The 144,179-nt window shown below is 35.1% G+C and overlaps 9 protein-coding genes and 4 pseudogenes across 12 annotated transcripts in view; 5 read left to right on the top strand and 8 right to left on the bottom strand.

Annotated features, from left to right (window-relative positions):
• LOC120128928 overlaps window positions 1-423 on the bottom strand; it is a 6,505-nt gene extending 6,082 nt beyond the window's left edge. The window contains 1 exon segment of the mRNA XM_039146535.1: window positions 350-423. The gene's annotated coding sequence lies outside the window, so the exon portion shown is untranslated.
• A 32,275-nt stretch (window positions 424-32,698) lies between these two features.
• LOC120128823 lies at window positions 32,699-35,506 on the bottom strand. The gene is made up of 5 exons (XM_039146446.1): window positions 35,100-35,506; window positions 34,800-34,908; window positions 33,505-33,664; window positions 32,863-33,027; window positions 32,699-32,787 (listed from the first exon to the last, which is right to left on the bottom strand). The coding sequence occupies exons 1-4, from the start codon at window positions 35,207-35,209 to the stop codon at window positions 32,927-32,929; spliced, it is 480 nt and encodes a 159-aa protein (XP_039002377.1). The 5' UTR covers window positions 35,210-35,506; the 3' UTR covers window positions 32,699-32,787; window positions 32,863-32,926.
• Window positions 35,507-36,579: 1,073 nt separating this feature from the next.
• LOC120128926 (TBC1 domain family member 10B-like) lies at window positions 36,580-44,513 on the bottom strand. Its single transcript, XM_039146533.1, is given in 20 exon segments — window positions 36,580-36,920; window positions 37,511-37,616; window positions 38,304-38,434; window positions 38,762-38,863; window positions 38,960-39,040; window positions 39,473-39,542; window positions 39,780-39,841; window positions 40,080-40,199; window positions 40,201-40,499; window positions 40,619-40,702; window positions 40,842-40,934; window positions 41,046-41,097; window positions 41,235-41,301; window positions 41,565-41,623; window positions 41,703-41,754; window positions 41,933-41,997; window positions 42,110-42,289; window positions 42,367-42,975; window positions 43,258-43,327; window positions 43,981-44,513. Coding segments are annotated over 20 exon segments (2,481 nt in total). The 5' UTR covers window positions 44,073-44,513; the 3' UTR covers window positions 36,580-36,833.
• An 11,121-nt stretch (window positions 44,514-55,634) lies between these two features.
• Window positions 55,635-58,411, top strand: LOC120128924 (CDP-diacylglycerol--glycerol-3-phosphate 3-phosphatidyltransferase 1, chloroplastic-like). Its single transcript, XM_039146531.1, has 7 exons — window positions 55,635-56,012; window positions 56,689-56,786; window positions 56,909-56,959; window positions 57,087-57,200; window positions 57,286-57,342; window positions 57,456-57,541; window positions 57,650-58,411. The coding sequence occupies exons 1-7, from the start codon at window positions 55,874-55,876 to the stop codon at window positions 57,768-57,770; spliced, it is 666 nt and encodes a 221-aa protein (XP_039002462.1). The 5' UTR covers window positions 55,635-55,873; the 3' UTR covers window positions 57,771-58,411.
• Window positions 58,412-59,965: 1,554 nt separating this feature from the next.
• On the top strand, window positions 59,966-62,863 carry LOC120128921 (annotated as a pseudogene).
• Window positions 62,864-63,074: 211 nt separating this feature from the next.
• LOC120128925 (chalcone--flavonone isomerase-like) lies at window positions 63,075-64,852 on the bottom strand. Its single transcript, XM_039146532.1, has 4 exons — window positions 64,712-64,852; window positions 64,475-64,633; window positions 63,939-64,162; window positions 63,075-63,397 (listed from the first exon to the last, which is right to left on the bottom strand). The coding sequence occupies exons 1-4, from the start codon at window positions 64,815-64,817 to the stop codon at window positions 63,224-63,226; spliced, it is 663 nt and encodes a 220-aa protein (XP_039002463.1). The 5' UTR covers window positions 64,818-64,852; the 3' UTR covers window positions 63,075-63,223.
• A 1,552-nt stretch (window positions 64,853-66,404) lies between these two features.
• Window positions 66,405-68,992, top strand: LOC120128927 (annotated as a pseudogene).
• A 769-nt stretch (window positions 68,993-69,761) lies between these two features.
• LOC120128651 lies at window positions 69,762-84,018 on the bottom strand (annotated as a pseudogene).
• Window positions 84,019-84,298: 280 nt separating this feature from the next.
• LOC120128650 lies at window positions 84,299-87,262 on the top strand (annotated as a pseudogene).
• A 165-nt stretch (window positions 87,263-87,427) lies between these two features.
• Window positions 87,428-89,854, bottom strand: LOC120129050 (V-type proton ATPase subunit G1-like). 2 transcript variants are annotated; one of them, XM_039146658.1, is made up of 4 exons: window positions 89,739-89,854; window positions 88,632-88,748; window positions 88,070-88,170; window positions 87,428-87,865 (listed from the first exon to the last, which is right to left on the bottom strand). In XM_039146658.1, exons 2-4 carry the CDS (start codon window positions 88,717-88,719, stop codon window positions 87,722-87,724), a joined length of 333 nt encoding a protein of 110 aa, XP_039002589.1. In that variant the 5' UTR covers window positions 88,720-88,748; window positions 89,739-89,854; the 3' UTR covers window positions 87,428-87,721. The 2 variants fall into 2 exon arrangements, with proteins under 2 accessions (XP_039002589.1, XP_039002590.1); XM_039146659.1 differs by having other exon boundaries at window positions 88,632-88,731; window positions 89,736-89,798.
• Window positions 89,855-99,154: 9,300 nt separating this feature from the next.
• Window positions 99,155-113,757, bottom strand: LOC120128649 (mRNA-decapping enzyme subunit 2-like). The gene is made up of 7 exons (XM_039146296.1): window positions 113,602-113,757; window positions 112,336-112,490; window positions 111,100-111,118; window positions 105,859-105,967; window positions 100,217-100,312; window positions 99,334-99,399; window positions 99,155-99,244 (listed from the first exon to the last, which is right to left on the bottom strand). The coding sequence occupies exons 1-7, from the start codon at window positions 113,679-113,681 to the stop codon at window positions 99,155-99,157; spliced, it is 615 nt and encodes a 204-aa protein (XP_039002227.1). The 5' UTR covers window positions 113,682-113,757.
• Window positions 113,758-114,411: 654 nt separating this feature from the next.
• On the top strand, window positions 114,412-121,973 carry LOC120128598 (endoplasmic reticulum metallopeptidase 1-like). 2 transcript variants are annotated; one of them, XM_039146265.1, is made up of 14 exons: window positions 114,412-114,531; window positions 115,069-115,424; window positions 115,917-116,155; window positions 116,742-116,898; window positions 117,743-117,820; window positions 117,969-118,043; window positions 118,196-118,315; window positions 118,851-119,015; window positions 119,163-119,685; window positions 119,955-120,111; window positions 120,348-120,457; window positions 120,846-120,958; window positions 121,047-121,398; window positions 121,475-121,973. In XM_039146265.1, exons 2-14 carry the CDS (start codon window positions 115,086-115,088, stop codon window positions 121,789-121,791), a joined length of 2,745 nt encoding a protein of 914 aa, XP_039002196.1. In that variant the 5' UTR covers window positions 114,412-114,531; window positions 115,069-115,085; the 3' UTR covers window positions 121,792-121,973. The 2 variants fall into 2 exon arrangements, with proteins under 2 accessions (XP_039002196.1, XP_039002197.1); XM_039146266.1 differs by lacking the exons at window positions 114,412-114,531; window positions 115,917-116,155 and having other exon boundaries at window positions 115,249-115,424.
• A 110-nt stretch (window positions 121,974-122,083) lies between these two features.
• On the bottom strand, window positions 122,084-126,793 carry LOC120129032 (E3 ubiquitin-protein ligase WAV3-like). Of its 2 annotated transcripts, none has more exons than XM_039146635.1 (3): window positions 126,483-126,793; window positions 122,836-124,436; window positions 122,084-122,741 (listed from the first exon to the last, which is right to left on the bottom strand). In XM_039146635.1, exons 1-3 carry the CDS (start codon window positions 126,714-126,716, stop codon window positions 122,408-122,410), a joined length of 2,169 nt encoding a protein of 722 aa, XP_039002566.1. In that variant the 5' UTR covers window positions 126,717-126,793; the 3' UTR covers window positions 122,084-122,407. The 2 variants fall into 2 exon arrangements, with proteins under 2 accessions (XP_039002566.1, XP_039002565.1); XM_039146634.1 differs by having other exon boundaries at window positions 122,084-122,781; window positions 122,879-124,436; window positions 126,483-126,788.
• Window positions 126,794-144,179: the final 17,386 nt, after the last annotated feature.

Below are 144,179 nucleotides of genomic sequence, written 5' to 3'. Positions count from 1 at the left end.
TTATACCATATATAAAATTTCAGAGATGAAACAAAATAGAGGGAGAAATTAAGCTACAGACTGAGCTACAGTTCACTAACAACAACTAAAAACTCTGTAGCATTACTAACTGAACTACCCTTCTCTTTAGCTTTATCCATAAAATAACTAATCTGGATATTTCTCAAAATCAAGAAAAAAATGCTCAAATAATGAAAATTTCCCAAAAAAAAACGAAATGAAAAAAATAAAATAGTAATCGATAAACCCCAACAACAAAAGATAAAAAATGAAGGAAAAATATGCTCCAAAAGATGAAATTCATCAAAATTACAAAGAAAAGATAAAAAGGCGAAAAATTTATGTTTACCTTCGATAGATCTCGCGATGGGGGGCTCAACAAAAGGAGGCTTTGAGGGTTAGGGGTTTAGAAAGAGAAAATCGGCAAACAGATAAAAAAAAAAAATAGTATATATTTTCAGAGTTCTCTAAAGAGATCCAAGGACAGTATACATGTCACCACAACTGTTATCGTTGCACGTGGCATGTTTCCATTGGCTTTTCTGGGGACTTGGTGACATTACATTTTTTCCTTCGAATAAAAAGGCATTTTTATGGGCTCTTAACAAAAAAAAAATATCGAAAGAATGAGAAGATTACGATAAACTTAATATTTGTCCTACCAAAATGTTAATGTATTTATTTAAAAAGTTTTTTTTACAATTATTATAGTTATCAAAAAAGTTTGTGAAGTTTATCAAAGATGATTTTTTTAAACTTCAATTTTTATTATAAATACTTTAAATTATCTAATATTTTTTACCATCTTATCAAAAAAATTATAATTATAAAAAACATTATAAGTTTTTCAATAAATGATATAAAGGTGTTCGCATTAATTATAACTTCAGAAGAATTGATGAATTTTATTAAAAATAAAATCTATGATACGTTTCAATTTTTCTCATAACTACAAAATTATTGTATAAATTATTTAATATATTCGTTAATATTGTAAAAAGTATAATAATATGATAAAAAAATAATACGAACGCCATATAATATACAATGAGAAGCGATATAAATGATATCTTGAAAAAGTACGTAAATTTTTATACAAAATGGTAAATTGTCAATGGAAGTAGCAAAAGAAGACAATTTTTCACCATAAAGTATTGAACAAGAAATTTGAAAATCACAAACGGATGCCGACTCTAGACCGAGGCCTTCGTCTCTTTTATAGCTTGGGAATAGGAATCAATACGACTTTGATTATTAGGACAATGAGATTATTGATTCTTGATAACATTAACAAATATTTTTTATTGTAATTTACCATCTCTTTTATGCCACAATCCAACACATAAACTATGATTTCATTTATGGTGTCTAAACTATTTTTTGACTAACCTAAGTACTTAACGTTGTCACTTTAGGTGTCTCGGCCGTAATGACTGTTAAAAAAATCTATCAAGTGACACATGTCACAATCTAATAATTTAGGAAATTTATTTTTTTTAAAAGAAAAATATTTTATTTTCGAAAAAATCTCAATTTTTTTCTCTAAAATATATATATATAAAAGCCTAAACTCCCTAAATCTCTTATTCTAATCCTCTTTACTTCAACCGCCGACGACCAACCACCTATACATTGCCAACCACCTACGGACCGGTCATAACCCTTGCTATTATCTTAAAACCCAAAATTTCCAAATCCCTAAACTTCGATACTTAATCCCTAAAATTCAAAATATTTAATCTTTTAAATTCTTTTGGTCGATCGTGGTAATTGATCATTTATCCGGTTGTGGCAACCAACCCTTGGCGGTCGATCGTTTAGTAAGACATTTGAGCTTTGGTCATTTGGCCATGAAAACTAAAATCACGAGAATTGCAGAGGAGGAGAGGGAGAGGGGAGGGGTGCACACGAATTGGTTTTTTTTAAAAAAAATTAATAATATTTTTATTTTTAAGATTTTTTTTAAAATTTTAATATTGTGACACATGTCAGTAATGAGGTTTTATAACGTTGCTATGGTCGAGACACCTAAAGTGATAATATTTATAACGTTAAGCACCTGGATGAGTTAAAAAATAATTTAAGTACCTATTTGTGAAAAGTGGTATAGTTTGAACACTTATTCTGGTATTAATCCTTCATTTGTCAATCATGTTTAATTTTAAACATAATTGTTATTGTAATTATCGAATATAAAAAATCGCATACACAATAATATTTTGGTATTTGAATTTGACTTTAATGTGTCATTTGATACTTATTTTTTTAGTGCAATTAAATACTTGAACTTATTTTTCTAGATTTAAATTAATATTTAAATTTAATTCTGTTGAAAACATTTTGATATTTCGATATAACAAATTAAGTTAAATGGATTTTAAGATTGTGCAATAAAGGTTTTCTAAGTATGTTCGATATAATTATTCGAATATCAAAATATTACTCTAAATCTTTCAAAAATCATTTTTAATCCTTACTCAAGTGTAAAATTAAGTTTTAATCTTAAAACAATTTCAAAATAATTTTACAAAGTATTTCGAACCATTTCAAAGCCAAAAATTTCAGATTGCTCAGAGGGAACCGATTCCCCCCAAGGGGGTACCGATTTCCCCTTAATGGTTTGGCTCTGAGAATTCCAGTATGCTCGGAGGGAACCGATTCCCCCCTGTGTAACGGTCGAAATATTTGAATTTTACACTTAGGGAACCGATTCCCCCCACGCTCCAAGTTGTTTTATTAATTGTTTTCACACTAAAACGATTATATTATCTTCTCTAATCATCCCCAACGTTCAAAAGTGATTCAAGGTGTATTTAAGCAAGATTAGAAGCCATTGATAAAAAACAAGAAATATCAAGAAACTAGAATCAAGAGAGAATCAAAGAGAAAGCATCAAACCTCAAGTTTGAGCATTTCAAGTCTATTTTTCATTCAATATTCGTCTTGCTTTCAAGAACACTTATTGTGCTCAATTGTATTCATTTTTTAGTGTTCTTTTCTTTGTTCTAGAATTGTGCCAACAATCTACCTTGTGAGGATTTCCTTGTAAGTTTGCAAATTTGTATTGTTCTCTTTGGGAGAGAGTGTTCTCAATAATTTGGGGTATAATTCTTGAGGGTTTGTAAGGTTATTCTTTGTCCTCAAAAGAAAGACAAATTAGTGAATTTGTGGAAAATCCTTAGTGTGGATAGCTAAGGTAGTGGACGTAGACTTTGGTTGAGAAAGTTGAACCACTCTAAATCGTTGTGCAATTTCTTTCAATTTTCTGCAAAAGCTTCCACCAAAATTTTTATTGCCAATTCACCCCCCTCTTGGCCAATTCCGTCAATCGATTAACTCAATAATTGGCACCAGAGCCTAACTCATTTGAAGGTTTAATCGCCTCTTGAGTCGATTCGGGAAGAGTTATGTCGATAATCAAAGTCATCAATGGCCTCTACTTCAAACTTCAACTCTGGTCTCGATTCGATGCCCGTCAACAAGCCTCCTTTCTTCAATGGGGCTAATTATGCCTATTGGAAAAATAGGATGATGTAATTCATTCAAGCAAGTGACATGGGAGCATGGAATGTCGTAGAAGAAGGATACTTCAAGCCTCTCACTCATCCAAGATTATGGAGTGAAGGAGAGACAAAAATGTTCCAGCTCAACTCCAAAGCCATCCATATCATATTTTGTGCTCTTGGACCAGATGAATACGGAAGAGTTTCATCTTGTACAACCGCCAAAGAAATATGGGAGAAACTTCAAGTCACTCATGAAGGTACCGACGAGGTAAAGAAATCTAAAATTAGTATTCTAACGCATAGCTATGAAAATTTCAGGATGAAACCAAATGAAGATATCAAAGCTATGACGGATAGATTCTCAACGATTGTCAATGGTCTCAAATCATATGGAGAGATCATTTCAAATGAAAAGCTTATGAGGAAGTTAGTCTACTCCCTCCCAAAATCGTGGCAATCAAAGAAGACGGCAATCATCGAGTCTAAGGATCTAACACCCTTAACTCTTGAAGAGCTAATCGGTTCACTCCTCACTCATGAAATGATGCTTGAAGATGAGGTGGACCTTGATAAGATTGAAGAGACACCAAATGAGAAGGAGAAGAAGAAAAACATCGGAGTTGCTCTCAAATCCACAAAAAAATGAGAGTGATTCGGATGAAGATGACGAGGAAATGGCATTGTTTGCCAAACGGTTCAGAAAAATGATGAGACCTTACCGAGGAAGAAAATTCAAATGAAATGAGGGCCTCAAAAATGAACCAAAAGAGAAGGACCTGATCATTTGCTATGAATGCAAAAAGCCCGGGCATGCCAAATATGATTGCCCACAATTGAAGAGAGAAAGGGTCAATCAAAGAATAAGCACAAGGCTCATGTGGCTACATGGAGCGATGAAGAAGGTTCCGATGAAAAGGAATAAGAAGTAGCAAACTTGTGCTTAATGGCATTCGGGGAAGATTCTAAGGTAACCTCTAACTCATCTGATTTTGATGATTTATCCTATGATGAGCTATTAGAGGAATATAATGGGTTGGCTTCGGATTATGAGAAATTGTTTTTAAAATATAAAAATGATGTTTCAAAATTAAAAAATGAAAATAAACTCATATCCAAAACCAACAACGATCTTGAAAGTAAAATCAAAGATTTGCAAATCAAACTAGAAGAGTTTAAAAAGAAAAATTTAGATTTGCAAAAATTTACTTTCAAAAGTCAATGATGATCATCAAAAGAAAATTGATGATCTTAAAGCTTCTTTTGATAAAGTTGGAACAAAACGTTTTGAAAGTGGAGAAAATTCAAAATCCAACTTTGTTAGAAAAAGTTTTAAAAACTACAATCATAGAGGTCCCCAAAGAACCTCTAATGGAAAAATCGTTAGAAGTATATGGGTTCCTAAGGAGCTCATTACTACTAAAGATAAGGATATCCTACACAAATGGATACCTAAGGGGACTAGGATTTTGGAAACTAATGAATATGGACCCAAAAGAATTTGGGTACCAAAAATTAGAAATTAATCTATGTTTGTAGGAAAAGGAGCATTGCTACAAGGCACGAGAAATAAATCCAAATTCATGGTACCTTGATAGTGGATGCTCAAGACACATGATCGGAGACAAAAATCGGTTCATTGAGCTTAATGCAAAAAATAGAGGAGAAGTGACTTTTGGTGATGATTCAAAAGGTCATATTGAAGGTATTGGTACTATTGGTAATACCTCTTCCATACAAATTAAGAATGTTTTATATGTGAATGGATTAAAGCATAATCTATTAAGTATTAGTCAATTTTGTGATAAGGGATTCAATGTCATGTTTGATATTAATGGTTGTAAAGTCATTGACATTGCATCTAATCGGATTATGCTTGTTGGTCATAGAATAGGAAACATATACATGGTGTATTTAGATTCTATTGATATGACTAATTTGTGCCTAGTTGCTAAGGATGAACATGATAGTTGGTTATGGCATAGGAGACTAGGACATGCTAGTATGAGTGTTTTGCAACGGCTAATTCAAGGTGATTTAGTTCGAGGGTTGCCTAAACTTAAATTTGATAATGATAAAATCTGTGATGCTTGTGCTAAAGGAAAACAAAAGCGAGTTTCTTTTAAATCCATTAATGACGTATCAACTAGTAGAGTATTACAATTGATCCATATAGATCTTTTTGGGCCAACTAGGACTACTAGCTTGGGTGGAAAACAATATGCATTTGTCTTGGTAGATGACTACTCTAGATATACTTGGGTTCTATTCTTAAGTACTAAAGATGAAGCATTAGAAAAATTCATCGCGTTTTCAAAAGTAATCCAAAACGATAAAGGTTACTCTATAACTAGTGTTAGGAGTGATCATGGCACTGAATTTGAAAATCTTGGATTTACTGAGTTTTGTAATTCTAATGGTATTAGTCACAATTTTTCAGCACCTAGAACCCCTCAACAAAATTGAGTTGTTGAGAGGAAAAATAGAACTTTAGAAGAAATGGCTAGAACCATGCTTTGTGAAAATAATTTGCCAAAATATTTTTGGGCGGAAGCCACAAATACCGCTTGTTATGTTATAAATCGAGTAATGATTAGGCCAATTTTAAAGAAAACTCCATATGAAATTTTCAAAAATAAAAAGCCTAACATTAGCTATTTTCATCCTTTTGGATGTAAATGTTTTGTTTTAAACAACGGTAAATAGAACCTTGGCAAATTTGATGCTAAAAGTGATGAAGGAATTTTTCTGGGTTATTCCTTAAATTCTAAAGCTTATCGAGTATTTAATAAAAGAACTTTAGTTGTAGAAGAGTCTATACATGTTGTTTTCGATGATAATCTCCTTCTGAGGAAGGATTCTTATGTGAATGATGATGTAGGTGTTATAAATACAAATGACGTTAGACATGACTTTGGAGAACCATCATCAAAGGAAGAAACGAAAAATGAGGAAACTCATGATCCTCTTGAGAACCCAACCATTGAAAAAAGGAAAGTGTCTTATCCAAGAGAGTACAACAATGTCAAGGATGGTGAAATTATAGGTGATCCATCCAAAGGGGTAATAACTCGATCTTCTCTTAGAAATATTTGTAATTATGTTACATTTATTTCATGCATAGAGCCTAAGAATATTAAAGAAGCATTAAAAGATGAACATTGGATTATGGTTATGCAAGAAGAATTAAATCAATTTGAGAGAAGTAAAGTATGGACATTAGTTGAAAGGCCTAGTAATAAATTTACTGTAGGTACTAGATGGGTATTTAGGAATAAGCTTGATGAAAGTGGTAATATAGTGAGAAACAAGGCTAGACTTGTTGCTCAAGGGTATACTCAAGAAGAGGGCATATACTATGATGAAACATACACTCCCGTAGCTAGGATAGAAGCAATTAGAATGTTACTAGCATTTGTATGTTTTCATGAATTTAAATTATATCAAATGGATGTTAAAAGTGCATTCTTAAATGGTTTTATAAAATAAGAAGTGTATGTGGACAACCTCCAGGTTTTGAAGATTCAAAATTTCCGGATCATGTTCTTAAATTGACAAAAACACTTTATGGTTTAAAATAAGCTCCAAGAGCTTGGTATGAAAGATTGTCAAATTTTTTAATTGAAAAAGGTTTTTCAAAATGGAAGGTTGACACTACATTGTTTTTAAAGCATAAAGGTAAAGATTTATTAGTAGTTCAAATTTATATTGATGATATAATATTTGGTTCTACTAATGATGTTCTTTGCCAAGAATTTTCCAAGCTAATGCAAAGTGAATTCGAAATGAGCATGATGGGGGAGCTCTCATTTTTCTTGGGACTCTAAATCAAGCAAAGAAAAGATGGCATCTTCATCAATCAAGCTAAGTACGTCAAATATATGCTCAAGAAGTTTGGACTGGAAAATGGCAAACCTCATGACACTCCAATGAGCTCTTCAACAAAGCTTGACTTAGATGAAGGAGGTAAATGTGTAGATGTTAAATTATATAGGTCAATGATTGGATCTCTACTTTATCTAACTTCAAGTATACCGGACATTATGTTTAGTGTTTGCTTATGTGCTAGATTTCAATCATGCCCTAAGGAATCACATTTACTAGCTGTTAAGAGAATCTTTATATACCTTAAGGACACTCCTAGTTTAGGACTTTGGTATCATAGAGACTCAAGTTTATCTTGCATGCTTTTTCTGACGCGGATTATGGAGGATGCAAATTAGATAGGAAAAGCACCTCCGGTACTTGCCAATTCCTTGGAAATATGTTGATTTCTTAGTTTTCAAAGAAACAAAATTATTTTGCATTATCTACCACTGAAGCCGAATACATTTCAGCTGGTAGTTGTTGTGCACAAGTTTTATGGATGAAACAACAACTTTTTGATTATGGAATTGAAGTTGGTACCATTCCTATCAAGTGTGACAATAGTAGTGCTATTTGTCTCACTAAAAATCCCATCCAACACTCTAGAACTAAGCACATTGAAATAAGACATCACTTCATTAGAGACCATGTCACTAAGGAAGATGTAGTTCTAGAATTTGTTGATATTTTGCACCAATTAGCGAATATCTTTACAAAACCTTTAGACAAGGAAAGATTTTGGACACTTAGGAGAGAATTAAGTTTAATCATCATATCTTCACTTAGTGTTTAAAATAATTTTAGCACTTTTAAGACTAAATGAAAAATGCTAATTTTTAATTGCATTCATTGCTATTAGTTAGGGGGAGTTTATTATTCTTGATGAAAAATTAATTTTATGTTCAAATATCGTTTAAAGAATAACTTGATTATTTGAACATGATTAATTTTCAATATATGAGTTGCCAATACCACTAGAGAAAATTAATTTAGCATTTTATGTGTTTAAAATTGGATTTTAGCATTTTGGTGCAGAGGGAATCGATACCCCCATAAGAGAACCGATTCCCCCCACAGGGGAATCGATACCCCCCTGGGGTTCTGGATTTTAACACGGGCAGAACCCTTAAATCCTCAAAACCTTCTCTTTTTATTCCTTCCGTCGTTTCTCATTCTAACCTCTCAAATCTCCATTTTTGCCTCAAATCATCGATTTTAATCGGAATTCACTTCAAATATCATCTTCTAAACTTGCTAGCATCATTAAAATCGTGCAAACAACATCAAAATCCACTCAATCTCATCTTTCAAGGTAAAATTTTCTAAACTCTCTATTTCATCAATTTATGAACATAGAACTAGTTTTAATTAGTTCTAGGTTGAACTTTAGATCGGCCATTGATTGTTTAGTGATTAAAAACTAGATATTACAACTAATTTCATCAAAACCACAAGAATTTTTCAAAATATTTAAAATTTTTGAAATAAAAAAAAATTGTTTTTTAAATTATTGTGTTTTGATTGAATTATGTTGTTGTTATGAAAACTATACATATATTGTTTTTCAAAATCTTATTTTTCAAATAGTTTTCAAAAACTTTGCCCATTAGAATTGAATTAGAGAACCTTGAAATATTGAGGACTCAATTGAGTTTTGGGATTAATTGAATTGCTTACATGTGTTTTCTAAATTGCAGGTTATCCATCCTATTCCGATTTCCTAAACCATGTCCAATCCTAAACGTGCTAGGTCATCATCTAGTCGCTCACACCGTCAACCAAATCCACCTCCAAATCCTCATCCTATTCCTAAAAATATAATTCCTAATCCTAATCCTATTGATCCTAATTTGACTATCCAAATCTCGTGCTTCAATCATCCTGGTCCTAGAAATCATCGTTTTTGGTATTATCAATATTTCGACTCTTACAAAATTAGAGAAGAACGTATCCCTTCTCGTCAAGCTATGTTAGATATTAATTTTAAATATCTTCCTCTTTTACAGGAGTGGAAATTTGATAAACTTTTTGATCTTGAACCCATTGTCTACCATCAACTTGTTCGTATTTTCTATTCTAATGTCGTTTGTGTTAAAAACGAACTGAAACCGAAACCATAGGAATTCGTTCCTACCTCCTAGGACAATTCTTATATATTGACTCGACTTACATAGCCAATGCATTCGGATTAGATAATGATGGTATTTCAAATGAGAAACAAATCTTAGGATCTCGTTATAAAAGAAGGGATAGTGCAAGTGTCTTAGACCTTCATGAACGTTTTCTTCATCTAATGATTTCTTGGTGGTTTCGACCATCCGGAGGTCGTTATTCTACTCTTAGAGCCTTGGATCTTTGGTGGTTACATTGTTTTGAAAACGGTATTAAAATAAACCTACATCAGATCATTTTTGCTGAAATTGTTGAAACCGTAAACTTTGTACCTAACAAGAAACTCTGTTCATCTCTAGTTTAAGGTTGCATTTTGAGTAACCTATTTTCTAAAGCTGGGCTTAGAGTTGGTCTAGATGCCTCATTTCCTCTAAAGAAACAAATTAATCTTCTTTCCTTAACGAGAGCGGGATGGATAAGGGATAAGAAAACCGGTGAATGGATTCGATCGTCTGAACATACTCCGGGAGCTAGTTCTTCACGAGCTCAACCAGAAGCTGACGAGGATCCCGAGCTTCAACAATTAATGCGAGACATCGATGAAGCCGAAGATGAGCCTGAGCAACCCGAGGAGCAAGCACAACAAACGCATCAAATGCCTCCATATTTTCAATCCTTTATGGAGACATTCGATTTCCGATATGTCTTCGCGCTTTACTTCTATAGAGTCTCATTTATCCACAATGGGAGCTCAACAATTAGAAATTATTCGGGAGATGCGTGCAAACAACGAAGCAACCAACGCGCGTATTAATGAACTCACTCACGAAATGGCCGCTATACGAGCTCGTTTTCCTCCTCCCGATCCGGATGTTTGATTCTATGCTTAGTTTTAAAACTTTAAACTAAAAGATTATTGTTTGAACATTTTGAATATTTTGGAATGTTTGATTTTGAGGATTGTTAGACTTTGGATTTGTTTGGACGTTTGAGCTTATATATTTGGCTTAGTTAAATTTATTGCATCATTTACATCATTTTAGCAATATGATCAATTTTGCCATGTCACATTAATTATGAATATTGATTATGAAACTAATGGCTAACATTTCTCTTGATTGTGATCTTAGCAGCTTAAACTATATTCAATTGGCTAAATGATTTCAAAACCTTGTTTAAATTCTTTACAAATGTATTTTTGATTTAACAAAAAGGGGGAGAAGTGTTAAATGTTTTAAAAGAGGAGTAAGTGTTAAAGTAAGGGGGAATAATTTTCAAAAAACGTCGGTTTTTTTATTTCAAAATCTTAAAATTACTAAAATGTTTTGTTATATCAAAAAGGGGGAGATTGTTGAAAACATTTTGATATTTCGATATAACAAATTAAGTTAAATGAATTTTAAGATTGTGCAATAAAGGTTTTCTAAGTATATTCGATATAATTATTCAAATATCAAAACATTACTCTAAATCTTTCAAAAATCATTTTTAATCCTTACTCAAGTGTAAAATTAAGTTTTAATCTTAAAACAATTTCAAAATAATTTTACAAAGTATTTCGAACCATTTCAAAGCCAAAAATTACAAATTGCTCAAAGGGAACCGATTCCCCCCCAAGGGGGTACCGATTCCCCCTTAATGGTTTGGCTCCGAGAATTCCAGTATGCTCGGAGGGAACCGATTCCCCTCCAGGGGGTACCGATTCCCCCTGTGTAACGGTCGAAATATTTGAATTTTACACTTAGGGAACTGATTCCCCATAGGGGGTACCGATTCCCTCACGCTCCAAGCTGTTTTATTAATTGTTTTTCATACTAAAACGGTTATATTATCTTCTCTAATCATCCCCAACGTTCAGAAGTGATTCAATGTGTATTTAAGCAAGCTTAGAAGCCATTGATCAAAAACAAGAAATATCAAGCAACTAGAATCAAGAGAGAATCAAAGAGAAAGCATCAAACCTCAAGTTTGAGCATTTCAAGTCTATTTTTCATTCAATATTCATCTTGCTTTCAAGAACACTTATTGTGCTCAATTGTATTCATTTTTTAGTGTTCTTTTCTTTGTTCTAGAATTGTGCAAACAATCTACCTTGTGAGGATTTCCTTGTAAGTTTGCAAATTTGTATTGTTCTCTTTGGGAGAGAGTGTTCTCAAGAATTTGGGGTATAATTCTTGAGGGTTTGTAAGGTTACTCTTTGTCCTCAAAAGAAAGACAAATTAGTGAATTTGTGGAAAATCCTTAGTGTGGATAGCTAAGGTAGTGGACATAGACTTTGGTTGAAAAAGTCGAACCACTCTAAATCGCTGTGCAATTTCTTTCAATTTTCTGCAAAAGCTTCCACCAAATTTTTTATTGCCAATTCACCCCCCTCTTGGCCAATTCCGTCAATCGATTAACTCAACAAATTCTATAGTTTCAATTAAGTACATCAAGCATTAATTTAGACTAAAAAATAAAGTCCATATATTAATTTAAATCAGCAAGATATTTGAAGTGCTTAATTTGATTAAAAAAATATACATGTATCACCTTAAAACTAAGTTTAAAAATCTAATTGAACCAAAAATTTGAAGTACCAAAAATTTGAAGTACCAAAATATATTGAAGTCAAATTCAAGAACGAAAATGTATAGTTATCCTAATTTTATATTTGTTTTCCTTTTAAATATCATTGAGTTCATCTATTATGAAGTGAAATATTGAATAGCAAAATTAATATTTGATATATTAATGTTATATAATTATAAGCATTATTAATAAATAAAATGAGACACGACATCATAAGTTTTAAAATTAAATTTATTATTAAGAGTGTTATTTTTATTGATCGATAATATGCAAATTATAGATTATTAATAAATCAAATATTATTATTTTTATTAAAAAAACTATGAATAAATAAAAATTATTATTATTATTATTATTATTATTATTATTATTATCATCTAAAAAAGTAATTTTCTTCTTCTCCTTTGGTTATCCAAAACATGACCGTTGTCTTGAAAACTCTTAACAAAGAAACCCTCTAAAACCTTACATTTCTGCCCAAAAGCTCAAAAATGGAGTCCCTTCAAAGTCCACACAACTCAAGGCTTCTTCAATTGCACTCTTTCCTTTGTATAAAATCCCCAAAACCAACTTTCAGTAACAATCCATATTCCCAATCTCTTTCAAAAACCCGACAATGGCTTCACCATCATCATCTTCTTCTGCATCTCAATCAATTTTCCCAGAAGAACTCAAGTTGTTCCACACCATAGACAGAACCATCTTCTCCAGGCTTGTTCTGAACCTTCAACGCGAACCGTTAGAGTCCATGCACGTCATGGCTCTACTCCTTTGGGTCGAACGGTATGTTGCCTGTGGAGAGAACTTGGTTTTCACCATCCAGACATGGCCCGATACATTCGTCGATGCATTGGCTATCGAAAGTTCCAATGCTTGAATTATATAAACAATGATGAATTCCCTTTCGGTCATTTCGAAAACGATTACTGCGTCATCCCTTTGATTCGAACGTTGACGAACGAGGACATCTCGCTTCATTTCTTTCACGAGAATCGTGTGGAGATTGTTCGTGGGGTCGTTAACCCGGTTCATGATGTATGTTATAGGGTCTTTGATGATATGAAACAAACACTGAAGGGTCCAATGATAATGCCGATTGTCGTAACTGGTTTTCGTCCAGGCACGAATTTTTTTTTACTCGGCAGGAAAAGTGATGTGAATAAATGGTTTTTAAAAAAATTTGGGAGTCGCCATCGGCCTTTTGGGTCAGGTAGGTCGAATACCTAAAAATCATCTTTTAAAAGAGTTTTTAAAAAAACATCGATTAAAAGATAAACTGATATGCGTTTTAACCAAAATTTCATTCTTTTTAATAATAAAAAGGGGTTCGTGGTCGGTTACGTTTAGGGAAGGATTAGTACCCCTACAACGCCCAAAATTGGTACTTTTTAATTATAAATTGTCTCTATTATTAAAAATTCAAAATATATTTAATTTATAATCCTATTTAATTCAAATATTTTTAAGAAAATATATTAAACATAAATAAGATATTTACGTATTTAGAAATATCAGAAAAGGACTTCTAGGTGCCTTAAGACAGCTCTTTTCTTCGATATTAATAAATATTATAATAATTTAAATAAAATTTAAATTATAATTTTTTATAATATTTAATTTTAAAATACCAGAATAGGACATCCAGTTGTATTAAGACTGCCCTTTTCTTTGATATTGAAAAATAAATAAATATTAAAATATGATAAAAAAAATAATTTATGTAAAATCAAATTAAGATTTAATATAAATTATTATTGATTATATATATTTATATAATAATAATAAATATAATATTTAAATATAAACAAGTGAAATTAAAACATAAATAAATAATAATAAAAATAAAATTAGAACTATATATTTAAAAAAAGTAAAACTTTATAATAAATGAAAATATTTAAAATTAGTGACTAAATTATAATCTAATAAAATTAAATACCTAATTCATAATTAATTATTTAAAATTACAGGGATTGAACATTTTATTTTACTCATTTATTAATTTGGTGACTAAAATAAAATTATATAAAATTCATATATCAAATTAAAATAAATTAAAAAATGTACTCGGGATTAAAAAATTAATTATTAAAACTAATGGACTAAATACGTATTTTATCTAAAATATTTATAATTACGGTTAATGGCTAAAATATAAATAAATAAAATGTAGAGACCAAATTAAAAGGATCATAAATTTGATTCAGTGACTAATATGTAAAACATATAAAATAGAGGGACTACGGACAGGGTTTAACATTTAAAAATTACACAAATAGCCCTCCCCAAAACGACGTCGTTCGGGAAGGGCTATTTAAGCCCGAAACGGCTGGCCCTACGGGCCAACTCTTTCATTTCTCAATTTCTCTCCTCTCTCTAAACAAATAGAGTTTAAATTCTCTCTCGTCTCTCTCTAGCTTCCCTCATCAGAGGGAAGCCGACTACCGGGCGGCAGCCGTCTGCCACCGTAATTCTCACCGCCGGCCACCGCATCCGGTGGCCAGAAAATTTTATTTTTATACCACAACGTAGATCGGACCGTCCTAATGACGGTTCCGGTGTTCCTTTCTCTTAAATAGCTCCCGATCGGAGCAAATCTAGGAAAATACCTTCGGTTTTCGAAGGTTTTTGGTGACGTTTGGAGGCCGGTGGTGACTCCGATCAAGGCGTTGTCTTCCCCGGTGAGTTTCTCTATGTCTTCTCCTTGCTTATTTTGGTATTTGTGGTTGCTGGTTTGTTCATTTTTTCTCTTGTTATTTTTTTTCCTTTTTTTCTTCTCTCTCTGTTGGTTGCTGTGGTTTTCTTCTCTCTGTTTTTTTTCTTTTCAGGTTGTCAATGGCTTTAAAGCCATCCCCGGTGTGGCTATCGGACCGGGTAAAAGAGTGGAGTCTGGTGAGTCACCGGACTTCTAGTGGTGACTCACCGTTGGGGCGACATGTGTGCGGCTGGAGTGGCGCTTCTGGAAGCTTCCGACGAGACGTGGCAGCGGTGGAGATGGTGGGAGTAGCTGCGGTGGCCGCGTGGCCCTAGGGTATCATCACCCTAGGGTTTGTACTGGATGAGTGTAGGCCGTTGGATCTCTCAGATCCAACGGCTGTGATGATGAGGTGGCTAGGGTTAGAGATCAAACCCTAATCTGGTTTTAGGGTTTAGTTGGGCCATCTGGATTTATAATTGGGGTGAATAATCTGGGCCTGGTGTAATAATAATAATATTAATAAAAAATAATATTAATAATAATATTTATAATAATAATAATAATATAAATAATATTAAAAAAATAAAGAAAAAAATGAGTATCTTCAGCTGCTCCTCTTTGCTTATTCTTGTGTTAACAAGAATAGAGCAAAGACGAAAAGATAATAATTTTTTTTTTCATTTGACTTCACTTGATTAATATGGAGATGTTGAATAAATTCTTCTCTTTCTTCAGATGAGTTCTTCTCATTATGAACTTTCCGCTGGGGATGATGTTGACCTATTTCCTTATGTGATAGAGTTTTTCAAAAGGTTGAATAAGCTATTCTCATTATGAACTTCTTCTTTCTTCTTCAGATGAGTTCTTCTCATTATGAACTTTCTCTGGAAAGGTTGATGCTAATCTATATCCTTCTGTGATAGAATTATGCAAAAGGTTGAACAAGCTCTTCTCATTGTGAACTTCTTCTTCTTCATATGAGTTCTTCTCATTGTGAACTCTACCTGGCAATGTTGATCCATCAAATGATGAATTCAAACAAAAGGTTGAACAAATTCTTCTCATTATGAACTTCTTCTTCCTTCTTTAGATGAGTTCTTCTCATTATGAACTTTCTCTGGAAAAGATGATCCATCAAGTGATGGATTTGAGTAAAAGGTTGAACAAATTCCTCTCATTATGAATTTCTTCTTCTTCAGATGACGAGTTCTTCTCATTATGAACTCTACCTGGCAATGTTGATCCATCAAATGATGAATTCAAACAAAAGGTTGAACAAATTCTTCTCATTATGAACTTCTTCTTCCTTCTTCAGATGAGTTCTTCTCATTATGAACTTTCTCTGGAAAAGTTGATCCATCAAGTGATGGATTTGAGTAAAAGGTTGAACAAATTCTTCTCATTATGAATTTCTTATTCTTCAGATGACGAGTTCTTCTCATTATGAACTCTACCTGGCAATGTTGATCCATCAAATGATGAATTCAAACAAAAGGTTGAACAAATTCTTCTCATTATGAACTTCTTCTTCCTTCTTCAGATGAGTTCTTCTCATTATGAACTTTCTCTGGAAAAGCTGATCCATCAAGTGATGGATTTTAGTAAAAGGTTGAACAAATTCTTCTCATTATGAACTTCTTCTTCTTCAGATGAGTTCTTCTCATTATGAACTCTAACTGAAAATGTTGATCCATTAAATGATGGATTTAAATCTTTGCTAAAATCTTTGAAATTCCTGCCAAAATTTAACATGTATAAAATGAATGAAAATGCACCTATTTTTGCAAATGCCTAAATATGATGCATGAACGTTAAGTTTATTTTTATTTGATTTCAAATTGATGAACTTAGTATTTCTTCAGTTGTGTAGAAATCCAATAAATCTTTCTTCTTCAAATCGGAGAATCTATCATCTTTGAAGAGTGTAGATGTAGATATGCCTGAATTTTTGCATAATGTCACAAAACCACTTGAGAATAAAACTCAATAGTATAGGCTCTTGAAAAGGCTTGTATTCATGCAACATGTTGATTCTGATAACAACTCATCTGATTATGAAGCGATATTTCAGGATGATTTCACAGATATTGATAGTTCTTTTGATACCGAGAAAATCCTGAATTCTGATTCTGATGAGGAGAGTAAACTGTTATACTTGATGAAAATGGGATACTCAAATGTTATGTCTTCAATAGCCATAGAGATATAATTCTGATTCATCAATTGCAGAGTTGACAGATTTTATATGTGCTGCTCAAATTGCTAAGGCTGCTGATACACTTCTTCCGGTAAAAGATAGGAAGCCATTACAAGAAAAAGGCAAAACTCGAGCTATGATTTTTGGGAAAGGAATAAGCATAAGAAGCTTGAAAAGAAGCTTCTTAATGAAGACGATCATGCAGTTCATCTTTTAATTCCAATGATTTGTTCTGTGGTTCTTACCGAACCAGATCAGATATCTCAAAGAACACTTCCAGAAGAGGCTATTGGGTCTCCTTATTTCTACTATGAGCAAATTCATCTTTCAAATCCAATGATTGATTCTGGGGTTCATACCAAATCATATCAGATAACTCAAAAAACACTTCCAGAAGATGCTATTGGGTCTTCTTATTTCTACTATGAGAACGTAGCACTTGCTCCAGTTAATGTTTGGACAGGAATATCACAGTATTCATTCGATGTAGAGCCAGAATTTGTAGATTCGAAGTATTTTCATGCTGCTACACTGAAAAGGGGCTATATTCATAATCTACCAATTTGAGAACATATTTCTTCTTGTTCCACTTCCAAATAACTCTATGACGGTGATAATTTGCTTACTTTGTATTCTACGCCTTTAAAAGTATTAGCATAAAGTGATATTCAGAAATATTTAACTTATTTCAAAATTATGTTAATCCATTTACAAAAATAAAAGAATAAATTGAATTTTCAAAAATAAATTGAATTTCAAATAAATTGAATTTAGAGAAAATAAACTTAGAATTTATTAATAGATAGAATTGTATTCAAAGTTATGGCAAGCATAGGAATGATAAAAATTCAAATGACTCAACAAATTATTAGCATAAGTATTTCTAAATTAATCAAATTGACATAATTTAGAGTACTGATATAAGCTTTTGTCTGGAAGATCTCAAACGTTGTCAGAATGCTTGTAGATGTGAAGTTCCTCCCAAACTATCAAAATCTTAAGAGGGTTCAATTTCCAGATGCCTAATATCAACATGCATTCGAGCCGCCCTTTCAGGTTTTTAACTCAAATCCTTCCTTTGGTTACAAGATGCCCTTTGCGGGTTTTCATCTTGACCCCCTCTTTTTTTTCTTTCTTTTTTCTTCTTTTCTTCTTCAAGCATAATATTTCTTGACAGAATCCGAGTTTATTGGATTTCTCAGAATTTTTCCATCCATTTCTGCCAAGATCAACGCTCATCCGGAAAATGCCTTTTTTTACAACTTATGGCCCTTCCCAATTAGGCATCCATTTCCCACGGAAATCTTTATGTATATGCAAGATCTTTTTTAGTAATAGATCACCCTCTTGGAATTTTCTTGGATGTACTTTCTTGTCATGAGACTTCATCATCCGTTTCTGATACATCTGTCCATGGCAAATAGCTTTCAATCTTTTCTCCTCAATAAGGTTCAATTGATCAAATCTAGCTTGGATCCATTCGGATTCATCCAATTTTGTTTCTCTTAAAATTCGAAGTGATGGAATCTCAACTTCAATTGGTAAGACTGCTTCCATCCCATAGACTAAAGAAAAAGGCGTTGCCCTAGTAGATGTTCGAACAGTAGTTCGGTATGCATATAAAGCAAAAGGTAACTTCTCGTGCCAATCTTTGTAAGTTTCAGTGGTCTTTGTAATGATTCTCTTGATGTTCTTATTTGCTGCTTCAACTGCCCCATTCATCTTTAGACGATATGTCACTGAGTTTGCATGTTTGATCTTAAACTGTGCACAAAGTTCGGTCATCATTTTGTTGTTCAGGTTCAGAGCATTATCTGTAATGATCCTTTCTGGTAGGCCATACCGGCAAATTATCTCTTTCTTTATGAATTTGCAGACTATGGACCTCTTAATATTGGCATATGAAGCAGCTTCAACCCATTTGGTAAAATAATCAATTGCCACAAGGATGAAGCAATGTCCATTTGATGCTTTTGGTGTGATTTCCCCAATGACATCTATTCCCCACATAGAAAATGGCCAAGGTGCTGTCATTATATATAAAAGAGATGGGGGTACATGAATCTTGTCTGCATATATATGGCATTTATGACATTTCCTTGCATAATCAATGCAATATGTGTGCATGGTAGCCCAATAGTATCCATATCTCATTATTTTTCTAGCCATGGAAAGACCATTTGCATGTGTTCCACATATTCCACTGTGTACTTCTTCAATGATGCTTCTGGCTTCGCTGGTATTTAAACATCTCAATAGCATTTGATCATTGCTTCTTCTATACATAATCTCGCCATCAAGAAAATATCCAGCAGCCATTCTTCTCAAGGTTATTTTATCAATTTCAGATGCATTTTGTGGATAACTTTGATGTTTGATATATTGCAGGATATCATAATACCATGGTTTACCATCTACCTCTTCTTCCACACTATAACAATGTGCAGGAATTTCATATACTTGCATTTTGATTGGCATCATATCAACTTTCTTAGTTGCCTGAAACATAGCAGCTAATGTAGCCAAAGCATCTGCCATTTGATTTTCTTCTCGAGGAATATAATTGAAGGTGACTCTCTCAAATTCTTTCACTAATTCGAGGGTAAAATTTCGGTATTCCAACAATTTGGGATCTTTTGTTTCTCATTCTCCTCGTAATTGATACACCACTAACGATGAATCTCCATATATCTTGAGACATTTGATTTTTCTTTCTATAGCTGCTTTCAATCCCATGACACAAGCTTCATATTCCGCCATGTTATTGGTGCAAAAGAACTCCAGTCTACTTGTAAAGGGATAATAAATATTTTCTAGAGAAATTAACACTGCCCTGATTCCTCGTCCCAAGGCGTTGGATGCTCCGTCAAAGTAAAGCTTCCAAGATACAGATGCATCATTTGTTTCGACTTCTTCATTCATGGATATGCACAACAAATCTTCATCTGGAAAATTGAAACTCAAAGGCTGATAATCATTCGATACACGACTGGCCAGAAAAACAGCTATGACACTTCCTTTTATCGCTTTTTGGTTGACATATACAATATCAAATTCGGATAATAACATCTGCCATCTAGCCATTCTGCCTGTCAAAGCTGGTGATTCCATTAAGAATTTCAAAGGATCAAGTTTGGATATCAACCAAGTAGTATGATATAACATGTATTGTCTGAGTCTTCGAGTAGCCCACACCAGGGCACAACATAATTTTTGCATTGGTGGATATCGAATTTCACAATCAGTAAATTTTTTTGCTCAGATAATAAATAGCTTTTTCTTTTTTTCCAGATTCATCATGTTGTCCCAGTACACATCCCATCGAATTTTCAAAGACTATCAAGTAGAGAATTAACGGTCTATCAGGCATTGGTGATACTAAAATGGGGGCATTGGATAAATATTTCTTAATAATATCCAAAGTTTCTTGACATTCATCATTCCAGACTTCATGATTGTTCTTTCGAAGTAATTTGAACACTGGATCACATTTGTCAGTTAATTGAGAAATGAACCGAGATATATATAATTTAATCTTCCCAAAAAGCCTCGAACTTCTTTTTTTGTATTGGGTGGTGGAAGATCTTGAATTGCTTTTACTTTATCTGGATCAATCTCGATTCCTTTTTTGCTGACCATAAATCCCAAAAGTTTCCCGGAAGTTACCCCAAAAGTGCATTTAGCGGGGTTGAGCTTTAATTGATACTTCCTCAATCTCTGGAAAAGCTTTCTCAAATTTTGAATATGTTCTTCTTCGGTTCGGGATTTGGCAATCATGTCATCTACATATACTTCAATCTCTTTGTGCATCATGTCATGAAACAAAGTTACCATGGCTCTTTGATACGTTGCCCCTGTATTTTTCAATCCAAATGGCATTACTTTATAGCAGAATGTGCCCCACATGGTTACAAATGTTGTTTTTTCCATGTCTTCAGGATTCATTTTTATCTGATTATATCCTGAAAAGCCATCCATGAATGAAAACCATGCATGTCCTGCAGTATTGTCCACCAAGGTGTCTATGTGGGGTAATGGAAAGCTATCTTTCGGACTAGCTTTGTTAAGATCTCTGTAATCCACACACATTCAAACTTTTCCATTTTTATTTGGTACTAGAACAATGTTGGCTACCCATTCTGGGTATTTGGCTGCCTGTAGGAAACCTACATTAATCTATTTCATTACTTCCTCTTTGATCTGTAACAACATTTCTGGCCTCATTCGCCTGAGCTTTTGTTGGACCGGTTTATATTCTGGATTGATTGGAAGCTTGTGCATCACTATATCTGTACTCAAACCAGGCATATCTTGATAAGACCAGGCGAAGATATCTTTGAACTCTTGAAGGAGATTTATCAATTCTTGTTTTATCTGGATTGTCAGAGTAGTACCAATTTGTACCTCCTTTATTTCTTCATCTGTTCCCAGATTTACAGTCTCAATCTCTTCTTTGTGAGGTAGAATTTGCTTATCTTCTTTTTCTATCAATCTTAATAATTCAGTAGGAACATCGCATTCCAGTTCATCCTCACACCCATTGATTTCTTCCAGACATATGGGCTGCTCTAAATTTATCTCTCAATTAAATTTAGGAATAAACATGCTATTAACATTGTGACACCTGCAAATTTAAGTCGGACATATTTCCGAAAGAATATAGTAAATTTATGAAATAAATAAATGTAAAACAAATGTAAAAATGATTGTCATCTGAAAATTTTAAAGAAAATTTCTTATATTTAATATTAGGTGAACTTAACATAATTTCCTTTACAAGATAACAAAAAGTTTTCATACTTTTGGGCTAAACATAAAGATTAGTTCTGAATATTACTCTGTGTTAATATTAAAAACTACAGGAAGGTCTTCAGTGGTCCAATTGTTGAGTGTTTCTCCAGGAAAACATGGGCGAATCCTATCCAAGTATTTGCCAGTCTTGTTGTCATTCATGATCATGTTGATAAATAATCCATTCATAGCTTCTTCAACTATGCTTTGATCTTTCGTCAACTTTTCTTCTTTAAATGCCTCAACAAGCTGTTGTTATACATTAATTGTTCCCCCTGATCTGAATGTGGTCTTCAACTGTGGGAAAGATATGTGTTCCCAAAGGATTTCTTCTCCTTTCAACCTTGTCTTTCTGTCTTCACACCTTCTTTTCATCTCTTTATTCTTTTGCTGAAAATTGGGCTTAAATCCAATCCCAAAACGATCTTTCTTCATTTTCATACTTACAGGAACTGAACTCCCATGAAGATTCTTTCCTAAACCTTTCCCAGTTTTAACTCCGATGGCTAAAGTCTGTCGTACCGTCATCTTGGTGCAATCAGACAATCTGGGATATGGAATTTTGCTTCCTTCTGCAATAAAGGTTGTATTGACAAATTCAAGAGCTCGGAAAGAGCATTCAAGAGCATCATCATTGGTTTCAATATATGGAACATCACTTGTTATAGACGCAATGATTTCTTCTTCAGCTCCTACGCATATTAGTTGTCCATCAACAACGAATTTCAATTTCCGATGTAATGAAGAAGGAACGGCTCCTGCAGAATGAATCCATGGCCTCCCTAATAAACAATTATATGTAGGGTGGATGTCCATCACCACAAAGTCAATATTGTACACGACTGGTCTGATTAACAATGGTATTTCCATTTTCCCAAGTACCTCTTTTTGAGTGCCATCAAAAGCTCGCACTACATTCTGATAACTTTTCATGTGTGATTTATCCACAGGCATTCTTTGAAGTGTGACTAGGGGCATCAAGTTAAGAGCGGATCCATTGTCAATCAATACTCCTGGCAAAACATGACCATGACAATGTGTGGTGATATTCAAAGCTTTTACTGACCCCATTCCGCCTTCAGGTATTTCATCATCCGTGAACGTTATGTAATTGTCAGCGGCTATATATCCCACAATTCTATCAAGTTTATTGAGGGATATATCTTCAGGGATAAAAGTTTGATTAAGCATTCTCATCAAAGCATTTATGTGTGCTTCTGAATGCATCAATAGATCAAGAATAGAAATTCGCGCTTGTTGTTTATGTAGTTGTTCAACCACACTATACTCACTATGTTTCAGGAATTTCAAAAATTCTTGCACTTGTTTTTCTGTTACAGGCTCATTGAATGCTGGAGGGGATTCATCATCAAATACCTTTTGGGGTATTACCATGGCTTTTCCTTTTGCTTTCACTTGTTCTGAGGCATTGGATGTTTCGGGAGAGTAACATCTCCCACTTCTTGTAAAGAATCCGACTTCACTCACTGCTTCAGACGTCGAATCCAGACTCTGTGTTTTCTCTTCTGTTTTTTCTAGAGAAACAGATCCTCCTATCATTGAAACATTGGTAGTATAATTCCAAGGTACCCTGCGGGTATCCTTGTATGGAAATGGTAAAGGAGTTGTGATAACTACTTTCGGCTTTGTTGGTGCAGGAATCACTGTAGATGATTTCACATTAATAATCACATGATCAATTGTTCTTTGATTAGGTTTAAAATCATCTGATGAGCAAACATCATCTTCTCTTTTCCCTGGTTCTTCTTCAAAGAATTCCATCTCTCTGTTATTCATCAATTTTTGCACCAAATCCCTAAACTCAGGGCATAGTTGAATTTCATGCCCCTTCTCTTGATGATATTCACAATAATTCTTGCCTTCATTATGCTTTGGCCTGAATTCTTGTGGAATTATACCGGATAAGGAGAGTTGTTGAAATATCCAAACAAAAGGAGATTTAATTTCAGAAATGTCAGTTTTTGCTTTCTTTCTGTTCTCTTCCTGAATTGCATTCACGTTTTTATCTCCATGATTTGGAAATGGATGATTTGATGTAGATTGTGAATTAAATTCCAACTTTCCAGTATTGATCAAATTTTGAACCACCCTTTTGAATGCCAAACAGTTTTCAATAGAATGACCCGTAATTCCTTCATGGTAAACACAGTGTGCCTTTACATCATACCATGGAGGGAATGGTGGTTACATAGGAACCAAATGATAGGGCCGTATGACATCTGCTTTAAACATCGAATCATAGATCTCAGCATAGGGTACTGGTAAAGGTGTAAAAGACAACCTTTCATTTTCCTTTCGAGATCCTCTGGACTCTGCTCGATTAGTGTTTGTTTCTTCTTTCTTAACCCTTGGTTGGGTTATTGTAACACTTTTCGATGAATCCTTGTTGTAAGAGTTTGCATTGTTGACTTTATTCTCTTTTTTCCGGTACATAGGTCTTTTGGAACTAGACCCCTCATTTGATTCAATTTTGCCACTTTTCAAGACATTTTCAATGAGTTCTCCAGAAATGACCAAATCTGCAAAATTTCTGGTTGCATTCCCCATTAGATGATTTAAATAAGGAGCTTTCAATGTACATACAAATATTACTGTGGCCTCTTTTTTCTGACAGAGGTGGTTGAACTTGGGCTGTTGTGTCACGCCATCTCTGAGCATACTGTCTGAACGTTTCGTTATTATTTTTCTCCAAATTTTGGAGAGTCCATCTATCAGGGACCATGTCTGTTATGTGGCAGTACTGCTCTAGGAATGCTTTAGCTAGATCTTTCCAAGATCTAATGTTGGCTTTGGTCAATTGAGTATACCATTTTAAGGTTGGTCCTGTCAAACTATCTTGAAAGCAGTGAATTAACAATTTCTCGTCTTTCATATATTCTACCATTCTGCGACAAAACATAGTAATGTGGGATGAAGGGCATGTGGTACCGTTATATCTATCAAATTCGGGAACTTTGAACTTGATGGGGAGGATTAAGTCTGGAACCAAACTCAACTCACTAGCGTCAAACCCATAGAATGATTCAGTTATTTCCACGGATTTCATTCGTTCTTCTAAGCTCTTGATATGTCTGGTCAATTCTTCATTTACTTTTTCTTTCTCATTCAACTCATTCAAATATGGGATTAGATGCTCAGTATTAAAATCCCCTATTTTCATATCTGACATAAGTGGATTTTTGCTTGAAGATGCAGGATCCACTTGTCGATTTTCATGTGGTTTGGCTTCTTGAAATGCTGATGTGCGGGCATTGATTTGTATAGGTGTAGAACCAGAGTGATAAATTGGTTCTGGTGGGAAACCTAGAGGATACATAGGTTCTTGGTCGAAAGATACAGGATTTTCATGCATTTTTCCAATGATAGCTTGCCTTTTAAACATGTCTTCTATTTTCTGCATCATGTTGTCTTGTGAGTTTGCAATACTGGCTTCAATTTTCTCTAGCTTCATTCTCATCTCTGCTTGTTCTTTATTATGTTGTTCCTCAATACGTTGTATTTTATCCTCCATAACTCTCTTAGTTGCTTTTCTAGTACCGTAGTGATGTTGTATTTCTCTTTTGGCCAGAATAACTGCGATTGAAAAATCTTTTGATATTATTTTTTCAAATTTTAATTAATGAATATTATCTTAATAATAAAAATTATACATAAAGAAAATAATGCAATGAATAATGAATGTATGCAGAATGCATGTATGCAAAAGGTATTGATCCCAAAAAGTTAACTGTCATAGAACAACTTTCATCGGCATACAAAAGTTTCTTTATAATAGTTCATAACTACAGATAAGGCGTAGCTTTCCTATTAAGCTCTATAATTTCTTTCATTAGCCATGACACATTCTTTCCGAATTTAGAAACTGGATCTACATGATGCTCGATTATTTTTGCTTCAACAGCTAGTTCCCCAACATATCTAGCAACTTCACTCATTTGTACCATGGCCTCGAATACCATATTACTTCTTTCTTCACTTCATTCTACATAGAAATCAGTTGATTTTTGCCATTGTTCATTAGTTCCTTCGAGAGTTTGCTCTAACTCAGTGATTCGGACTTGATAATTGTGCAAAAATTTTTCAAGATCTCTAATGCGTCTTCGCAGTGAAGCACTTTCCTCATTACTTTCTTTGAGATCACTAGGTCCTAGACGAACCTTTTCTTGAAATAATGACTCTTCAAGTTGCAAGATGTAAGCATTAAACTCTGAGTTTTTGTTTTTAGACTGATCCAGATCTTCTTCAAGTTTTGTTCGTGCTTCTTGCGTCCTTTGATTAAGCTTCTGGATTTTAACATTCTTGTTTCTGCATCTTTGCATCCAATTGCTAGCCACTTCTTGCTCTACCTCAAGTTTCGTGTTGAAATTCTTTCTTTCCAGCTCCCATTTTCCTTTTTCAACATTGAACTCTTCAATCCTTTGGCCCCTGACTTCAAGTTCGGCGATTAGATGGTTCATTTCAGATTCAAATCCCTTGAATATGATATTTTTCTCACCTTCAAATTTATCAAAGATGTCATTCTTCATTTCTTCTAAATCTTTGGCTCGATCCCTTTCTCTTTGCATTTCATTCATGATCTCGCGGTGTTCAGCTTTGTGTTTTATAATTCGCTCTCTTCTGTCAACCTCAAAATCTTCCATTTTCTGATTTCCTTTCTCAAGGCTTTTGAGTAGACGGCTATTCTTTCCTTTCAGATTTTCAACTCGACTTTTCTCGATGTTCAATTCTCTGGTCATCTGTACTGTTGATCGGCTCGGCCCTGATGCTTTCTGGGATTTATATAACTCCTGGTAATTTTTCTTTAATGCTCTGAATTCACCATCAACTTTTACTTTGTTTTCTCTCAATATTGCACATTGTGATGAATGAAAGTCAATGTCAACATCCAACATAGCTTTATCTCGTCTCATTTGCTCTAATTCTCTTGACCAATCTTTTCTTTCTACTTCAAACTCAGCTCTCAGGATTTCAATCTCTGATGGAACCACCTTAATGCGATCTTCCATAGAGATATCCTCAGTTTGGTCTGGTAGAGGAATATTTTCATTTTTCCTGACAGATCTCCATTCCTTATAATCAGGAGTTAGCATTTCTTTTGCTGCTTTAGCTCGGATACAAAAAGTTGTTTTCCAAGCTGTAAAGGCTTCCATGATGTTTCTTTTATAATTTTTGCTGTGGAATGCGAACTCAGATGAATGTAATCCAGCAGTGACAGGTACAAATTGACGACCTTCATACTGTCTTATGACCAGAAGTGGTGCATATCCAATTCCTCCCCACAATCCGAGCAGCATTATCCAGTTGGAATCACAACATTTGTAAAAGAATTCCCTTTGGATTTGCCACGGGGCTCGCCAAACAATGTCATTGCTTTGCAGATTTCAAAAGGCATTAATCCACATATCTTTCTTAATTTCTTTCGGCCATTCTTGCTCCAGAAATTCTTTTAATGGTGAGTAATCCGTATTAAAGCGTCGGTATGAAACCTTTTCTGTCCTCTAGAAATGGCTACGGATCCAAACATATAACAATTGGGTACACCCTGAGAATCGTCCACCTCCTAGCTTTCTACAAGCATTTAACGATCTGAAAGTCTCTGCTAGAATTGCAGAAGCATGATTAATCTTTTTTGGTAGCTGCTCAAACAAATCTACTACTGCAGCTTCAATATATCCCAATACTTTTGGGAAGATGACCATACCATACATACCCAGAGCAAAGAGATCGAATCGTACTTTAGTGTCTGGATGACTCTGAATAAGTTCTTTAATGTTGGTCCAAGCAATGCCTTCGCTTTCGCCCTTTTGTTTTGTACGGGATGCCACCCATTCTTCTCGTACTCCAGCAATCTTTGCTAATTTAACTCGAAAAGGTTGAGTTTTAATTGACTTTGAATAAATTCGATTCTCCAAAGCCCCTTCTATATGTAGCAAAGTTGTGTACTCTTCAATAGTAAGGACCAAGTCCTCTTTATTGAGAGTGAAGCAATTGTACCCGGGATTCCAGAATTGAATTAGGGCTCGAAGTAAGTCATCATTAACTTCAACATAGAGCAAATATGGGATGTCTCCGTAAGTCTGATAAAACTGCAACTTTTTGTTTGAGTCCCAACTTTCCCAAATGCTTCGCAAATCTTGCATATCATTTCTTTTTAGCGAAACTGGAGCATAACTGGCCAAGTCAGATACATAGTCATCCTGCAGACTGTCTCTTCCTTGTCTTTGTAAGTCCTCAGCCCACTGTCTTACTTCTAAGTTTAGAACTATTTGATTTGAACATTTTTTATCCATGGATGAAGGTTTTCCAATGAGACAATTAACACGAGGATCAATGCCTTTTATCCTGTATGATGCTATGCAAACAGAAAAAATAAAGAACACACAAAAATAAATGAATTAGTTTTCATAAATAAAAAAATTTAATAATAATGTCTACCTAAATATCCTTATTTAAACATGCTTTCTTCATATTTTAAATAATTTAAATTCACATGAAATTTAATCAGTAAGAAAATAAATAAGTTAGAATTCATTTCTCCTGTGTGTACACCTATTTTGGACAAAATTTCGGCATGGCTTCAGATCGGAAGAGTTTCTAGGGTTTATTATATGCAAGGTTTCAGATCTAAGAATAAAGGTACCCGAATTGTCCTTGTTAGTGCCCCCTTGGGCTATTAACCCTCAATCCTAGTCCATCACAGACTAAAGTGGATCGAGTTTAATTCGAGGGAATACACTTCTCTATGCCTGACACGGAGAATAAATTCTCACGAAGACATAGAGCATATGAACCCCGAAAGTTACTTGCTAGGTCTGACACGGAGAATAAATTCTCACGAAGACGTCGCTTTCACTCCCACTTAAAAGGGACTAACTCAATTATAGAGCTTTATGTTATGCAATGCAAGTGTTGTGTGTGAGGAGAAATGTTCAAACCTCTGACAGAAAAATAAATAATGAAATAAAATACTTACAAGTAAAATGAAATAAAAATATAAAGTGTATAAAAAATTTGAAAAGAAAGAATTATAAATTAAATATATGAATTTTTAATTTATAATTAATAGAGACAATTTATAATTGATTTTAAAAGTTTGACGGTCCCCAGCGGAGTCGCCAAGCTGTCGTAACTGGTTTTCGTCCGGAGACGAATTTTTTTTTACTCGGCAAGAAAAGTGATGTGAATAAATGGATTTTAAAATAATTTGGGAGTCGCCATCGGCCTTTTGGGTCAGGTAGGTCGAATACCTAAAAATCATCTTTTAAAAGAGTTTTTAAAAAAACATCAATTAAAAGATAAACTGATCTGCGTTTTAACCAAAAATTCATTCTTTTTAATAATAAAAAGGGATTCGTGGTCGGTTACGTTTAGGGAAGGATTAACACCCCTACAACGCCCAAAATTGGTACTTTTTAATTATAAATTGTCTCTATTATTAAAAATTCAAAATATATTTAATTTATAATCCTATTTAATTCAAATATTTTTAAGAAAATATATTAAACATAAATAAGATATTTACGTATTTAGAAATATCAGAAAAGGACTTCTAGGTGCCTTAAGAATGCTCTTTTCTTCGATATTAATAAATATTATAATAATTTAAATAAAATTTAAATTATAATTTTTTTATAATATTTAATTTTAAAATACCAGAATAGGACATCCAGTTGTATTAAGACTGCCCTTTTCTTTGATATTGAAAAATAAATAAATATTAAAATATGATAAAAAAATAATTTATGTAAAATCAAATTAAGATTTAATATAAATTATTATTGATTATATATATTTATATAATAATAATAAATATAATATTTAAATATAAACAAGTGAAATTAAAACATAAATAAATAATAATAAAAATAAAATTAGAACTATATATTTAAAAAAAGTAAAACTTTATAATGAATGAAAATATTTAAAATTAGTGACTAAATTATAATCTAATAAAACTAAATACCTAATTCGTAATTAATTATTTAAAATTACAGGGATTGAACATGTTATTTTACTCATTTATTAATTTGGTGACTAAAATAAAATTATATAAAATTCATATATCAAATTAAAATAAATTAAAAAATGTACTCGGGATTAAAAAATTAATTATTAAAACTAATGGACTAAATAAGTATTTTATCTAAAATATTTATAATTACGGTTAATGGCTAAAATATAAATAAATAAAATGTAGAGACCAAATTAAAAGGATCATAAATTTGATTTAATGACTAATATGTAAAACATATAAAATAGAGGGACTACGGACAGGGTTTAACATTTAAAAATTACACAAATAGCCCTCCCCAAAACGACGTCGTTCGGGAAGGGCTATTTAAGCTCGAAACGGCTGGCCCTTCGGGCCAGCTCTTTCATTTCTCAATTTCTCTCCTCTCTCTCGTCTCTCTCTAGCTTCCCTCATCATAGGGAAGCCGGCTACCGGGCGGCAGCCGTCTGCCGTCGTAATTCTCACCGCCGGCCACCGCATCCGGTGGCCGGAAAATTTTATTTTTATTCCACAACGTAGATCGGACCGTCCTAATGAAGGTTCCGGTGTTCCTTTCTCTTAAATATCTCCCGATCGGAGAAAATCTAGGAAAATACCTTCGGTTTTCGAAGGTTTTTGGTGACGTTTGGAGGCCGGTGGTGACTCCGATCAAGGCGTTGTCTTCCCCGGTAAGTTTCTCTCTGTCTTCTCCTTGCTTATTTTGGTATTTGTGGTTGCTGGTTTGTTCGTTTTTTCTCTTGTTGTTTTTTTTTCTTTTTTTCTTCTCTCTCTGTTGGTTGCTGTGGTTTTCTTCTCTCTGTTTTTTTTTCTTTTCAGGTTGTCAATGGCTTTATAGCCATCCCCGGTGTGGCTATCGGATCGGGTAAAAGAGTGGAGTCTGGTGAGTCACCGGACTTCCAGTGGTGACTCACCGTTGGGGCGACATGTGTGCGGCTGGAGTAGCGCTTCTGGAAGTTTCCGACGAGACGTGGCAGCGATGGAGATGGTGGGAGTAGCTGCGGCGGCCGCGTGGCCCTAGGGTATCATCACCCTAGGGTTTGGGTTGGATGAGTGTGGGCCGTTGGATCTCTCAGATCCAACGGCTGTGATGATGAGGCGGCTAGGGTTAGAGATCAAACCCTAATCTAGTTTTAGAGTTTAGTTGGGCCATCTGGATTTGTAATTGGGCCGGATAATCTAGGCCTGGTGTAATAATAATAATATTAATAAAAATAATATTAATAATAATATTAATAATAATAATAATAATATAAATAATATTAAAAAAATGAAGAAAAAAATGAGTATCTTCACCGATAATACCAAGTATAAGGCCAAACTTGCATGGATTTGATCCTGAAGATGTTAGCAGCATTAGGGCTCAAAAGAAGTGTATGAAGAATGGATCTATGGAACCGTATACATAACGTCTGCATTAACAGTGATGATAAAGAAGTTGAAGCAGATGATAGAACTATTTTCTTAACATTCTCGAAAGGATACTCGGTTTCAGAGGACAAAGTGAAAAACTTCTTCACCAGGAGGTTTGGGGAGATATTCCAGGGAATAGAGATGGGAGCAGCCTCTATATGCAAAGCTGGTGTTGGTAACAGGTTCCACACTCCACATCATTCTCAATGGTAACCCCAAAGCCAAGTTCTCTATCAATGGAAAGCACGTTTGGGCTCGAAAGTTTGTTCGCAAGTCCCCCCCACCAAGCCTCACCATCGAACACATGTTTCAACCATTTAATTATTTTTTGTTTGATAATAATAATTTATGTCCTTATTTATTTGTTAGACCAATTATTTTGATATTTCTATTTCTTACTTTCATAGAAGCGTATTTTATTATTACAAGTATTTATCGTATTAAAAAATTATTTTAATGTATGTTATAAAACTCTTCCACAACACAATCCCGTTACTCGTTTATTTTAATAAGATTGTAATATTTAAAAACATGTTACAATAATGTCATGGATTATAATCTCATCATTATCATTATCATCAGTTAATATAGAATCAGTTGGACCACTGATTCTTAATCCAACCAACTAGATTCCACTTTTTGCCTACAATATTATCAATTATAAACCTAGATTTGTATGAACCCGTATCATTTACAACAAACTAAATGGTCCTGTGACAGCAAACAAAATGGTCCCGTGGTCAGTAAAAATCAACTTCTTTGCTTTTGACTAATGACACTTTTATGAACTGCAACGAGTGACTAATGACTCTTTTATGAACTACAAAGTATACCAATTTGACAAAAATACAAACCTCTAACCAAGGGTCATAGCGACCGCTTAATGAGGTCATGAAGAGAGAACAATCTCGGCACTTATCAACACAATGATGAGCCATTCCAGGAAATCTGATTTCCTATTTTGAAGAATTTCTTGAAGAAACCTAATGTTGTGCTGCAAAAGCAGTAAGAAAGGCTTTAGGTTATGTACAATATCCAGGAAAAAACGAATATCATTGACTTCGCTTTGCACATCTGTGCTTCATATTGAATTCTCCTGTAAAAAGAACATTTCTAAGAGAGCAAATGCCATACCTCAACGAACTTCAGCTTGAAACAAGACTTGCAAATCTTTGAGTTAATTCAAATTCATCTCGTAGAAATTCCCAAATTATTGCGTATTTGGCATCCTTCCAAGCGATATCTGATCTGTTAAAAACCCAGAAAAAAAACGCATGAGCTAAATTGCAAACACCCCAAAATAGGCATTCCTATTCGTATTCTTATGCCATAATGAGATAAATTCAAAAAACAGATGATGTCAAATTAATTTGGAAGCAGTAGCCACAAAGAAAGTTCTATGCTCATGATTACATACTGGGGATCGGTACCTTCTCCGTAATGGTAAAAAATTACCTCTCGAAATGTCCGAGCTTAAGAATTACATCAGCAAGATTAGAGTTGGCCTTTCCCACTATCTGAAAAAGTTTTTTGCTATCCATGGTAAATGTTCCTGTTTTTTCCATCCCACGATTTATGTCGGTAAATTCCGCAACCATCCATCAACCTAAGGAAAAAGTTGACACGTCAAGATCAAGCTAAATGTTTAGAAAGTCTACATTGGAAATCAAATACTACACACCTGGCGCACATAGTAATCAAGAGCAATACTTTGACCAAGAACACTTCCAATGGTACGGATTCCATCAATATTCAAGAACTGCAATATTCAAGAACTGCAGCATGATGTAATCCAATCCACCTTGCATCCATGTGTTCAGAGTAGGCATCTCTCTTACCTCATACTCTGCAATGTCATAACACATCAAAGAGAAAAAACAATTAAACAAAAACTCCTTTATTGCAGTACCTTCTGCATTTATTTGTTCCTTATGAAAGCAATGGATCTAATCTCTAATAACAATTAACTGGGCATAGTGTGAAGAATGATCTAACCCAAATATGTTCAGAAAAAAAAAACTGAATGATAAACACAACATCAAATGAATGAGTTATTAAGAAGAAATCCAATGAAAATGAAAGCAATATACAAGGTTGATACCCAAACTATCTCAATTCCCATCAAAACCCATTTAACATGCTTGTAACTCGTGTGCATGTGTTGAAACATGTATACGAGAAACCAAAATGTATCTGGTGAATGCAAGCATGGGACATGCATAGCCAGGAGAGAAAGAAACTGGCAAGAAATCCAGTTTACAGAATATATATATATATATATGTATACACATTATTTTTAAAAACAAGAATTTTATGAACTCACCATCCTTTCGCATTTCAGGAAGCAATCCTGATGCATGTTTTTCAACAATTTTAAGATACTGATCCACATCACATTCACGAACATTGAACATCACGATGGAACCATACTGGAATACCACCATAAAACAGCAGTCACTTCCACTTATGAAAACACCAGGACCCTGAAACAAGGAAGTTGTCAATTCAACCACATACTTTACTAGATTACTCATACATGACAATCTAATATATATATATGAAAAGAGTCTAGAGAGTAGAGATTACTAAAATGCATGATTAGACTGATTGAGCCATTGCTTTCTAGAAAAAAAAATAGTCAAGAGTATGGAAATGCCTCATACAATGATGATCAAATCTCACATCTATTCGGAATTTTCATGCCTATTAAAATCTATCCAGAAACATTTTGACATAGAACTGTTTATAGGATGCAAACCAGATATTGTATCTGTTCCTCCAGCTGAAATTCGGTAAATTAATCTGTAAATGAAACTCAGAAGGCTTGGAGATATACGTCACTTAACTCAATTCCCAAGGGAGAGAGAAAGGGGGAATAGAACAAATTAGCGGCACACAGATGAATTGACACTGACAAATCTCAATTAAATCTGGTTTACAGCAAGAGCAAACATCATTTTTAACCGTTTAAACTAATGCATGCATTAATAATTAAGATGTTCCTTATTCTTCAACTTTTCCAATATTTCATAGCTAAGACAAATGATATTAATAAGTTCTAGGTTTATAACACTAACTAAACACTTTTCAATTTTACTCGCAATATCCCCAAATAAGTTATCCCTATAAGAAAATGGAAAAAGCTTTTCACCAACTTCCAGCATAGCGAAACCAACAGCGTCCTAACCCAACCTGAATACCTAATACATAAACAGTTAAAACCCTCTAAATAAAATGACACTCGCAACAATACATAGCAAAACCAAACTCCTCTCTTCATTGTTTTAAAGAAACCACCGGAACAACCAACTCTCAAGTTCAAGTGTTAAAATTCAATAAGCATAAACATAATCCCATTCCGAGGTTCATTGTCGGTTCATAGGCAGTTTCCACTTACCACCAATTTAAACTCCCTATCTTTTCCTAATTATCTTCTTTTTCCCACTGATAATAACAGTTATGTGAATGAAATAAATGAATAATACATAAGAAATAAAGTGACACCAGTGATTAGAAGTCATTTAAGAAGAAACTATCGTCATAAAACATAGTTGTAGTTGATTAGAGTAAGTGTTCTTAGCTCTCAACAGCAAAATAAATTTGTCAAAATCGACTTTCAGGAGAGCTAGCAAGATCACCAAACTTAAGAACTACATAATTAGTCATTCGTGATGTCGGCGGTATAAAATTCTGCTTGTTCTGCTCCACCAGTCCTGTCAAATCCACACTACACCCGAAAAGGAAAAAGTTCATTTAATTAAAGCGTATAATATGCTTTAAGCATCAGAATGCAGAAGTTCTAATATTTTCCCCAATAGACAACGCCAAAAATCAAAGCTTTTGCGAACAAGGTGGTTCTAATGATGTTCCACTGGCCACTAAAAACCAATAGTTAATCGTAAAAAAAATTACAATAACCTGGTGGAGAAAAAATAGGCTCGAACTGGAATTGAGCGTTTAGTGACTTCTTCCACCGCTCCATCGCCGACTTCCGAGGAAGAAACCGCCTCGTTCCAATCAACCGCCATTTCCGGCTGCGGGGTCGGGAACGAGGAAATGCATCTGGAGGCGATACTTCGGCTGGCGTTGCCGAAGCCGCCGCCGTTGAAGGTCCATAGGATGATGGTGGAGGGTGATGACGTGGCGGTTAAGCGTAGGGTTTTAGAGGGGGTGAAGAAGAAAGAGGAAGATCGGGGTCTAGGGAGAGGGGAAGAGAGAGATAGTAAGAGTATGGCAGCGTTTGGGTGCTGGTTGTACGGACGGGGAAAGAAGGGAGTTGGCGAATTGAGCGCCACATTTCTTTTTCCTTTAGACGAACAGGCCGTTCCAATTCTGGTTTTGCCATTTTATCATGCCAGCATCACTTTATAAACCTCTTAATAATTTGTTTTATTTTTAAAATTTGAAGTTAATTTATTTGATTGTTTTTCATATGACCCTCTTAATAATTGAATTGGATTTCAATTTTTACATGAATTAGATAAAAATGAACACCAAATATTAAGTTTTTTAGTAGACTTTTCTAATTATTCTAATGAGTTAAGTTTTATTATTATTTAATTATATGATTCTATTTTATTGAATGAATAAATTAGATTTTAAAAAAAATTGTGCATGAATATATATCCTTATAATCTTACACTATAAATCAAATATAAATTAGTCAAAAGGAAATTACAACCAACGCCTTAATCTATGTCCTATTAGAAAACGTTGGACAGAAATGTCCAACACGCTTAAAAAAATTGTAATTCCCCATTTTTAATTAAACAGCAAATAAGGTATTAATATAAATTAATTTATTAATATAACTTTGAAAATGGAAGCCCAAAACAAATCTCGGCTTAATGATATTGATCATTAAAGCACAAACCATTCTTTACAGCAGACCATATGCACATGCAAGATGGACAAACATTAATATATACATAAACATATATTTGATTAGTCTAGACTGCTTACAGGTGGTAGTATATGTTTTGAAGACTCTTAATTATTTAATAATAAAAGTTTAAATATTTGATAATAAAAGTTTAAATACTCTGCAATCTCTGGCACTTAAACTTAGGATGTCTAAGTATAATAATACTAATTCTTTTAACCACAAAGGTAACATGGTTTGTGCACAAACATTGATATATTTAAAACAAAAGAACTGTGAAATTTTGATTTTATTTAACAGGGGCAACCCTTGTTTACAAAAATAAAGAAGATTTATACATATGAAAGAATTAAATCTTTGGTTCAAATTGATTATATCCCCGAATCTTATAAAAAAAATGAATATCATCTTAAAACTGAGTTGGTTTAGAGATGTGGATTGGGTTGGTCCTTCCGCTCCAAGAATGAGAAGGGGGAAATGAACATGACTTGCATCTCAGAATCGAATCCCTTGCAGCTTATGATTTGAGTCAAGGGAAAAATGGGTTTATATATTTTCAGATTTACAATCATCTCCGGTCCCAGGTTATTTACAAGAGACAAATGACGGTGTAGAAGAAAAATTATATACAAGAGATCAATGAATGTAAGAATTGAAGTGAAGGCAGCAAATGAAGGATACATATGCAGTTAGTTATTTACATGACAAACTGGCAATCGTTTCACTCCTTACCTTGAACTTCGGTGTCATGTGCATTGGGATCAGTGCAGTTATTTTCTGTAGCCTGTGTCTTTCTTCTGGGCTTCGATATTCTGATCCTCACTAGAGGACTTCCCATCAGAGTTACTGATCTTTCCCTGTTTTGTTCAATCAGTAGTATAAACAATCTCAGCAATCATACCGACTTCAACTTCAAAAGTAAATCATTATGAACTTAGTAAAGTAAAGCATACTTAATACCAACCAAATTTTGTCAGAAAATACTAACAGTGTCAATGATTAGACTAAACGTTTTAAATAAAAAAAAATAAAGAGAACTTAATTTCTAACTTTTGAAGTACACATACTAAATCTCAAACTCTACCAAAGTACAGGGACTGACAACAGATTTTGAAGAACAAACTACAGTTAAAATGTAAAGGACAAAAATATTTCTCTAGATTGATTGTTTCTCAGTTGCTACGTTAGATTCTTTATTTTTGTTTGTCTCCAACATCTGCGTCCAATATAATTTCAGATATGAATATGGAGATATGATCATACAGATAAACAATTTTTTTATATAAAAAAACTGAACATACTTGTATCAAGCTCATACTCTCATCTGAATTTCCAGTAACATAGCTTAGTTGTGCCAATTGTTAAGCCACCACAGCAGTTTAATAAAGCAGAATAATCATCTGATCATCCACAACTTCTAAGAACATAAAAGTGTGTGAAAAGTAACCTTGATCATGTCACGCAAGTTGGCTACAAATGGTCGAGCAAGTAGATTGATCTTGCTGGCGGATATCTCTAGCTTCTTGCGCAGTGGTGAATCTGGCCGAGATGATCTACCAGCCAATACTTGTTAGCGGGAGATCACTTCAAAAGCATGATGAGCTCAAAAAGAAAACAGAGGCTCATAATATATTTTAGTGTAAATAATGGGCTGAAAATTAAAGCTTTTTTCTTTTCTTTCTTTCTGTTCTTTGTTAAGTTGTTGGAAAGAGGGTGGGTAATGAAAAAGGGAAACAAAAACTACTAACGCAATGGAAAGACCAAAGCTTTTGAAAGTTGTTACCAAAAAATTAGGAAAGAGAGATACCCCTACCCGCAACATATACGCACATCAAGCCAATAGAATGTAAATTTCAGACTCTGGTTTTTAATTCAATTGGTTGAATCAGATGATTCAATCGATCATTTTTGGGAATTTTTAAAACATAGATTATTAAAAATTAATTAGAATTTTCAAAAATTAAGGAAAATAAAATAAAACCCCAAACAGTTAGGAAATTTTATATTTACAAAAAGCAAAAGATGAACATGAACCAAAATATAATGGAAAAGCCTGATTTTTGTGTTTTAAAAAAATTTAAAAAAAAAATCACTTGTACCGGTTTTGCTAGTTTTTAACCGGTTTCAGGCGGTTCCCTAATTTTTTTAGTTCAACTATAGAGAGCCGGCCAATCCGGTCTGGATTTTTTATCCGCAACAAAATGTTTTTTAATATTTGAACTTGAGTGTCAACCACACACCGTGGAGAAAGAGAAGGTTGATTTTTACTTTTCCTAGACTGGAACTGTAAGGTAGCCTCTAACATTGATTCTGCCAGTACCACTCTTTTCTCCATTTCATCAAGTTTAGTAATGGCCTCTTCATATTTTTCCTGCATTAACGTAAACGTTGACTCCAAAAGCAGAGATTGGACGAAGAAAAATGCATATTATATTTGCTAACTTTTCTCCATAAAAATGTTATAACTCAAAACAATGTTAGTTTCCTCAGCAATGTAAGTTTTGATGGGAAGTTTATTGTGGAGAAAAAAAAGATAACTTTTGTACTTAGTAAAAGATGATTTGTTTATAGTTTGAAACCATTGACATAAAGCAAAATGAAATACTATTGCTAATATTCAGGATTGAAGAGAAAAATTTAGAAAATATTTACCGACAAAATTACATTAAAAAACAGGAATTTTTATCGCACTGTGCACCTGAAGCACTTCAACAGAATATCTTTGTCCAGCTGCATCTTGTTCAGCGAACATGCGAGCATCTTCTGTTTCCTTTTGATCTTGCTCCACACGCATTAAAACCTATGAAATTAGTAACAGATTTCATTATCATTGAGACTGTATATCAAGAGAAGAAGATGATCTTCATACTCTTGAACACGAGGAAAATAAATCAACCTGAAGCATTCCATTTTCTTGTTCAAGCTTCTGAGAGAGTGCCTCACGAAGCTCGTCAACTTCTTGCTCTAGTTGCTCCACCTAAAGATGAAAAGCAGATATTCAGTACACAATTTATTCATCTGAAGAAAACAACTAGCAACTTTCAAGTCAGAAAAATACTCTCATCAAAACATATAGGTATGATTCTGGCATGAGTCATGAAAACCAGAAACACAGATTTCTTAGACGGTTGAGGCAATAGCATTAATCAAATTGTATATTAAAGTAGCTAGAGATAGAATGCACGTTGAGAATCTAACATGAAATTTCATGAAGATGCCCAAGGAGCCAGGTAAAAGCAATAAAAGCAAGCAAAATATGTTGCATGATGGGAATGTGTGAATGACATTGTTTACTAATTATATCAAGAACAAATTAGTAGTTGACTGTAAATTTTAGCAAATTGAACAATAATTAAAGAATTATATTAATGTTAACTGAACTGTCAATATTAAAGATATTCCTGTTTACCCTAGCACTTAATTGGCGTCGGTTGTCCTGCTTAACCATCTCCATCAATGCCGTCTCCAGCGCCTCAGACCTGACACAAGTGAGGAAATCAGAGTCATATTTTCCATGGGATTTTTAGGCATAAGATAGAAGATTATTTCAAATTAAATCACACATAAATTCAAGCATAAAATGCTATTAAATATTTGGATATATCCAATTTATAAAACATTAGGGCACAGCAAAGATATCAATCGTTATAAAAGAGGTAAGAGCAAGTGAGTAACAGATCTTCAAACTACGAACATAAGTACATTAAATTATTAACCTGAAGACAGCTGAACTTTTCTCTTCCAGCAACCTGCACAACCGAGCCTTTAATCCTACAGCCTGCGTGTGATTGTTTATAATAAATTAAGACCGAAACATCATAAAACAGCACAACAGAATCTCCTGCATGAACATAAGGCAGCAAAATACATTTTTGAGTATGATGTAGCTTACTGCCTCCTCAACTTGCCCAATGAAGATAAATCAGTAGTAATCAGACAAATACCATACCCTATAAACATTTTGTTTGGTCCGTAATGAAATATCATATCGATTAAGAGGAGAAACTATACACTACCTGCTGTTGAAGATCTGGAACAGGATTCGGCTTAGCATCTCCTGCCGAACTACTAAGAACTTCATCCACATTAATTGAATCAGAATCTGTACGAGAGAAATTCTCATTAGTTTTTTAATCAACCAGTTGTGTTATTTGTTTCTGTAAGCAGCAAGTTAGGATCATGCTTAAAACCATATAACTTAGATGCCAGGCCCTGAGATTTCTTCCAAATTTGAAGCCCCCTTATTCTTTCATCAACTGCAGCTTTTACATATGACCGATGCTTCTCTCTTAACTCACATAATGCTTGTTCATTTACATTTTGGTAACCCATACAAGCTGTCAATACGAGTTGACTACTGTCAAATGTTGAGCTAACCAATGATTGTAGCAAAGTAACTGCATCTCCCGCATCCTTAGTTGTAAGTAGTGCAGGGCCTGTAAAATAATTAGGTTACATTTTGTAGATTAAAACAGTAATTCAGTCACAATTTTAAGGCTTCAATTACCCAAAAGAAATCATAAAATTCCAAATTCTATTGTCTTTTACCCCATACCATAAAACTCTATAAGAGCAAGTGCTGTCCTAAAAAGCATAACACGATTTCCTTCAAACAAGAACACATCCCAGATTCGAAGCACTGTAATGAGGACAAATCCATCAGGAATCTTGTAAATAAGCATTGGTTATTCCAATTATTAATAAGTAGTAAAACATCAGTAAAATGACAACAAAGGCACCCATTAAATATTGCTAAAGGACATGGCATGGAACCTGACCACTTTCCCATGGAAGCATGTTCATAAAAATGGAAAGGAACCACGGTGCAGTAACCCAAGCCACTTGAACTCCCAGGTGATCTAGATGATTGACTGCAATAAGCATAAATTGTAATCATAAACTGCCTGCCCAGAAAACATAATGTAAAGAGAACATCTGAAAAAATTGAAACACAACAAAGAACAAATATTGAAAAGACACACCAAATTTTGGAAATCTCTCAAGCACCAACTCCTCAAAAACAAGTTGGTCAACCTAACAAAAGGTCACAATGTTACTAAGATAGATCTAGCATAATTATTTCATCATCGACTTTAAGAATCTTATTTAGGAGAAGCAGATAGTATAAACCAATCAACAAAGAGAAAAAGGAGCAATGCAAAAATATTTACCTGAGACTCAATCATTTCCTCTGAGAAATAGCCATCAAAATACTCATCAATAATTCCCATCAAAGTCCTGAAGTATATACCACAACTTGAAGAATATAAAACCAACTGTGCACTTAATTTTAAAAATTAAATGATATGCTTGCAATTAAAAGTAGAGAACCTGCACCAAATAAACAAGACAAGAAAACATGCAAATAATAGGGATAACAAAAACTATAATGCTCCAGCAACAAAATATGATCTGCTCTGTAACCTTAAGAAAAATGAATTTCACAAAACAATATATACTGGATTTGCAAGGAATTTTCACATCCGAGTCTCTCTACCTACCAGAATGCATTTTCTTCAGGCATCAAAAGGAGTAACAAGGCAGCAAAGAAATTCATGGCCTGCATGAGAAAACACTTAAACCAAAAAACCAAAACACTGCAACCACGATCATAGCTAACATATTTCTGAACCTAGTACCTGGCAGTATCCCACCGAGGGGTTATGTCGAGCATAGGCTGTAAGTAACCGTCTCAAAGCATTTCTACCATCACCATCCAGAGCGGGATGACCAGGGAATGATGGCCTGCAGAGAAACACTTAAACCAAAAAACCAAAACACTGCAACCACGATCATAGCTAACATATTTCTGAACCTAGTACCTGGCAGTATCCCACCGAGGGGTTATGTCGCATAGGCTGTAAGTAACCGTCTCAAAGCATTTCTACCATCACCATCCAGAGCGGGATGACCAGGGAATGTTCGCGGCAAATCCTGTTTTTAGAACCACCAATTCCGAATCTCAAACTAATAACACCAAAAAAAGGTAGCACCTACTGCCAGAAAACTAATATGTAATTCAAATTCAAACTGCACAGGGAACAACCTTCTCAATCTGCTCCTTCCATTTCTCATGCCCACATATGGACTTGGTGGTTAAACCCTTACTATCTGACTGGAAGCTCTCTTGATTGGTGTTATTGGCAGCGCTAGTTTCATTAGCAAGCAGATCCTGGTAGTAGTTCTCTACTCGGCGTGTCCTTACACCAACAAAGGCTTGCCAAATCTGTAATGACCAAGATCATATGAGAGAGAGATAAAGAGAAAGAGAGAGAGAGAGAGAGAGGATTATCAAATTCATACCTCTCCCCTAAGAGTCATCGGTACTCCACCACGAACGAGAACTTCCAACTCTTCTTTCCAGGGATGCAAAGATTTTGTAGAAGCTGCACTTGGAGCAGCGCCTCTTATGGGGTCTATGCTGTCAATTGAAGGGGCATCCTGATGATGGTCAGCATCATAAAATTCATCCTCAGAATCCTCCTCTGATGCTCCTCTTGTAACTCTAGCATCTTCTACAGGAGATAATGGTTTTGCTTGACCGGTTTCTTGCTCTTCTTTTGATAAACTACCTTTCTTATTTACACGATCACTCATCATATCTTCAATGGCCCAAAGGGATGGTCTAATTTCAGTCCATATTTTGGTCCGGTGATCTCTTTTCTCAGGTGTATACAGCACCTTCTCTTTTTCTGTATCATCATCCTCGGATAGACTATCAGAACCAGACTTATTTTTGTGTAAATTGTCTCTGTCTCCCTTTTGTGATTCACTGTTCCCATCCTCTGGAACGTCAATGTGTGAGACCTGCTTTCCTTCCTCCAAGGAATTGTCGTTGATAGGCAGTCCAGCAGACTCTGCTTGACGTTCCAAGAAATCATTCCACCTACATGATCTTTCCTCCTCTTCTTCCTAAAGTCATAAAGCCCTTTATTAATCCTAGTTGAAATTACTTTGATCCAAATTCAATTACCAAAAAACTAGTCAAAAAGACTAAATCAAAGTTCTGACTTCAGAGTTTGTAATACTTTAGGACCCATAAGGCCATAACGATGTGGAAGAGAGAGAGGTTGGAAAAGATTCAATATTAACCAAGATACATGAGTTGGAAACAAATGGAAATAAAATCAGCAGAAAGAACGCAATGAGCTTAAAACAAAAAGCAATAAACGCAGTAACAGTCAAGAAAAATACCTTGTAGATATTAGCATATTCTAGGTATCTTTGTACAAGCTGAGGTCTCACAGAAAATCCATATAAATCCCTATCAACAATAAAAGCTTTAATAACCCCCCAAAAGTTCAACAAGCATTCAACTTAACAGAAGATTACTATTCTTCCATAAAATAAAAATAATGATAAAAATCAGCAGATTATTCCACACAGAGAAAAAACTTAAAAGAAAGATTGTTATTTCCACAACATTCTAAGGAAAACGTTACTTAAACTTGCATTAAGCCTCCAAAGCATTGCTTGCCGAGTTGCCCTATTAACCAAAACTTATCAAATTCAAAACGATACAACTCACTGCAAAACAAAACCTATAGCAAAAAATAAGCAAAAGCATCAAACTAAAAGCTAAATGTAAGTTAATCAATAAATAACTCCAATTTACCCGCAATCGACTTCTAGACATTGCCTACTTACGGCACGAAATAGTCTACTTTCCATTATCACTAGTTTCCAATCAATTTACAGAAAATAAAACCAGGTTTCATGAAGGCTTTTCTCAATGAAAGATCACAAACTCTAAAAACGTTTACCCGAATAAAAAACAATAAATTAAATCGCTAGCAACAAGATAGAAAATTCGTCATTTACCAAACCAAATTGTGATGGAATTCAATAAGATCGTCAAAACTAAAAAAAAAGAAGCATGAAAAAGGAAAATTCAATCACAATCGAGCTTGAATTTACCTGAAATCGGCACCCGAAGATTGCCGAGTTGCAGTAGAAAACACCATGTGCTCATATTTTCCCTCGATTTTTGCAAAATAATTAAATCGCATTTTGCATTATCAAATCCAAATCAATAATCACGGGTTAAAAAGGGGAATAAAAAAGGTCAAAATATTTTCACTAAAAACAAGGGAGGGGAAAAAGGGAATCCGATCGTAACTGTCATAGGTCGAGAAAGAATTCGACGGGACACGTGGCGACAGAAGCGTACCTATTGTGTTCGGCTTTAATGGTGGTGGTTGTTGCAGGGGTAGTGGCGGGGGATGTCATTTGTTGCAGTGATGATGTGGATGGATATGATTGGTCTGTGAGATCTCCAGGATGACAACGTCGGGTAAGAGGATCCTTCGGAGAGTTTTGTGCTGCGTTTGCCTGAATTTCTGCAACGGAAGGGAAGAATCGAAGATAAAATGAAGGAGAGAAAGGGAAACAAGAGAAGGAGGGAGAACGCAGGGAAAGACGGGCATGCGCATGCAAAAAAGGGAAGAGTTTGCGTCACGTCATTACCACGTGAATGATTTCTTAAACACCGTGATAAATGATCGGTTGGATTTTGATTTTCTATTTAAATCATTGCATCGAATTATTTACTTATTTTATTTTTTTAGAAAGTATTGTTTATACTAATCAATAGATATTTAAAAAAAATAAGAAAATGTAAAATTGAATTCATACCAATTTCAGCTGATTTTTTTTTGGAAATTTATAGAAATAAATAGATTGATTCTCAATATAGCCGTTTAATTTTATGGATTTAATTTGATTTTTACAACAACGAATTTCAGTCAAATATAAAATAATAATTAATCAGTTTTTCGAAAAAAAAAATTAGATAATAAGTCTTAAAAATTCTTTGAATCAGATAAGCATAACGATAAGAACAAAAAGAAAAGTTGGAGCTTCAAATTAGTCAAACATGAAAGATTATTTAAAAATTATCAACTGAAAATTACTGTTATTATTTTAGAAATTGTTTGCGTTTACATTTCATTTTAGAATTTGTTTAACATCCGACTTGTTCATATAAAAATATATTCAGTGACAAATTGTATACAGCGTATAAATTTAGTTTTTCTATATAAAAATAGAAGCAATTCGTTTTATTAAGGAACAAAAAATATTAAAAAATATACGACTAGATTTAAAAACTAAACACATAATTAAGATATCATCTTATAATTATTTTTCATAATCATTTTTTATAAATAATTTAATTTAAAAATAATTATGACTTTAATTTGGAAATTTTAGATTTTAATTTAATTTGAAATTTGTAATCGCCATCGACTTTTGAGTTAGGTAGGTCGAATACCCAAAAACATTGTTCTAAAACAGTTTTAAGAAAAATCATTTTTAAGAAAAAAAATTGGTCTGCGTTTACTAAAGATTCATTTAAAAAAATGTTCGAGAGTCGATTACGCATGAGAAATGGTAAGCATCCCACAACGCCCAAAATTGACACCTCTCGATTATATGATGTCTAAAATAGTGAAATTTTACATCGAGCCTTAAATTTAAAATTACGATCTTTTTATTTCAATAAACAAAATTTTGAAAATAGTGAATTTATTTGTAAAATATTTGATTCTAAAAAATTTAATTCACTCGATTTTATTTAAAAATGATGCCCTTTTAATTCAAGAATTAACGAAAATCGTTATCCAATCATTTTGGACACAATCCCATTAATTCTTGATATAAAGATACATTGTCTTTGATTAAAAAAATGCGAAAAAATAAATGAAAGAGTAACGAATGTACCCATTGATTAAAATAAAATCAAGTTGAATGTTTACTTTATATAACATTTTATTTTAAATTTCATGTTTACTTTAAATTAAAGGCAGGAAAATAAAATCATTTTATTTTAAATTTCATGTTTACTTTTTATTTGAATGTTGTATCGAATCGAGCTGTTTCTATCAAGTTGTGTTATTCACACTCATTTTACGATAGATGTTTTTAAAAATACTCAAGTAAATAAAAAAATAAAAAATATTAGCAAATAATAAAAAATAAGCCTTTTATAATTATTTAAAATATTAATTTTAATAAAAATAAAATGTACCCATGTATACATATTTATTTATTTATAAAGCAAGCATAATAATAAGAAGAAGAAGTATACTTAGTAGTAATTATGTATATAATATTATATTATGCATATAATGCAAAAAAGGTAGATAATACATATAGTATAACAACATACACAGATGACATAATAACACAACTATTAAGAGGCAAAATGACAACCGATGATTGAATAGCAAGGAAGCTATAAATGACATACTCAAACCAAAAAACATAAAATAAATGAACATAACTATTTTAATGGACTAAATTGAATTAAAAAAAAGGGACTAACAAGCAATAAAACCATAAAGCTTTAAACATTAAACCCCAAGGTAGTGACCAAAATGAACAAAAAATTGAAGACCCCAAGCATAACATCCTATTATCATACAAAGGCAAACACAATGGATTAAAATGCAATAATCCATGGAAAGAGGCCAACTCAAGATTCATTCAAAATTAAAATGGCTTCATGTACAATATGACCAATGCATTATTAATACATGTGTACATAAAGCATAATTTTTTTGAAAAAGCTTATTTTGTTTATAACTCCAAACATAAACAAAGAGAAAGAAGGCTACAGTGCTTCGTCGGGAAAAAGAAAACCACCGCCTACCACTGTTCTCCGGTGGCCATTCGACGCCAAAATTCAAGGGAATATTCGTCTCGGCGCTAGGAACTCGGATATGGCCTTGGTTTCACAGAAAAACACTGCAATCTTCACAAATCGGCTGAAAACCGTCTGATCTTTTCACTCTCGATCTTCTCATCCGACAGTTGGATCGGTCCGATTTCAAAGTACGTTGGTCTCAAACCCGAGAGATGCTTTTCAACGATAAAATAGAAATAAAATCATAATTTTAATGAATAAAATGATAAAATAGAACAAAAAATCAATTTACTAAAACCTACGCCAGTTCCACATCAACATTAAAGTATTATATCATTTAATCATTAAGAAATTAACGTCATAATATTAAATTAAAAATTAAACCATAATAAATATTATAGTTACGTTAATTTAAAGTTTAATAACAAAGTTAATATTAAATTTATATTTTAATGATTTATGATATAATTTATTTTATATTTTGATTATTTTTTATGGAGGGTTTTAATTTCGGGAGAAATGGAACGGTGTGTTGAAAATTATAGATTGGATAAATAATAGAAGATTAAAAGTGAGTGGATAGAAAATAATTAATATTTTTGGGAAAGAGAAAGTAATTAAATTTTAGGATAAAATATATAAATGGAGTACTACTTTATTAAGTCTATCGACTATTAAAAATTATAAAATAGTCCCTTAACTAAGTGAGTTGTTTCCCTTAACTAAGTGAGTTGTTTAGCTGAGTTCCTCTGGTCGGGTATGAATCAAATTAAAATAATGAGTAATTAAATTTGGGAACATTTTAATTTAAAGATTTAAAGAGAGGGGAGTGGGCATTAGAGAATAGTAATAGAAAAAAATTAATGGGCCCAATAATAAGCCCAAGTGAGTTAATTTCGAGAAACATAGGATGAGGGGACTTGTTGGGTAATTAGGCCATTATTTAATGAGCGGCTAGAAACTTTTCCCATTATGTGGGAAAGTGCCGTGTGGTTATAAAGGGAGGGAGACTTGAAGCTCCATTGAGTTTTCCAAAATCTTGTTTTTCCTAGCATCCCAATATTTTTATTGTTGGAAATTGGAGCGACGTAGGATTGAGTTGATGGTTTCATTTTAATATTTTGGAGTCGTGAGGTAAAGATTTATCTTGGATTGTAAAGGTTAGAGGGGATGTTAGGGTTGAATAAGGTATGAAGAAGTCACATGATTTATATTTTATAATTTAATCGTTTTTGTTCTTTGGTTTAATGCTTGTCCATTCCAGGAAAAGAAATTGGGAACCATCAAAATCTAAAAGCAAAAGGAAAGGTTAGAGGTTGAAGAATGAGCCTTTCATCCATAACTTTTGTGTAAAGGTAATGAACTCTTGTTTTTTATGTTTCATGGGTTATAATTAGATAAAACGTGCAAAACACAAACCTTTCATAAGATAAGCATGAATGGAAGGGGTTATAAGACCCTAATAACATTTTAAGCTTTTGAAAAATTGAAAATCTAGGTTCAAGTACCGATACTGTTAGAACAATATCAGTACCCTAGAGATTTCTAAAGAATTTGGGCGAAAATATCAAGACAATACCGATATTGTGAGTTCTAGTATCGATATTGTTGGGTGAGTATCGATACTCTATGAAAATGTTTGAAAATTAAAGATTCTAGTAAGTCATTTTGGTATCGGTATTCGCCTTAGTACTGATATCCTTCCAATGTAGTATCGATACTCTCATGGGAGTACATATACTATTGAGCTGAAAATGAATTGCAAGACTATGTTGATAGAAAAAAAAAGGAGAAAAAGAAAAGAGAAGAAAAGTAAAAATAGTTTGATGATATATATATATATATATACACACATATATCAATTTGTGTGAATAATCATAATCATTTCGGGTGTCTCGTACGAGATTCCTGAAGGATTAGAGCGACTTGCACGGGAGCGCCTAATCATATGTATTTTGGGTGACTTGCACGGGAGTCCTAGAAAGTTAGAGTGTCTTGCACTGGAGCACCTAATCATGATCATTATGGGTGTCTCAGATGAGAACCCCAAAGGATTAGAGCGACACACATGAGAGCGCTTAATCGTATCTATTTCGGATGTCCCACACGGGAGTCCCGAAGGACTAGAGTGTCTCGCACGTAAACATCTAATCATAATTCTCGATAGAAATATTTGTATTATTCGAGAAATTGATTACGATGTTAATAATGTAACCCCCTCAGACCGATGCGGGTAACCTGATATGATTTGGAGTGTCATATTAGGGCCACTGGAGCGACTCAATGTAAAAATAGCAGAAAATTTAAAACTTTTGTTTAAACTTGTAACTTATAAAATGATTTATTAGTATGCAAAAGTAAAACAGATTTTCAGACTCGTATATAAAACAAAATACAATTACATGCCCCCTAATCAAATGTACCGTACTCTGCAAGCAACACCGAAAGAACTCCCTTACTGAAGTTGATAACTGCACTGGTACAATTCTTTTAACCTGTAATGGTGAGTAATAGAGTGAGCTTCGGAAAGCTCAATAATACATAACTACCAGATGATGCTGAAGAACATGCAGATACAAATAAACATATATTTCCTTATCGGTTCATACATCTATAGATCTTTACGTTGAGCGGAAACTAAACTGATATTTCAAGTAGTAACAGACAGTGAGCTTTCAGTTCAGAGAAATATTTCGGGTGACTGAGTTCAGGAGATCATAATAGATTATCTAGTGTGTTCCCACAAAACCAGTGAAAAGATACAGATCTTTTTAAAATATATTTTTAAAATTCAAAAACCATATTAATTCCCCCAACCGAACACGACCAAAATGTGTAGGTTCCCCAGAACCATACAACCCTGTCACGTCTAGTAAGGCCCTGAGCACAAAGCCAAAGAGCCTGCAAGTATTCTTCCTCCAACAATACCCCCAAATGAAACATATTCCGTCCATAAACGGATATATCAAAAATCAAAACATAATTCAGGTCAAGTATCATATCAGAATCCGGGTCAAGTATCAGATCAGAATCCAGGTCAAGTATCAAATCAGAATCCATGTCAGGTATCGTAACAGAATTCAAATCGGAAATCAGATAAAATATTCATGTGATTAGGGAACACACCAGAGTTTACAGATGTTATTAAGAGGTATTGGATAATCTTAGCAGGCAGATAAACACAGATCTTCAGTATACTGATAGAATGTCAGAATTTAGAATCACTATTGGAAGAGTTCAATAACTGATGTAATCATCAATTATTTAGAAAGATACTTGAGCTGATAAGGAAGAAATGAAGGTTGAGGACATTTACAGTCTGTGTCGATCTATCGGATTATCGAAATAACTCAAGCTGACAACTCCCATAACTAATGCATGTTGAACGGTTCAATATTTGTCCTTTTAGGTACCCACTCTTTAATAACTACAATTAATGTCCATAATTCATCTTTTGAGTCATCGCTGAATGGGTTTTCCAAGGGTCTTTATTTCATTTCCACGCTTCAACGATATAATAAAATGCTGACGTACTTGATTTGTAGTTCATGACCCATAAGAACACTACATCATGTAAGTTTATTAACGTTTCCAGACTCATCCAATCACTTATTTAATCCTTAGCCATTGAGGTTACTTATTTCATCTAACAGTCAAATATATTCCCGTTACTTCATGATTTTTCAGAGTAATTCGGACGTTTTCTGAATTTTGGATACATATTGTACTTTCATTCAGTTCGGTCCTCGTGGTTGATTTGTCAAACAAATATTCAATTCTTAGTACTGAATGTGATATAGAGTTGAGCTGAGCTGAATACTTTCAAAATTATCATCGAGCCAAACTTGAGAAGACGAACACACATTCAAGTAATATCTATGTCGTTCAGGTACTGACATATCATTAAGATTGATCAACTCACTTAAGTTGTGTTCCATAACTTTTAAAGGTAGTCCAACACCTATGCTTATTTGGACTCCTTAATTAATCCAAGACATTTACTTAGTATAGTCCATAAGGGTATTTTGGTCATTTTGGTGTTCAGTTTTATAACATTCATTACAGAGCTCGAGGATATCTATTTATTCATGAGCTTGGTGATATTCTTTGGTCATTTCCATTACAGGGGTATTTTGGTCATTCTACAGATCTGGTGTATTACAATCATTTCCTTCCATATGATCTTATTATTTAATTCAAACGTATCATATTTTCCAGACCTTTCGAACAATTCTGAAAAAAGAGCACCCTCATTAATTTATTCTTAACTCGGAGATTTTCAGGTCAATTGTCTTCTCAGAAGTTACCAACAGATTATCAGGAATTTTCTGTACAAAAGACATGATCTTAACATTTAAATCCGTAATTTATCGAGTTAAGTATGAATCCTCAAAGTATTTTCTCATTCAGGGTCAACTCAGACTATTTTTATCTCTCAAGGGCATTTTCGTAATTTCTTAACCAAATAACTTCGATATTACTCTTAACGAGAATAATATAATTTAGAGATCCTATGGTTAATTGCTTTCCTGAACATTCTTTGATCTTGAAATGATTTCCTTAACAGACTTCTAGCATAATGCACAAACCCTCTTGGGGTTAAAAACCAGTTATCCAAAATTTCTAAGCAAAACTAGCATTTCTTATGCACATCTGAAATTTTATCGGATCAATATGTCTTTTCAGAGTTATTAACTAACTTCCAGGGACAATTCTTGTCATCATACAACATAATAGTATTTTCGTAATTTTACCCTACCAGAGTATTCTCATAATTTTTCATCCAAGTACCTTTAACATTTAACCTTTGATGACATAAATTATATGTTACAAATTCATGCTAATTCCTTTATCACTAATCACAAAACTCATAATTTAATTCTAACAATCCATCAATTTCTTATATTAATTATCCGAACCATATTCAGTTACTGAATTTTTACCGCATTCATATCGAGTGTATGAATTAATTAAAAACCCAAATGAGACCAAACATGTTTATTAATGCATTTACCAATATCAATATGTTCCATAAAGCATGAAAATGTAGTAACATATTACCTCGATTTTCGTACAATACTGATCGACCATTAAATTCCATTCGAACACCCTCGATCCTTAATTCAACTTCCAATAATTTCTCAAATACATAACAATATAAATTTCATAAAAACCGGGGCTTAATTCCGAGAAACGGATCGAATCGGATGATAAATCAGTGAAAACAGCTTATCGGGTTCGAATTTGGCGAAATGGACTCCAAAAACGGATTCAGAACGTCAAAAAACATCAGAATAGGTATACTCGAAAAAAGTCAACGGCCGATCAACGCCGGTCAAAGTTATGGTCAAAGGTGGTCAACACCGGTCAACGGTCAACGGTGGTCAGTCGGGTCGGGTTGGGTCTGGTCAGACCGATCAAACCGATTTATTTATTTTTTTTCTGTCCACACGCGCACCCAACCTTCCCCACGCGCCCCTGCGCGTGGGGTGTCAAAAAATTCCTGGAAAAATTTCTAAAAATTATTTTAAGGCATTTTGAGACACTTACCAAGCTCGCTTCATAATTTTGAATGGTGGAGAGTTCGATTCCGAAACATAAAAAACTTTGACTTCCTCACCTCTCCACGCGTCGGCGACGATGGAGACATGGAGGACACCAGTGGACTCAGAATGATGCAAGAAACACGATGGCGTAAGAGGTGTCGAAAACGGGTGGCTGAATCAACGTTAATCGACGAAAAAACAACTAAAATAGAGTTAAAACCGACGATACTTCCGACTGAAATTAACGACGAATGATGACGGTTTACGATGAAAGATTTGAGGGGTTTTGTTCATCGGTCGACAACGAACACGATGATGGTTTCGATTCATCGAACGGAGGCCAGACGGTGAGTAGATAGGAGCTCAAAGGAGGGTCAAAAGGAGAGGAAAACTGGGAAAATTCTATGCAAAAACATGGGAAATGAGTTTATATTTTCAACATACAAAAAAAATGGTTAAATTATGAGTTTAGCCATTGAATTTATTATACTTCTTAAAATAGTCTGTCAACTTTGAAAATTTACAATTTAATCCTCAATTTCTTCCAAAATACCAATTAAATTCAATCCTTTAAAATTACTAAAATTTAGCCCCTAAATTAAAGTGTTACAAATAATGTGATAAGAATTTTGTTCAGAGCTTTAGTTCATTACTGGGCATAATAGCTCGTTATTTTTATTTTAATGATTTTCTTCTCAGCATCTCAGTTGTAGATATTAACCTAAGAATGTCATCGCAGTGGAACCCTGACGCTTGTTGTCATAGTACATTTCTAGATTCTTTTATTGGACTCGAAGTATCCATGTATGTGGTATGTACGTGTCTAAGTTTATCTTTTGAATTGTATATGGGGTTTGGAATTTGGGATTTACTCTATTGCTTTTGTATAACATTTAATATATGGAGTGTCTAAGTAATTATGTTTTTGTGGTTAGTCGAGTCTAGACCATGCGAAAGTCTGTACTAAATACCGTATAGTGACACTTTGACTCGTAGTGGGTCGTGTGTTACATCCTCGACTAATAATATGTTTCAAACTCGTTCACGTTAAAAAATGACGTAAATCTGAGTTATATGTTAATATGCCGACTGAAATATGACAAAAATATAATTATATAATCTCAAATGACTATCATATCACAGTCAACATGTTAATGTTAAACTCAGATAACCGTCGATTTTTTAATGAAAATGGACAAGTTTGGAACATATAAATAATCGGCCCCCTATTTTGTGACTTTTAATGGTAGAGGGATTCAACAAAACAACACCTAATAATTGAAAGATTATATTGTAATTTTTAATAATTTGAGGTATTAACAAAATAACATTTTATAGTCGTGAGATTATTTGTGTACCTTTAATTTTAATATTAATGAAAAAAATGCATTCTCCAAATATGATATATTTAGCATAAAGTGTCAAAAAAAAAATGTTGGTGTCGTAAGCAAATCATGCAATTTACTTTCAATACTAATTTTATTTTGAAAATTAATATCTTCTCATTCTTCTATTTATATATACATCAAATTTATTCTTATGTTTATGCCGTCCGACATATAAACTCTTCAATTAAGGTAAGATATTTCATAGAGCTGTAACTAGCAAGATAGATTAATTCAATTAATATTTAAATTGAATAGATCTGATTCGAATTTAAATTCAACTTTAATTCTTAACAAATTGAAGCGAACTACTTAATATTCGAGTCTAAAAATTTACAAGTAATTTAAAAATAATATATCAATATTTTAATTTTTTATATTAAATTATTAATAATATTAAGATTTATATGTTTTTAAAAAATATAATATAAGACTTTAATATAATTAAGGTTTGTGTTAAATTCAAGTTTCACTTTTCAAGTTTGAGCGGAGAATAAATTTTTAAATTGAATTAAATTTAATTTTAAATTTTTATAATCAAATCAAATTCAATAACATTCAAACGCGAGTCGACTGATTTACCATCATAGAAGTCCATGACTATAGGTTTTCTTATTACTTATATTCATGAAAAGATGCAGCAAGCTGAACTGTAATCAACTATCAAGTCTTTTTCAAAATAAAATAAAAAATCTAGAAACAGTTTAGTATAATTTTTAAAAAGTGAATTTTAAATATGCTGTAAAAATGAATTTTTAAAAGTATTTTTTTAATAAAAGTGGAGTTTAAAATTTAATTGTTTTATATTATTGTTAAAAAGTGAGTTTAAAAAGATAAAATATTCATTATAGACATTATATTGTAAATTAAAAATATAACATTTAAATTATGCTTACGCTTATATATGAATCATATCAATTTAAACTATAACAAATTCAAAAAAAATTATTATTATATATGAATTATATCAATTTAAACTATAATAAAAATATAAAAATACAAATAAAAAATATAACTATAATAAAAATATATTATTATATAAATCATTATCAATATTCTAATATATAAATAATTTTTTTTTTATTTTTAAATAATTAAAATAAATTATTAAAAACAATAAATTATTTTTTAAGGATGTTAGTATTAAATTATTAAAGTAAAATTTAAATACATAAATGAGTTTAGTTTATGCATTAGCAAGGGTAAAATTTAGTTTACTTCGAAACGTAATGTTGAAAATGAAAAATATAGAAATCCTAACTTCTACGGTTGGTTTGAAATTATCGTTTTTTACCTAATTTTTTAATAAATTTTTTACCCATTTAACATTGATTTTGCAGTTAAAACGATCTTTTTAACTGAAAATACTTTTAAAAACATTATTAACCGGACCCCAAATCAAGTTATCATCGAGTCCCACTAAGCCACCCCTCACTTAGATTCAACCCTAATCAATATTTCATTAGACGGCCCAATAAACACAAAACTGCATTGCCAATCAGACCAACCCAATAAACACAAAAATTCATTTGTTCGCACGCGCCAAGTTCAAACCCACACAAAATAAGTAGTGGGGGAGCTCCTTCACCACCCAATCGAATAATGGAGCTTAAATAATCTTTTAATTATTAAATTTATCAAAACTATAAATAAATGATAATACTGAATTATAATTAATTAATTAAATAATTTAACTGATGCATTTTGAATCCAAAATTCCAAATTAAATTATCTAGTTCCAAATCAGTTAATTTTTTATTAGAAAGAGGTAATTAGAAAATAAAATGTTTAAATATTTTTAATTAATTGACAATGAATATACAAACACCCTATAAATATAGATGTTAGAAATTAATTTTTTTTAAAAATAATATTTATTTAATTATTAAAATCAATGAATTTAATTTAGAATTAATCTAAAAAAATCAAAATTTTAATTAATTTTATAATTTGGTCCAGAACCTCAAACTTCGTGAATCATGTAAATTTGGTATTCCAAACTCCAAACCATAACCACCACACGGGCTCCATCATCTCTCCATGTATCCCGGCGCATTGTAGCTCCCTTTTAAACCCTAGGTTCGATTTAGCCTTCCCTACATTCCCCATAAAAACCTACTTCCTTTTACTAGATCTGCGTTGCTTTTCCACAAGCGTTTATCTCCCTCTTCTAAACAAACGATAAAGGAATATTTAACGGGTCGGATTCCGGGCCTTCCGACATTCTCGTGGATATGGAATCGAAGCCTTTGATGCAGGAGCAACTAACACTCCAGCCTAGATTAGCTTATTCTAATAATTGTTCTAAAATTTTAACTTTGCCCACTATTTTAACACTCGGCCGCGTCGCCGCAGTGCCGGTGCTGATTTTCAGTTCAGTTTCTTTTTCTCGAATTTCATAAAAAGCATTGTTTTAGCTGATTTTTTGTGAGTTGCGATTTTATATTTTTTTCTTAATCACTCGCTCGTTGAATTTAATTTGAAATTTCTAGTATTGATGATGATGATTTGAAAATGGCATTTCAAGTTTTGAGGCAATGCAATCATGATTTGTTGTTTCCTCCATTGTCTAGACCTTCAATTTTTTTTATCTGTTTAGTTTGGTTAAAAAACTTAGTCTCCAAGTTTTGTTTGTTTGTTTTCCTATGGGTTAATTGTATGTTTAGATCATATGTTTAAGACATAATATGCTTAGCCAGTATGTGTATGTTTATGTCAGCTGGTTTGTTTGCTCATTAATTATGTGTATGTCTGGTATTTTGTCTGTAATTTTGATGTCCCTTGGAGTCGACCTCTGATAATACTGATGAGTTTTGGCAATTATAGCTTTATTTTGTGTTTGATGATTCTGCTCATGTGAATTATGACAATCAATGACGATAGGTTGCAATGTAGTATGGCTTAGATGGTGTAAAGAAATGTATGGATTATTATTAGTTGTATGATCAGTGTACTTCCGAATTCTTTGTGGCAATTGTTAATTGCACGCCAATGCGAAAACTCCGTGTGCACTGAGACTAACAAAAAATGGTTTTCATTTTTCTTTTAGCCTTTTCTGTTGATAGTTGGTGGGGAAGGACTGCTACTACTAGTTTATTTTTGGCTGCTGCTATAACTGATTGGCTTGATGGGTACATTGCTCGAAAAGTATGCCTTCTGCCACTCTCCTTTTCAAAACTCTATGGAATCCTTTCTTTTTCCTCTCATTTTATAAGAGTGTAATTATTCTATACAATTTAACTGAGTAAAATCTTTATGATTTCTTTCAGATGAAGTTATGTTCTGCCCTTGGTGCCCTTTTGGATCCCGTCGCTGACAAGGTGAGTAGTTTTTTTATTTTCCGAACATTCAAGTTATTTATTAGATAGAGTTTAATGGCCAAAGTCATTGTAGTGACTTGTCTGAAGCAGTGAGCATTTCATCTGATCCCGTGCCTGTTTAATGTAGCTTATGGTTGCTGCTACACTGGTTTTACTATGTTCAAAACCTTTGAATGTTGCCATGTTTGGGCAAGCGCCATGGTTACTGAATGTACCGTCAATAGCCATTATAGGAAGGGAGGTAATATATACCATAGCTGATGATGTTCTATACATGTATGAATTAGTTATAAATATCTTACAAATTGTTTCTATTTTGCTTGTAGATAACTATGTCTGCTGTTAGGGAATGGGCTGCTTCTCAGAATAGTAAAATTTCAGAGGTATATTTCTCTCTCTTGGATGTCAAACAACTTTCTATTTTACTAATATCTTGAATTAGGAAATGATTGAGTTTTGCCTATAGCTTATTTCTTGAGTTTGACACGTGGATCAGGCTGTTGCTGTAAATAAGCTGGGGAAGTGGAAAACTGCCACACAGATGGCTGCACTAACCATACTTCTGGCTACACGAGATAACAGGTTTATTAAATTTCTTCCTTCATTGTCATGAAAATGATAAATGCCAAACAAGCCTGGTTGCAGTATCCGGCTGTTTACAATTTTCTGCTTTTCTCCCCCTTTATGCAGCTCCAGAGAAAGTGAGATCTTAGTTGCTTCTGGCGTTATTTTTCTTTATCTTTCAGCTGGGATCTCGGTGATGTCACAAGCCGTGTATTTGGAGAAGATGGGAAAAGTATTACTTAAGTAGTTATCTTTACCTGCTGGGTTGTAGCGGCTTGCATTTTTGTTACCGACTGTTTGTGGCTGATTTCTCTAGCTACTTCATGCCCTTTCTGACGAATATTTTTCACACATTGATGCTGCCATCTTTATTTCACTGGATTAACGATAAAGCTCTCGCCTTTTGAAGTTCACAAATATTGGAATTTCCTTTCGGATTGGGCTGTTTGGTGAGGGTAGTATCCATATATTCATGGGATTATGTCTTAAATTTCATGGAGGATGGTCATTGCTTTAGGCAAGTCGACTCCCAACATTAACACATTTTACTCTGTAATTTGCTACTGCAACTTGAAATTGAGGAACTCTCGCTAAGCTATTCAATTGTAAATGTTAATTGCTAGTGAAGTGGCTGCTCACAGTTATACACAAGTGATAAATAGTCAAAGCATGCTACGTATAATGCAATTGCTTGCCCTTTTGTATCTTATCCATTTATGAACTCAGTTTTATGATGATGAATAGATTATGAGATTGATGTTAGAGAATTCTCAAAGTTGTTGAATATTCTTCAATCCTATGTTACTTAGATTTGGGCGTGGAGATCTGAGGCAGGTACGTTTAACATTTTCCCAAGCTTTTGATTTATTTGGAGGGTTTTTGTAGGATCATATTCTGAAGCATTTTGAGAAAAATGAGAGTTAGAGCAACAAAACTTCAGTCAGCATGCAGCAGGCTTATACTTTCACAGGGCAAGAGCAGATTATAGTTTTGGCACCTGATGGAGGTTCTAGAGCAGAAGGTTTCTCCTTCAGATACATTTGGATGTGGTTCTCGTTCTCCCATAGTAAGTTGCGGCTGTGAGTGATTGTTCTTTAGGCATTAACCAATGCTTATGCTTTCAGGATTTAGTTAATTATTAGATATGGGTATACATCTGACACATATAAATTTTGTTTCTCTTGTTTGGGAGATCTTATCTTTATACTCGTTTGAAAGGGTGTTTCAGGGAAAAATGAACTCGAGTTTGAGTAACATAAGACTAATGTGATTTCTGGTGTAACTATTTTAATTTTGTTCGTTAAAAGTTTTGCCATACCTAACAGATAGGGAAGCATATGTATTCACAATGAGAGATTTTCCTGGTTAAAGATGATTCTCCATTGATTACTTAATCATTCATTTTCATCTGTTGTAACATGTCCATTATGCATTTTTTTATATGGGTGATGGGGTATTTAAACCGGACTATCTTCTCAAAAATTATAAAGCATGAGAATACTAGTGTGGTAGTGCCCACGTCTCGATTTCACGATAGGAAAAACAAAAACAGAGAATCTTCGTTTGTTTAAAGATGAGCCAAAAGAAATGAAGGGAAATGGAGGTGGGAATAACTCATCTGCAAACTGCCTCTATGCAGGATCCCGTTATATAGTCTATGAGCATGAAAGAACTATGGAGGTGAGAAACAACTAATCAGGAGCTTTTGAGATTGTACATCGGAGAAAAGCGAAGGCCCTTCAAAGTGAGCCTGGCCGTAGAGGATTGTTTTCCTTGTATTTGACCGTCATTCTCGCCGCTGTGCTGGTTGGTTTCCAGAACGCGCATTCTCATCTGTAGGATGGCGACAAGAGATAATAAAACAGCATTATTTGGATGTTTCATTACAACTTATACATATATATATCTCCTAATAAATAAAATTATACACACATATATTGTTTCAATTTTTTATTTTATTTTCTGGAAATAATTTTATTTTGAAATCCTATATAAATTATGAAAACAAGTTTGATAACTGAAAAAAATATGTTTCGAAAAAAATGAAAATGGTACAATTCATAAATAAAATTTTAGTATACACGATTGATTCTTAAAATATGTATAGTGATGATTTTATAAAATCTTTTTTTTTTAAATTCATTTGAGATTAATGGAAATAAAATTTATAAGGTAATTCGGGGTCCCCCCCTATTATCGTAAATATATCTAATATAAATTTGTTTTTTCTTTTTTAAGAAAAATCTCAAGTTTCAACCAAAGTTCACTGTTTTTAAAAGTAGACACAGGAGGAAGGCGAGAGTCGGCCACCGTCAATAGCTGTCCTCCGCCTGTACTTCAATTATATGCTTTGCTTTTTGTTCATACTTTCAAACTCTATTTTGACTCAAATTATCTACTTTTTGATTACCGAAATATTCATTCTTCTTGACTGATTGTTTTTTAGTATTCGATTCCAGTAACTTTCCTGAACCAAACAAATATGATAATTCCCAACACAAATATAAATATAAACATTTCAAGTATATCGCCTTACTTGTTTCATTTGTATACGTACTTCTTTGCTCATATTTTGAAACTTTTGAACAAACAGGTACAGGTTGTTAAGCTCATTAATGTCACTATGTGACATAATCTGTACCGTCTTTTCTTTGATTACATTTATTCATTGATTTTTGTTTACTGGGTTGTTGCCGATTTCTCAGCTCATCAACTTTCTCGTATACAATTCTCAGGTTAGCTTCTTCTTGGGGTATTTTTCTTCTTATTTTTTCAGTCTCTAGTTTCTGCCATTTTTAACTGTAATTGTGCTTGTCAGTTCCCGATATTGGAGTTTCTCTCATGGAGAATCCTGGGAATTTTAGATTGATTGTTGGGGTTTTATTGATATTTTTTTAGTTCATCTTTCACTAGGATTCAACCCTGTAGATGAGTTTTGCTAGACTGTGGATCCTCCAGAAATAGATCATTAGGTGATCGACAATTCGTCGCTGATAATTCAAACACTTCGTATAATCTTTCAACCCCACAGCATATTTTTGCCAATTCTAGTTCAAATTCCATCTCACTTTACTACGATTCATCACTGTATCAAACTGCTAGAATCTTCAATGGACCTTCCGATTACAGCTTTCCAATCAAAGAACAAGGGCGGCACTTGATTCGCCTTCATTTCTTTCCATTCGTATTTGGAAAGTACAACATGAGCAACGCAACATTCTCTGTTTAAGCACAAAACTTCAGCCTTACTAGAGAACCCAATCGGGGATTGTTTCAGTTGTTAAGGAATACTGCTTGAACATTACTTCTAATAGACTGGTTCTTAGTTTTATCCCTGATTCAGAGTCATTTGCCTTCATCAATGCCTTGGAAGTTTTCTCGATCCCTGAGAATCATTCCCGAAGAAGCCAGAACAATTGGTCGAAAAGACGAAAAGAGAAGCCTGAGAGAGGTCGCGTTGGAGATGGTTGCGAGGGTGGATATGGGGAATTCAATGGTGCTTCCACTAAATGATACCTTGTGGAGACTTTGGGTTTCAGATGATGAATATTTGATAGACAGGAACCTAGGATCATTTGTGTCAAATGTCTCGGCTGTTAATTTTACAGGAGGATTGGTGACCCAGGATATTGCTCCAGCTTCTGTATATGGCACTGCCACTCGTTTTAACCTTGATGACCCGAATCTTAATGCAAACTTGACATGGAGCTTTGATGTTGACCCGGGGTTCGATTATCTTGTCCGGCTTCATTTTTTAGATATCGCAAGTAATTCTTCTACTCAGCAAGCTGTCTTTGTTGAGATTTTCATCAATACACATTCAGCAGGTCAGCTTGATCTTGGTTCTCAGACATCACAAGTTTTAGGAGCCCCAAATTTCATATATGTCTGCACAAGGGCTCATGATAGTCATAAACTTAATGTAAGCGTCGGCTCGTCGAATATAATCAACTTCCCTAGTGTCATTCTCAATGGTTTGGAGATCATGAAAATAAATCATGCTGAGGGAGGTCTTCATGTTCCTGAGGTTGTCTCCTCGAGAACTTCCAAGATAGCACTTATAGTTAGTTTGACTGTTGGATTGTTTTTTTCATCGTTCTGGCTGCAGTTCTCATCCTTTTCTGCCGAAGAAGAAGAAAGCCAGATCCAGGGAATGAAGGACAAAATGATCATGTTGCAGGGAATGGAACTGCCATATTTTTTAGCTCGAAAATAGGCTATCGCTTCCCTTTCATGGCACTTGTAGAGGCCACTGATAATTTCAGTGAAAATTTGGTTATTGGGGTTGGTGGTTTTGGTAAGGTTTATAAAGGAGTATTGATGGGTGAAACTGAGGTTGCAGTCAAGAGGGGAACTCCTCAATCGAGTCAAGGTCTCACAGAATTCCGGAACGAGATCGAAATGCGATGGCAGATTCGGCACCGACATTTGGTATCATTGATTCGGTTACTGTGATGAACACAATGAGATGGTCATAATTTATGAGTACATGGAGAATGGGACACTCAAGAATCGTTTATATGGCTCCAGTTATCCATGCTTGAGTTGGAGACAGGCTTAAGATATGCATTTGATCAGCTAAAGGACTTCACTATCTTCATACCGGTTCAACTAAGTCAATAATTCACCGTGATGCCAAGTCTGCTAACATACTACTTGACAAGAATTTCATGGCTAAAGTTGCTGATTTTGGTTTATCAAAGACTGGCCCAGATATTGATCGAGCGCATGTGAGTACGGCAATGAAAGGAAGCTTTGGATATCTCGATCCGGAGTACTTGACAACACAACAACTGACAGAGAAATCAGATGTTTACTCTTTTGGGGTAGTTTTGCTTGAAGTCCTTTGCGGAAGGCCGGTTATCGATCCTTCCCTCCCGAGAGAAAAGGTGAATTTAGTTGACTGGGCATTGAAGTCTCGCAGCAATGGGAGATTGGAAGACATTGTAGAGCCTAGGCTTGGTGAAATAAAACCAGAGTCTTTAAACAAGTTTTGGGAGATAACTGAGAAATGCTTGGGGAAACATGGAATTTATAGGCCTTCAATGGGAGATATCCTATGGAACACGGATAACTACAAGGCAATGAACAAAAAACCACTCACGATGGTGAGCTTTCTTCTGAAATCAGCCATGGTGAACACTTGGAAACAAGCTTAGAGTTCATCCTAGCCGGTAGTGTAAGTGAACAATGACCACAGTTTTTGCTCAAATGTTAAGTGAGCAAACGAGGTAGATGAACATTGTATGCATGGTTCCATTGAGGGGCTGAATTTCATTTTCACTTCAGTTTTTCAATAAGCTTATCTATGGCTGCAAATTCTTCAGCAACAACTTTTTTTTATGTAAATTTTTTTGTTCTTTGTTGGGATTTACTCATTTGGATTTATCAGCTTTTTCATTGTTCTAAAAATGTCATGAAAAATCTGTCATGAAAAATCAGTCATCCGATTTTTGCATTTTTTGTCTGTTCACGGACTGTGCCTTACTGGTTTTTTTAGATTTCAAGTCGCATAAATACATAAAATTAAGTTATTTCCCACATACGGAAGCATTTCCTCCGACAAAGAAATCCCAGATTCAGTATAATATTTGACTCAGAAACTAGAGTACAACATAAATTTTATTTGCTTCATTGACATAGCCCACACAGGATTTAAAAGAAAGCAAAATCATCTGGTCTGAAAGAGACAATGACACTCTACATAAGATTCTCACGGAACAATTGTGATAATCTGGATGCCAAGCTTCGCTTTACTGCAGGAGAAACTCCATTCTTACCAATGATGGATTCCAACACTGCATTTCCAAGGTCTTTATTCTCTATCACTGCCTTCCCATTTTCTGGCACTAACCTATCTTTCATAAATCCAATCTGTTTTTTAGAACGATGAATTTGCCCCAAGTTAGGATCTTTTTAATCTCTTTATTTTTGCACCTAAATAAACCCTGTACTCATGGATGCACCTAAAATTCCAGGTTAGGGGAGGACAAACTTATAAAATTTAGGGGAGAAAACAAATTATCAACAGAAAATACAAAGAAATATATCTAAATTACATGAGGATCTGAAATTTTCAGGGGTGACCGCCCCCGCTAGCCCCTTTCGGTCCATATCCGCCTATACTTCCTTTGTACTAAGTAGACCCTTGTATACTGATCTTTATTTAAGGGCTTATTTGAGTACAAGGGTAAGGGTTTTATTCAAGTGTACCAAGAAATGAGCCAAAGATTTTCGTTAAAATTCTCCTAAATTCGAATGATATCGTCTATTTTTGAACATGTCATAACAATGTAAGCAAACAAATATTTAACAGGAAGATAGAATACTTGAATTCTAATCATTTGGCAATTCAGGGTAATCAATCACCCAATTATAATGACGAAAAAAAAGCAATGAATGTTTTTGGACTTACAGTTAGGGAACCACGAGGTGATATTGTGAAAAGAATGGAGGAGCCAGGTAGGAAGGTTTCATACTTGAAGGCCGCCATGATTTTTTCAATGGCTTTTGTTTCTGCATCAGCGTAGGTTCCATGAGATCTCAAGATGGCAACGCACTGCTCAGCTACTCTCTCAGAGTATTGTTGACCCGTTATTGGCATGATCGTTGTTACCTGTACGAACTTCTCAAAGTCACCTACATATTCAAATTGCAAACGCATACCCAAGACATTAGGATTGACGACAATATGGTTGGCAATGAGGCAATATAAAATCCGCCAAAAACATATAATTCTTCGTGGACCTGCTTTAGAAAATGAACAATGGCAATATAGTTGATATATCCCTCACATGTTGATTGAGTCTCAGCTCAATGTCACCATCGTAGGTTTCCTTTCCCTCACATTTTTAGGGAAATAATTGTTCAATCTTTTATCACTAGTTTATTAATCAAAACTTTATTTTACATTTCCCAAACGAAACAAACAAACAAAATTATGGATTTTACCTGTAATGATGTCTCTAAAAAACTCAACGGAATCTGCTAAGTCCGCGGCGTTCTTACCCTTCCACATACCAGCAAGGCAATCCACGGCCTTATCTTCCAAGTACACTCCGATCGCGGTGATCTTTATGAATGTCCCATGGATATCCAATCCTCTATCCCCTGGCGAACGTTACCACTGACACATTAACATAAGAAAAGATCCAACGGATTTCGAAACAGAATGCGGGGAACACTAACCTGCGCCGCCGAGGAAAAGAGTGTTCCTGGAACCCGGAGGCTTCACCTTTGGGGGGAAGGCGACGTTCTCCACTTCTAGTTCGGTGATGGACGCTGACGTAGACATTTTGCGTTAGTTTATTAAAGTTTTTTTTTTTTGGTTTATGGTTTGAGGGGTTGTAATTGGGAGAGGAACGGTTAGCTTTATATAGCTAATGGGAATAATACACGGTTAAAAAAAATATTATATTGATTTTGTTATTATTATTTTTAATAAATCAGTAAAAAATTATTGAAAAATTTATTATTTCTATCAATTTTGTTATTAGAATTGTAGATATGATATGTGCACCGGAGTGCTCATGTGCAAGCTCAACTTTCTACAAGGCTAAATATAATTTTCGGTATTTGTTTTTCAAAATCATATAATTTAGTATTTAATTTTTATTAGTGAAATGAAGTATTTAATTATTTTAGTGTAAATTATATTTCAAGTTATTCAATTATTTTAATTATTTTTATCAGTGAAATGAAGTATTTAATTATATTAATAATGCAATGAAATAGATCGGTTGGAAGGATGGTTTTATAAGATATATATTGGAATGGATGTGTCGAGTTAAATTGATTTAGATTTTATTTGAATTTGATTTGATTATTTTATCATTTTATTTATCATCTAGTCCGATTTAAGTATTTTATTATTCCACCTATTACTCCGCTTGATTCAAGTGTAGGGAGACTCCATCTGTTCTGAAATCTAACTCGATTTTTAGATCAAAACTCGCATCCAACCTAATACATACATGTCTCATTTTTATTAGGTAAAATATAAACCTAATTGGAGAAAAATATATAGAGTTTTGTATTATTATAATTTTTCACCTTAAACCTCACACATATATATCTCATTTTTATTTGGATCAAAACTCGCATCCAACCTAATATGAACCTAATAGTTTTTTTTACCTTAAACCTGAATCCAACTAGATCATAATTTTCAAATTAAAATTCGACCTGGCCCAACATAAATCCAAATTTTTATAAAGAATCTAATCTTATAGGATAGAGTCAAATCAAAATTAGTCGGGTCTAAATATGAAACTTATCCTTAGATATATATATATATATATATATATATATAGTATTTGATTTAAATTATTAAATTAAATATCAACAATTATATAAAAATATTTTTCTTGAATAGATAATTATATAAAAATATTAATCTCATAGAAGTATAATAATAACCCTTAACGTATCTAATTATCCAAATCATGCAAAATGTATGTATTACAACAAGCTTTAAAAAAATTCTAAAAAGAAGAGAATAACATGGAGCAAACCTTATCTGTTGGGATGAAATCTAATGGCAGAGAGTTAGAGAGCCAAAGAAAGGAAAAGAAAAGAAAATACCAAACATTTATCACAGCCTAATAAACTGGCAAATGAGGACCACCCCACACATGAATTGTGTGGGTTATAAATTATTTCTCTGTGTATGGTAAGGATGAGGCTATCTTCAAAGTTTTGATATTTTATGCTCGAGCCTCACATCTGTTTAAATTTAATTTTATGTTAATTCAAGTCTTATTATTCATTTATGAGGTTGGTCTAAATTCGTTTTAATTTCTACGGGTGTCTTTTAGGATTCATTGGGAAATTCTATAGATATTTTGGGATTTGGGTAATCTTGAGTTTTTCACTTTTAATTCAGTCTAATAGTTACTTGAGCAAACGTGACTTCTCTTCTCTGTTTTTCACTGTGTTATTATTGCTCACTTTCACTGTCTCGTGTTGTCCTTTTTCTGTTTGTCTCGGAGTTCTATATATTCTTATCAAACCCCATTTTCCAGGATTTCCAAAAGGCTCCATCTTTGAATTTTCCATGTATTTCTGAATCTGGGCTTTGCGTGTTTGTGTAATCTCTTGATTTCTTCATTCATGGCTGAGTCAAGGTTCATCGTTTTAGCCTTTCTGCTCTTAACTTGCTCTACTTGTTTTTCTTCTTCTTCTTCTAATGGGGATCAACACTCGGATAAAATCACTGAGTTACCCGGACAGCCGAGTAATGTCGACTTCAATCAATATTCAGGGTATGTGACTGTCAACGAAGACGCTGGAAGGGCATTATTTTACTGGTTGACTGAGTTACCACTGAACCGTACACCAGAAACAAGACCACTCGTTTTATGGCTCAATGGAGGACCTGGTTGCTCTTCAGTTGCTTATGGTGCAGATGAAGAGATTGGTCCTTTTCTTATTAGACCAGATGGAAAGACACTTTACTTCAATCCTTATGCCTGGAACAAGTGTAAGTCTTCATTTTTGTCTTCTGTTTTTGTTTTTATTTGAATTTCATCTAAGATTTGTTTCATTTCAATTGTTTTTTAGTGGTAAATATACTATTCCTTGAATCTCCAGCTGGTGTTGGTTTCTCATACACAAATACAACATCAGGTTTACACAAATACAACATCAGATTTATACAACTGTGGTGATAAGAGAACTGGTAATTTATTGTGTTTGCTCATCATTTTTATGTCAGTTTTGTTACTTTAGATTGTAAGAGAGTTGGTCTTGATATCTTTAGCTGTTTTTGGGGTCTGGGTATTGTAAATTCGCAGCTGAAGATGCATATGCTTTTCTGGTTAATTGGCTTGAAAGGTTTCCACAGTATAAGCATAGAGATTTCTACATTGCTGGAGAAAGTTATGTAGGTTTCACTTCGATCCCAGTTTGCTGTTCCGTTTGTGATATTTCGCTTGATTCGACGACGATTTATGTTTATTTTCAGGTCATTTATGTTCCTCAATTGGCTCAGCTTGTTTATGAAAGAAACAAAGGGGTTCAGAATCCTGCTCTCAATTTCAAAGGATTTATTGTGAGAATTTGAGTTGTTGGAGTTTCAGTTCTTGCTGGTAACCAACTCTTGTTTTTATGGGAAAATGACTTATCATTGGATCATATAGGTTGGAAATGCAGTTATTGATGACTTCCATGATTTTGTATACACATCCGACTACTGGTAGACTCATGGTTTAATATATGATTTGACCTATCGCAATTTGCAGGTCGCATGTGAGCTGGGATCAGCTTCACATCCCTCATCGGAATGCACTGCAGCTCTCGAAGTTGCAGAAAAGGAGCAAGGAAACATCGATCCGTATAGCATCTACACGCCACCCTACCGCAACTTTGAGACACAACTTCAGGGGTCACTATGTAAGTTTCCATTGATCTTTTCTTTCCCTCTATGAACACAATTCTGGGATTTTTTCACTTGTGTCTGTCATCTAGGACCAGACATAGTTCTGCATATTGTCCAGATGTATTACGAGCTTATCTTCACATTCAATCTTGTTTGTTTTCTAGTTTCTGTCAATAGTATGGCTTTAAATCATGATACATACGTAATTCATGAACCTAACTTGTTATGCACGTCGTCTTTAAAGCATTGAGTTTCAACTCATCAAGTTCTTTTCTTTTCCTCTGCACTAAAAGTTGTTTCTACATGCAGCCGTGGATCTTAAGAGCTTGCGATCCATGCACTGAGCAGTACACGAAAGTGTACTTTAATCGCCCCAAAGTTCAGAAGGCTCTTCATGCAAATTTAACCGGTATTCCTTATCAATGGGAAGATTGCAGGTGGGTGATTAATGGTGATTTCTTTTCGATTCGGTATACGTTATTTATGATAATGTTCATTTTACAGCGACATCGTATATGATAACTGGACGGATTCGCCTCTCTCTATGCTTCCTATATACCAAGAACTAATTGCCGGTGGTATTCGGATATGGGTATTCAGGTAAGTTGCTCTTCTTTTTCCTTGTTTTTTCATTGGATTTTGTTTTACCTGCAGTCCAAGTAAGGTAGGTTAACCTAAGTGCGGTGAGGTTTGGTTGAACTCTTTTTCTGCAGTGGAGACACTGATTCAGTGGTTCCGGTGACTGCAACTCGATACTCCATCGGTGCCCTGAAATGACCAACCATTAACAAGTGGCATCCCTGGTATGACAATGGCAAGATAAGTTCTGATAAACCCAGACACTCTTTCATATATATATATATATATATATATATGTGTGTTGATCTGATCAGAGTTACTTATTTTTGTGAATAAAGGTTGGTGGGCGGAGCCAAGAATACGAAGGGCTGACATTAATGTCGGTAACCGGAGCCGGTCATGAGGTTCCGCTCCATCGTCCTGGTCAAGGTTTCATTCTTTTCCGATCATTCTTGGAAGACAAGCCAATGCCGACATACTCGTATTCATAACTATTGCCCGCAATTGATAAGTGAAATAAATTAGACTTCTTCACAAATCGGGCTAGGAAAACAAAATAAAAAAAAATTAAGTAGTCCGATTAGACCTATTGATCTAAACCTAAATATTGCCGCTTGCCTTTTTCATGTAAGGGTAACAAGATGCTCTAAACTTTTTTAACTTGAAACTTCATGTGCAGGATTTACAAGAATAAAGCATGAAATAAAATGGTGGGATGAAACCATTATGAATTATATAAAACAATTCCGACTATTCAGTCTTTACGTAAATGATGACTCATTGAGCGGAAAATGCAACAAAAATAAATTTGATAAATGAAATTCACAATTCACAGTAAAATATATAACCAAATGGTGAGCCAGAGATTGCATATAAACTCTATAGTTGCAGAGGATGATGGTGGAGTTCCTAAGCAATCAAACATTGTTGGTGCCGTTTATTTGCGGATCTTCTGATTTCTTTACAGCAGCAGCAATTCTCTCCTCCAATGCTCTGACCCCCTTTTCTCTGCAAATATTCATGAAAATTTTCGTTTCAAATATATTGTATGCTAGATTCGTTTGATATTCATTACCATGGGGATTAAGTATCTTTGAACTTTCCAACAAAGTATGGCAGAATTAACATAAATGCGTACCTTCTTCTTGATGCCTCAATTGGGTCAGAATCAAGTAATGGCGAACCCTCCGAGGTATAGCCGTGAACATCTACGGGAGGTTCAGGTTTTCCACAAAGCATTAGGTGGAACTTCCACTTGTGAGCTTAAAGTGGCGTATCGTTTCACAAGCTAAAAACGAAAGCCAGATAACACCTGAGAAATTGAGGGAAGAATGTGGAGAACGCAAAATCTTCATTTGGATCACCCAGATGCTTTGCTTCCGGTTTTTTCTGCAGGTACCTGAGGTAATTCCAGCCCATGTATGTTCCGAATATCAAAGTCGGAAGATATGTATCTAGCTCTGGAGTGAAGAAACCCATGGCAATGGAAAACAACAGCATAAGTGATGGAAGCCACTGCATGGCATAGCATCATAAAGAGTGTGAAGGTCGAATTCAGAGCTAGAAAAAATAAAATCTATCCCGAACCGGATTCAAAGGTGCTTTTATTTTCAGCGGCGACAGCTCTTGGTCGGGTACAATTTGCTTGATCCCGACCAAGAACCCTGCCAGCACTCCATGGAAGCCAGAAAGTGGCATGTAACTGGTACAAAGACCAAAACCGAATCAGCAAATGAAAGGTAGAGACTTGGGAGACATACACAATGTGAAAAGAACAAGCGAAAGAAACATCCGATCGAGAAGAATGGTGGAAAAATAAGGAGCTCGATCGAATGAGGAAAGGACACACGGAGAAGTAATCAAAAGTAAATGGTTCTTAAACACATAAGGGGATCATGGTACCCACAGGTAATTCTACTGCCTTGTTATGTAGTACAAGGCAATAGCAGAAATGAAAACGCCGAAAGAAGTTAGAAAGTTAATTACAAATATGAACTTCAAGAACTCCTTAGAACCCCATATAGGCTCAAGCAAATTTCCCGGGAAAAGAAGACCAACAGTGCTGACAACCACCTGAACAAATCAGTGACAATTATACAGTAATAAAAATTAAGAAAAAGGAAAGGAAAATTAGACAAAATAAAACATGTTCATACCCCAAGAAATGATTGTTCGATGTAACCAGCAGTTATTAGGTTCCAACCAAAAGGAATCGTCCTGAAAAATAAGCTTCAATGCAATGACCATCGGAAATTGTTCAATAAATAAACAAGTTCTCCTACATGGGTATTTTCTAGCGGTCTGCATTTTCGAATGCCAGATATAATTCGATCCAAAATTTCGGATATCCGAAAATTTAAGTCATAAAAGTTGTGATCTAAAAGAATCACGTATTCAAATATCCGTATCCGAAAATAAAACTTAATTTGATAGAAAATTAAATTTAAATTTTACATTTTGTGATTTTATGTAAAATCTTATACACACCCACTATATTCTATATATAAATATGTTCAATATTCACCTACAATAAATAATCAAACATCTTAATTTTAAGTTAAACACTAAAGACATTCAAAATAAACGGATTTATTTTGAACTCGAAAAGCCCCATTTTTATTGAACTTTTATACAATCTAAAATTATAACTAAACAATATGTATATGATCCTATTATCCGTTATTTAGATATTTGATCTAAAATATCAGAAAAAAATAAAAATTGAATGTTTGAATTTTCGAATAAATCAATAGATAAACAAATTAGATCAGTTGAATGGAATATTTTTTTCACGCCCATACTATTCCCACTTTAGCAACCGAAACGAAGTAGTAGGTCCAAATCCAAACTTTGGCATAGCTTCGTAAACCCACTCAACATTCCACTTCCCTATAAACTCAAATTCAACAAAATTACAAATAAATAGATAATTAAAACTTTGGCATGTAAACTTTAAAGTTGTTTGATTAACTTTAAATACTTGGTCTTTGTTCTTTAAATCAAGGAATATTCTTATTCTTTTAAATAATAATTTGACTAATTTATCACATTTAATTTTCTCTTTTAGGGTTTAATAATTGATTAATTCTATAGTTTTTAAGGATGACAATATTTCATTATTCCGATTAAAACATAAGAAATAATTGTCTTAATTCCGATTAAGTGTTTATTTTCTTCTTTAATTGGAAATAGACAAATATTATGTCTCTCTCTAAAATTCTTTAATTAGATTTTAAATATTCTTATTTTTAGTGAATAAAAGGATCATCAATTAAATAAATATTTGAAATTCTTAATATTTAATATAGGGACAAATTTATAATTGAAGGTATTAATTTTGGGCGTTGTGGGTAATAATTCTTCACAAACGTAATTGACTCCCGAACCCAAAATCTTTAAATTGCAGGCTATATCTCGTCTTTTTAAAAAAATTTATTTAAAAATTGAGTATCCCTAATTTTCAACCTACCTGACCGTTGATGACGACTCCGAACGTTTCAAATCTTTTCTACAAATTTGATTTTCTAAATTTTTTCCCATCTTTGTCACTTAGAAAAAGTTGTCACGACGACGACGCTCATCACGATCTCCTCACTGTTCCGAGTATCCCTGCCTTCGTTCGACGCCGTGTTGGCCTCTCTATCGCGATCGAGGTAATTTTTTGAATTTAATTGTTTATCGCCGTCGAATCATTTGGCTCTTAGATTTTGTCCAAGCTTGCTGATAGATATACTCACTCAATTATTTGTAGGAATAGATGAAGCAATAGATGAAAAATACTACTGCAATTAGGGTTTGCTCTGTTTGGATGCAGGGAAAATCTAAAATAATTGTTCATACAGCGCCTGAAGTGGCAGGGGAAAAGGAGACATCAGCTTTCCCACGCTAACGGAATCTCAATCGCTCCTTCCACAAACTTAGAGTTCCACAATTTCGAATCATTCAAATCCAGGTATTTTTTATTGTATTTTTTATTTTGACTATGTTGCATTGTCTATAAAATTGATACTTGCGGAGCTTGCTTTAGTTCTCTTGAAAGAAAATCATGGAAAATATTTTTTCATGTTTGCTTCTTACAATTATTTTTTTCCTTTTTAGAGAATAATACACTTATTCTATTTTTCAAAAGACATCTTCTCTTAATAATCACCGCCTGCCTTTGTCGACTGTTGTTTTTGTAACCCCACTGACCGATAAGGGTAACCAGATCCAATCCGGGATGTCACATTTGGGCCACCGGAGCGACCCACTGTAATTATAGCGAAAAATTTAAAACTTTTTATCAGAACATGTAAACTTATAAAATCAGTTTTCACTATTTAAAAATAAAACAGATTTCCAAACTCGTATATAAATCAAAATACAATTACATGCCCCCTAATCACATGTACCATACTCTGCAACAACGCCGGACGAACTCCCTTACTGAAGTCGATAGATGCACTGGTACAATTCTTTTAACCTGAAAAGGTGAGTAATAGAGTGAGCTTTGGAAAGCTCAATAATACAGAACTACCAGATGATGCTGATGAACGTGCAGATACAGATAAATATATATTTCCTTATTGTTTCCGAACATTTACAGATTTTTATGCTGAGCAGAGATCCTACTGATATTTCAGGTGGTAACGGACAATGAGCTTTCAGTTCAGAGAAATATTTCGGATGACTGAGTTCAGGAGATCAGAATAGGTTATCTAGTGTGTTCCCATAAAACCAGTAAAAAGATACTGATCTTTTAAAACATATATATATATATATATATATATATATATATATACCCCCATCCAACAAGTCCAAATTGTGTAGGTTCCCCAGAACCATACACCCACCATCAAGTCTAGTAGGTCCTGAGCACACAGCCGAGGAACCGGTAAATAAGGCCCTGAACACACAGCCAAGGAGCCTCCAGGTATACTTCCTCCAACATTACCCCCAAGTAAATATGTCCGTCCGTAAACGGATATATCAAAAATCAAAACATAAATCAGGTCAAGTATCATATCAAACTCCAGGTCAAGTATCAGATCAGAATCCAAGTCAAGTATCATATCAGAATCTATGTCAGATATCAGATCAAAATCCATGTCAAGTATCATATCAGAATTCAAATCGAAAATCAGATAAAATATTCATGTGAGTAGGGAACACACCAGAATTTACAGATAGTATTCAAAGATATTGGATAATCTTAACAAGTAGAGGAATACAGATCTTCAGTATACCGATAGAATATCAGAATTCAGAATCACTATTGAAAGAGTTCAATGACTGACAGAATCATCAGTTATTCAGAATGTGACTTGAGTTGATAAGGAAGAAATGAAGGTTTAGGACATTTATATTCTATGTCGATTGATCGGATTATCAGACAACTCTTAGATGAATAGTTCCCAGAACTAATGCATGTCGATTGGTCAATTCATTGTTCTTCCAGGGTATTTACTCTTTAATACCACAATTCTTGTCCATAGACCATTTTCGGAATCATCGTTGAATAAATCTTCCAATGTCTTTATTTCATTTCCACACTTCCACAATATCATGAAATACTGACATACTTGATTAATTTGTTCATAACCCATTGTAATTGTACACTACGTAAACTCATCAGAGTTTCCAGACTTATCCAAATCACTTACTAAATCTTCAGTCATTGAGGTTACCTATTTTATTTAGCAGTCATCTCCATTCCAGTTACTTCAGGATTTTCCAGAGTAATTCAAACGTTCCTGAATTTCAGATACATATTATACTTTCGTTCAATTCAGTTTGGTATTCGTGGTTGATTTGTCGAACAAACATCTAATTCTTTGTACTGAATGTGATCCAGAGTTGAGCTAAGCTGAATACTTCCAAAATTTATCATCGAGTCAAACTTAAGAAGACAAACACACATTCCAGTAATATATATGCCATTCAGGTATTGACATAGCTTTAGGGTTGATCTACTCACTTAAATTATGTTCTGTTACTTTTAAAGGTAGGCCAATACCTATGCTTATTTGGATTCCTTAATTAATCCAACGTATTTACTTGGTATAGGTCATGAGGGTATTTTGGTAATTTTTTGTTCAGTTTTATTCCATTCATTTCAGAGCTCGAGGATATCCAATCATTCCTAAGCTTGAGGATATCCAATCATTCCTAAGCTTGGTGATATTCTTGGGTCATTTCCATTACAGGGGTATTTTTTTTGTCATTGTACAGACTCAGTGTACTTTAATTATTTCCTTCCGTCTGATCTTACTATTAAATTCAATCTTATCATTTATTTCAGTCTTTTCGAACAATTCTGACAACAGAACACCCCCGACAAATTGTTCTTCAGGTATTTATTCATAACTCGTATATTTCCGGGTCAAGTGCCTTCTCAGATTTTACAAATGGAATATCAGGAATTTTCCTGTACTAAGTCAGGATCTTAACAATCAAATCCGTACTTAATCGAGTTAAGTACAAATCCTCAAAGTATTTTCTCATTCAGGGTCAACTCGGACTATTTTACCTTTCAAGGGCATTTTCGTAATTTCTTAACCAGATGATTTCGATATTAGCTCTTAACGAAAATAATATAATTTAGAGATCCTATGATTAATTACTTTCTTGAATACTCTCTAATCTTGAAATGATTCCCTTAATAGACTTCTAGTATCCTTCACAAACTCTCCTAGGATTAAAACTGGTTATCCATAATTTCCAAATAAAACTAACATTTCTTATGCACATCAATATTTTTATCAGATTAATATGTCTGTAAAATCCTCTTATCTAACTTCTATATTCAAATCTTGTCTTTTTATAACATAAGGGTATTTTCATAATTTTACCCTACCGGAGTATTCTCATAATTTCTCATCCAAGTACCTTTAACATTTAACCTTTGATGAAATAAATTATAAGTTGCAGATACATGGCTGATTTCTTTATCACTAATCACAAACTTGTAATTTAATCTAATAATTCCTCAATCTCTTATTTTAGTCATTCGATCCGTAATCAGTTACATAATTTCTACCACATTATATCGAGTGTATAAATTATTCAACTCCACCAAAGTGACCAACATTATCTTGTTCATGCATTTATCAATATAAACATGTTCCATAAAGCATAAAGAAGTAGTAAAGTATTACCTCGATTTCTGTGCAATTCTGATCAACCATAAAAATTCCATTCGAATGCCTTTGATCTTCAATTCAACTTCCAATAATTCCTCAGATACATATCAACATAAATTATATCAGAAACGAAGCTTAATTACGATAAACGGATCAAATCGGGTGATAAATCAGTGAAAGACGGCTTACCGGGTTCGAATTTGGCGAAACGGACTTCGGATTCGGATTCAGGACGTCGAAAGCATAAAATATGACTTTTCAGAAATTTAAAATTCTCGATCAAAATCAAAGTCAACGGGTTTGACCGGCAATTTCGAGGCCTTCGGGTTCGAATTTCGAAAAACGGATAGCGGAATCAGATTTGGAACGTCAAAAAATGTCAGGATAGGTATACTCGGTCGAAGCCAAAGGTCGTTTAATGCCCGGTCAAAGCCGGTCAAAGTTTTAGTCAACAGTGGTCAACGCCGGTCAACGATCAACGGGTTAACAGTCAATAGGTCAACGGGTCGAGTCAACGGGTCGGGTCAACGGGTCGGGTCATGATCGGTCAACTATGCACCAAAACCGGTCATTTGAACCATCCCCACGCGTAGTGGCGGCGCGTGGGGGAGCGTGGGGCCCCTTTCGGCTGCCTAAATATCACGGAAAAAATTCTTAAAAATTATTTTGAGCGATTTCAATATACTTACAAAGCTCAGTTCAAATTTTTGAACGGCGGAGAGCTCGATTTCAACGAATCGGAAACTTTGACCGCTTCACCTCCTCACGTGCCGCCGTCGACGGAGACCAAGGATGACACCAGCAAACTCGGAACGATGCAACGAACACGATGGTACGGGAGGTGTCGTAAACGGATGACCCGATCGTCGTGAATCAATGAAAAACCAACTAAAACTGAGTTATTATCGACGATACTTCCGATTGAAATTCACGACGAACAGCGATGATTCACGACGAAAGGTTTGAGGGGTTTTGTTCCTCGGTTGACAACGAACACGATGGTGGTTTCGGCTTGTCGATCGAAGGTCGGACGGCGAGTAGATCGGAGTTCAAAGAGGGGTTGATGAAGAGGAAAATCTGGAAAAATTTCCAGAAAACATATGGGGGAGAGATTTATAATTCTCTCCAAAATAAAAATGGCTAAATCATGAGTTTAGCCACTGAATTTCCTACACTTCTTAAAACGGTCTGCAACTTTGAAATCTTATAATTTAATCCCCGATTTCTTCCAAAAATACCAATTAAAATTCATTAATTTATATTTTCTTAAATTTAGCCCCTAAATTGGGGTGTTACAATTCTCCCCTCCTTAAAAGAATTTCGTCCTCGAAATTCATTCATGTCACATAATTGCAGAAATGAAACTTCTATCAGTTCTTTTTTTTATATATATATCTTTCATGTAGCTCTTATAGAAATGCGAATCCTCCACTAATCCTTAACCAATTGAGTATACATTCTTATCAGAAATCTCTCTCATTACAAGTAAATAATCAAAACAATTTTATCCTTGTGGAATCAATTCAGCCTTAGTTACGAGAATAGGCTCATAAAGCAGTAATATATCCCAATTTCATTTCCAGATTCGAGTCAGAATTTCTCAGATGAATAACTCTCACATGGCTCGTGAGTTACTTCACACCGTTTAGACAGATGTTACTAGTATTCCTTTTTGTACAAGTATAGCCTTAACAGATAGAAATTTTGGTTTACTCGCTACAGATAGGGACTCATCTCTGGAGTTCCAGCTCAGAGAAATACGATTGCAGTCTAGGGACATGTATTGATCAGACATATTTTGACATTCGACCGGTCGGTCTATCTTGAAAATTTTTGACTCAAACCATAGATCTGATACCACTAAATGTAACCCTCACAGACCGATAAGGGTAACCAGATCCGATCCGGGGTGTCACATTTGGGCCACCGGAGCGACCCACTGTAATTATAGCAAAAAATTTAAAACATTTTATCAGAACATGTAAACTTATAAAATCAGTTTTCACTATTTAAAAATAAAACAGATTTCTAAACTCGTATATAAATCAAAATACAATTACATGCCCCCTAATCACATGTACCATACTCTGCAACAACACCGGACGAACTCCCTTACTGAAGTCGATAGATGCACTGGTACAATTCTTTTAACCTGAAAAGGTGAGTAATAGAGTGAGCTTTGGAAAGCTCAGTAATACAGAACTACCAGATGATGCTGATGAACGTGCAGATACAGATAAATATATATTTCCTTATTGTTTCCCAACATTTACAGATTTTTATGCTGAGCAGAGATCCTACTGATATTTCAGGTGGTAACGGACAATGAGCTTTCAGTTCAGAGAAATATTTCGGATGACTGAGTTCAGGAGATCATAATAGGTTATCTAGTGTGTTCCCATAAAACCAGTAAAAAGATACTGATCTTTTAAAACATATAAAAAAATATATATATACCCCCATCCAACAAGTCCAAATTGTGTAGGTTCCCCAGAACCATACACCCACCATCAAGTCCAGTAGGCCCTGAGCACACAGCCGAAGAACCGGTAAATAAGGCCCTGAGCACACAGCCGAGGAGCCTCCAGGTATACTTCCTCCAACATTACCCCCAAGTAAATATGTCCGTCCGTAAACGGATATATCAAAAATCAAAACATAAATCAAGTCAAGTATCATATCAAACTCCAGGTCAAGTATCAGATCAGAATCCAAGTCAAGTATCAGATCAGAATATATGTCAGATATCATATCAGAATCCATGTCAAGTATCAGATCAGAATTCAAATCGAAAATCAGATAAAATATTCATGTGAGTAGGGAACACACCAGAATTTATATATAGTATTCAAAGATATTGGATAATCTTAACAAGTAGAGGAATACGGATCTTCAGTATACCGATAGAATATCAGAATTCAGAATCACTATTGAAAGAGTTCAATGACTGACAGAATCATCAGTTATTCAGAATGTGACTTGAGCTGATAAGGAAGAAATGAAGGTTTAGGACATTTATATTATATGTCGATTGATCGGATTATCAGACAACTCTTAGATGAATAGTTCCCAGAACTAATGCCTGTTGATTGGTCAATTCATTGTTCTTCCAGTGTATTTACTCTTTAATACCACAATTCTTGTCCATAGACCATTTTCGGAATCATCGTTGAATAAATCTTCCAATGTCTTTATTTCATTTCCACACTTCCACAATATCATGAAATACTGACATACCTGATTAATTTGTTCATAACCCATTGTAATTGTACACTACGTAAACTCATCAGAGTTTCCAGACTTATCCAAATCACTTACTAAATCTTCAGTCATTGAGGTTACCTATTTTATTTAGCAGTCATCTCCATTCCAGTTACTTCAGGATTTTCCAGAGTAATTCAAACGTTCCTGAATTTCAGATACATATTATACTTTCGTTCAATTCAGTTTGGTATTCGTGGTTGATTTGTCGAACAAACATCTAATTCTTTGTACTGAATGTGATCCAGAGTTGAGCTAAGCTGAATACTTCTAAAATTTATCATCGAGTCAAACTTAAGAAGACAAACACACATTCCAGTAATATCTATGCCATTCAGGTATTGACATAGCTTTAGGGTTGATCTACTCACTTAAATTATGTTCCATTACTTTTAAAGATATGCCAATATCTATGCTTATTTGGATTACTTAATTAATCTAACGTATTTACTTGGTATAGGTCATGAGGGTATTTTGGTAATTTTGTATTTAGTTTTATTCCATTCATTTCAGAGCTCGAGGATATCCAATCATTCCTAAGCTTGAGGATATCCAATCATTCCTAAGCTTGGTGATATTCTTGGGTCATTTCCATTACAAGGGTATTTGTTTTGTCATTGTACAGATTCAGTGTACTTTAATTATTTCCTTCCGTCTGATCTTACTATTAAATTCAATCTTATCATTTATTTCAGTTCTTTCGAACAATTCTGACAACAGAACACCCCCGACAAATTGTTCTTCAGGTATTTATTCATAACTCGGATATTTTCGGGTCAAGTGCCTTCTCAGATTTTACAAATGGAATATCAGGAATTTTCCTATACTAAGTCAGGATCTTAACAATCAAATCCGTACTTAATCGAGTTAAGTACAAATCCTTAAAGTATTTTCTCATTCAGGGACAACTCGGACTATTTTACCTTTCAAGGGCATTTTCATAATTTCTTAACCAGATGATTTTGATATTAGCTCTTAACGAAAATAATATAATTTAGAGATCCTATGATTAATTACTTTCTTGAATACTCTCTGATCTTGAAATGATTCTCTTAATAGACTTCTAGTATCCTGCACAAACTCTCATAGGATTAAAACTGGTTATCCATAATTTCCAAATAAAACTAACATTTCTTATGCACATCAATATTTTTATCAGATCAATATGTCTGTAAAATCCTCTTATCTAACTTCTATATTCAAATCTTGTCTTTTTATAACATAAGGGTATTTTCATAATTTTACCCTACCGGTGTATTCTCATAATTTCTCATCCAAGTACCTTTAACATTTAACCTTTGATGAAATAAATTATAAGTTGCAGATACATGGCTGATTTCTTTATCACTAATCACAAACTTGTAATTTAATCTAACAATTCCTCAATCTCTTATTTTAGTCATTCGATCCGTAATCAGTTACAGAATTTCTACCACATCATATCGAGTGTATAAATTATTCAACTCCACCAAAGTGACCAACATTATCTTGTTCATGCATTTATCAATATAAACATGTTCCATAAAGCATAAAGAGGTAGTAAAGTATTACCTCGATTTCCGTACAATACTGATCGACCATAAAAATTCCATTCGAATGCCTTTGATCTTCAATTCAACTTCCAATAATTTCTCAGATACATATCAACATAAATTATATCAGAAACGGAGCTTAATTGCGATAAACGGATCGAATCGGGTGATAAATCAGTGAAAGACAGCTTACCGGGTTCGAATTTGGCAAAACGGACTTCGGATTCGGATTCAGGACGTCGAAATCATAAAATATGACTTTTCGGAAATTTGAAATTTTTGGTCAAAATCAAAGTCAACGGGTTTGACCGGCAATTTCGAGGCCTTCGGGTTCGAATTTCAAAAAACGGACAGCGGAATCGGATTTGGAACGTCGAAAAATGTCAGGATAGGTATACTCGGTCGAAGTCAAAGGTCGTTTAATGCCCGGTCAATGTCGGTCAAAGTTTTGGTCAACAGTGGTCAACGCCTGTTAACGGGTCGGGTCGGGTCGGGTCAACGGGTCGGGTAAACGGGTCGGGTCGGGTCGGGTCATGACCGGTCAACTATGCACTAAAACCGGTCAAACCGGTCATTTGGACCATCCCCACGTGTAGTGGCGGCGCGTGGGCCCCCTTCCGGCTGCCTAAAAATCACGAAAAAATTCTTAAAAATTATTTTGAGCTATTTCAAGATACTTACAAAGCTCGGTTCAAATTTTTGAACGGCAGAGAGCTCGATTTCAACGAATCGGAAACTTTGACCGCTTCACCTCCTCACGCGCCGCCATCGACGGAGACCAAGGATGACACCGGCGAACTCGGAACGATGCAACGAACACGATGGTGCGGGAGGTGTCGTAAACGGATGACCCGATCGTCGTGAATTAATGAAAAACCAACTAAAAACGAATTATTACCGACGATACTTCCGACTGAAATTCACGACGAACAGAGATGATTCACGATGAAAGGTTTGAGTGGTTTTGTTCTTCGGTTGACAACGAACACGATGGTGGTTTCGGCTTGTCGATCGGAGGTCGGAAGGCGAGTAGATCGGAGTTCAAAGAGGGGTTGATGAAGAGAAAAATCTGAAAAAATTTCCAGAAAACATACGGGGAGAGATTTATAATTCTCTCCAAAATAAAAATTACTAAATCATGGGTTTAGCCACTGAATTTCCTACACTTATTAAAATGGTCTGCTAACTTTGAAATCTTATAATTTAATCTCCGATTTCTTTCAAAAAAACCAATTAAATTCACCAATTTATATTTTCTTAAATTTAACCCCTAAATTGGGGTTTTACAGTTTTACATAAAAATTTATATTTCTTTTATTTTCTAATTTATGTTTTGACATTTTTTTCTGTTAAGCATAGAATTTCTTACTCTCAACGAGTTCCTCATCAAGCTTGGTACTTTCATCATTGGAATTCTATCCTTTCAACTATGATTCATCATTTGATAAACTTTTTTTTGTGGAGGAGCAATGAAGACTAAGAGATTATGCATGTAACATAGGTTGAACATGTGAGAGTTGAGAGGAATCTGATTGCAGAAGTTACCAGGTTGTAAACTTGAATGTTTGTAAACTTTGAATTATTTATGTCAACTATTTTTACTTAATTTGAGTCGTAATTAAATTTTAAGGTTGTTGTTATTGGATATTACTACATGATATTAAATTTGGGTAGTAAATAGCAGAAAATAACATTTGCAAAGCAGGTTTCATTTGCGGCATTTTAAGATAAAAAAAGCCACTAATGGACTACACAATGTGGCGTTTTCCATTAAAAACGCCACTAAATTACCTACCTATTGCGACGTTTGTAGGAAAAACGCCGCTAATGTATGAACCTATTGTGGCGTCAGTTTTAACTGGGTTTCTTGCTGTGCTTTTTTATATGCTGGGAAGGTTTTTTACGGCGCTTAAAAACACCACTATAATCCCATTCTACGAACATATATGTATAATATTTGGGTCCACTTTCATGTTATTTGAACTCATCAATTACATCGATAGTTAAACTAAATATTGTTATTTTTTGAGATTTTAGATTCGAGCAGTTATATCTATAGAATTTATATATTATAAATAACTAAAAAAAAATGGATAGATAATTATCCTTATAATCATTAATCACCACATACTTTTAAAAAATAATCAAACGAATAAATATTAATTGATAAGAATGATAAGTTTTTAATTAAATTGTTCAACGGTAAATTATGCTAATTGTCCCATTTTATTTTCGATCTGATTGATTTTAGCCATTAATTTTTTAATTAAGAGCGCTTGGTCACTTATGTTATCGATCTATTTGATTTAAGTCGTTAACCTCCGAAGTTGAGAATTTAAAAAAGTAAAATATCCACTTCACTTCTTCTTTGATTAAAAAAAATCACGTCAATTCTTCTTCTTCTTCCATCTGGTAAAACTGATCTTGGATGGGTTCTAGGTTCTTGTAAAACTGGTAAACGTTGCACAAGTTAAAATTCGATGTGATTGCCTCGGTTACAATTAAAAGCCTTTTAACATCCACTGCTACATTCCATAAAACATTTAGAAACCATTTGGTTGAGCTAACTGATTAAGTTTACATACTTTTCAGCTAGATCCTTGTGCTTGTCAGCATCCAGATTAGCTATCACAACATTATCTTCCATTTTAAATGTTGTTGCTACCTTTTCATCGGTCTGCAAAGACGAGATCAAAGGGTTAGAAACGAGATAATTTCGGTCAAAATAATCATATGCCTACTTCATTCAGCAAAGATATAGATGCTTACTGGAGCAAGGTGTTTGCAGTGGCCACACCTAGCAGAAAACCAACCCAGGACTCAACACGTTAAGTAAAAAAGATGCAAGCAAAAGAATATCGACAGCAAGATTTGATACACCATGAGGTCCTTAAACAGTGAATCTAAGATGGAATAGCTGCACTAGAAAAAGCTCTTAACCTTTTGGTTCTTTGCAAAATAATCATTTAAAAAAAAGAAGAAACAATCACATGCTTACCAATGTGCATAAAACTCAATCAACACATCTTTAGTCTCATCAAGGACAACCTGAGCAAAATTATCAGCATTTTAGCACTACAACATTGGATGGCAAAGTGACTATCTTCAGATTGGTCCTTGTAAAACAACACACAACCTTAGTAAATCTTTCGAGGTGGTGATTGGGCATCAATGGACATTTTCAACTTGTGAAACACAAAACTAATAGCTTAAGACGGATTTTTTCTGAAAAAAACAACCATAGCTAGAACTTGTGCAAAGAAAAGAAGAAGAAGAAAGAATAAGCGTCTGGTAAAAGTTGTTAACGTTGTACAAGTTGAGACTGGTAAAATCAGAATCCATCCAAGACCAATTCTGGTTTCTGATAAAACTTAGGGTAAAACTACAAAGATAGTGAGCTACTAAGCTCTGGGACATGGATTTCCTTTTGATATTTTTTGTTCATATTTCCTTCTCATCATACAATTATAAAGATATAAATGAATCACATAAAACGAAATTCCACCATAACCAAAAGCTTGAAAGCTTTATTCTAATCGTTAGTGCTTCACAAACTCTAACTCTCTTTACTTGTCTTTTAAGTCCTACTGCCTCTTCATGATCATCGCTTCTTTCATTCGTCATCTCTCTTCTTCTGGGCTGTAAATTTGGGTTTCAAACTGTTCTTTGGGGCCTCTGTATCTGTGCATTTCAGTGGAACATGTTAGTATGTTATACACTGATTAGCAAAAAAAGAGATGAAGAATAAAAGAATGAACCTTTGAAAGTAGTGGATACGATAGTATTGTGAGGAGAGAGAAAAGAGTGAGGCTGCTTGAAACAACCACAACTGATGTTGCTTCTATTACTGTGAGTATGGTTTAAAGGGACATGAAAAAGATGAAAATCGAAGAACTGAAAGACAATGGTATCAGCCGATGATGCTGCTCTCTTGGAGCTGCTGGTGGACGTGGATGCTTTAGCAGCTCCACTTTCCCAATATCAATCCCTTTTCATCTCCAACTCCATAAGCAAAATGGGGTTCAATGGAAAGAGAAGATGATAGTAGAGAACAGACAAAGAGAGATGGAGAGCAGAGTTAAAAAAGGGAGAGGGAGAAGGAGGAGAAGAAGAAGAACCTGGATGCATGTGAATTTAATGGGTTAACGAACATTAGAACCAATTGAAGACTTAATTTTTGAATCGATGACTAAAATCAATCACCTAAAATAAAAGAGATTATTCCCATAATTCATCTATTATTTAATTTGATCAATTTTTTAATTAATTAAATTTCTTAACATTTTTTAATTTTAATTCAAATTAACAATTCATACATAATGAATTGAACGAACGTGCATTGTATGCATTATAATGGAGAAGTCCAAATTGAAACTAAAACTTGGTTAAAAAGGTAATTCAAAGCATATTTAGTCCATAAATATGCAAGGAAGTAATGTAGCCACAAATATCTGGGGGCAGAATCTTGCATTTATTTATACACCACTCATTTATATCACTTCCTTTCTTCCATGGATAATACCAAGTGCATGACTTCATCTGCTTCACTGACACCCAAAGCTCCAATAAAAAACGCCCCAATAATCTCCAAGTCTGCAATTCTTCACCAAAGACAAGACACGGGTTGCATCAATCTCAGTATGTATGTGTGACTTCACCCTTTTGATTTTCACTTACCATTTCATTTAGATTTTCCTCTACACATGAACACCAGTTTCCTTGTACATGTTTTTTGAGGGATTGGTCTTGGCAGAAAGAAACATCCTCGTGTTCGCCTATGGCTGCAAAAGAAGAAAACCCCATGGATGAACCACAAAATTCACGTCACGAAAGAAGGAGAAAATGTTATAAAAGTGGAAGACAAGGCTGTCGATGGACATGGAAAAAAAGGAACCATAGCAGGGGAGGTTGCTCTTATTATTGACACCAGTATTGGTTCCGAGATTCTTGCTCTCCCTCAAAAGGCCTCTCCTGCTGTAAATTGCTTTCATTTTTCTCCTTTTCTGAGTAACTTTTTAGATAGAAATTGAATTTATAAGCTTCCTTTTTCACTGCAGAGCCTGGTTCCAAGTTCAATATCCTTGGTAGTCTGCTGGGCATTTTTGGTAATTGAAGCACTTTTGCTCATTGAAGTAAATATTGGTTTAAGGAGGAGGAAGAAGAGGGTGAATTGGAGGTGACTTCCATAAGGACAATGGCACAACAGACACTTGGAGATTGGGGTGGAAATTTGGCCACTATTTCCGATGTTTTCTTGGGTTACACTTCAATGATTGCTTATAGTTCTAAATCTGGGGACATCCTTTTCCATTTGATCAATCTTCCTGAACCAGTTTCTGGCTTCCTGTTCACTGCAATTTTCACCATTCTCATCTCTGTTGGTGGAACTCAAACCACTGATCAAGCTAACCAATGGCTCACTATTTCCATGATAGGTATGATTTAGGACAAATTTTTAAACTGTTGGACTGGGTTACTTGACATCTATGTATAGACATCATGTCTGAGGATATGATCTTCTAAGGACCTTCTAAATACAACTGAACATATTCGTATAGGACACTCATACCCAAGTTTTGAGTAACATTGATAATTTTATCATTGATGATGCTAACAGTTTTATTAATGACAATTGAAGGGGTAGCAGTGGTATTTGGAGGATGGTCAGGCCTGGAGGGAAATGGTGACTGGGGGAAGGTTCCAGCTACCATCCTGTTATGATATTTTCTTTGGTTTATCATGACATTGCACCGGGTCATAAAGAAAAAATCTCAATTGTTTTAAGTTGACGCTCAAGAGTTTCCAAGCATGGGGTTATAACGTTTCTTGGTTTATGATTTCATTACTTCTTGTTGCAGTTCTTTGTGCTTATTTAGGCAGTGACCTTACTCGATTAAGGGCTTCGGTTTTGCTAGGAAGCACCGTTCCGTTGTTGGCATTGTTTGTTTGGGATGCTATTGCACTTGGCCTCCCTACACAACCTGATCAAATTGTTGATCCTGTTGAGCTGCTTACGAGGTATGTCAAACACAGATTCCTATAGAATTGTTGTGGATGATTCATAGTCAGATGAATTTAATGATTTGGGAACATCCATGGCCGGCACCCTCCTCGGCTTCTCGGAGTTCTTTAAGGAGCAGCTTAAGGACCTGTCATGGAATTCTTCTTCGGCACAGGTTGCTCTAATTTATGTTGCTACGATTCTTCATATGTCGGAAGTATCGGTATAAAACACCCTTATTCGATGCATTTCCAGACATGAATACGAGAATATGATACTCAAAATACATGAGCTTGGTACTTAATCCTGTATCAGACATTCACTCTTTTAAATCTATGCAGATAACGCCATTGACAGAGGATGAGATACAGCAGGAACCAGACAAACCCTCAGCACAGACAAATTGGTGAGGGAGAAACAAAACCAGGTTCACAGCAATGGCAATGGTGGTCACTCCAACACTTTTAGTCTCAACAACAGTTCCAGATGCCTTCTCTGCTGTGCTACAGATATTGCTGTAAGTTCAAACTGAAGCCATATATGAATTCAGTAACAGTGTTAGGATGTAGAACTTCAAGCACTAAGTTTTACGAAGCATCGATGTAATCGAAAACCCGAGGTTAGCTTCATTATCGGTGTCTGGGACATCGATGCAGGGGCGTTACTGTATGATGATGCGGTATGGAGTTCTTCTGCCAGCAATGGCTTGGGCCATGGAAACCAGAGAAGGTGAGGGCTCTAATGAGAAGGTATTAACAATGTCTAAGCCTGCAATTCTGGGAGTTGGATTATTTGCCTGTGGTTTAGTTGTGGAGCAAATTCCACATGATTTCTTGGCATTGCAGTTATCTCAATGATTGGGTTAATTTGTATACTGTAAAAATAATAAAATCTAATAGAACTAATTCCTTATTGATCACTTTCCATCATAGCAGTCTCTACTTTAGCATCCACTTGCATTTCCTTTCAATCATATTAACTCGTTTCAAGTTTCATCTAATTGAACAAAGTGGAAGAAATATTGCTACATGGACAAACAAATTTCAATCATTTATATAAAGGTGTCAATGAATCCATTAAACCATAGTGAGCTGAGCTCAAGTTCCAGAAAACACTGAAGAGAAACAATTTCTTAGGGAGCACACAATAAACTTTATTTCAGAACAGGAAGATGATCAACCAAAACATGGCACAACAAAAATAACAAAAAACGATAAATAATGACATTAAATTGTTCCCAAGCATGAGCTCTGAGTTTCGACATAATCATACAGGAACTGATTGAAGGTTGTAGACAACTAAACCGTCATTCTTCATGGAGAATCCCTAGTTCCTCACAGTTGTCACATTTTTCAAAAGCATCCGTACAACATCATGAGATATCCTTGCAGCTTCATTCTTCAAGTGATTGATCTTTGCACCTGTTTCGATCTCGAGCCGTTTCACATTTTCCCCCGAGTCTCCACTGCTCTGTATGAAAATCCACAACATGGATAAGAATCAGAATTTTAATTAAACACACATAAATCCAGAAGATTTACAGAAATTATGTAACTATGAGATAAATTAGGCAAAAGATATATTCAGTAAAAGGATCGGTTGCTCATATATAGATTTTCAGCACATTGCTGTGTCAGTGAAACAGACTAGATGACAAAATTTACGAATTCATACCTCAGCTACCTTCTTCTGAAACTCATACTCTACTCGAGCACGATATTCGGCAATCTCTTTCTCTGCCTCTTCCTTGGCCTGTCTTAGTCTAGCCATTTTTGCTGAAGGAAAAAACAGAAGTGAGTTGACATTGAATCCTCCCCTCCCCCCCCCCCCCCCAAAAAAAAAAAGAAGAAGAAGAAGCAATGACTACTACTATTAGAACAGCAACCATGAAAGTCAAATCAACTTCTCGGCTATGTTAAGTTCACATCTGAGCATTCATCAAATGGAAGTAGCCTAATAAGCAAACAAAAATTATCACGTAGCTCAAAGTCACACATGCATGCAAGAGTTTATATGATTACATAGTTTAATCAGGTCTCTTTATCAAGTGAGGTCAAGCGTGCAAAATGTGTTCTATAAATCCCGAATGTAGCCTGTAGACAAATAAATGGAATCAACATAGAACTGACATCTTATCATTCTTAAACTAAAATTGCATCAATTCAAAACAATTAAGAAAAAATGAATAAATTTCTCAAAGTGGTGAGAGAAATATAGAAGACGAGACTAGTGCTACCATTTCTTGCAGCATTGACAATGTGCTGAGCCTCTTGTTCTGCATCTAGCAGCTGTTGGATACCATTCAGGCTCCTGTTGGCTTCCATATTTGCTGAATTCTGTTACAATTACTCCAGAATGTAAGTTTTTTTTTTTTGTGTTTGGGGGGGGGGGGGAGAAAATAGTACTTTAGTAATTGTATAGCTATAAACTGCAGTCACACCATAAACAGAACAAAATCCATTGGAACAACAGAAGGCCAAGTAATAACTTCGGTTCAATAGTGGTAAATCATGATAAGAGATTAACATGCCTTTGTTAGATCAATAATTAACATGAACACACAGACATTATAATACATGTCCCATACCGCCCTTTCAACGTCCCTAGCTCAAACGTCACAAAATTCAATTGCCATTATTAAATCCATAGCAAATTTAATATTCAAAGAGACTTCTAAGAATCCAAGGACCTTATTTTCACGCCTACCAATCAATTACATGTGTATTTTAAGACAGACATATAATGCACTTTCCTCGCCTAAAAACATAAACCCGTGGACAAGTGATTCCTAAATCCTAAGTGAAGTTCAACATCCAAATCTCATACATCAAATTCTTATGACTAGCATTATTCGATCACCAAGATAATTGACAACAATACCACCAATTGGAAAGTTAACTGTTTAAATCAATATCAGTAATCTCCTTAAAAAAAAATCTCAAAACCCCATTTTCAATTAGCTCAGCATCACTAAAAAGACCAGGACCATCACAAGAATTAAAACTCAGTTTCTAAGCAAAATAGTAACTAACCCATCAAATCTAAGTCCATAAAAAGCAGAGAAAAAACACTACACATAAAAGGAATTCACTAAAATAATATAAATCTAAGTGAATTACAATTATCAGTTGACTAATTAGTCAAATCAAAGTTTTTTTTATTCATAAAAAATGGTGAGCATTTAGATTTATATGATTTTCAAATTATTTAATACAATTGAATTATATAAAAATCAGTGATTTGGAGAATTAAACAATATCAACAGTACGAGAAAAATGATTGAACACATCAGGAAAATGTAAGAAAGAAGTAAGCAGAAAGATTGAAAGAGAAGACGTACCCTAGAGAAGCGGTGTTTGTGATTTGAGATTTAACCAGAAAATTTACGGGCAAATCAATAATGGATACTTATTTAAAAGAGTTCCAAGAGAAAAAAAAAATTGAATTCGTCAAATGACCGTTCTACCCTTATTTGTCTTTATAAGAAATATAAATTAATTTTATGAAAATTATAAAATACAATATTATATTTGTAAAACTCATTTTTGAAGCTTAAAGTGATAATATATGAAAAATATTACATAAATTAAAATTTTCAATTTTTTTTATAAATCTTAAGTCAATACAATATAATATATTTTTAAAGACTTATAGTGAATACAAGATAATATTTATTTAAAGACTTTAAATCGTTCGACAATGAACACTTATATCTTTATATATTCGATGCTCAAACCCGAAACCTTAAGAGATTATATTAAGCCTCTTAACCATTGAAACAGTTTAACTCATGCAAATTTTTCATTTTTATTTTTTCATATTTATATTCTTCTAGATTAATTATGTATAATACATTTTACTTAATTCATACTTTTTAAATTTAAATTAAATTTTTAAATTTGAAACTAATTATTTGTATATTAAAACATCAATAAATAAAAGATTGTACCATTTGTAAATTGTTGGAGAGCAAATACAAGGCCTTTTAGCATGGGATACCAAGCAAGAAGTTTCATTCTACCAAAAGTTGGAAGGACTATTTTGGCATTTTATAATAAAAAGTAGAACACAGATAGGATGCTGTAATTCTTGAAGTAGATGATAATTTAATTGTTTAGATTCAATGAGGCAAAGTTTATTGCTTCCTGTTTGTTTTGTTCAATTCTGCTGTACAAGGCTGGATTTCAGCGCCTGAAACAAATGCCGTTTGCTGCATCAGTTACCTTCCTCGTCGATGCAAGCTGAAGCTGAATGCGGTAATTCAAAACGTTAGGCGATAGTAACGAAACACGGCACGTAGAAACAAGAACAGATGTATATATACAAAGGAAGCAGGGAATGAAAGAGAAGGCATAGATAAACCGGGTATAAAGAGCTAGGAAAGCCGGCCATGGCATCCATCGATGTGAAACATGATTGAGTTGCGAAATTTGAATGCAATTCCAGAAACCATAAGGACATGGAACGGTAAAAATGTAAAATAAAGATCATCACTAGAAGTCGATATGCTTCCGTGGGAGCAAAACTTCACAGTATCTTTCGGGTTTCTTGTTTTTGGTTGCAGGAAAAACCGAGTTAACCGCTACTGGTTTTGAAAAGTTTGGTAACAGAACATATAGAAACAGGTTGCTTTTGCTGATACCTTTGATTCTCGCCGAAGCTCATTAAACAGAAACACAAAGGAAAACGAGAATTGGAAACTTGAATTATATATTTGATCATTGATATTTATACATTCTATCAATTTAATCACTATTTTAATTCGATTAAAAGTAATTTATTGTTGTTATCGTCAATTTCGTCATTGCTGGCTTCCCCTTTTACTAGTTCCAAAAATCGTATATTGCCTTACCCCATATTAATAATACATATATATATTACCAAAGAATTCCTTCCTGAATGTGTACAGAACTGTGAAGCAAATTAAACAACAGCAACAGAAACACGAAAACGCAAACTTTTGAATTCCACCGGTGGCAATGGCTACCGAGTATTTGCCTCCTCCATTGGATGCTACCGCAGAGCCACCAGATCTCTTTGATGGAACAACCAGGTTTCACTCTTTCCTTCTCTCGGTGCTTTTACAGTAGTCTACCTCTGGTTTTTTTAAACAGCTATCTGTTTTTGCTTGTGTTTAATGCTACATAATAAAGTTGACCCTTTTCTTCTTCTTTCTTTTGAAGGTTGTACATGACTTATACATGCCCTTTTGCACAGCGTGTGTGGATCGCCAGGAATTATAAGGTTGTCTAACTCCCTGGTTTTTGGTTTACACTATTCTTTCATGTTTTTTTTTTCCTGATTTGTAGATTAGTCTTCCTTTTCCCCAGTTTTTCAAGTAAATAATAGTTGTGAATTTGGTTGAGTTGCAGGGTTTGCAAGACAAGTAAAACAGACCTGCATGGTACAAGCAGAAAGTTTACTTCGTAAGCAAGGTGAAATCTGTTTGGGGTTGCAAGTTCCTTGGAGAAATTAAATATTAATGTAAATAACAAAACAAATACAAAATTTATATCAAATATTAAAGTAAATTACACCCACTAATCAAAGTTAAAAATGTATAAAACAATGTCGTATTTATGCTTCTAATATATAAAATATATTGTAATATTTCTCTAAGATTTGGGGTTGGTTGAGTGGTTTTTGCACGTCTTTATCCACTTTTTGGCCTTGGTTCCCTGCTTTGAATCTTCCCAACAACATATTATTACCTCCATTTGTCTTCCTTTAATCACCACCTTATTGGAGCTATATAAATTAGATTAAAAAACCTCTCTAACCTTTTAAAGGCACATGCCATTATATAATTAGATATTAAATGTATTTAATTAAATTAAAATAATTACTAAATTGAAAATGTATAAATATTAAAGACAAAATATATAATTATATTAATTTTATCAACTTACTCATTACTCCTCCGTCAAAATAAAATAAACAATAATTTAATTATCACTCATGCGATTTACTTTTTTTTAATAAATTATCGGTTACTTGTTGAATAGGTTATACCCCTCCCTCTCCCTCTCCCTCTCCCTCTCCCTCTCCCTCTCCCTCTCCCTAAATGCTCTAAAAAGAACACTAACAGTCGATCTTTAGAGAGAGTTATTTAATGCAGAATAAATAAATATTGAATATAATTTCGTAACTGATAAAAACTATTAAACTCTTAACTCATTGATATCGTATTTAATACAAAACTAAATACCAAGTAACAAAAAATAATTCAAATTTTGTTAATTATAAAATACATATAATCTAATTTATTGATTTTTTTATCGAATTCTAACATATTTACTGAATTAATCTGATTCTTACATACTTGCTGAATTAAACGGATCACCTAGATCAATTCAGTCGATTAGTCAAGCTCAATTCTTATTTGCATTAGAATCTTCAGTAAACTTGCACAATTCACAAGCTTAGCTATACATTAACATCTTAAAAGTAGGATCTGCAGTAAAACATCATATCCAGCAAACGATGTATTAAATATACAGACTAAGAAGAGGGATTATAAACTTTTACATTCTCAAACTTCTTCATCTGTAAACTCTTTGCTCTCCCACTGTAAACTAAAATGAAAGGAAAAAAAAAACGATGGAAGATCAAATTACCTTTTTCATGGAAATGCATAACCGAATTGCAAGAGTTGAAATGTTGGGGAATCGAGATGGAAGAAATGGAAGCCGTGAGTGATCTCCACCGAGTTCGGAGAAGGAAGGGGACGGAAGGAAGCAGCGGTGAGAAGGGATGAGAGAGCGTCAAGGAAGAAGAAGAGGACGGTAGTGATGGGTACCATTTTTTTTTTCACGCAAAGTTCATGTAACTCCTTGCTTTGAAAACATTTTACATTATCTATTATACAATATATTTGAATTTATTTACGTTAAAATAAAACATAAATATTATCATAAGGTTTTATTATAATATTAAAATAAATATGGGTCGATCTTAATATAATAATTATTTTATTATGTTGAGAAGAATAATATGATTTTATGGATTATGAACAGTTCATCTCTTTTGATTTGAATAGAAAATTATAGACAAACGGACGTCAACATTGAATATTAATTACAAGAAGATGAACAAGAACTCAAAGAAAGATGATTAAAAAAAGAAATTTATTTTTTTCTCGAAATACTTATATATCGACTCTCTATGTACGATGATATTAGATTTATAATTATGATTATTTTTATAACTCATTAGATAAATAACTATAATTATCGATAGATTCAAATTTTATCAACTTTCTTATGACAATGAATATGAAAATTTAAATAATTCAAGAGATATAACGTTTAGTTCGGAAGATATAGCATGCTTATTTTGCATGCTATCATGACTAATTCAAATTCTTTATTCTGGTACATTAATTTATGTTTTTATTTGGCAGATGTAAAGAAGCAGGTCTGGCAATTAATTTAGAGAAAAGAAGGGTGGAAATGATTGAATGGGTTAGCTTGCAGAGATGAGAAAAATGATGGTGGGGGCTTATCCAGTCATCGTGTGGAAGCGACAAACTTAGTGTTGGGATAAGTTAGGAAATAATAATGGAATGGGAATTGAAATGTTTTGTCTATTAGACATGTAAACCAACAACGAATGATTGAATATATATTTATGTTCGTTCGTTTAATTTTAATCAAATAAATAAATGAATGCAAACAACTAAGTGAACGGAATTTTTTATTCGTGTTCGTTCATGTTCCTTTGTTTAAATAATAAATGAACACAAATGAATGAACGTAAACGAACTAACATAAAATTATTTGGGTTTATATTTGATAAGAGCTTTTTTTTCAAATAATTTTAGGATTTCTATTTTCTTTAATTGATTTGAATATTTTTTTATTTGAGTTTAAAAATATTAATTAGTTTAAGGTTAAAATTTATTAAGTCTTAATATTTCGAACAAGTATGGAGAACATAAATAAACGAATATAAACGAACATATTATCGAACGTAAATGAACAAACAAGCATTTTGTCTGTGTTCGTTCATTTAATTAAACGAACATAAAATCTTGTTCATGTTCATTCGTTTAATAAATAAACGAATTTCCCGCTAAACGATTCACTTAACGTTTGGTTCGTTTACGGGCTATCTCTAATCCTTATCAACTTCTATTTGTGTGATGGTAACAAAATTTCATAAAACCAACAAATTCTATATTCATCGACTTCAAAAGGTAAGATAATTGTTTTTGGACAAATGTAGTTCAATAATTGTATCGGTTTGATACATCAATTGCATTGTATTGGGGCATTAGATGATGAATTTGGATGGGCTAACCTTAGCTATTTTGTTCACCATGTTATTGTTGTTAGAGCGTATAATAAACTGAGACCACTGAAAATGCTAAGCCTAACGATGTCGAAAGGCATACATTGGCCCAACTTAACCGTCTATCCTTCTTTCTTTTAGACATAATTAATTTGTTTGTCGCACAGATTGGCTCATCTTAAATATCCCACGTGGCTTGTAATCGTTTATGCCCAATTCAAAAGCAGCAAAAGGGTCTCATGCACTGGCCACAAGAAATTCATTATTCAATCGGATAGCTCTCAAGCTATCAATTTGTTGAATGCGAGGAACTCTTATTACAGCCACCTCCCCTTGGTTCGAGATATCACTGACCTTCAAAGTCAGGAGTGGGAGGTTCAATTCAAATGAATTTCCAGGTCTGAAAATAAAGTGGCGGATCAGCTTACCAAGATTGCCCCAACTGATCATTTTAACTTGATGGAGCTCAGCTCACCCCGACAGAGATCAGAGATCACTGATCTGCTAGCTCAAGACGCAACTTCAACTGGCTATTTGACCAAATTGACACGTCTTTAACGAATATTTACCTTTTTAACATCGTTTAATATATATTTTTCAAAATGACACCCTTTCGGTTGAGCTGGCGAAAGGCGCGTCCCCGAGGACGCGCTTTACCTGTGTTTTCGCTGAGTTGGATGCCACGTGTGGAAGGCGCATCCCCGGGGATGCGCCTTTCGCCAGCTCGACTGCCACGTATTTTGTTTAATAATAAATATTTTATTTTTATTATTATTATAAATTAATAATATATTATGTAAAGTGTTTCGATTATAATGTAAAGAATTATTAAATGTATTTTGTTAATGTGTGTTAAAGGTGGAGTAAATTATCTACATTAATATGATATAACAATATATGAAAACCAGTTTTGACTTTATTGTAGTTATAGGAAAAATGTATGAAATTATAATATTACACATATGGTTATATTATTATTTTTGATTTTGATTATCGATCTATTAATTTTATCGGTTAATTATTTAAATGTTATCAATCTAGTCATCTCTTATCAATATTTAACGAAAATATTGATGCATAAGTTAATAAATTAGTATAATTACATATTTAATCTTCAAGACTTACATATTTTATGAAATTAGTCTTATTGAAAATTTAATTTAATAAATTTAATCCTCCAATCAGAACATGAAATGTGTCATCGTATACATAAATTTTTTAATAACTTTTAATTTGTTTAATTTAATATTTTTCTCTACTTAGAAGGTGGAATTATTATTATATTTTAAAAAAAATTATAACTAATAATATTAATTATTATATTAAATAAATATATTAAAAATATTTATGTATTTAAAAGTTAAAAAAAAATATTTAGGTGTACATACATTGACAAATTATATAAATGCAATAACATTAAATTATTAGAAACAAAAACATTCATTTAAATACAATATTAATTACATTGATAAATATTAACATTAATTATAAAAAATATTACCATATCGCTAAAATGTCTGGAGATATAATCAATATCCAATCGCAACAGCATTTCGTTTTCCATTATAACTGTAGACAAAACAATATAATTAGTAAAAAAAATTAATAATTCTAAATAAATATTAATTATATAAATATTATTTTAATAAAAAAATAATATTTACATAAATATATTAATATAAAATATAATAACTATTTAAAAAATACTAACATAAAAATAAATTTCTTACTACTAATAACAAATTTAAAACTCAAATAGTTGGAAAATTTGAGTTATATAAGAGAGGAGAATATGATTTTGGTGTGAAGAATGAGGGAGGGTTGAGGGGGTTTATATAAGGGAGGAGGGGTAGTTAGGGAAAACGGATGGGGGTATTTAATGGAAGGCGCGTCTCCGGGGGTACGCTTTCCACACGTGACATCCAACTCAACGAAAACACGGGTAAAGCGCGTCCTCGGGTACGCACCTTTCGTCAACTCAACCGAAAATATACAACTTCGAGAAATATATATTAAACGATGCCAAAAAGATAAATATTCGTTAAAGGCGTAATAGCCACTTCAACTTGCCATGCTGTTGTGACAACGTTCTAGCCTTCGGTTCTAGGCTTCTTTTCTATTAAAAAAAGTTCAAACATATTTAAGCTTACATCAATAAGTATGAAAGCATTAAAGACGGACCTGTAGTGAAACAAGTGGAGGAGCTTCAAAATGCAATATACGGTGTTAATAAATATGAGAGGGACGGGAGAGGACCGACCATGAATCAGAAATTGGGGGCCTCCCAACAGTCACCAAACCAATAGAAACGTGTCATTTTCAACTGTATGTGTTAGATTGGGGAGAGGACTACACCCATCACCATGTTGGCATGTTGGGCTTTCAGAGTTGAAATTTTCTTAAACGTGCCCTACTATTTTGATTTTTCATGTGTTCATCACTCTCAAGTCTCAACTCATTTGCTTGAGCTTTTTTTTAAATAAAATAAAAAATTAATTTAATTATATTTATGCTTCATTTTTTTACACAATATTAACTATCAAAAGTTCATTACTCATAAACTAAAGGATACTACACTTTTGATTATGCTTGAAGTTATATTCTCTCATATGTTAAAATAATAATAATAATACCAATTTAACTAAGACTCAATTGGTATTAATATAATTAAACTTAGATTCAATTTATTTATAGCTTTCTTATATTTATATAGATAGAAGTATCTAACTCTAGCCGTCTCTCCTTTTCTTCATCTTAATTTTCTCTCGATATTTTTATGTCGTCTTCTTCTTTATTTTGATTTTTGTTTAGCCGACGGTGGCATTAATTTTAATATTAGTTGTCGACCGCCGGAGATTATTAGTTCTCTTGTTTTTTATACTATGTTCTTTATTTTCTTTTTTCTTGAGTCCTTTTAATTTTGAAAAAGAATATCTTTCCTTGTGACATGTTTTTCTCTGTTCTTGTGGTACGTGTTTTTTATGCTCTTGTGGCACGATACTTATGGATTTTGGTACGTTTTTCGCATATCTTTGCGGTCGTTTTGGTTCTCGCACAAAAATAATCACAACGTTTATTTTCTGATTGGTTTGTTCGGTGGTCACGTATAGTCGGATCCCCTCTTTTGATAAAAGGTTGTCTGTCGATGTAATTAAAATTGTGTAGCGAAAAAGCCTACCAGATTGTTTGGTTCGCTATCCACTTTTTTATCACTTCGTAAAGCGTTTCATTCGATATAAACAAATATTTTTTATGGAGGTTATTAGGTTTTGATGTCATTCTCAATAGAATGTTTTAATTTTCTTCGTATCTTTAGATTTAAAATTTTAGTTTTGTATGCGTATTTTAGTAATTATTGTCTCAAAAAAAATTTCTACGTATTGATGCTTTGTAATTTTGATTCTTTCTAATTTTAATGAAATCTGGTTACCAATCTTAAAAAAAAAATAGACATCTGTTTATTTTAGTCCATATTCCAAGAAAATCATTTTTTTTCAAGAGCTTTCATTGTGGTCCATATTCCAAACAGCAATCAATGCTGCACTGCATGCGTAGCCCTAATAATGGCAAAAACGAAGGCACGAACAAAACCATCACACTAAAGAAAGAAAGAAACAAGCAATACCCATCTTCCTTTAACCCTTACCCTTTTTTGACTTTTTACTTGCCGTCTTCTTCACTGATGTAGTAGTAATGTCCGATTTTTAATCTGTCGGTTCATCACCTCTAACCATACATCTCTCTTCACAACCTTCTATCCGTACAATTCATGCCAACCTCCCCTGACCATACATCCGAAAATTCGTTCGGAGAAATTCAAACCTGATTTGATTTACAAACAAAAAAAAGGTGGGTTGAAAGACAAGAAAAAGTAATGTGAAATAAATATAAAAAATTCAGGAATCACACGGATCAGAACCACAAGAAATGCAATAAATTACAAGAATGAACAGAGTAACATTTAGTAATATCCTAAGAGACTATATATACCTATCAATTGAGGGGATTGGATTTTTAGTTCAGATCAATCTAGATCCAAGTCTAATTGGGTTTTAAAATTTTCAGGTCATCCAAGTTTGCTAGTCGGGTTTTTGGATGAGTCGTTTTGGGCTACTTGATCAAATCATTTGCCCCTCAAGTTGGGTAGATTTTGGGTTGTTGACATTTTACAAATCAGATTTGATTCAGTTCGGATTCAGGTTAATCAGGTTAGGTTTCAGATTCGGGTCAGAATTGAAAGATCTAGTTCATTAGCTTTGACTAACAGAACAAAAAACAAGAACACCATACGTTGCCACAGGCTTTTTTGTACACAATTTGCATGTTTTAACATACCTGAACACCTGATGCAGAATATACATACGATTGGGGCAATGATGCTGTATGCTTTCCAGGTGAAGTTCTAGCAACTAATCCAGCCATTCAGGTCCTGGCTATGTGAACAAAAATGAAGAACTTGTCTGATTTTCAAGCAGAAAAGCCAGCTTCTAATGCTCTTAATATCGCAGCACTATCAAATCTGAAGTTTCTGAAACTCTTCCCGGGACCAGTGTCCATCTAGTTAGCATCAGATGTAAACCTAGTACATTGGCACTCCACAGTCATCGAGTTACTCCCAGTAGAACAATTTTTTGCTTTCCACACACAGATCCCTTGACAAGAATAAAACAGAACTCATCAGAAAACATGGGACAAAACAGGGCCATGGGTACCTATTAATGATATTTCCAGGAAACAAAAATACAGTAATTGAGGTATTAAAGATGGAGTGAAGCACTTGAAAGCAAACCAAATTAAAATGTGCAAGGCACTTCTATTTGTTCATTTTTTTAATTGATTTTTCATTACCCCGGATACTTGGCTACCTTTTATGAAATTTGTTCAATTTCAAAACTTGCACATTTTAGAGCCAATTCAAATGATTCAGTTTTACACAAATAGGTAATGATATGGATTCCCTTAACCATCTTTTTAGGTACCATTAACTCTATTGTTCCTCCAAATGACAAGAGAAACATGCAGTGATGAAATTACAGGTAGCAATTTACATATACAATGGCTCCATGTCCACTGATGAAGTTTAATGAAAGGTATAATAAGGGATTAGCAAGCTACCCTAGCTGTTGCTTTTGAGAGTTTAATGAACAGGTATGGAAAGCTAGTTATACGGTATACACTAATATAGAATTTACATTTCTTCCTCGTCCATGGTAATCACAAGTAGAAAAAAAAAAGATCATTCTGATTATACTTCAACTCTGTAGCGATTTGTATTAGCTAGTAGAGTCTTACTACCATCTCAAGAACAAAACAATACTGAATAGATTCATCTTGTTTGAATGAACAACAAAAAAAGATTCATCTTGTTTGCAAAAGGTTAAACCACTTGCAGAAAGGACTGTATTTCCAATCTGATTAAATAGGGATCAGTTTCCAGATGTTCAAACATAGTAGAGCTAATTACCATTAAATCATTGTACATATTCTCATTTAAGAAGGCAAAGAGCATCTATGAAAAAATAAGCTTGCTTCTCGAATAGCACATGCATGGTCTTCCTCGTCTTTGTTCTTTTTCCCATGTGGGATGCTCCAACTCTTCCCTTTCCATACCTTCACTAGGATGCGCTATTAATTGCAAACACAAAGCAAAGACACTGAATTCACTTCAACATATATGATAATCCTGAATTACAAGAAATAGCTTTGATTGAATTTTCCATAAGTGCATGTAGATGAAACAACACAAAATCTATGATAGATGTAACAAGAGATGTTGCGGAAGACGGTTATCGGATAGAGCAAAATCGCAACTGATAATTTGAGAAAATAAAAATGAAGATAAAGAAGACACAAAATTTACGTGGAAACCCCCTAAATAATATAGGGTAAAAACCACGGGCAACGGTAGAAGAATTTCACTATAAGAAAATAGGAATTACAACCTCTCTCGATCTACCAAGGAGAAAACAATGATAATTTTCTCTTGATAAAAAGGAGAAAACAACTCTCAAGAAACTCTCTAAATTCTCTCTAGTATTGGAAGAAAGCTAGAATGCTTTGGGATGGTTTTAAAGCTAAATGAGATAGGGTATTTATAGTTGAAGCTTAAGGACTAATTTGTAAATACCCTAAATTACAATGACTAAAATTTGTATTTTTCCCTTTCATTTTTTCAAAAAATTCCAGCTTGAATTCGGTGCAATAAATGCACCACTTTCACCGAAAGTTTCCCAATAATTTCCACTGAAATTAGCCTACAAATGTTGACTTTTCAACAATCTCCCACTTGAAGATTTGATTGAAACAATCATATCTTCACACCATTCTTTCTACCTTGTACCTTCATGTTGCTTACGTCTCTGACAGGCCACAAGAGGATCGACACCAGGTAAATTTATCAGCATTGATTGCCTTCGTCATGAAATCTGCTATGTTGTCTTTGGTATGGATCTTCTGCATATCTACCGTTCCTTCTTCCACCTTTTCACGAATGAAATGGTATTGAACTCGTATGTGCTTTGTCCTTGAATGAAATGTTGGATTCCTTGCTAGATGCAAGGCACTTTGACTGTCACAAAACAGTGAGACATACTCTTGATTGTGCCCAAGCTCCTCCAATAGCATCTTCAACCAAATTGTTTTTTTACTGGCTTGTGTAGCTGCTACATATTCTGCTTCTGTTGTGGATGTAGCCACAATTGACTGCAATTTTGAAACCCAACTTACAGCTCCACCAATAACTTTGAACACATATCCTGTTGTAGATTTGTTTTTATCCAAATCCCCTGCATAGTCAGAATCTACATACCCATTGATTAGAAAGTTTGATCCTCCGTAACATAATGCAATATTTGAGGTCCCTTTGATGTATCTCAAGATCCTCTTTATTATATTACAATGCTCTTTGCTTGGATTCGCCATGTACCGACTAACCACTCCCACTGCTTGTGTAATGTCTGGTCTTGTGCATATCATAGCGAGCATTAAACTTCCCACTGTCGATGCATACGACACTCGAGACATATTCATCCTCTCTTCTTCACTACTAGGACTCATACTGGAGGATAATTTGAAGTTAATAGGAAGAGGGGTAGAAATTGGCTTACAATCTTGCATATTGAATCGTGACAAGATCTTCTTCAAGTAATTATTTTGTGAAAGCCAAATCTTCCTATTACTTCTGTCTCGGTGAATTTGCATCCCTAGAATCTTGTTTGTTGATCCTAAGTCCTTCATTTCAAATTCCCTAGCCAGTTGTGCCTTCAATTCTTCAATATAATCTTTGTTGGGTCCTGCAACCAACATGTCATCCACATACAACAACAATATAACAAAATGATTATCACCAGACCTCTTGAAATAAGCACAAGGGTCAGCATTAAGTTTGTTGTATACAAGGCACATAATGAAGGAATCAAATCTCTTATACCAACACCTCGACGCCTGCTTTAGACCGTACATAGATTTGTTCAACCTGCAAACCAAGTTCTTCTTTTCTTTTTTCTTCAAAACCTTCAGGCTGGAGCATATAAATTTCTTCTTCAAGATTTCCATGAAGAAAAGCTGTTTTAACATCTAGCTGCTCTAGATGTAAGTCCAATATAGCACACATTGCCAAAACTACTTGAACTGTTGTTAGTCGAACCACATGAGAAATATTTCGTTAAAATCAATACCTTCTTTTTGAGCATATCCTTTGACCACCAGTCTTGCATGATACCTCTCAACTTGATGGTCACCATTTTGCTTGATTTTGAAGACCCATTTGTTATCAATTGACTTCCTTCCTTGTGGTAGTGGCACAAGGTCCCATATATTATTTTTATTAAGGGCTTCAATTTCTTCTTGCATCGCCATCATCCACAGTTAAGCAACTGAGCTGTTTATTGCCTCATGGTATGTTGATGGCTCACCGTCCTCTGTTAAAAGGCAGTATGCAATATTACCTTCTATAACATAATCTGAGTGCCAATTGGGACGTCTTCTCACACGATCTGATTGACGAGTTGTTGGAGCTTCAGAACTCTCTGGTTCTTGTTCATCATGTGCTGGTTCTACTTCAGAAGAATCTCATTGTTCAAACTCATTTTCCACATGTATCTGTGTAGTCTTTGACTTTTTAGCACTAACATCTTCTTCTTTTCTTTGTAGCTTATCTTCTACAAAGATAGCATCCCTGCTAATGATCACTTTGCGGGCAGTGGGATCTCACAAGCGATACCCCTTTACACCATCAGCATACCCCAAGAATTTGCATTTCCTGGATTTTGGATCCAACTTTGAGATTTCTTGTGAGTTGTACATCACGTACACAATACTTCCAAATACATGGAGTTTTGAATAATCAGCTAGTTTACCAGTCCACATCTCCATTGGCGTCTTCAGCTCTATTGCAGTTGATGAAGCTCGATTCACCAAATAACAGGCGGTATTGACTGCTTCTGCCCATAATGATTTTTCTAGGCCTGCATCCCTCAACATTGCTCTTGTTATTTCTAACAAGGTTCTGTTCATCCGCTCTGCCACTCCATTTTGTTGAGGAGTGTTCGCCACTGTGAACTGTCTTTTGATGCATTCTTTCATGCAAAAGTCATCAAATTCTTCGCTTGTGTATTCTCCTCCATTATCTGTTCTGAAACACATGATCTTATTTCCATAATCAAGTTCCACCCGCGCTTTGAAGTTTTTGAAAGTTGAAAAACACATCTGACTTCTTCTCAATAGGGTACACCCAGCATCTCCTAGAGTAGTCATCAATGAATGAGACAAAGTATTTTGCTTCGCCTAGGGATGTAACCGATGCTTGCCATACGTCAGAGTGAACCAATTCTAGAACACTTTTGCCTCTAGAATTTGACGTGTTGAATTTCAACCGGTGCTGCTTACTTGTTATACAATGCTCACATAAAGTAAGTGATACATTCGTTAAGCCTGGAAGTAGTTTTTTCTCCGCAATGGCTTTCATTCCTTGTTCTGACATGTGTCCAAGTTTCTGATGCCATAGCATTGCAGAATCTGAACTACATGAGGCAACAAAGGCTTCTACTTCTAGCAAAGTCTCTCCCTTCAGAATGTACAAGTTTGTTGCTATCTTTTCGCCTTTCAGCACCACAAACGCTCCACAAAACACCTTCATGATTCCTTTCTGTGTTTCAATCTTGCTTGCATTATTATCCAACAATCCGTAGGATAATAAATTTTTCTTCAGGCCTTTCACGTGTCACACATCTCGAACAAATTTAATTGTTCAATCATACATCTTCAATTTGATGGTTCTTACGCCAATGATCTCTAAGGCATGATCATTGCAACTATACACAGATCCTCCTGAGACAGGTTCATAATGATAGAACCATTCTCTTCTTGAGGTCATGTGATATGTTGCTCCCGAATCAATGAGTCATATATCTGCAAATCTTTTTCTGCCTTCCACGGTGGTTAACGCTTCACAACATAGAGCATCTCCATCATCTGAAGTGTTTGCGGTATTGCCTTGTGGGTTGGAGTTTTTATTTAGACTCCAATAATCCTTCTTCAAGTGACCCTTCTTTCTACAGTTGTAACACTTTAAATTCTTCTTGTTCCTCGACTTCGATCTACCATGTTTGTGACTGCTGCTTTGGTCACGTTCTATTGATCTCCCTCTCATCGTTGTCATCGTTGTCAATGCTTCTTCTTGTTGCAGATTTACTTGTCTGTCTTCCTTGTTCTTGCGCCAATTTTTTTTCTTGTAGAACATCAGTTGCAAAGTCATCGAAGACTAGACTGGTGACATTACTGTTTGTCAAGTTGATGATGAGTTGATCATACGAATCCGATAGACTTTGAAGTAGAAGTTCAGCACGTTCTTGTTCCCCTATTTTACAGCTTAAGGATGTAAGCTGAGAAAATAAAGTGTTCAGTGTATTTAAGTGCTCCGTCATTGAAGTAGATTCTGGCATACGGAGAGTGTACAATTTTCTCTTAAGGAAAATTTTATTGTGCAGCGATGTGGCCTCGTACAATTTGGTGAGATGATCCCATATCTCCTTAGTTGTCTTCTTCTCCTTGATGCTTGACAATACTTCATCTGCTAATGCTAGATGAAAGTTTTCCATAACATTCTCATCAATTTTGATCCATTTGTTGTCATCTGTGAAATCCACCGGTCTTTCACTGATAGCTGCTAGACAACCTTCTTTCCTCAGGATGGTCTTCATCTTTAATTTTCACAATGAGAAATTTCTCTCATTGAATTTTTCAATATCAAATTTCGTTGTCATAGCTTCTTTTACGGATAGCTCCCACTATTTCACTATCGTGAATAATTCTCTGGAACCTTTAAAAAATGGGTAATAACTTCTTATTTTCATATGTTGGAGGATCTATCTTTTGATGGCAACCACAAAGACAATAAGCAGATATTGCACACTCTAATCTGGCTCTAATACCAATTGTTGCGGAAGACGGCTATCGGATAGAGCAAAATCGCAACTGATAATTTGAGAAAATAAAAATGAAGATAAAGAAGACACAAAATTTACGTGGAAAACCCCTAAATAATATAGGGTAAAAACCACGGGAAACGGTAGAAGAATTTCACTATGAGAAAATAGGAATTACAACCTCTCTCGATCTACCAAGGAGAAAACAATGATAATTCTCTCTTAATAAAAAGGAGAAAACAACTCTAAAGAAACTCTCTAAATTCTCTCTAGTATTAGAAAAAAGCTAGAATGTTTTGAGATGGTTTTGAAGCTAAATGAGCTAGGGTATTTATAGTTGAAGCTTAAGGACTAATTTGTAAATACCCTAAATTACAATGACTAAAATTTGTATTTTCCCTTTCATTTTTTCAACAAATTCCAGCTTGAATTCGATGCAATAAATGCACCACTTTCACCGAAAGTTTCCCAATAATTTCCACCGAAATTAGCCTACAAATGTTGACTTTTCAACAAGAGAGTATGAATATGGAGGAAGAGAATGAAGACATAGGATAAAAAAGTAGGTGCAAAATTTACATTCTCAAGCATGAATCCATGAGTGTATACAGTGCATTAACAGAGCACAAAAGTACCGTGAAGTTACCTTGTCAATTTGGTAAAAACAGTGACATGACATGACATTGTCTCAAAAATGAAGAAGACGAAAAGACTTCCTGTTTTAACTAGCATAAGAAAGAGACACACCCGTTCATATGTTTCATCCAAAATAATTGCACCCGTTACAGGAACTCGAACCTTGTAATCAGTGAAATCCTTAAATAAATCATATGTATGTGCAACATGAGGCCTTAATGTTGGTGCACATGGCACCGAAATGTGTTGAAGAAAAAAAATAATTAATGAAGTCAAGAATTATAGGCACCGAATGGTAGGTGCAAAATTTGTTGATTTTTCAACAGTGGTAGAACCTCAATTTTAACCATTGTAATTTAAGGTATTTACAAATTAGTCCTTAAAGCTTCAACTATAAATACCCTAGCTCATTTAGCTTCAAAACCATCCCAAAACATTCTAGCTTTCTTCTAATACTAGAGAGATTAGAGAGTTTCTTGAGAGTTATTTTCTCCTTTTTATCAAGAGAGAATTATCATTGTTTTCTTCTTGGTAGATCGAGATAAGTTGTGATTCCTATTTTCTTATAGTGAAATTCTTATACCGTTGCCGTGGTTTTTACCCTATATTATTTAGGGGTTTTTCACGTAAATTTTGTGTCTCTTTTATCTTCATTTTTATTTTCTCAAATTATCAGTTGCGATTTTGCTCTATCTGATAGCCGTCTTCCACAACAATTGGTATCCGAGCCAGATTTGAGTGTGTAATATCTGCTTATTGTCTTTGTGGTTGCCACCAAAAGATGGATCCTCCAACATAAAAAAGTAAGAAGTTATTACCCATTCTTTGAAGGTTCCAGAGAACTATTCACGATAGTGAAATAGTGGGAGTTATCTGTAAAAGAAGCTATGGCAACGAAATTTGATATTGAAAAATTCAATGGGAGAAATTTCTCATTATGGAAATTGAAGATGAAGGTCATCATGAGGAAAGACGGTTGTCTAGCAGCTATCAGTGAAAGGCCGGTGGATTTCACATATGACAACAAATGGATCGAAATGGACAAGAATACTATGACAAACTTTCATCTTGCATTAGCAGATGAAGTATTGTCAAGCATCGAGGAGAAAAAGACAGCTAAGGAGATATATGATCATCTCACCAAACTGTACGATGCCACATCGATGCACAATAAAATTTTCCTTAAGAGAAAATTGTACACTCTCTGTATGCCAGAATCTACTTCAGTGACAGAGCACTTAAATACACTGAACACTTTATTTTCTCATCTTACATCTTTAAGCTGTAAAATATGAGAACAAAAACGTGCTGAACTTCTACTTCAAAGTCTACCGGATTTGTATGATCAACTCATCATCAACTTGACAAACATTAATGTCACCAGTCTAGTCTTCGATGACGTTGCAGCTACTGTTCTACAAGAAGAAAATCGGCGCAAGAAAAAAGAAGGCAGACAAGTAAATCTGCAACAAGCAGAAGCGTTAACAACGATGGCAACGATGAGAATGAGATCAACAGAACATGGCCAAAGCAGCAGTCACAAACATGATAGATCGAAGTCGAGAAGAAAGAAGAATTTAAAGTGCTACAACTGTGGAAAGAAGTGTCAATTGAAGAAGGATTGTTGGAGTCTAAATAAAAACTCCAATCCACAAGGCAATACCGCAAACACTTCAGATGATGGAGATGCTCTATGCTGTGAAGCGTCAACCATCGTGGAAGGCAGAAAAAGATTTACAGATATATGACTCATTGATTCAGGAGCAACATATCACATAACCTCAAGAAGAGAATGGTTCCATCATTATGAACATGTCTCAGGAAGATCTATGTATAGTTGCAATGATCATGCCTTAGAGATCATTGGCGTGGGAACCATCAAATTGAAGATGTACGATGGAACAATTAAAGTTGTTCGAGATGTGCGGCACGTGAAAGGCTTGAAGAAAAATTTATTATCCTATGGATTGTTTGATAATAATGCAAGCAATATTGAAACACGGAAAGGAATCATGAAGGTGTTCCATGGAGCGTTTATGGTGATGAAAGGCGAAAAGATAACTGCAAATTTGTACATGCTTAAGGGAGAAACTTTGCTAGAAGTAGAAGACTCTGTTGTCTCATGTAGTTCAGATTCTTTAATGCTATGGCATCAAAAATTTGGACACATTTCAATGAAAGTCCTTGTGGAGCAAAAGCTACTTCCAGGCTTAACTAAGGTATCACTTCCTTTGTGTGAGTATTGCATAACAAGTAAGCAGCACCGGTTTAAATTCAACACATCAAATTCCAAAGGAAAAGTGTTCTAGAATTGGTTCACTCTGACGTATGGCAAGCACCAGTTACATCCCTAGGTGAAGCAAAGTACTTTGTCTCATTTATTGATGACTACTCCAGGAGATGTTGGGTGTACCCCATTAAGAAGAAGTCAGATGTGTTTTCAACTTTCAAAAACTTCAAAGCGCGGGTGGAACTTGATTCTGGAAATAAGATCAAGTGTTTCAGAACAGATAATGGAGGAGAATACACAAGCGAAGAATTTGATGACTTTTGCAGGAAAGAAGGCATCAAAAGATAGTTTACAGTGGCGAACACTCCTCAACAAAATGGAGTGGCAGAGTGGATGAGCAGAACCTTGTTAGAAAGAACAAGAGCAATGTTGAGGGATGCAGGCCTAGAAAAATCATTCTGGGCAGAAGCAGTCAATACTGCCTGTTATTTGGTGAATCGAGCTCTATCAACTGCAATAGAGCTGAAGACACCAATGGAGATGTGGACTGGTAAACCAACTGATTATTCAAACCTCCATGTATTTGGAAGTGTTGTGTACGTGATGTACAACTCCCAAGAAATTTCAAAGTTGGATCCAAAATCCATGAAATGCAAATTCTTGGGGTATGTTGATGGTGTAAAGGGGTATCGCTTGTGGGATCCCACTGCCCGTAAAGTGATCATCAGCAGAGATGTTATCTTTGTAGAAGATAAACTAAAACGAAAAGAAGACGATGATAGCACTGAAAAGTCAGAGACTACGCAGATACATGTAGAAAAGGAGGTTAAACAAGGAGATTCTTTTGAAGTAGAACCAGCACATGATGAACAAGAACTAGAGAGTTCTGAAGCTCCAACAACTCGTCAATCAGATCGTGTGAGAAGACGTCCCAATTGTCACTCAGATTATGTTAGAGAATATAATATTGCATACTGCCTTTTAACAGAGGACGGTGAGCCATCAACATACCAGGAGGCAATAAACAACTCAGATGCTTCATTATGGATGATGGCGATGCAAGAAGAAATTGAAGCCCTTCATAAAAATAATACATGGGACTTTGTGCCACTACCACAAGGAAGGAAGCTAATTGGTAACAAATGGGTCTTTAAAATCAAGCGAAATGGTGACGATCAAGTTAAGAGGTATCGTGAAAGGCTGGTGGTCAAGGGATATGCTAAAAAAGAAGGTATTGATTTCAATGAAATCTTTTCTCATGTGGTTTGACTAACAACATTTCGAGCAGTTTTGGCAATGTGTGCTACATTGAACTTACATCTAGAGCAGTTAGATGTTAAAACAGCTTTTCTTCATGGAAATCTTGAAGAAGAGATTTATATGCTCCAGTTTGAAGGTTTTGAAGAATTCGAAAAGAAGAACTTGGTTTGCAGGTTGAACAAATCTCTATACGGTCTAAAGTAGGCGCCGAGGTGTTGGTATAAGATATTTGATTCCTTTATTATGTGCCTTGGATACAACAGACTTAATGCATACCCTTGTGCTTATTTCAAGAGGTCTGGTGATAACGATTTTGTTATATTGTTGTTGTATGTGGATGACATGTTGGTTGCAGGACCCAAAAAAAGATCATATTGACGAATTGAAGGCACAACTGGCTAGGGAATTTGAAATGAAGGACTTGGGATCAGTAAACAAGATTCTATGGATGCAAATTCACCGAGACAGACGTAATAGGAAGATTTGGCTTTCACAAAAGAATTACTTGAAGAAGATCTTATCACGATTCAACATGCAAGATTGTAAGCCAATTTTTACCCCTCTTCCTATTAACTTCAAATTATCCTCAAGTATGAGTCCTAGCAATGAAGAAGAGAGGATGAAGATGTCTCGAGTACCGTATACATCAGCAGTGGGAAGTTTAATGTTCGCTATGATATGCACAAGACCAGACATTGCACAAGCAGTGGGAGTGGTTAGTCGGTACATGGCGAATCCAGGCATAGAGCATTGGAATACAGTAAAGAGGATCCTGAAATACATCAAAGGGACCTCAAATATTGCATTATGTTACGGAGGATCAAACTTACTAATCAATGGGTATGTAGATTCTGAATATGCAGGGGATTTGGATAAAAGCAAATCTATAATAGGATATGTGTTCAAAGTTGTTGGTGGAGGTGTAAGTTGGGTTTCAAAATTACAGTCAGTTGTGGCTACATCCACAACAGAGGAAGAATATGTAGCAGCTACACAAGAGCAATTTGGTTGAAGATGCTATTGGAGGAGCTTGGGCACAATCAAGAGTATGTCTCTCTGTTTTGTGACAGTCAAAGCGCCTTGCATTTAGCAAGGAATCCAGCATTTCATTCAAGGACAAAGCACATACGAGTTCAGTACCATTTCATTCATGAAAAGGTGGAAGAAGGGACGGTAGATATACAGAATATCCACACCAAAGACAACATAGCAGATTTCATGATGAAAGCGATCAACGCTGATAAATTTACTTGTTGTCGATCCTCATGTGGTATGTCAGAAACGTAAGCAACATGATGGTACAAGGTAGAAAGAATGATGTGAAGATATGATTGTTCCAATCAAATCTTCAAGTGGGAGATTGTTGGTGCACATGGCACCGAAAGGTGTTGAAGAAAAAAAATAATGAATGAAGTCAAGAATTGTAGGCACCGAATGGTAGGTGCAGAATTTGTTGATTTTTCAACAATGGTAGAACCTCAATTTTAGCCATTATAATTTAGGGTATTTACAAATTAGTCCTTAAAGCTTCAATTATAAATACCCTAGCTCATTTAGCTTCAAAATCATCCCAAAGCATTCTAGCTTTCTTCTAATACTAGAGAGATTAGAGAGTTTCTTGAGAGTTATTTTCTTCTTTTTATCAAGAGAGAATTATCATTGTTTTCTCCTTGGTAGATCGAGAGAAGTTGTAATTCCTATTTTCTCATAGTAAAATTCTTCTACTATTGCCCGTGGTTTTTACCCTATATAATTTAGGGGTTTTCCACATAAATTTTGTCTCTTTTATCTTCATTTTTATTTTCTCAAATTATCAGTTGTGATTTTGCTCTATCCGATAGCCGTCTTCCGCAACACTTAATACGTCACAGATGTTAAACACTGGAACACGTTAAGGAAATAAAGAAACAAGAAAATGTATCATACTCATAACATTAAGTAATAGAGAGTACAGAAAATGCCATATAGATGTCCTCTAGAAGTAAACAAAAAATGTCAAGTCAAAAAGTAGCTTAAATTATGTTGCACTTGATAGTCTAGACTATAAAGTCTAACCTTCAGTTTGAGAGTAAAAACAAGATGGAACCAGAAGACATCTTTTTTAGGGACATAAGATGTCACATGTTCAAGGTCCAACTTCCTCTTTGAGAAAAAGGTTTTCCCCTTTTCGCAATGGTACAGGTTCTATGAAATGGAAGCCTAAAGTACTATTTATTTACAACAACAAAGTAAAATTTAGCATTTAAGCAAAAAAGCTACAAGGTCTCACATAAGGAAACGCGCGCGCGCGCACGATCTAAAAAATCAAGCAGGGTAAAATTTAAGTAACCATGATTGATAGATAAATGGCAGAAAGAACAGGGATTCTAGCAAAAAAACAAAGAATCAGGACCAAGGGAAATAATTACAGGCAAAAATAGGACAAAATCCCGGTCCTTCACCTTTAAGCTCAATGCGTAAGTCATTCTGCTTACTTACTATTGACATGTTTAATCATTAAGGATAGGTGTGAGTTGGTATCGGATAAGGTTGTTCTTGTTTTATTTGGTTGTTTGAGGGGAGTTTCTGAGAGGTTTTCTGGTTTTTCTTAATTTGGTGTCTGTATCTAAATTGGTGCGTTCTTTCTTCTAAGATGTATTGGTTTGATTATTTAATAAATCATGATATACTCTTTTCCTCCTTCCAATTTTCGATGACATACGGTCTAGTATGTTGATGATTATGAAGGAGATGTTTAACGAGGCCTCCAATTATTATAAAAAAATTAATCACCTTAGAAATATGCCCACAAAAAAATGTAATTGCATAACTGGTTTCAATTTGACAAGTAACTAGAGCCTGGATGTTTACATAAACCAAGCCGTGATAAAAGATAGATAACGCCAAACTTTATTATTATTATTATTATTATTTTGGGGGGAGAGGGAATACTTTCAAGTAAAAAGCTATGATAATAGTAGATGAAAAGTTTATTGAACAATTACAAATGAAAAATATCATAATGGAGTCGAAATTAAGTCTGAATATTTGATAAATCAGCCAGCAGTCTGGTGATAGCAACATATCGCTGCAATAAAGATGCATCAAATATAGGATACATAAAGAGGTGAACTCTTTCAGATTGAATGACTTCAGCGATGGATTTTTTTTTTCTGCTGTATTGTCCTCGTAAAACCAATGTGCGTACTCCACAAGGAAGAAAATTCTCTCAAATGACTGCTGGTCCTCTTTCGGCACATTTAAAACAAACCGACTGCACAACAATTATTAAAAGTAAGCTTTATGTAGAACTAGAGGGGGCAAAAAGGGCAGATACAAGGCAACTGTTTACAAAAGAGAGGGAGAACGCTTAGGTCATCAAAGGGCAATTATTGCCATGACAAGTTGACAACACATTTGAGGGGAAAATTAAAGGAAAAGTATCGAACAAAAGACCATCATCCAGTAATTGGATCAAATCGGTGAACTTTTATAAATTAACTTCCTAGCAACACAACCAATTTCCTCATCGCATTTTGCTGGTTTGATGAGAAAAGCCAACATGAGCAGCTGACACTTGTCAAAGAATCATTAGGGAAAAATTTTCAATTGTGAGATACTTGTGGCTGATACCTCATAAACATGATCTCAAGTCTAAAGATTCTTGAGCTTAAACAATACACTTTCTTGATTAATCAATCCATAATATAGATCCAGTATCTACAACTAATACAACAAAGAGTTGAACTTCCATACTCTATACTTAACTAGAAGGTGACAAAGCCTTTAGGCAAACCAGTCGCCACTAAGTTTCAATCTACGTATTAATCCATGCATCAGACCGTTAATATCACCAGTCACTCCCAGTCTTCAGGAAAAAAAATTCAATATCGATGATGAATCTAGCGACAATTAAAGCAGTTTTTTTTTAAAAAAAAAATCATGAATCATCACAACTGCAAGATAGGTGGCCACCAATACGTCATCATCTAAACAAAACTAGGGTCTAAACGCTACACTTCAACTGATCAATCCAAAATTAAAAAAAATATATATACACATGTTCAATAGATATTTCAAATAATAATGCCCTCCTTATCTCCATACCTTCCCACTACAAAAATGTGCAATATATAGCTAAACTGAATATTTGCATAAAAACTTATGCGCCTCCGCTAATCACACTAAAAAGTAAAAATCTTAAGCGAAACACACATCGCTTTCAATCGAGCAATATCAAATATCTTGAGTTAATAAGTTAACGCTCCTTTTTTCACCTAACAATCACACTACTTACTTCTTCTATGCCAAATCCTAAAACAATACACACGGAGACAAATTTAAAAGCCAAATGCTCGTGAAACAAGCAGAAAAGAGAGTGTAACCTGCAAAGATCATCGAGGAGCTCTTGAGGAGGAAGACCGTTCTTCAATGGCGGACTCGAGGATCGATGGAGGCCAGGCATAACTTTTTTTTTCTAGTGAAAATCAAACAAATAAAACTAAAATCGTAACAGCAACTATTTTTTACAGAATATTATGAAGAATCAACATTTTTTCCAAATTTTATTGTTTTTATTATATCGGAAAATCGAGATGGAAAGAGAAAATGAAGAGAGGTCCCGCCGGCCGGACCCGAAAACAGAACCGTTTCTCCGCCTCTCAAGATATGAGTTCAATTTTTTGTTGACTCTGGGCTTTATATATTCCGGTTTTATGAAGTTTGGGCTTTTATATAGCCCAAATTTGAGATTAATTACGATTATTTTAGGAGAAAATAAAGGTTGAAAAGGAATTTTTTTTAAAGATTTAAATTCGAATAATTGTACAGTAGAGTGTATTATAAAAATAATAAAATTAAATAAATAATATTATGTAAGTTACAATCATTCTAAACTATTAAATAATTCAAATAAAATGAAAAAATATTTTTAAATTATTTAAATTAGAATTTAAGTATAACATTAAATTTTCAACTCACTTTCTAATTATATTAGAATAGAAACAAAAAATATAAAAATAAATAAAAATAGGTATTATTTACTTAATAAAAAGTATATACAATACTCCTCAAATTCTAATTATATTAGATATTAAAATAGTAATAATAAAATAATTAGAATCATATAGTATGCGTAAATTCTAATAAATAGAATTCTATTTCTACTCGTTATGGTCACGATTAGATTATTAAACAGTACGCTCCGAGCTCCCAATCCGAACGTCCTGCTTTCGCTGTACTTGAAAAAACCTTGTCCTTTGACTCTCACAAAAAAAAAAAAGCTCTGCTTTGTCTGCACCAAATCTCCGTCGAGAGTAAATCCTCTACCCTTTTTTCTTTTAATCAAGATCTGTTGTTTCTTTCTCTGCATCAGATTTCTTTGATGGCATCTGTCTTCAAAGTTCAAACTACTTATTGCTCTCTTTTAAATTGGCCACATATTCATGTGATCTTATAGTTTCATTGACTTGGATTCATATAGAGTTTAAAGCTTTTAAATCTAGTTTTATTTAAATACCCCTTTCTTTCAGTGTTCTGCATCTGTTTATTTTTTGGTTTTTGAGATTGAAAGCCATGATCCCATGGATTTGAATTGATGGAGAATTTCAAATTGCACTCTGGATAAATAAGATTATAAGTGTGTGCGTGTGTACTATAGGTTTAGAGCGGAATTAGTTTGTCTATTATGAAAGGGAGCGATTTAGTTCTTGCACATTTAGTATTGAAGCAAATGGCTAATAAGGTTGAATGCTAAAAAGATGCTGACTTGAGTTTTATAGTAACGAGACTTTTTTTTTTGGATCTAAAATTCAACACTTTAAAAACTGACATTTTGATCATATTTTGAGCAGAATTATTGGTTAAAAAAATGCGAAAGCGGCCTCAAAGTTCATCAATTTTACCTGATACATCAGCCAATAAATCAAGTGATACCCCTGAAACTGATGAAGAAGCCAAATCGAGTCGCTCTATTCAGATAAAAACTCCAAGGAGGTCAGGATTCACGTTGCTGACATTGCTTGGGGTCATTGTATATGCTTCTTGGGCTGTTTACCAATACCAGTATGGGAGTTTGCCTGTGCCGCTTACTGCTGAGCAAGCAGGCAAAAGGGGCTTCTCAGAGGTTCAGGCAATGAAGCATGTTCAGGAACTGACTAAATTAGGCCCACATCCTATTGGTTCTGATGCTATTGAACTTGCTCTGCAGGTAGGGTCAACTACATCGCTTCATTAGCTTTTGACCTAATGGTAATAGGATTGTTCTCTTCAATCTTGACTATATTCTATTCTCTTTGCTGTTGTTGGATTCTTTGCTATTGTTACGCAAATAGGGAAGGATCTTACTTTTGGTTTTGATCATAACATTTCTTTTGTTTGAATAAAAATACAGCTTAGGTCCTTTTTTATGAATATTGTGATGCTGACAAAAAATAAACAACAATTAGATAACATTATCTTGTTGTTGCTATATTGTGCCTTAATAATGTTCTTACTTTGCATTTTTAGAGGGATTAACTTGCAGTTTTATGTTTTGGTTTATCCCTTATTTTATAATTTAAGCTGCACGGCTTTTTTCAGTCTGCAGTTAGGTTAAACATCTTTATTGATCTATATATTAAATTACAATGTCTGTTCTAGTAGTGATTCATTTCTTGTGCTATCATGTTGGAGATTTAACTTAATATGCTTTCAAAAACAGTATGTTTTGGCAGCGTCGGAAAATATTAAAAAAACAGCTCACTGGGAGGTTGATGTTGAAGTGGACTTTTTCCATGTTAATATTGGTGCAACTCGTCTCGGCAGTGGCATGTTTATGGACAGAACGATTGTCTATTCTGATCTGAATCACATTGTGTTGAGAATCTTGCCGAAATATGCACCTGAAGCAGGAGAAAATGCTATTTTGGTTTCTTCCCACATTGATACAGTTTTCTCAACGTATGGTTTCATCCTTCTCTGTTACTCTACTTCATGTTTGTTCAAATAAGTTTTGTTTTTGACCAAAATGTGCAAAATACTTACCCCATGGCATGTTGATGCTGCTTTAATTTGAATTCAGCTGTCTAGTGGTCTTAATAGTAAGTTCTTCTGATGTCCGTATCGTGTTTTATATGCTGCTAATGCACCACCATAACGTTCAGGTGATAAGAAGATTTTTTGGTTGGATACATTGTAATATCCAGTAAATGATATCATTTACATTTCAAATAAGTCAAGGAATAGAAAGACATCTAACTAATTGGTTTCCAAGAAAATACTAACTTTTTCTTTATGTTGACTAAAAAATTCAAAACGAGTAGTTTTGTTATCTGGTTTAAAAGATTGCAATCGTGAAAAATGCAATGTGACACCTTTCAGCTCATTTCTTAAAAATTTCAACAAGCTATGACTGCATTCTTTTCATGTGGGAACATCAGACATTCATAACATTGCCACTTTTTGTGTGACATCTTTGCCTATCTTTTATCAGCTTTGGTTATTCTGATGATTTTGCTCTTTGTAAAACATTTTTGTGCTACTTCAGGGAAGGGGCTGGTGATTGTAGCTCATGTGTTGCTGTTATGTTGGAACTTGCTCGGGGGATTTCTCAGTGGGCTCATGGATTTAAGAATGCTGTGATATTTTTGTTTAACACTGGAGAGGAGGAGGGTCTAAGTGGTGCTCATAGCTTTATAACACAGGTGAGAAGTGTTTTGAGGGCATTCATTTGAAACCTGAACTGTATTATTTTCTTCAAGATTAGCTTCTTGAAGGTGAATGGTTTTGTTTGGGTGGATGTAGTTGTTTATGTTTTCCTTCGTTCTTGATGATGGTTCTTTTATGTGTCTTATCAATTTTCTCTACAACACATATCTCAGGCATGAGAAATATGTCCAACGTGTTTAGGCACGAGGAATGTGCTTGGATTAACGTGCATGAATTTGGTTTATTTGTTATTGTCTAATGGTTTATGAAACAAGTTTCCAGTAGTGAAGTCGGATAGTTGCATAAATTCTAGTTAAGCATGTAAGTGAAAGATATATATTTGCTTCATGGAGTCAAGATCTAGTAGTATCACTGAGAAATGATGTAAGCAACTAAATTAGTGAAGAAGTTCAACCAGGGACAAGATTAGTGAAGGCATACATAGATCTGAAAATCTTAAAAGAGAAGTAAAGGTATTCATTTAGAGTGCTGCAAGTTCTGTTATTTACATTTAATGTTTTTGAATTTGCTGAAGAGCATAGATGATAAACTGTCTATATTGCTTTAGTAGATAGCTAGCATAACTCAAGTTCTGAAACATTCAATCTCAGATACTTTTTCATCTATGTATTCTTCTAAATTGTGGTTTTTTAAGTATTAGACACATGAATGAGGGTTTATTCTTATGCAGTATGTATTAGACACATGAATGAGTGTTTATTCTTACACGGTATTATTGCTCAATAGGTATGTATAGGCTATTATGCAGATCAAGCGCAGAAAGCAACAGAGTAACAGAATTTTTTAGTTAAGGGATTAACATTTATTTTGCTATCGCAGCATCCTTGGAGTTCTACCATTCGTATGGCTATTGATTTGGAAGCCATGGGTATTGGAGGAAAGTCTTCCATTTTCCAGGTATATATATCTCTGGAAAAAGTTTTGGTCCCCTCATTCACTTGTTGAAAGGGATTGGTAAATCCACCTAATCAGAAAAATGCTTACCTTGTTTGCTTATCATTAACTATATTTCCTGTTAACTTGTGTTCTGTTCTTTACTTGATAGGCTGGTCCTCATCCATTGGCTATTGAGACGTTTGCTTCAGTTGCAAAATACCCATCTGGTAATATCATATGGCAGGTGTGTTCTTCTCCCTTTGGGTGTGTGTACACGTGTTCAAATGTGCGTGCATATTTTTATATGCTTTTTATTTCACATCATGTTTTTCTTTGGTAGTTAAATTTGCTAAAGTTTGAAGGAAACCTGCAAATCTAAATGATACAATGTTGTAGGACCTTTATGCTTCTGGAATCATAAAATCTGCAACAGATTTCCAAGTGTACAGAGAGGTTGCTGGTCTTTCGGGGCTTGACTTTGCGTACACAGACCATGGTGCAGTATATCACACCAAGGTCTTCTTTCTGTTTCTTTGCTTCTTTGTTACTATTTGATTGGAAGTTTACATTTTGATATTAAATTATAGATGACGTGCAATCTATTATTACTCTGATCAAAGGAGTGAGTTACTAGGTCTTCTTTTCCGAGATAAGACAAGCTGCTTTATTTACATGCTAACCATGACACGTACATATCCACAATTTGATAGCTTAGCTGATACGGAAGGATAGAATCCCAATGTTTGTTTCTGGTTCTTGTCGTAGATCGTGTAGACAAGTGGAAGGGTTGCATGTTTCCATTGCTTTTTTTTTCAATTTTGAGGTTCCATTTGAATGTCAATAGTACATTCTTGGTCTTGGAAGCAATTCGTAGTCTATGAGACAATAGATGAAATCCTGGTGTAACTAAGTTATTAATTTAAAAGGGGGAAAACTGAATCATTTGAATCCTTTTTAAGTACTAATTAAGGAAAAAAAAGATATGGAGTAAAAATTGTCGACTCTAATTCTTTCTTATTTCAGAATGGTTAAATTTGAATATTTTGTGCAGAATGACAAATTGGAGCTATTAAAACCAGGATCTCTTCAACATCTTGGAGAAAACATGCTTGCTTTCCTGCTTCAGATTGCAAAATCCTCTCATCTTTCAAAAGCCAATGCAATGGTTGAAGACATACAATCTAGCCATGATACTGCCGTATATTATGACATTTTGGTACCTTCATAATCTCTGGCACATGGTTCTGTTTCGAAACCTTCTTTCTTTTTAATTTCCTACCTGCTTTTTTTCCCTCTTAAGTCATGTTATATGTTACCATGAAAATTTTTAAGGATGCTTTTGCTAAAACTTTGTTGATTTCAGGGGCAATATATGGTTACATACCGCCAGCGGTTTGCAAACATGCTTCTAAGTTCAGTGATAATTCAGTCACTTATGATATGGGTTACATCTTTGCTTATGGGTGGTTCTACAGCTGCTGTTTCTTTGGCCCTTTCATGTTTGAGCATTATCCTCATGTGGATATTTTCATTAAGTTTCTCTGCTCTTTCTGCATCAATTCTACCTCTGATATCTTCGTCACCGTTGCCATATCTTTCAATCCCATGGTTGGTTGTGGGGTTATTTGCTGCACCTGCTTTTCTCGGGGCTTTAACTGGTCAGCATTTGGGCTATCTTGTTTTGCAAAGATATTTATCAGATGTTTATGCCAAGAGAAAACAGCTGTCACCTGCTATCCAAGCTGATCTGGTCAAGTTAGAGGCTGAAAGATGGCTCTTTAAAGCTGGTTCTCTGCAGTGGCTAGTTCTCTTGATTATAGGAACTTACTATAAAGTTGGATCATCTTACATTGCTCTTGTTTGGCTTGTTCCACCAGCATTTGCATGTAAGCCGACATTTACTAGTTTGCCTTTTACGCTTTACTTTTTGTTACTTGGATGAATATGAGGTCTGTTTATGTTTAAGAACAATGTACATGTTCTGATTGCTGAATTGTGTCCCAGTGGAGTGGAAGCATGGTTGGCCTACTTAATGTTGATAACCCATGTGAAATTATTTTATCTTGTCTTTTATTCCTAGACAATATTTGGAATTCGGAATTCCCATACTGGTGGCATTTTTCTTTAGACTAATTTTCTTTACCATATTCCTCAGATGGCTTGTTGGAAGCAACATTAACCCCAGGACGGTTGCCGAAGCCTCTCAAACTTGCAACCCTGTGGATGGGATTGGCCATTCCGATTTTAGTTTCAGCGGGTCCATTCATTAAATTAGTTATCACAATGATTGGACTTAGTGTACGATTTGTCAGGTAAAAGTTATAAGATGATTCTTCGTTTGAATGTTTGTGCTTAAACAGTATGCCGGCTGACAGCATTTGTGGTATAGGCTGAATTGGCATAGATTGCTCTGTTTAAGCAGAAACATTTTCGATGTTGCTGCTCTCAACTCAAACTTCTTTATTTAGTTTTGGAATTAATATCTTTTACTTGATTTTGATATTTATAAAGGGTCTGCTGACCTGGCTTGTTTTATATGCTTATTTAGACATCCAGGCGGTTCTCCTGAGTGGCTGCCTAGTGTGGCACTTTCCGTTTTTATCGCAATTGTTATATGCCTAACTCTGGTGTATCTCCTTTCGTATGTTCATCTCTCAGGTATTCATCTATCACAAATTCAGGTGTTTAATTGTTACATAATGCTTTCTATGGTTTCCCATGGCATTGACATGCTTGTTAGTGATGACGAGATGTCAACACTGGGTTTTTATTGTTTAATGAATATCAAAACAATAAAATTGCAAATATATTAGCCATTATGTACGGTCATCACCCACATTTAAGGTTAAAATATACATCTTGTAAGCATAAAAGGGGGGGTTAACCATCAGTTCTCCCAGATTCAATTACTTATTTTTCTTATTGTCATATGTTTTAACCATCGCTTTAAAACTTTTCTCCCATGTCTCCACTTCATTTACGTGCAATAAATATGTATCAAAAAATTATTATTGAATTGCGTGTTTATTATCTTCTCGTTGTGTAGGTGCAAAAACATCTATGGTCCTTGCGACTTGTATTCTGTTTGCTCTGTCACTTGCTGTGGTATTTTCTGGTATAACTCCGCCATTCACCGAGGAAACTGCCAGAGTTGTGAATGTAAGTTCCAAACCTATAGTTCCGGCATCTAATTACATATGTTTAATGTCGTCTTAAGGTAACATCTGAAGCTTTTTATGGTTCCTAGGTGGTCCATGTTGTGGATACAACAGGAAGATTTGGAGAAAAGCCCAGCTCTTACATATCTCTGTTTTCCTTCACTCCTGGAGTGTTTACTGCGGAAGTTGAGGAAATTAGAGAGGGGTTTGTATGTAGTAGACACAAGGCCATTGATTATGTTACTTTTTCGGTCTCTTATGGCTGTTTGACCTTCGATGAAACCGAAGAGGGATGGGATGAATCTGATATTCCCACACTGAAAGTTGTTGAAGATGCAAATGGAGATAAGAGAATCACACGAGTGGCAATCGATACAAAGAGGTCCATTCGCTGGTTTCTTTCAATCAACACCAGGGAAATAGAAGATTTCACGTTTAAAGGTATTATGAAAGTTTTTTTATGTCTATCATTCATATTTTTGTTTGTTCATAATCTTAGCTTCGACCTCGAATGCAGTGGATTCGGAGGAGTTAGTTCCAGCGGATGGTAAGCGTGGCATAGATGGATGGCATACCATTCAAGCATCAGGAGGGAAGAATGCACCAACAAAGTTCGAACTCACACTCTTCTGGATTCAAAATTCGACACTGAATTCACACGAGATGTTGCAGTCGGAACGACCACTCTTGAATCTCAGAACCGATCTTCCCGGAGTTATGACACCAAAGGCTGAAGCAGTCCTTCAGAAGCTTCCGCCGTGGTTTACGTTGTTTGGGAAGTCCACATCTCCTCACACACACTCGTTTTTGAGTAGTCTTCCTGTTAATTTTTAGAATACCTGCATATTCAGATGTTGGACTTGGACCCATTAGCACTCTTGGTACTGCAAAAACTTGTACACGAGTAGGCAACCTAGCGTCATTTTCTATTTAAATCTATATGTATATGTATGATGTATAGGTTCCCAGCTAAAACTAATTGCGTTGAAATAATTAATATATTTATCATTTTATCACGCAAATTCTTCTATTGATTATAAGTTTTCTTTTATTCATAATTTCATTATTTTCTTTGAGCTTTACTTGAAAGCGATCTTGTATTAATTAAATCAAATGAGACTTCTCTGTTAAAATAACTGATGCAAGTAATTATTATTAGGTGAAAACTCACCACAATCATTTTTCCAGCAGAAAAAACACATAATCCCAGATTTTCACAGAGAAAGAAAGGCCATTCTCTCTATGTACACCCCCCAACAACACAAACCAAACTACAAAATAGCGTAGACTTCATTATTCTCCTTTTCTACTCCCAAAATATGTTTCTGTTTGCCTTCTTCCCCATGTTTTTTTATTCATTTATACATGTAAGACTTCTTGATCCTTCGACGAAATCACCTCCACAAACAAAATTTTGCAAAATATATGGGAAAACAACTTTGGAAAACTATTATCTCGGATTTGGTTGCGGTCCAAGGGACCATGACGGTTGGACAAGCCTTTGAGTCGATGGACTACCTAGTAACGTTGCCTGAGAGCGAGTAAGCATGTCGACCATTGATGGAGTTTGATAAGCTTGAATCAGACTTGAACCGTCAGTGGAGTCGCCTCTTGCGGTTGCTCTTTGCCACGAGTGTGAGCTCAGTCCCGATAGGATGTATGCTCTCCCGGATGCCTCATACACGTGCCTGCTTGCCATCCTTTCTTGCATCTCCTTGAGTTCAGCATCCAATGCAAAACAAAGTCGGTCATGAGCTTTGGCCGAAACGGTCTCGGACAACAATCTTCTACAGTTTTCAAGTATTGAAACAGCACTTGCTAGATCTCCCCGTTCAGCTGTCGTTCTCATGAGCTTTGGCCGAAACGGTCTCGGACAACAATCTTCTACAGTTTTCAAGTATTGAAACAGCACTTGCTAGATCTCCCCGTTCAGCTGTCGTTCTTGCCTCCGCCATTGCCTCGGCTGCTCTGAACCTGTTGCGTTGCCTGTCTACTTCGATCGAAACTACTTCCTGCCCAACTACTTCAAGCCTTTGAATCCTAACAACGTCACTCTCCAAAGTTGTCATTTCTTTAGTTAATGGATCCCTATAAACACAATTCACCTTTAGCAATGATGTTTCACATTCAGATGGCTCGGCTGGTACTTTAACCGACACCAAAAAATCCCTCTCTTCGTCAGCATAGAGATCTCCAACCTCAATAAATCCAGTTTTTCCATCAGCTGTCACATGGCTCGGGTAACTGCCTGCTTTAAGTGGACCGAGGCAGATACTTGGATTCATGCACTCCACGCCCACTTGCAGCTCTTGAACTACAACGCTTAAAAGACCACCAATGCATTGTGCAAATGCATCCTGGATTACAGCTTCATTTTCGATAAAAGAAAATGTCCCTCCAGAGATCTCTGAAATCGAATGCATTGATGATGCATCGTGATCGGCGCCAAACCCAAAAGCATGCACTGGAACATGGAATCCCGTGTTATCACTCCCATGCATAGACAGAGGGAGAAGCAGCTGGTAATTCGGTTGAGACTTGTTTGCACCAGCACCAGTCACGGTATAAGTATCCTGCCCATCCGACAAAAGTATTATGCTTGCAACTGGATTCTTTTCCCTTCGGTCTTCCATTACCTTGGCACCTTTTCTCAGGCCTTCAGCTATGTTGGTACCACCATTTGCGACCAGAGAGTTAACAGCATGGAGTGCCTGCTGCCGTCCTGTATCAGACATTAGACGAAGGGGGAAGAGGCGGCGAGCTGTTGAAGAGAAGGAAATGACCGAAAGTCTGTCATTGGAGCCAAGGTTCTGAATTACAAACCCCATTGCCCGTTTTAGCAATGCAAGCTTGGTGCCAGCCATGCTACCACTGATATCAAGCACGGTAACTAGGTCAACAGGAGCACGAGGATTTTGATAAAGTTGTGGCCAGCAGCTAGCATGATTTCTGTTCAGATTTTGATTTGCAGCTGAAGCAGCAGCTTTGAGATGAACAAGAACGGTGAAATCTTTGTAGGAACTGGACCTTCGTGCCGCCGAAACCTCGGGGTATGTTTTGATCTCTATTGCTCTAGGAGAAGAATTATCCAAGGCATTCATACTCTCAGCAACCACAAGTAGGTGATCCAACATTTCATCATCATTGAAAACACCTGGTTCAGGAGCCTGAAATAATGGTACAACATGTCGGCGACTTAAATCTCTATGAGGTGGAGGTAACCGGCGGACTACAGTCATCAAAGCATCATTTTGTGGCCAACCAGCAGGATTGGTTGCCGCCCTGCCAGGGGTAGGATTTAAACTAGGGTTCTGCATGGGGATTTCTTTCCATTTTGCTTTACAAACCGGACAAATTTGATTACCATGCTTCATGTTATAAGCAATGCAATGGAAATGGAATGAATGAGAGCACTCTGCCGTGAAAATAGCATGGCCAGCTCCTTGTTTCATCTTGGTCAAACATATCGAACATGTTTGCTGAAACAAAATATAACAAACAAAATTAGCATCTGAAACAAAGCTCATATATCATCAAACACCCACATGAGTTCAAGAGTAAAAGAGAATGAATCCCACAATGTATCGGTTAGAAAAAAAAATAGCATCGGCAATTATTTATAGCAGCAACAACACTCGACTGTGCCACTATACAAGCTCCAGGACAGCAATGGAAGAAATTAGGTATAATCCAAAAAGTTTAAAGGATAAATCATTATTCATCACAATCCTTTTAGCTATCTAAAAACTACGTTCCTCGAACTCAGTTGTGAGTGTCGGACAATATAAGCTCCAATTTTTCCACATCTTCATGTATTTAGAGAACCCTTGATCATATTCTCATACCCATATCCGAATAATCGTAGGACACTATGCTTCAAGAATACGGAAAGACAGAACAACGTAGGCTAAAAGGAAAAAAAAAGAAAGAAAAACTGTTGGGAATAATAAGGTTTAGGTGTGAATGAAATTTACTTGGGACAGACATAAAAGCAGCACAAAACAAAAAGGGGCACAAATCAATTAGGGGGAGTAATTAATCAGTCAGCAAAACTAAAAAGAAATCAATGTTAGGTATCCAAAAAATAAAGGGAAATGAAGCTAAGAATTAAAGAAGTAACTTTTGAGAAACTATCAAGAAACTATTCACCAGGTGAATCCAGAAAAAAATTGAAAGCCGCTTTCACGATGAAAAAGTATTTCAAATTATGCTTGTAGGCTTCTTTTTTAAATCTCTTTGATGACATTATTTGCTATAGAAAGGTTACAATTTTAACAGGCAAAATATGAGGCCATCGAGCAAAGCAGATTTTTCCTTTGTCACAAGGAGGGAAAATAAAGGTAAAAGTGACCCTGAAAGGGATTTTATGCACTAACCATGGAAAATTCCAAAGCTCAACTAGTTTAGGTCAATAAACCATCTTGATCATCAATAAATGTTAAAATATGACCGGAACACTGCAAGGAAAAAGTTGTGCTAGCCAGATAAATGAGAGAAGAATTTCAGAGAACAAAGTCGATGCAATTGCATCAGCAGCATATAAAAACGAAGACTCGAACAATCATTCATACAGAAAATACCACAAACATCAGGAAGATAACATTTGAGAAATTTCAGAGAGTTCACCCCTATCGCTTTCAAAGGGAAAATACATTAAGATAAGCTCAAAACAGATAAATTTTCATCCTGCAACCGATAGAGAATTCTGAATCCGATACCATGGTACAGATCTTGATCATTCAACTAGAAATATCAGCATCATTAGCCTCAACAAGTGAAATATTATAGTACTGCTAGTAACAATGGCAAATACATAACAATCATGGTCTCCTAGTTTGCTGCCTTTTGCATTCTATTTTCTCAAATAAATACGAAATCCATTACCAAAAACTATATAACCTTTTCTTTCCAACCCAAGCTATTTCCTAAGGAACCAGACAGAAACTACAACTGTCACTTCTCAAATTTATAAATCATTAGAATTTAGAAGCCAAACAATAGAAATCCCTACTAGCCTCAAAAGTTCATCTTTCCTCGTTTTCCCCAGCAACAAATAAGACAGGCCTAAAAGGTCCAAAACAGCCCTTATTTACAGAAGAAAGAAACAAAAGGATTTTCCAGGAACGTTGAAGAACTGATCCATGCCATTAAGGAAATTGTTGGTTTACAATTAAGGGGTAGAAATCTTAATAGATTAGATAGTGTTAATATTACTCTTTGTAATAATTGGGGTATTATTTGATTGCCGATATTTTTTGTATGTAGGGCAATCTTTGTATTTTTTGTAGCAGTTCCTGCTCTTTGATAATAAAAATGAATTATCCAAAAAAAAAATTCCAAAACACATAATACTAACAAAATGAAAACCCCTTTTTTAAATCTCCTTCACCCCTCCTCCCCAACAATTTATAATTAACTATACAACTTGGTATAAGAAAAACAAAAACAGATCCTCATTTATCACTAGCAAAAACAAAACATGGTTCAGACAGCTCAAAGAACATTAAGAAAGAAGAGAAGCAAACCTTGGATGATTTGCTTGAACTTCTAGGCAACCTCAAACCATGAGCAGAAAGCGACGGAGTCATTGGCCTAGAAGCTGCCATATTAGTCGAGTTTGAAGGAGATAACAAAGCAGCATCAGACAGCCTTTCACCGGAAGGAAGTGAACGATAATCACCATCATCTGAAGTTCTAGGTAAATAAGCACACAGATTCAAGCCCAAAGCCATCTTCGCTTTTCTCCATTTGCTACCCATTTTGACTCAAAATAAAGTGTTCTGAACTTAAAAACAAAAACACAAAGCTAAAAAAATGGATCTTGAAGTTGATTCTTATGTCAAGTTATCTTTCACAGAGTTTCTCTTTAGGAATGGGAAAGCAGATGGAGAAAGATAAAGGGTCCTTAAAGAAAAAAGTGGAAATTGAACACAAAAACCAAGAGAAACAAATATATAAAGAGAAGAGAGATTTTATGGAGTTTTTTCGTTTAAACTTTATGAAAAGCTGTAGGTTTTTTTTTTTAGAAGCTGAAATGTCAAAGCTAGAAACCAAGGGTTATTAGAAGAGGAGGATTACTCGGTTGCTTGTTGGCGTTGTTGGCCGCCATTGTAGAGGGAGAATAAATAGTTATGGGATGTATTGAGTTTTGAGAATTGTTTGACCTTTGTTGCTGTTGGGGCAGGCGAAAAAGCAGGTTTTGCTGCTTCAATAGTAAAAAGCAACTATAATATTATTTTGATTTAAAAAATTATGTCAAGAGTCCTAATTTATATTAGATTTAAATTTAACTCATTAAATACAGTTAATTTTCCCTTCAATTCAAGCCACTTTGACCATAACTTCGATTATTATTGTTTTTTTCTTCTAAAACTAAATTTCATAATTGCGAGTGGCAAGCGATCAAACGTTTGTCAGTCGACTTTACCAATTGGGAGAGACAGTGCATCACTCTCTTCTACTACCTACTTCTGCTCATTGTCCCTTTGCCAAAGATTCTTTTAATCAAATTTGCAGACATTTCAAACTGTGTTTGCGTATTTTTTATATTTCCAGATTGCTAAACTTATATTTTATATGTCTTTAAATATCTTTTTAAGAAATAATATTAATTATGAATAACATCAAAAAGCATCACATCTGAAAGTTTAATCATAAAACATTAGTAAAAAATACAGATAAAGCAAATTAAACTAACTTGTGAGTAACAGCATTTGCGAATCGATGAATGTCGACTGTAGGCAAGATGGAAACCGGCCATAGACATACATATCTAGATACGATGAGGTTAGTTCATGGACAACATTGAATGCATCACTTTCAACTCAAACGAAGTGATAAATCGTTTGATGTCTTTGAAGACACCAGATTTTGTCTTTTTGATATTATATAACATACTTATATTATATAATATATTTTATTTTATTACATATATCGTATTTACATATATATATATATATTTGTTTTGCAGTCTGTCGGGCCCAAATTCAAGATCACATATGGCCCGGCAAATACAAGAGGATCCAACAGAAGGCCCGGTTGGTGATCATCAGCTTCCATGTTGAACCCCAGCAGCCACGCATTCCTTGTTTCCAGCCGCTCGAGGACACCACAGCTTGCATGCCTCTCCAACGGTCCCCGAGTCATCCGGCGCAAGAGTCACAACCGTCATCAACAACCAAAGCAATAATCCAGCATTAGAGTTCCATTAGGATTCAAAAGTGTAATTTAAAAATAGGTTTTTTTTTTATTATAAATAGATGCAATCATCCATTGTAACGGGGGGATCCTACGAATACCAAAGATTACAAGGGGATTACACGAAACTAAAAATTTCGAGCAAAGTTATACCAATATTCAAAGCAATCCAAGTAGTTTTATTGAAAACTTCGAAGGCTACAGAGGTAAAAACCTTACCTTTTTTTTGTTTGATACGCTTGCATGTGGGAGTTGTTCGTGTTTTGTTTCCGTTTTGTGCTCGTTCCAAACCTCAAATACGCTAATAAAGCCAATGAACAGGGGTATAGGTCGGGATTTTCGAACCCAGATCTGGCCCCCGAGGCTTACTTTTTAAAGAAACGATTTTGGTTTTTTGAAACGAGGAGGTGAAGGGCTTTCGAAAAAATAAAATTTTAGGGTTTACCGCCGATGAACGACGGCCGGCACCGTTCAACGGCGGCCGGCGAGGCGGCGCGGGGTGGCCATTGGTCGATTTCTGGATTTCAGCGGTGGCCGTGTTCTTCAAATGAAGAACACGGTTGAATAAACGAGAGAAACTTTAGAGATAGGGGAGGGCTCGGTTTTAAGCTAAGGAGAAAATGAAGCATTTGGTAAATATTGGCTTATACATGACCCATGGGTCATTGAGATCCGCGAGTCGACCCGGTGGGTCTTTCTGACCCGCGCATTTTTGCTTCGAAGTGGGTTAATCTCAGTTTGGCCCCCCTATGTTTTTTAAAGGCTTTTTTGACCTAGAATCCATCTTAATTGGCATCTAATTTTATTTTCTCTCAATTTTGACACTCAACTAGCTTTTACTTCAATTTAATCTTATTTTTATTTTGTGTCATTTATTTGGTTTCATATACATTCTATATTTACGTATACTTCTTTTTTTTACTGATTCTTTTTTTAAATATTATATTTTATTATACATATTATATATATTAATTTTTTATCTATTTATTATATTCTCTATTATTGATCTTTTATCTTTTATGTTATATATATATTTTTGTTATTTTCTCATACTATATATATATTTATTTTTATTATTATATCTTTCTTATGTATATTTTTATTATATATTTTTACTTATTATTTATTATTCAATATTTGGTTATTATGTATATATTTATTCGTTTTTTTATCCTTTATTTATTGTTACTTTCATCCATTATTTATTTCACTTTCAATTTTTTTATTATTTCTTTATTTTATATTCATTATTATTTCCTTTGTTCGTTTATTTATTCATTTTCGTTTTTAATGTCTTATTTCAGGTAAAATAAGGTATCCGATCTACCTATTTTTTTAAATAAATGGTCGTGGCGACTCCAATCATTAATCCAAGTCGAAGCCCAATTCCGGGGCCCAACCGAAAGACGTTGCGACAGCTTGGCGACTCCGCTGGGGACACAGGTGTAGTCAGGCTAAGGTAATTTCCAGTTTGTCTTTTAAACGAAAAGGGTAAGTTTAAATTTTAAGGTAACATTTCGATCCTTTTTACTCACTTTTGATTATATTTTCGAGTAAATAGTTGGACTAATCGTTTTCTCATGATTTCAGCCTTCAAAGTTTTTTTTTCATCTAAGGCTCTATACCCGAGCTCCAAACCCTATTTTAAGTGAGGGTGAAAGCGACGCCTTCGTGTGAATTTATTCACCGTGCGGGCCTAGCAAGTAGCCTTCGGGATTCATATACCTTATGTCTTCGTGTGAATTTATTCACCGTGCGGGCATAAGGGAATGTGTCCCCTCGAGTTTAACTTAGTCCATACAAGCCTGTGATGGGTTTAGGACTAAGGGTCTGGCAAGCCCAAGGGGGCACCGACAAGGAGAACTCGGGTACCGTTTTTTTAAAACCTAAACCGGGAGACCATGAAGAATTAGAGCCTACCCCGAAACCACGTTCCAAAACTTAGGATTTTTTTACCATAACCATGTTTTTGTTGCGCTTTTTTCCTTCCGTCATTTTTTATTTGTATTCTTATTTTACTAACGTTTTTGCCTTTGTGTTTTTCTAGCATTTGCATCATTACAAGAGGCTATTGATCCCTAAAAAGCATTTGTTATACACAAAATAATTCGAATTAATGGACAAAGGTGTTGTAATACAGAGATTGAAAACGCTGAGGCACGACTATGGTCCGAGAAGGCTCAGAAAGAGAAGGGAGACAGTCTTCAGGGAAACTATGTGTCAGAACTGGTTAGTTATGCCGCTGTCAGCCTGAAACAGAATGTCCAAGAGCTGCGAAACATTTGGGACAGTTGGAAGAATGACAGAAAGCAGAAGTTCAGCCAACGATTGGTGATATCGCCCTCTTGCTCCATGTCAAGACTGATGAGCCCTTGCTCCGAGCATTAATTCAATTCTGGAACCCGGGATATAGTTGTTTCACCCTTTAACCAGGAAGACATGGTGCCTACTATCGAAGAGTATACTACTCTATTGCACTGCGAAAGCATCAAACTAGAGAGGCATATATTAAACATATCAAGAGTCAGCCCTTCAAGAACGGACTGGCCAAGATTGCAGGGTTGATGAAAAGTGGGTGACTGATCGACTCCGACAAAGGGCGGGGAAGGAATCGAGTGGATCCATATAAAGCAACTAATGAAAAACCACCCTGATGAGTGGAAGACTATAGACCTTTGCACTGGGTCTGTACGGTTTAATCATATTTCCGAAGGCTTTGGGGTGCATTGACGCTGCCGTGGTGGAATTATTTGAGCAACTTTCTAAACGAGTTAACCCAGCACCAGCCATCTTGGCTGAGACCTTTCGATCGCTCAACCATTGCCGAAGAACTGGCGGAGGAAGATTCACCGGGTGCATTCAGCTCCTTCAGGTCTGGATTCACAGCCACTTCTGGAAGACTGACGGGGTTGCCTACCGCCGTTTCAGCACCACCTATTCACCTCTAGGTGAATTTATTACCTTAAAATGGCATGAAGGCGCTTCAAAATAAAAATGGATGAAGGTCTTTACGCATCTTCAAGACCGAGATATTGTCTGGAGAGCCCCTTGGTTATTCCTCAGTGATGTTCTTTTTCGATGTGGTGACTCCGACACTGTGACCTTACTTGGACTTTGGGGAGCAGTCGGGTATGCTCCGCTATTAGCACTTAGACAATATGGAGCACGTCAGTTTGTCCCAGCAACATGCGGGTTGGCTAGGTCAGAGTTTGAGTATCACGGCGATAGCTATAAGAAGATGGTCAAAGAAGCAGCCGATTCGTGGAGAAAAGTATTCCGGATGGATGTTGTAGCTGCCAGAAGCATGCTCACTCCGGATTATGTGGAGTGGCGAAGATTAAGAAAGAATGACAACATCTCTGTGCCAGACTGTGATGACACCCGGACCATGGAAGAACATCTCAGGCATGTCCATTCTGAACTCGAGATAGCCAAGACCGAGTTTGAAGCAGTGAATAATGAGCTGAAGCAAAGGATAAAGGAACTTGAAGCTGAACATTATCAGTGGAAGCTTGATGCTGACTCTCAGAAAGATCGGGCAGAAAAATTGGAAAAAGAACAAAAAAGAGTCCGTTTTGAGCTCGAAGACTTGAGAAAGGGGTATCAAGATAAGGTCAAGGATAACTCCAAGTTGAAGGTAACCTCTGAATACTGGAAAGACGAAGCTCATAGCCTGAAAAGGAAGTTTGAGGGGCCTGATGAGAAAGCTTGGAAAGAACAAATGAAGACTGCCCAAAGACGCTTGGCAGATAGTCAATATCAGAACCAGCGCTTGAGAGTTCGGATAGCTGACTTAGAAAAAGACATGAGAAAGATCACAAGACAATAGCTGAGTTAGAAGCTATTATAGATGGGGTTCAAGAGGCAAGCAAACGAGCTTCAGATAGTGCCTTTCGACGGAGGATTACAATGGCGTTTCCGTTGGGAACAAGCACAGCGAAGGGTGAGGGCCCGAGACGCAACCATCCGAGATTTCCTGGATCAAGTGCAAAAAGCAGCCCGCCATCTTCACGGCCTAGCAAGGGAAACTGGTGTGGTTCGACAAGGCATCCTACCAGTGACAGAGGAAGGCAGAAGACTTATCAACCTACTGGAAGCTGTTCAGGGTCTAGAGGACTTAGTCCGAATGTACCTTTAATCTGTTTTTATGTCTCTTAAAAGATAAGACATTTTTGTCTGAACAAGGGTTATTTATAATAATGAACACTTTTCTGGATCAATGCCTCCAATTGCATACATCATGCATTGCATTTCTTGCATTTATATTTCATGTCTGTTTATTTTATGTTTTTTTCCATGTTTTTACATTCGTATTAACTAACAGAACATGTCTCAGACACCGAGCTTACCACCACAAGCATCAGATACACATCACCCGCACAATACTCGAGCAAAAAGAGACAAATGGAAGCCAGAATGGAGAAAATCGAAGCACATGGCAAGACTTCAAAAGGAACTAGAAGATAAGATGGCTCAGAACAGTGAAAGTACTCTTGAGTCCATCAAGAAAAATCAGGAGTCCTTGGTCGACCAAATCGTAGCCAAGTTGTCAAGTTGTACCTGCTGTGAAGATACAAACTTCTACAATCATCCCTGATGATCATCCGGATGATTATAATGTCCCAGACTTTGACGAGGAAGATAAGCTAAAAAGATGGAAGAAAAGATAAAAATATTAGAAGATCAAATAAAGATGGTCCAGGGAGACCATGATTATTATGGATGACGCAATGGAGCTGAGCCTAGTTCCAGACTTGGTGCTTCCACCAAAGTTTAAAATTCCTGAGTTTGAGAAGTTCGACGGAACAATTGCCCTTCAGCCCATATCACTATGTTCTGTCGAAAGATGACAGGATATGGCGGGAATGACCAACTCCTGATCCATTATTTTCAGGAGAGCTTGTCCGGTTCAGCTATTCGGTGGTACAACCAGCTTAGCCGAACTCATATCAAGACGTGGAAAGACTTAGCCAAGTCTTGCTTGGAGCAGTATAAGCATATCAATGATATGAGACCAGACCGGGTTATGTTACAAAGCCTAGAGAAGAAACACAATGAGAGTTTCCGACAGTACGCACAGAGATGGAGGGATTTATCTGTGCAAGTTCATCCACCTTTGGATGAAAAGGAAACTAGAAAGCTGTTTGTACAGACCCTGAGGGCACCTTACTTCGGGCATTTGGTAGCAATCACGTCGGGGAGTTTTTCAGATTTAGTCATGGCCGGCGAAATGATCGAGTTGGCCATTAAACAAGGAAAGATTGAGGAGACCCCAGTAAAAAGCCTCCCATGAAAACAAGGAGCGAGAGATCAACAATGTGAACACCTACAATGTCAACAAGGGGGTTACAATCTCAAGCTCAAATTCCACAGCAGCTGTACCATCCGGTACTTCTAGACAGAACCAGAGGGAACCAAGAAGAGAAAGGGAAAGGGAGCAGTTTGATCCCATCCCCATGACGTATAAAGAACTATACCAACAGCTCTTCGACACTCATGCAGTGTCGCCTTATCCTATGAATCCAATAAATCCCCCTTACCCAAAATGGTATGACGAGAGCGCTCACTGCGAATATCATGGCGGTGTGCAGGGCATTCGATTGAAAGTTGTCTCGCATTCAAGAGACTTGTGCAACGGATGAGAAACAAGAATTGGATCACTTTCAACTCTGGAGCACCAAATGTCGCCCAGAATCCCTTGCCCAATCATCAGGAGACAGGAATTAATGCTATTACTACTGAAGGGGGAAGGAGAATTAAATCAAGGGTTTCAGAAATTAAATCTCCTTTGGCTTGGGTATGGAGCCAAATGGTAAAGGCAGGATTTCTTGCACCATATCCAGATACGACAGAAAATGAAGATAGTATCCATTGTTGTTACCACAACAAAGAAGGGCATAAAGTGCAAGATTGCCCAGAGTTCAGATTGTTAGTCCAGCTCATGATGGATCGAAAGGAGCTGGAGTTTTACGAAGAAATTCAAGATTCTTTGGAAGCAGATGTTTGTGCCACCGGAGAATCATCAGATAGAAAATTTGGTAGGGGTAGTCCTTTGATAATTACCCCTAAGGCAAGCATGACAGTGACAACACCAGCCAAGGTGGTAATCTCCGCACCTCGGCCTTTTCAATATAAGGACAATCGGCAAGTGCCATGGAAGTACGAGTGTCAGGTGAGTACTTCAGGAGGAGGTAATAGTAAAGTGGGGGCAAAGACCACTGGGGCCATTCAAAGAAGATGTGCTAGTCGTCAATGAACCTATAAAGGAGGAAGAAGCTAAAGAGTTCCTCGAGATCTTGAAGCACAGCGAGTACAACATTGTAGAACAGCTCCACAACCTACCTACATGTACCTCAATGCTAGCACTATTTTTAAACTCGGAAGCACACCGAGAAACGTTGTTGAATGTCCTTAGTCAAATGTTCGTACCACAAGACATACCAGTCAGCAAGATGGATCGACTGGTGAACAATATTCAAGCTGATAATCTCATCTCGTTTTCAGATGATGAGATTCCATCCGGAGGAAGAGGCCGAACAAAGGCGTTACACATTACTACCTACTGTAAGAGGCACGCTTTACCAAGTGTCTTAATCGATAATGGTTCAGCCCTGAACGTGATGCCTTCAATTACATTGAAGAGGCTACCAATCGATACCTCTCATATAAGAACTTGTCAGAATGTGGTCCGAGCATTTGATGGGACCAAAAGAGAGGTAATCGGAAAGATCGAGGTACCATTGACCATCGGACCAGCCACCTATGATGTTGAGTTCCTTGTGATGGATATCATGCCGTCTTATAGCTGTCTTTTGGGAAGGCCATGGATTCATCAAGCAGGTGCAGTACCCTCCACGTTGCACCAAAAGGTTAAATTTGTTATTGACGGAGCCTTAGTAACTATCAACGCTGAGGAAGATATCGTGGCAAGCGTGACCACGGAGGCTCCATACATCGAAGTAGACGAGGAAGCGGTAGAATGTTCATTCCGCTCCTTGGAATTTGTGAATGCCACATTCGTGGCAGAAGGAAAGAGAATCCCAAGACCTCGACTCTCCAAATGCACAAGGATGGAGATCAAGCAAACCCTGGGCCGAGGCGCCAGAACCCAGGAAAGGTTTTGGGAAGTATTTGCAAGGGATGATCAATCCTGTCCTTCCTATCTCAAAATTAGACCAATTTGGGCTCGGTTTTCAGCCCAGTTATCATGAAAAGAGAAAGGAGATCCAAAAGAACCGGGAGAGAAGATTGGCCAGATTGACTGGGAACGAATTTCAATGGAAGCCCATGACATTCCCGCCGCTTTTCAGAACATTCAAGTCAGGTGGTTATGTTTGAGACCACCATATCCGAGTTAGAAACGGCTCTGGAAGATCTGAACGTTAATGCCGTGACCACAGAAGATGTTGACAACGGAGATAGATCCGGGATATGCCTTCTGCCACATGGGTTCGTGCCTAGCAGTTGGTCGGTGGAAGAACTACCTGTGGTTTACAAGAATCTTTCAGAGTAATATTCAAACTATCCCTATTTGCCTATACCCGGGGCAATAGGTGATCTTTTGTAAGGGTGAATAAATGTTTTGTTTAAGTTTATAAAGGATGCATTTTCTTCTCCATGGCAAACAAATTTTTTTTATTCATTATCTATCTCCTTCATTCCAGTACTTCATTTCCAGTTACTCTCAAAGTTAGTTCTTGACCGTTCCGTGTGGGATATTATCCTCTCACACACATCTTCCTCCTTTCAGGTTCCCAGATAACGATAATGTGGGCACTAATGACCCTGATCCGGAGGTGGATTTTGAATCAACCATTTGTCTTGGGGAATTTGAAGAATGCGATAATGAAGAAGAGTACAACTTGCCTACCGAATTGTTGAGAATGATAGAAAAAGAAGAAAAGCAAATACTGCCACATGAGGAGGCGATCGAAATCTTAAATTTGGGCACTGAGGAAGATCGAAAGGAGGTTAAAATCGGCACAACTCTTTCGACTGAAGCAAGAAAAAACCTGATAGCCTTACTTCAGGAGTACGAAGATGTGCTTGCTTGGTCGTATCAAGACATGCCGGGACTAGACACAGATATGGTAGTTCACAAACTGCCAATCAAACCAGAATTCAAACCTGTGCAGCAAAAACTGAGAAGAATGCGACCAGAAATGCTCCTTAAGATCAAGGAAGAAGTCAAGAAGCAATTTGATGCCGGTTTTCTCCAAGTGGCCAAATACCCTGAGTGGGTGGCCAACATAGTGCCTGTGCCGAAGAAGGACGGGAAAGTACGCATGTGTGTCGATTACCGGGACCTTAATAAGGCCAGTCCCAAGGACAACTTTCCTCTGCCACACATAGACACTCTGGTGGACAATACGGCCGGGAACGCCTACTTTTCATTCATGGATGGATTTTCGGGGTACAATCAGATCAAGATGCATCCCGAAGACATGGAGAAGACCACTTTCGTCACAATGTGGGGAACTTTCTGTTACAAAGTGATGCCTTTCGGATTAAAGAATGCTGGGGCAACATATCAGAGAGCTATGGTGACCCTGTTCCACGACATGATGCACAAGAAATCGAGGTTTATGTCGACGACATGATTGTCAAGGCACAGACCGAGAGTGAACATGTCAAGAATCTGAGGAAGCTCTTCCAGAGATTGAGAAAGTTCCAACTGAGACTAAACCCTAGCAAGTGTACCTTCGGGGTAACATCTGGAAAACTACTAGGCTTTATAGTCAGCAGGAGAGGCATACAGGTCAATCCTGATAAGGTTAAGGCTATCCAGAATCTACCTCCACCACGAACCCAAAAAGAAGTCCGAGGTTTTCTGGGCAGACTAAACTACATAGCTCGGTTCATCTCTCAGTTAACCGACAAATGTGACCCCATCTTTCGTCTCCTCCGAAAGAATAGCCCTGAGCATGGGATAAAAACTGTCAGACTGCATTTGAGAAGGTAAAAGAGTACTTGTCTCACACTCCTGTCCTGATGTCCCCTATCCCAGGAAAACCTCTGTTTTGTATCTCCCATATTTGAGAACTCCATGGGGTGTGTTCTGGGTCAACACGATGAGTCTGGGAAGAAGGAAAGAGCCATCTACTACTTAAGCAAGAAGTTCACCGATTGCGAGGTCCGATATCCTCCTATTGAGAAGGTTTGTTGTGCCCTGATATGGGCTACAAAAAGACTTCGACAATACATGTTGTATCACACCACTTGGCTGATTTCCAAGTTAGACCCACTAAAATACATGATGGGTGTACCTGCTCTATCCGGAAGGTTAGCCAGATGGCATATGCTTTTGTCTGAATTTAACATCGAATACGTGAGCCAAAAAGCGGTAAAAGGCAGCGCCATATCCGATTTTTTGGCAAGCAGAACTGATGAGAGCTATGAGCCGCTGGACTTTGATTTCCCAGACGAGGACTTAATGGCCATATCTTTAGAGGAAGCAAGCATTTCAACGAACGGTTCCTGGAGAATGCACTTCGATGGGGCATCAAACGCACTAGGACATGGCATCGGGGCAATTCTAGTCTCCCCAGAAGGGAGTCACTACCCATTTACCAGCAGACTGAACTTTGATTGTACCAATAACATGGCAGAATATGAAGCATGTGTCTTGGGAATTCGGGCTGCACTGGGGCAAATATAAGACTTTACGGGTGTATGGAGACTCAGCCTTAGTAATCTATCAGCTCCGAGGAGAGTGGGAAACCAAGGATATAAAGCTGTTAGAGTACCGAAAACTAGTGTTGGATCTGCTCGAAGAGTTCGACGAAGTCACCTTCCACTACGTGCCTAGAGAAGAAAATCAAATGGTTGACGCTCTAGCTACCTTGGCAGCCACATTCAAGGTTGGCGGGGAGTCTGAAATGATGCCAATTAACATGCAGTCGTATGAGTACCCAGCTCATTGTTACCAAATTGAAGAAGTGAAAGACACTAAGCCTTGGTACTACGACATTCTGCAGTATATCAAGCATCGGAGTTATCCAGAAAAAACCACTGAAATCGAGAAGAGAACCCTTAGAAGGTTGGCAGCTGGATATGTCCTTGACAGAGAGGTTTTATACAAGAAAAGCCATAACCAAGTTCTGTTAAGGTGCGTCGATGCTGAAGAGGCAAAAATGATAGTGGAAGAAGTACATGATGGGGTTTGTGGAGCACATGCAAATGGGCATATGATGTCAAGACAAATAATGAGATGCGGATATTTTTGGTCCACACTGGAAAGTGATTGCATCAACTATGCTAGGAGATGTCATAAATGTCAGATTTATGGAGACAAGATAAATGTTCCACCCCATCCGCTTCATGTAATGACGTCACCATGGCCTTTCTCTGTGTGGGGCATGGATGTTATCGGGCAAATCCATCCGAAGGCTTCGAATGGTCACCGTTTCATTCTCGTAGCAATTGACTATTTCACGAAATGGGTAGAGGCTGCGTCCTACGCCAGTGTCACTCAATCCACTATTTGCAAGTTTCTGAAGAAAGAAATTATATGTCGGTATGGTCTACCTGAAAGGATTATCACCGATAACGCAACAAACTTGAACAACAAGATGATGAGTGCTGCTTGCGAACAGTTCAACATAAAACATCACAATTCCACTGCTTACAGACCAAAGATGAACGGAGCAGTAGAAGCAGCAAACAAAAATATTAAGAAGATAGTGGAGAAAACAACTGAAACTTACAAAGACTGGCATGAGAAGTTGCCTTTTGCTTTGTTCGCTTATCGAACCTCGGTACGAACTTCGACTGGGGCAACTCCATTTTCACTAGCCTATGGAATGGAAGCAGTGCTACCCATTGAAGTCGAGATTCCGTCTCTCAGGGTCTTGTCAGAAGTCAAACTGGATGATGCAGAGTGGGCACAATCCAGGTATGATCAGCTTAATCTGATAGATGAAAAAAGACTGAAAGCCATTCATCATGGTCAAATCTATCAGAAACGAATGATCCGAGCACATGACAAAAAGGTGCGCCCGAGAATATTCCGTGAAGGGGATCTAGTGCTAAAAAGAATTTGGCCAGTCCAGAAAGATTTCCGAGGAAAATGGACGCCAAATTGGGAAGGACCTTATGTCGTGAAGAAGGCTTTCTCCGGAGGAGCCCTTATCCTGGCTGAAATGGACGGACCTGAGCTGCCACATCCCATTAACTCGGATGCAGTCAAGAAATACTTCGCTTAGGATGAAAACCCGAGAGGGCATCCTAAGTTTAAAAAAAAAAAAAAAACGTTTAGGGTGAAAACCCGAAAGGGCGCCCTAAATTGAAAAAAGAAAAAGAGGAAAAAAGAAGAGAAAATAAGGTGGGTTCAAGATGAAAACCCGCAAGAGGGCGTCTTGCAACCAATGATGAGTCCAAGTTGAAAACCCGGAAAGGGCGATTTGGATATTAACGGTGGAAGCATCCCGGCACATGAATCTTCTACGAACTCAACAAATCGAAGAAATGTTGCACTCTCCCAAACGTTGTCGCATTTTCAAAGATCCTTTGGCAAAGGCTGCATTCAAAGTCACCAAACGGCTTTTCAGCTCAGAAGTGCCCATGTTATTGAGATCTAAGACATTCATTTACACATCATTGTGTATTCGTCTTCTAGAATGTTTGCCATGTATTATTTGTTCTTCTCCTCCCTTATGAATAAAGACCATCTTTCCTCCAATTCCTTTCGAGCATCTTGAATTAGATTTAAACCTAATGGTTTATTTATTTTTTATGAAAGATAATCGCATATTACTGTACAAAGATTCATTGAAAAGTACAGGTACCCAGAAGCCGATCAAGGCTCATGCACATGCTTGAGATGGTTGAGGAGCATCTCCAAAAAAAAAAAAAAAAAAACCAGAATGTGCACATCAGATTCAGACATTTGAAGAATTCAAGATCAGAGATCGGAACTTCAAGCTTTCAAGAGTCAACAACGACAGGCCACCGGAGATCAAGATTTCTCTCCAGAGCCCAGAATAACATATGTTACCTACACATTTTAGGCATACCTAAAAGCATGACATCCATATAATCGCATATATGCATATCTTTGCAGGTTTTACCCAGAGTCAATTTCAACTTCACGACGAAGGATATTGGACTCCAGACAACGCATGTTCAACTTCACGACGAAGGGATCGCTGGTTGTCAACAAACATTTCTCAATTTCAGAGCCAATTTCAACTTCACAACGAAGGATATTGGACTCCAGACAACGCATGTTCAACTTCACGACGAAGGGACCGCTGGTTGTCGACAAATATCTCTCAATTTCAGAGCCAATTTCAACTTCACAACGAAGGATATTGGACTCCAGACAACGCAAGTTCAACTTCACGATGAAGGGACCGCTGGTTGTCACCAAACATTTCTCCAATTCAGAGCCAATTTCAACTTCACAATGAAGGATATTGGACTCCAGACAACGCAAGTTCAACTTCACGACGAAGGGACCGCTGGTTGTCACCAAACATTTCTCCAATTCAGAGCCAATTTCAACTTCACAACGAAGGATATTGGACTCCAGACAACGCAAGTTCAACTTCACGACGAAAGGACCGCTGGTTGTCACCAAACATTTCTCCAATTCAGAGCCAATCTCAACTTCACAACGAAGGATATTGGACTCCAGACAACGCAAGTTCAACTTCACGACGAATGGACCGCTGGTTGTCACCAAACATTTCTCCAATTCAGAGCCAATCTCAACTTCACAACGAAGGATATTGGACTCCAGGCAACGCAAGTTCAGCTTCACGATGAGGGGACCGTTGGTTGTCAATAAACAATTTTCCAGCTCCAGAACCAATTTCAACTTCACAGTAGAGGATATTGGACTCGGAACGATACTTGGATTTCAACTTCACGACGGAGGATATTCAAGTCAAGGCTCAACTTCACGACGAAGGGGCCATATACATATATGACTTCACAAATAGATGGACCCAACTTCACTACGAGGGAGTCATCTGTAACACCACAACACCAAAGTCTTTAGGTCAAGTTTCACTTTCACGATGAAGTATCTTGAGCCAGAAGACAATTCAGATGCCATTTGCCACAAGCTTTGAGCTCGTCCTCAACTTCACGATTTCAACATTGAGTTTCAACTCTACGACAGAGGATAGTCGATGTGGACGAAATCTGTGTCTTTTAATCTTTGCTCTATTTTTCGTTACACGATAAGGAGCAAAGAGGGGCAGCTGAAGACACCAGATTTTGTCTTTTTGATATTATATAACATACTTATATTATATAATATATTTTATTTTATTACATATATCGTATTTACATATATATATATATATATATATTTGTTTTGCAGTCTGTCGGGCCCAAATTCAAGATCACATATGGCCCGGCAAATACAAGAGGATCCAACAGAAGGCCCGGTTGGTGATCATCAGCTTCCATGTTGAACCCCAGCAGCCACGCATTCCTTGTTTCCAGCCGCTCGAGGACACCACAGCTTGCATGCCTCTCCAACGGTCCCCGAGTCATCCGGCGCAAGAGTCACAACCGTCATCAACAACCAAAGCAATAATCTAGCATTAGAGTTCCATTAGGATTCAAAAGTGTAATTTAAAAATAGGTTTTTTTTTTATTATAAATAGATGTAATCATCCATTGTAACGGGGGGATCCTACGAATACCAAAGATTACAAGGGGATTACACGAAACTAAAAATTTCGAGCAAAGTTATACCAATATTCAAAGCAATCCAAGTAGTTTTATTGAAAACTTCGAAGGCTACAGAGGTAAAAACCTTACCTTTTTTTTGTTTGATACGCTTGCATGTGGGAGTTGTTCGTGTTTTGTTTCTGTTTTGTGCTCGTTCCAAACCTCAAATACGCTAATAAAGCTAATGAACAGGGGTATAGGTCGGGATTTTTGAACCCAGATCTGGCCCCCGAGGCTTACTTTTTAAAGAAACGATTTTGGTTTTTTGAAACGAGGAGGTGAAGGGCTTTCGAAAAAATAAAATTTTAGGGTTTACCGCCGATGAACGACGGCCGGCACCGTTCAACGGCGGCCGGCGAGGCGGCGCGGGGTGGCCATTGGTCGATTTCTGGATTTCAGCGGTGGCCGTGTTCTTCAAATGAAGAACACGGTTGAATAAACGAGAGAAACTTTAGAGATAGGGGAGGGCTCGGTTTTAAGCTAAGGAGAAAATGAAGCATTTGGTAAATATTGGCTTATATACATGACCCATGGGTCATTTGAGATCCGCGAGTCGACCCGGTGGGTCTTTTCTGACCCGCGCATTTTTGCTTCGAAGTGGGTTAATCTCAGTTTTGGCCCCCCTATGTTTTTTAAAGGCTTTTTTGACCTAGAATCCATCTTAATTTGGCATCTAATTTTATTTTCTCTCAATTTTGACACTCAACTAGCTTTTACTTCAATTTAATCCTTGTATTTTTTTATTTTGTGTCATTTATTTGGTTTCATATACATTTCTATTATTTACGTATACTTCTTTATTTTTTACTTGATTCTTTTTTTAAATATAATATTTTATTATTACATATTATATATATATTTAATTTTTTATCTATTTATTATATTTCTCTATTATTGATCTTTTATCTTTTATGTTATATTATATTATATTTTTTGTTATTTCTCATTACATATATATATATTTATTTTATTATATATCTTTCTTATGTATATTTTTATTATATATTTTTACTTATTATTTTATTATTCAATATTTGGTTATTATGTATATATTTATTCGTTTTTTTTATCCTTTATTTATTGTTACTTTCATCTCATTTATTTATTTCACTTTCAATTTTTTTTTATTATTTCTTTATTTTATATTCATTATTATTTCCTTTGTTCGTTTTATTTTATTCATTTTCGTTTTTTAATGTCTTTATTTCTCTGAGGGGTGTTTAAATCAATCAAAGGTAAGTAATCGGATCGTTGTTTGTACCTTTTAAGTTAAACTTTCAATTTTCTTAATTAAAGATAACTGGAAATTACGTAGTACCGAAAGGGCAGTTCAAGGGTGCTAACCCTTCCTTAACTGTAACCGGCTCCCGAATCCGACACGTCTTTGGTAAAACGCAGATCAGGTAAGAAATAAGGTATCCGATCTACCTATTTTTTTTAAATAAATGGTCGGTGGCGACTCCAATCATTAATCCAAGTCGAAGCCCAATTCTGGGGCCCAACCGAAAGACGGTTGCGACAGTCTTTAAATAAAATTTTGAATTTAAATTTTATAATATAAAAAATGGATTTTTGTATGGATTGATATACAAATTAATATATCTGATCAAATTTAAATCTACTATGTTTAAATGGGTTAATTACATGATTAGTCATTTATGTTTGTGTTTTTTTTTCATTTTTTCTCTCATTAATTTCAAAATACACAATATATTATGACTTTCGTTTTTATTTAATTAAGATATAGTCACTTTCATTTTTATTTAATTAACATGTATTCACCACGGGTTAATTGTCGTTAACGATTAACATATTAGGTGACGTGATATTTGGGTATAATCAAACATTTGGTCTCTGTTTTTTACATATTCTCTCAATTTAGTCATACTTTTAATAAATTAAAATATATTTAATCCTCTAATTAAATGATGTCACATGATATATTATCACTTTTGTTTTTATTTAATTAAGATGTGACCACCACAAGTTAACTATTATTAACGATTAACATATTAAGCGACATGATATTTTGGTATAATCAGATATTTGGTCTTTGTCATTTACATATTCTCTCAATTTAGTCTTATTTTAATAAATTAAAATAAATTTAATCCTACAATCGAATGATGTTACGTGTCATTGGCCCTTTTGTTGAAAGAAAACAAAGCAAAGCAAATTGGAGCTAAAGAAATTTCAACCCAAGTCTCTTAGGAAATCAAGCATGTATCCAACTATTGAGCTGCTTAGTCTAAAATAAACAACATGATGTTTGTATCTTAGTGTACAAATACTTAACTTAAATTCATTATTAACATATTAAATATGTTTTATTATTAACT

The sequence above is a fragment of the Hibiscus syriacus genome, unplaced genomic scaffold, assembly GCF_006381635.1.
Source record: "Hibiscus syriacus cultivar Baekdansim isolate YM2019G1 unplaced genomic scaffold, ASM638163v2 tig00110482_pilon, whole genome shotgun sequence".
Lineage (NCBI taxonomy): Eukaryota > Viridiplantae > Streptophyta > Magnoliopsida > Malvales > Malvaceae > Hibiscus > Hibiscus syriacus.
Note: the sequence above shows the minus strand (reverse complement) of the source record. Positions and strands in the feature narration are given on the sequence as shown.

What these genes read in the sequence shown, in the direction of transcription:
- LOC120128823 (XM_039146446.1), bottom strand. Translation starts at nt 35,209, where the DNA reads ATGGCGGTTGATTGGAACGAGGCGGTTTCTTCCTCGGAAGTCGGCGAT. An exon ending in GCCTATTTTTTCTCCACCAG is followed by an intron (nt 34,909 to 35,099) that starts GTTATTGTAATT and finishes TTTCGGGTGTAG; the next exon opens with TGTGGATTTGACAGGACTGG. An exon ending in TCCTGAAATGCGAAAGGATG is followed by an intron (nt 33,028 to 33,504) that starts GTGAGTTCATAA and finishes ATGACATTGCAG; the next exon opens with AGTATGAGGTAAGAGAGATG.
- LOC120128924 (XM_039146531.1), top strand. Translation starts at nt 55,874, where the DNA reads ATGGAATCGAAGCCTTTGATGCAGGAGCAACTAACACTCCAGCCTAGA. An exon ending in ATGGGTACATTGCTCGAAAA is followed by an intron (nt 56,787 to 56,908) that starts GTATGCCTTCTG and finishes GATTTCTTTCAG; the next exon opens with ATGAAGTTATGTTCTGCCCT. An exon ending in CTGGCTACACGAGATAACAG is followed by an intron (nt 57,542 to 57,649) that starts GTTTATTAAATT and finishes CCCTTTATGCAG; the next exon opens with CTCCAGAGAAAGTGAGATCT.
- LOC120128925 (XM_039146532.1), bottom strand. Translation starts at nt 64,817, where the DNA reads ATGTCTACGTCAGCGTCCATCACCGAACTAGAAGTGGAGAACGTCGCC. An exon ending in TCTTTTCCTCGGCGGCGCAG is followed by an intron (nt 64,634 to 64,711) that starts GTTAGTGTTCCC and finishes AACGTTCGCCAG; the next exon opens with GGGATAGAGGATTGGATATC. An exon ending in TTTTAGAGACATCATTACAG is followed by an intron (nt 64,163 to 64,474) that starts GTAAAATCCATA and finishes TTGAATATGTAG; the next exon opens with GTGACTTTGAGAAGTTCGTA.
- LOC120129050 (XM_039146658.1), bottom strand. Translation starts at nt 88,719, where the DNA reads ATGGAAGCCAACAGGAGCCTGAATGGTATCCAACAGCTGCTAGATGCA. An exon ending in TGTCAATGCTGCAAGAAATG is followed by an intron (nt 88,171 to 88,631) that starts GTAGCACTAGTC and finishes TTTTTCCTTCAG; the next exon opens with CAAAAATGGCTAGACTAAGA. An exon ending in TTCAGAAGAAGGTAGCTGAG is followed by an intron (nt 87,866 to 88,069) that starts GTATGAATTCGT and finishes ATTTTCATACAG; the next exon opens with AGCAGTGGAGACTCGGGGGA.
- LOC120128649 (XM_039146296.1), bottom strand. Translation starts at nt 113,681, where the DNA reads ATGCCTGGCCTCCATCGATCCTCGAGTCCGCCATTGAAGAACGGTCTT. An exon ending in CTCCTCGATGATCTTTGCAG is followed by an intron (nt 112,491 to 113,601) that starts GTTACACTCTCT and finishes ATTGTTGTGCAG; the next exon opens with TCGGTTTGTTTTAAATGTGC. An exon ending in TTATTCTTGTCAAGGGATCT is followed by an intron (nt 99,245 to 99,333) that starts GTGTGTGGAAAG and finishes GATGCTAACTAG; the next exon opens with ATGGACACTGGTCCCGGGAA.
- LOC120128598 (XM_039146265.1), top strand. Translation starts at nt 115,086, where the DNA reads ATGCGAAAGCGGCCTCAAAGTTCATCAATTTTACCTGATACATCAGCC. An exon ending in GAAAGTCTTCCATTTTCCAG is followed by an intron (nt 117,821 to 117,968) that starts GTATATATATCT and finishes TTTACTTGATAG; the next exon opens with GCTGGTCCTCATCCATTGGC. An exon ending in AGAAGATTTCACGTTTAAAG is followed by an intron (nt 121,399 to 121,474) that starts GTATTATGAAAG and finishes CCTCGAATGCAG; the next exon opens with TGGATTCGGAGGAGTTAGTT.
- LOC120129032 (XM_039146635.1), bottom strand. Translation starts at nt 126,716, where the DNA reads ATGGGTAGCAAATGGAGAAAAGCGAAGATGGCTTTGGGCTTGAATCTG. An exon ending in GTTCAAGCAAATCATCCAAG is followed by an intron (nt 124,437 to 126,482) that starts GTTTGCTTCTCT and finishes ATTTTGTTTCAG; the next exon opens with CAAACATGTTCGATATGTTT. An exon ending in CTTGAAAACTGTAGAAGATT is followed by an intron (nt 122,742 to 122,835) that starts GTTGTCCGAGAC and finishes AAACTGTAGAAG; the next exon opens with ATTGTTGTCCGAGACCGTTT.